This window comes from Doryrhamphus excisus, chromosome 16 (assembly GCF_030265055.1).
Source record: "Doryrhamphus excisus isolate RoL2022-K1 chromosome 16, RoL_Dexc_1.0, whole genome shotgun sequence".
NCBI classification, from domain to species: domain Eukaryota; kingdom Metazoa; phylum Chordata; class Actinopteri; order Syngnathiformes; family Syngnathidae; genus Doryrhamphus; species Doryrhamphus excisus.
Window position 1 is genome coordinate 16,557,501 of NC_080481.1, and position 106,522 is coordinate 16,664,022.

General features: G+C 36.1%; 6 protein-coding genes across 7 annotated transcripts; 2 read left to right on the forward strand and 4 right to left on the reverse strand.

The window, feature by feature from the left end:
• The first annotated feature begins 4,813 nt into the window (after nucleotides 1-4,813).
• LOC131104565 (leucine-rich repeat-containing protein 3-like) lies at nucleotides 4,814-5,623 on the forward strand. Its single transcript, XM_058051879.1, has one exon. The coding sequence runs from the start codon at nucleotides 4,814-4,816 to the stop codon at nucleotides 5,585-5,587; it is 774 nt and encodes a 257-aa protein (XP_057907862.1). The 3' UTR covers nucleotides 5,588-5,623.
• A 7,210-nt stretch (nucleotides 5,624-12,833) lies between these two features.
• Nucleotides 12,834-33,930, reverse strand: atp7b (ATPase copper transporting beta). The gene is made up of 20 exons (XM_058051854.1): nucleotides 33,662-33,930; nucleotides 31,422-32,151; nucleotides 28,322-28,525; nucleotides 28,084-28,247; nucleotides 26,763-26,924; nucleotides 26,626-26,699; nucleotides 26,363-26,546; nucleotides 26,060-26,293; nucleotides 24,099-24,190; nucleotides 23,892-24,019; nucleotides 21,055-21,209; nucleotides 18,866-19,000; nucleotides 18,599-18,793; nucleotides 17,292-17,474; nucleotides 16,900-17,218; nucleotides 16,697-16,839; nucleotides 15,038-15,241; nucleotides 14,858-14,975; nucleotides 14,657-14,759; nucleotides 12,834-13,240 (listed from the first exon to the last, which is right to left on the reverse strand). Exons 1-20 carry the CDS (start codon nucleotides 33,809-33,811, stop codon nucleotides 13,168-13,170), a joined length of 3,750 nt encoding a protein of 1,249 aa, XP_057907837.1. The 5' UTR covers nucleotides 33,812-33,930; the 3' UTR covers nucleotides 12,834-13,167.
• Nucleotides 33,931-34,042: 112 nt separating this feature from the next.
• Nucleotides 34,043-40,274, reverse strand: eed (embryonic ectoderm development). Its single transcript, XM_058051855.1, has 12 exons — nucleotides 40,115-40,274; nucleotides 39,496-39,648; nucleotides 39,316-39,408; nucleotides 39,175-39,240; nucleotides 37,358-37,483; nucleotides 37,203-37,284; nucleotides 37,036-37,127; nucleotides 36,828-36,961; nucleotides 34,843-34,948; nucleotides 34,601-34,759; nucleotides 34,454-34,527; nucleotides 34,043-34,390 (listed from the first exon to the last, which is right to left on the reverse strand). The coding sequence occupies exons 1-12, from the start codon at nucleotides 40,232-40,234 to the stop codon at nucleotides 34,264-34,266; spliced, it is 1,332 nt and encodes a 443-aa protein (XP_057907838.1). The 5' UTR covers nucleotides 40,235-40,274; the 3' UTR covers nucleotides 34,043-34,263.
• Nucleotides 40,275-41,260: 986 nt separating this feature from the next.
• Nucleotides 41,261-57,668, reverse strand: pwp2h (PWP2 small subunit processome component). The gene is made up of 21 exons (XM_058051305.1): nucleotides 57,522-57,668; nucleotides 57,254-57,366; nucleotides 57,081-57,175; nucleotides 56,911-57,010; nucleotides 56,697-56,840; nucleotides 54,941-55,076; nucleotides 54,634-54,866; nucleotides 53,022-53,165; nucleotides 52,881-52,951; nucleotides 49,148-49,284; nucleotides 48,917-49,065; nucleotides 48,684-48,831; nucleotides 46,469-46,619; nucleotides 46,204-46,384; nucleotides 45,982-46,129; nucleotides 45,783-45,891; nucleotides 43,951-44,016; nucleotides 43,655-43,873; nucleotides 41,734-41,884; nucleotides 41,593-41,667; nucleotides 41,261-41,515 (listed from the first exon to the last, which is right to left on the reverse strand). Exons 1-21 carry the CDS (start codon nucleotides 57,537-57,539, stop codon nucleotides 41,329-41,331), a joined length of 2,775 nt encoding a protein of 924 aa, XP_057907288.1. The 5' UTR covers nucleotides 57,540-57,668; the 3' UTR covers nucleotides 41,261-41,328.
• A 1,458-nt stretch (nucleotides 57,669-59,126) lies between these two features.
• On the reverse strand, nucleotides 59,127-64,008 carry pjvk (pejvakin). Of its 2 annotated transcripts, XM_058051905.1 has the most exons (6): nucleotides 63,798-64,008; nucleotides 63,525-63,720; nucleotides 62,090-62,231; nucleotides 61,036-61,153; nucleotides 59,493-59,636; nucleotides 59,127-59,428 (listed from the first exon to the last, which is right to left on the reverse strand). In XM_058051905.1, the coding sequence occupies exons 1-6, from the start codon at nucleotides 64,006-64,008 to the stop codon at nucleotides 59,127-59,129; spliced, it is 1,113 nt and encodes a 370-aa protein (XP_057907888.1). The 2 variants fall into 2 exon arrangements, with proteins under 2 accessions (XP_057907888.1, XP_057907889.1); XM_058051906.1 differs by lacking the exon at nucleotides 59,493-59,636.
• Nucleotides 64,009-71,268: 7,260 nt separating this feature from the next.
• On the forward strand, nucleotides 71,269-100,867 carry LOC131104431 (collagen alpha-1(II) chain-like). Its single transcript, XM_058051598.1, has 55 exons — nucleotides 71,269-71,349; nucleotides 73,229-73,441; nucleotides 74,123-74,341; nucleotides 75,882-75,898; nucleotides 76,013-76,045; nucleotides 76,156-76,188; nucleotides 76,272-76,325; nucleotides 77,867-77,959; nucleotides 78,032-78,109; nucleotides 78,191-78,235; nucleotides 82,352-82,405; nucleotides 82,497-82,550; nucleotides 82,617-82,670; nucleotides 85,745-85,798; nucleotides 85,878-85,931; nucleotides 86,014-86,058; nucleotides 86,127-86,180; nucleotides 86,250-86,294; nucleotides 87,544-87,597; nucleotides 87,667-87,765; nucleotides 87,835-87,879; nucleotides 87,950-88,048; nucleotides 88,116-88,169; nucleotides 88,243-88,350; nucleotides 88,437-88,490; nucleotides 88,562-88,660; nucleotides 88,726-88,779; nucleotides 88,859-88,957; nucleotides 89,025-89,078; nucleotides 89,162-89,215; nucleotides 91,050-91,103; nucleotides 91,182-91,235; nucleotides 91,328-91,372; nucleotides 91,440-91,538; nucleotides 91,623-91,730; nucleotides 91,807-91,860; nucleotides 91,946-91,999; nucleotides 93,193-93,246; nucleotides 93,320-93,373; nucleotides 93,444-93,551; nucleotides 93,625-93,678; nucleotides 93,766-93,819; nucleotides 93,894-94,055; nucleotides 94,128-94,235; nucleotides 94,312-94,419; nucleotides 94,499-94,552; nucleotides 94,623-94,730; nucleotides 94,818-94,871; nucleotides 96,277-96,384; nucleotides 96,485-96,538; nucleotides 97,738-97,845; nucleotides 97,913-98,249; nucleotides 98,327-98,517; nucleotides 100,043-100,282; nucleotides 100,367-100,867. Exons 2-55 carry the CDS (start codon nucleotides 73,270-73,272, stop codon nucleotides 100,511-100,513), a joined length of 4,602 nt encoding a protein of 1,533 aa, XP_057907581.1. The 5' UTR covers nucleotides 71,269-71,349; nucleotides 73,229-73,269; the 3' UTR covers nucleotides 100,514-100,867.
• Nucleotides 100,868-106,522: the final 5,655 nt, after the last annotated feature.

Sequence of the window (106,522 nt, forward strand, 5' to 3'; positions counted from 1 at the left end):
TGTATGTTTTTTTCTACCTAATTATGCATTTTTGGCCTTGTGCGACCTATACTCCGGAGCGACTTATGTATGTTTTTTTCTACCTAATTATGCATTTTTGGCCTTGCGCAACTTATGTATGTTTTTTTCTACCTAATTATACATTTTTGGACTTGTGCGACTTATACTCTGGAGCGACTTATGTATGTTTTTTTCTACCTAATTATGCATTTTTGGTCTTGTGCGACTTATACTCCGGAGCGACTTATGTATGTTTTTTTCTACCTAATTATACATTTTTGGCCTTGTGCGACTTATACTCCGGAGTGACTTATGTATTTTTTTTCTACTAATTATGCATTTTTGGCTTTGCGTGACTTATACTCCGGAGTGACTTATGTATGTTTATTTCTACCTAATTATGCATTTTTGGCGACTTATGTATGTTTTTTTCTACCTAATTATGCATTTTCGGCCTTGCGCGACTTATACTCCAGAGCGACTTATGTATGTTTTTTTTCTATCTAATTATGCATTTTTGGCGACTTATACTCCGAAGCGACTTATGTATGTTTTTTTCTACCTAATTGTGCATTTTTGGCCTTGTGCGACTCATACTCTGGAGTGACTTATGTATGTTTTTTCTACCTAATTATGCATTTTTGGCCTTGTGCGACTTATAGTCCAGAAAATATGATAATAACGGCCATATCCTTTACTGTATATGCTAAATCATAAGGTCTTACAGTGTCGGTCTATGAGAGGATGTCAGAGAAGGAGAGATAGTAGGACAAGAGTACACACACACACACACACACTCACACACACACACACTCTGCCTCCGAGCCGCATCGAGAGCAGCCAGCAAACTCAGACTGAACACTTGGATCTTGGCAGCTGCTCCTGCTTTGTGTCGTTCCGCTTCGGGAGGAAACGAGCACTGGATGTACGACGCTCATTCCACTCACTGATCCTTGGACGTCTTAACACGCTTCCTATGAGGGGACCCAGACCGGACTCGAACGAGAAGGTATGACTCCTGATGTGGGAAATGTTCTTGAACGATTCGCTAGAGTTTTGTTTCCCTTCTGTCATAATAACTTTTATGTATTTGTCATACAATTGTTATTATATTTACTCCTACGTGATCACTAGAGACTGCTTTCCACGTGACAATAAGTAATTGATACGTGATTGACAGACAGCTCACTCGTCGCTAATTAACCTAGCATGTTTTTGGAATGTGGGAAGAAACCGGAGTACCCGAAAAAAAACCCACGCATGCACAGGGAGAACAAACAAACTCCACACAGAGATGTCCGAGGGTGGAATTGAACCCTGGTGTCCTAGCTGTGAGGCCCGCGCATAACCACTCCACCACCATGCAACCATATTTTTATCATTACAGTATAAAAAACCTGTTTACGACCTTGTATTAGAGCCCTCTAGCCATAAAATAACACCCCTATAGTCACTGTTACTCTCCTACCAGCTAATATAGTAGACATTAGCCAGCCTAAGAGAACCACAGAGGTCAGACTTTGTTTGTATCAAGTCAAGCTAACAAAACAGAAAGGAGATAAATTCCACTTTCTGAATGCATGTCTGACTGCACGGTGGGGGAGTGGTTAGCACGCAGGGCTCACAGCTCAGAAACCAGGGTTCAATTCCACCATCTCTGTATTTTGAGTTTGTGACTCCAAATTGTCCATAGGTATGAATGTGAGTGTGAATGGTTGTTTGTCTATATGTGCCCTGTGATTGGCTGGCCACCAGTTCACCCCCCCGCGACCCTGGTGAGGAAAAGCGGTAGAAAATGAATAATTAATTGGAAGGAAAAATGTTGACGTTCTATCAATTCCCTTCAAACGGAACCACAGAGGTCAGACTTTGTTTTGTAACAAGTCAAGCTTAAAAAAGAGAAAGGAGATAAATTCCACTTTCTGAATTAATGTCTGGCTGCACGGTTAGCAAGTGGTTAGCATGCAGGCCTCACAGCTCGGAAACCAGTGTTCAATTCCACCATCTCTGTATGGAGTTTGCGACTCCAAATTGTCTTAGGAACTTTAAATTGTCCACTTACTGACTTATGGTGGCTGAACGGTGGACGAGTGGTTAGCGTGCAGGCCACACAGCTATAAGACCCAAGTTCGATTCCTCTCTTGGTCATCTCTGTGTGAAGTTTGCATGTTCTTTGTGGGTTTTTTCCGGGTACTCCGGTTTTTCTCCCACATTCCAAAAACATGCTAGGTTAATTAGCGACTCCAAATTGTCCATAGGTATGAATGTGAGTGTGAATGGTTGTTTGTCTATATGTGCCCTGTGATTGGCTGGCCACCAGTCCACCCCCCGCGACCCTGGTGAGGAAAAACGGTAGAAAATGAATAATTAATTGGAGGGAAAAATGTTGACGTTCTGTCAATTCCCTTCCAATGGAACCACAGAGGTCAGACTTTGTTTGTATCAAGTCAAGCTAACAAAACAGAAAGGAGATAAATTCTGAATTGATGTCTGGCTGCACGGTGGTCGAGTGGTTAGCATGCAAGGCTCACAGCTCAAAAACCAGGGTTCAATTCCACCATCTCTGTGTGGAGTTTGCGACATGCTAGACTCCAAATTGTCCACTTACTGACTTATGGTGGCTGAACGGTGGTCGAGTGGTTAGCGTGCAGGCCACACAGCTATGTGACCCAAGTTCGATTCCTCTCTTGGTCATCTCTGTATGGAGTTTGCATGTTCTCCTGGGGTTTCTGCGGGTACTCCGGTTTCCTCCCACATTCCACATTCCACATTCCGCTAATTAACCTAGCATGTTTTTGGAATGTGGGAGGAAAACCGGAGTACCCGGAGAAAACCCACGCATGCACGGGGAGAACATGCAAACTCCACACAGAGATGGCCGAGGGTGGAATTGAACCCTGGTCTCCTAGCTGTGAGGTCTGCGCGCTAACCACTCCAATTCAATTCCACCCTCGGTCATCTCTGTGCTAGACTCCAAATTGTCCACTTATTGACTTATGGTGCCTGTACGGTGGATGAGTGGTTAGCGCGTAGGCCACACAGCTAGGAGACCCGAGTTTGATTCCACCTTCAGCCATCTCTGTGTAGAGTTTGCATGTTCTTCCCGTGCATGCGTGGGTTTTTCCGGTTTTCTTCCCACATTCCAAAAAAATGCTAGACTCCAAATTGTCCACTTACTGACTTATGGTGGCTGCACGGTGGTCGAGTGGTTAGCACGCAGGTCACACAGCAAGGAGACCCGAGTTGGATTCCACCATCGGCCATCTCTGTGTGGAGTTTTGCATGTTCTCCCCGTCACCCCCACATTCACAACAAGTGGAACGGTGACTATAGGGGTGTTATTTAATATCTAGAGGGCTCTAATAATGTCTAAAAAAGCAGGTCATAGGCGGGTTTCCTATGCTGTAATTAAGAAAATATTAAATTTATATATACATATGAAATTCTACTTTGGGCCACACAGTCAGGAGATCTGGGGACCTGGGTTCGATTCTCTGTTACATGTTCTCCCCGTACATTCGTGGGTTTTCTGCGGGTACTCCGGTTTCCTCCCACATTCCAAAAACATGCTAGACTCCAAAATTGTCCACTTACTGACTTATGGTGACTGCACGGTGGTTGAGTGGTTAGCATCCAGGCCACACAGCTAGAAGACCCAAGTTCGATTCCACTCTCAGTCATCTCTGTATAGAGTTTTCATGTTCTCCCCGTGCATGTGTGGGTTTTTTTCCGGGTACTCCGGTTTCCTCCCACATTCCAAAAACATGCTAGGTTAATTAGCGACTCCAAATTGTCCATAGGTATGAATGTGAGTGTGAATGGTTGTTTGTCTATATGTGCCCTGTGATTGGCTGGCCACCAGTCCAGGGTGTACCCCGCCTCTCGCCCCAAGACAGCTGGGATAGGCTCCAGCACCCCCACAACACTCATGAGGTTAAGCCGTAGAAAATGAATGAATGGTTTAAAAAGGGCTGCACGGTGGAGAAGTGGGTTGCACATAGGTCTCGCAGCTAGGAGACCCGAGTTCAATTCCCGCTTTGGCCATCTCTGTGTGAAGTTTGCATGTTCTCCCCGTGCATGCGTGGGTTTTTTTTCCGGGTACTCCGGTTTCCTCCCACATTCCAAAAACATGCTAGGTTAATTAGCGACTCCAAATTGTCCATAGGTATGAATGTGAGTGTGAATGGTTGTTTGTCTATATGTGCCCTGTGATTGGCTGGCCACCAGTCCAGGGTGTACCCCGCCTCTCGCCCGAAGACAACTGGGATAGGCTCGTAGAAAATTAATGAACGGTTTAAAAACGGACTGCACGGTGGTCAAGTGGGTTGCACACAGGTCTCGCAGCTAGGAGACCAGAGTTCGATTCCAGCTTCGGCCATCTCTGTGTGGAGTTTTATTGTATATAATTTATAAAAATTCAGCGGTAGCTCAAAAGTGGACAAGGTGGTCCAGAAACCGATTTTATCTTCTGTAGTTGGTGTTGACATCTAAACGGCGTCTTTGTGTTCCTTTGTGTTCCTGATGATGGATGATGTTCCATTTGACCTTCAGACTCCGTGTATTCATGTCATTGTTAATCATATCAATTCTATACATACTAACCAGTCTGGTGGTCTTCGGTGAAGGACACCCGACCCCCCTTGGACTTGGTGACATCATTTTGATCTTCGTTTCTCTTCCAGTCAGCGTTCCATGACAAGGATGGACCAGGACAACTCCACTCTGACGTGTCCCCACTTGGGGATGGAATCTTTTGGGGACACAGGGTTCAGGTTTAGGGGTCATTGATGAAGAAGATAAAAGTCCCGGACTAATGGGAGCTTCTCCGAGGTCAAGCATTAGATCTTCGTACTGTACTTTGTTGTTCTTCTTAGGAACTTTATGGTTGATATCAACACACGCGTGCCCGAAAAGCTGCCATTGCGCCGACCGGAATGGCGCGGTGGTGCAGTGTACCTCGCGTAACCTGGAGGAGATTCCGTCAAATTTACCCAAAGACACAGCGGTCCTCCTGCTTTCATTTAACCGCATCCGACACGTCCCAAAAGATGCCTTCAATGACCTCCACCGTCTCAGGGAACTCGATTTATCCCACAACGTCATCGAAAACTTGGAAGCGGGAGCATTCCAAGGAATTTCTGATCGTTTAAGGACTTTGGATCTTTCAAATAATCATCTCAGCAGTTTACCCAAGGAAACGTTCTCCAAGCTCCACGCCCGAGTTCGCTTGTCCAACAACCCCTGGCACTGCGAGTGCTCCTTACAGGAGGTCCTAAGGGAACTGAGACTCGACCCCGAGACGGTCAACGACGTGATCTGCTTCACGTCCGTTCAGGAGGAGTACATCGGGCAGCCGGTGATCCAGGTCCTGGATTCGGGTATCAACTTTTGTAACTTTCACCAGAAGACAACGGACGTAGCGATGTTTGTAGCCATGTTCTGCTGGTTCTCCATGGTGACCGCTTACATCATCTACTACATCCGGCACAACCAGGAGGACGCCAGGAGGCACATGGAGTACCTCAAGTCCCTGCCCAGCAGCTCCCGTATCAGCAAGGACTACGATACGGCCAGCAGTGTCTTCTAGAAGATGCGGAATTGAACATACATGAGAGGGCATTCATGCATAAAGATGAAGAGCAAGCGGGGGAACGCATTTGTGGCTTCCAAGTCCTGCTCTGAGATATCATTTTGCACAATGTGTCATAAGTTGCGGTAAAAAAGCCAAAACAATAATTAATTGGAAGGAAAAATGTTGACGTTCTGTCAATTCTCTTCGAAGAGAACCACAGAGGTCAGACTTTGTTTGTATCAAGTCAAGCTAACAAAACAGAAAGGAGATAAATTCCGCTTTCTGAATTGATGTCTGGCTGCACGGTGGGAGAGTGGTTAGCATGCAGGGCTCACAGCTCGGAAACCAGGGTTCAATTCCACCATCTCTGTATGGAGTTTGCGACTCCAAATTGTCTTAGGAACTTTAAATTGTCCACTTACTGACTTATGGTGGCTGCACGGTGGAAGAGTGGTTAGCGTGCAGGCCACACAGCTATGTGACCCAAGTTCGATTCCTCTCTTGGTGATCTCTGTATGGAGTTTGCATGTTCTCCTGGGGTTTCTGCGGGTACTCCGGTTTCCTCCCACATTCCAAAAACATGCTAGGTTAATTAGCGACTCCAAATTGTCCATAGGTATGAATGTGAGTGTGAATGGTTGTTTGTCTATATGTGCCCTGTGATTGGCTGGCCACCAGTCCACCCCCCGCCACCCTGGTGAGGAAAAGCGGTAGAAAATGAATAATTAATTGGAGGGAAAAATGTTGACGTTCTGTCAATTCCCTTCCAACGGAACCACAGAGGTCAGACTTGTTTGTATCAAGTCAAGCTAACAAAAGAGAAAACAGATAAATTCCACTTCTGAATTGATGTCTGGCTGCACGGTGGACAAGTGGTTAGCACGAAGGGCTCACAGCTCGGAAACCAGGGTTCAATTCCACCATCTCTGTGTGGAGTTTACGACATGCTAGACTCCAAATTGTCCACTTACTGACTTATGGTGGCTGCACGGTGGTTGAGTGGTTAGGCCACACAGCCAGGAGTCCCGAGTTCGATTCCACTCTCAGAGTTTGCATGTTCTCCCGGGTTTTCTCCGGGTACTCCGGTTTCCTCCCACATTCCAAAAAAATGCAAGACTCCAAATTGTCCACTTACTGACTTATGGTGGCTGTACGGTGGTCGAGTGGTTAGCGTGTAGGCCACACAGCTATGACACCCAAGTTCGATTCCTTACTGTGAAGTTTGCATGTTCTTTGTGGGTTTTCTCCGGGTACTCCGGTTTCCTCCCACATTCCAAAAACATACAAGACTCCAAATTGTCCACTTATTGACTTATGGTGGCTGCATGGTGGACGAGTGGTTAGGCCACACAGCCAGGAGTCCCGAGTTCGATTCCACTCTCAGAGTTTGCATGTTCTCCCGGGTTTTCTCCGGGTACTCCGGTTTCCTCCCACATTCCAAAAAAATGCAAGACTCCAAATTGTCCACTTACTGACTTATGGTGGCTGTACGGTGGTCGAGTGGTTAGCGTGTAGGCCACACAGCTATGACACCCAAGTTCGATTCCTTACTGTGAAGTTTGCATGTTCTTTGTGGGTTTTCTCCGGGTACTCCGGTTTCCTCCCACATTCCAAAAACATACAAGACTCCAAATTGTCCACTTATTGACTTATGGTGGCTGCATGGTGGACGAGTGGTTAGCGTGTAAGCCACACAGCTATAAGACCCAAGTTTGATTCCACTCTTGGTCATCTCTGTATGTTCTTTGTGGGTTTTCTCCGGGTACTCCGATTTCCTCCCACATTCCAAATGCTACATGCTACGTTAATTAGCGACTCCAAATTGTCCATAGGTATGAATGTGAGTGTGAATGGTTGTTTGTCTATATGTGCCCTGTGATTGGCTGGCCACCAGTCCATGTATTTCCTGGTGAATCCAGTTGTATTGTTAGTCCGAAGTCTAAATATTACAAGAATTCCGAGCACATCTTCACATACATGACGAACGTTAATGTACACAAATCCGGATGTCAAATACTACTACTAAGTACTACTAAGTACTACTAAGTACTACTAAGTACAGCAGAGTGAGAGTGGGGTCATTGTGTTTGTACAAAGTGAGAACACTCAATCCAGCGTGAATGAATACGTTAAGACTCATTTTTCCGCAGTGGCCTCTGAAGTAGTCTTTACTGTACTTTACTGTACTTTTCTGTACTTTACTGTACTGTACTGTCCGGTGTCCTCAACGTACAATCAGCGTCTGCGGGGGAGGTCATTCATCAAAATGCTGACGCAGCGTTTCCGTTGGCAACACGCAGCTAACGTACAGTAGATAGACAGTATTAGCGTGCAGGGGGACGTTCAAAACAACCGCATCCTGTCCGAGTTTTAATCCTCGGGCTGCTGGAAAATGCGATTAATCTCGTCTTCCTGCCACTCTTGGCAGATAAAAATATGAAAAAAAAATATGGCAGCTTTTCTTGGCTTCAGCTAGCGAGTCCTTTGTGTAAATATAATATTTAGGGCAGTTGGATATTTTGTATATGAATATGTTGTCTTAGTATCAGTCCCATTTTGATGTATTTTTAAAATCTTAATAATGTGATTTTATTCATATCATATTTAGACTTTGACGCCAACTTCCAAAAATGTAACTTTATTACATTATTTAGTTTTTTTTATATAATGCAGATTTTTTTTCTTAATATTTTGACTTTATTGTTGTAAAATAAAAATTGTTTTCCCCCAAAATATTAAAATTTTCCTCTCATAATTATGACTTTCTTCATGCAATATTTTTATTTTTATTAATTAATATTTTTATTATATATATATTATATAATTTTATTTATTACATTATTACTTGTTTCCATTGTGACATTTTTTCTCTTAATATTTTGACTTTATTTTCTATTTTGTATTTTTTTTCTTCGCACAGTTATGACTTTATAAATTTATTATTTTGTATTTACTGTATTTTTTTATTCATATTTGAATATTTAATATGTGCCCTGTAATTGGTGAATGAATTAATGAATATTTTGACTTTATTGTTGTAAAAATAAAACATTTTTTATTCATATTTGAACAATATTGGCTTCATATTGGTATGATGTTATTCTTGTAAAATTGTGATTTTTTTTTCCCTCTTAATATTTTGACTTTATTGTTGTAAAATAAAATAAAAAATTCCCCCCCAAATATTTAAATTTTCTTCTCATAATTATGAATTTCTTCCTGTAATATTTTTATTTTATTGCTGTGACATTATTACTTGTTTCACAACCTATTTTTCCATTGTGACTTTTTTATTTTGACTTTATTTTCTATTTTGTATTTTTTTTCTTCGCACAATTATGACTTTATAAATTTATTATTTTGTATTTACTGTATTTTTTTATTCATATTTGAACAATATTGGCCTCATATTGGTATGACGTTATTCTTGTAAATTTGTGAATTTCTTACTCTTAATATTTTGACTTTATTGTTGTCAAATTAAAAAAAATTCCCCGCCAAATATTTTAATTTTCTTCTCATAATTATGACTTTCTTCCTGCAATATTTTCATTTTATTGCTGTGACATTATTACTTTTTTCACAATCTATTTTTCCATTGTTACTTTTTTCCTCTTAATATTTTGACTTTATTTTCTATTTTTTTTCTTCGCACAATTATGACTTTATAAATTCATTATTTTGTATTTACTGTATTTTTTATTCATATTTGAACAATATTGGCCTCATATTGTATGATGTTATTCTTGTAAAATTGTTAATTTCTTCCTCTTAATATTTTGACTTTATTGTTGTAAAATAAAAGGGTTTTTTCCCCAAATATTTCAATTTTCTTCTCAGAATTATTACTTTCTTCCTGCAATATTTTTATTTTATTGCTGTGACATTATTGCTTTCTCCATTGTGACCTTTTTCCTCTTAATATTTTGACTTTATTTTCTATTTTTTATTTTTTTTCTTCGCCCAGTTATGATTTTATAAATTTATTATTTTGTATTTACTGTATTTTTTATTCATATTTGAACAATATTGGCCTCATATTGTATGATGTTATTCTTGTAAAATTGTGATTTTCTTACTCTTAATATGTGCCCTGTAATTGGTGAATGAATGAATGAATATTTTGACTTTATTGTTGTAAAATAACAACTACATTATTACTTGTTTCATAACCTATTTTTCCATTGTGACTTTTTTCTTAATATTTTAATTATTTTGACTTTATTTTTCTTCTTTGTATTTTTTTTCTTCACACAGTTATTTTATAAATTTATTATTCTGTATTTACTGTATTTTTTATTCATATTTGAACACTATTGGCCTCATATTGGTATGACATTATTCTTGTAAAATTGTGAATTTCTTACTCTTAATATTTTGACTTTATTGTCGTAAAATAACAGGGTTTTTTTCCCCCCCAAATATTTCAATTTTCTTCTCATAATTCTGACTTTCTTCCTGCAATATTTTTATTTTATTGTTTTTCAGAGAGGAACAAGGTGTGGTTTAAGAGTAAAGGACAACGTGGCCTTCATGTCCTTGTTGTCAACACAAATGTAATCCGTCCAATTAGATGGAAGCCTGACTCATGTATGACATACTAGATGTTTCTCCATTGGTATTCTTCAGCTAACAAGACCTTGTGGGCTCCTCAAAGGCAAAAACACAGAAAGCACGAGCTTGACAAATGTGTCTGACTGCAAAAAATAATAATAATAATAATAAATACATACAATGACGGCAACATGTAGATGAGACGTTCAGGTTCTTTTCTCTTTCCGGGACAGTGCTGCTGCAGGGAATTAGCCTTTAACTCGGCTTCATTATATAAGTATACTTCATATACATAAGTATACTCTGATGTATACTATTCTTAAAACACCACTTTTTTCTTTCAATATTTTGACTTTATTCATTGTTATTGACTTTAAATTACTGCAGATTTTTTAATTTTTGCTGCTGTTTTTTGTTAAATTATATTTTTATTTTTTGCTTAAAATAATATATTTTTGGAATCTTTTTGTTTTTTGTAAATATGTATTTTTCATGAATGTTTCAACTCTACGCTACTAAAATCCGATTACTTTTTTCTCATAGTACTACATTAGTGTCATAAAATGACAACTTTCTTCTTCTTAGAATACCACTTTTTTCTTTTAATATTTTGAAAAAAAAAATTTTTTATGTCTAAAATATTAATTTCATTCATACTATGTAATACTATGTTAGTCTCATCAAACTGCTCATTTTTTGTTCTTAGAATCCCACTTTTTTCTTTCAATATTTTGACTTTATTCTCATAAAATTACTACAGATTTTTACATTTTTGCTGCTGTTTTTTTGTAGTTTTTTGTTTAATTATATTTTTATTTTTTCGGTTAAAATAATATATTTTGGGGATTTTTTTGTTTTTAAATAATATGTATTTTTCATGAATGTAGACTTTATCTCGGCTTCATTATATAAGTATACTTCATATACATAAGTATACTCTGATGTATACTATTCTTAAAACACCACTTTTTTCTTTCAATATTTTGACTTTATTCACATAAAATTACTGCAGATTTTTACATTTTTGCTGCTGTTTTTTGTTAAATTATATTTTTATTTTTTGCTTAAAATAATATATTTTTGGAATCTTTTTGTTTTTTGTAAATAATATGTATTTTTCATTAATGTTTCGCTACTAAAATCCGATTACTTTTTTCTCATAGTACTACATTAGTCTCATAAAATGACAACTTTCTTCTTCTTTTAATATTTTGAATTTTTTTTTATGTCTAAAATATTAATTTCACTCATTACAACATTTCAACGCTATGCTACTGAAATCACATTTTTCTCATAATACTATGTTAGTCTCATAAAACTGCTAATTTTGTTCTTAGAATACTACTTTTTTCTTTCAATATTTTGACTTTATTCTCGTAAAATTACTACAAATTTTTACATTTTTGCTGCTGTTTTTTGTAGTTTTTTGTTGAATTATATTTTTATTTTTTGGTTAAAATAATATATTTTTGGAATTTTTTTGTTTTTAAATAATATGTATTTTTTCATTAATGTAGCCTTTAACTCGGCTTCATTATATAAGTATACTTCATATACATAAGTATACTCTGATGTATACTATTCTTAAAACACCACTTTTTTCTTTCAATATTTTGACTTTATTCACATAAAATTACTGCAGATTTTTACATTTTTGCTGCTGTTTTTTGTTAAATTATATTTTTATTTTTTGCTTAAAATAATATATTTTTGGAATCTTTTTGTTTTTTGTAAATAATATGTATTTTTCATTAATGTTTCGCTACTAAAATCCGATTACTTTTTTCTCATAGTACTACATTAGTCTCATAAAATGACAACTTTCTTCTTCTTTTAATATTTTGAATTTTTTTTTATGTCTAAAATATTAATTTCACTCATTACAACATTTCAACGCTATGCTACTGAAATCACATTTTTCTCATAATACTATGTTAGTCTCATAAAACTGCTAATTTTGTTCTTAGAATACTACTTTTTTCTTTCAATATTTTGACTTTATTCTCGTAAAATTACTACAAATTTTTACATTTTTGCTGCTGTTTTTTGTAGTTTTTTGTTGAATTATATTTTTATTTTTTGGTTAAAATAATATATTTTTGGAATTTTTTTGTTTTTAAATAATATGTATTTTTTCATTAATGTAGCCTTTAACTCGGCTTCATTATATAAGTATACTTCATATACATAAGTATACTCTGATGTATACTATTCTTAAAACACCACTTTTTTCTTTCAATATTTTGACTTTATTCACATAAAATTACTGCAGATTTTTACATTTTTGCTGCTGTTTTTTGTTAAATTATATTTTTATTTTTTGCTTAAAATAATATATTTTTGGAATCTTTTTGTTTTTTGTAAATAATATGTATTTTTCATTAATGTTTCGCTACTAAAATCCGATTACTTTTTTCTCATAGTACTACATTAGTCTCATAAAATGACAACTTTCTTCTTTTTAGAATACCACTTTTTTCTTTTAATATTTTTATTTTTTTTAATGTCTAAAATATTAATTTCACTCATTACAACATTTCAACTCTATGCTACTAAAATCACATTTTTCCTCATAAAACTGCTAATTTTGACCTTAGAATACCACTTTTTTCTTTCAATATTTTGACTTTATTCTCATAAAATTACTACAGATTTTTTTGTAGTTTTTTGTTAAATTATATTTTTATTTTTTGGTTAAAATAATATATTTTTGGAATTTTTTTTGTTTTTTAATAATATGTATTTTTCATTCATGTAGCCTTTAACTCGGCTTCATTATATAAGTATACCTCATATACATAAGTATACTCTGATGTATACTATTGTGTTCTGTACAACATGGTTTTACATGAAAAGTGTTTATTTACATGAATATACAGATATTATATGCTTCCTACACGCTGAGGTTCTCCATTGTGTAAAAAGATCCAGCAGAGTCCTGCTCAGGAATCCAGACTGGAGATGCAGTTGTTGTGTTGTTCCCAGTCCAGTCCAGTCCAGTCCAAGGAGCTGGACTGTGCTGGTGACCATCCAGACCTGATCTATGAGGACCTGATGCTCCGTATCATGCCTCTCGCTCTTACCTCATACAACTCCACGGAGGTTTTCTTGTACCTACAGGGATGTGGACAGAAATATGGACAGAAATATTTCAGTATTGAACAAAATAAAAATAAAAATAAAAATAAAAATAAAAATAAAAATAAAAATAAAAATAAAAATAAAAATAAAAATAAAAATAAAAATAAAAATAAAAATAAAAATAAAAATAAAAATAAAAATAAAAATAAAAATAAAAATAAAAATAAAAATAAAACTTCAATTATTATAGGAAAGCAGGAAGTGAACAAATATTTCAGTATTGAACAAAGCAAAACTTTATTGCTCTCTGGTTCTACCATATCTTACTTATTGTGTGGAAATATGGGCTAATAACTATAAAAGCAATCTTCACTGGCTAAATGTACTGCAAAAAAGGCCAGTAAGGATAATTCATAATGCCGCCTACAGAGAACATACTAACTCCTTATTTGTAAAATGACAAATACTTCAACTTGCTGATATAGTTCATCTTCAAACAGCTAAGATAATGCATAAGGCTAAAAATAAGCAATTAGCTAAAAATGTCATCCAATACTTCTCTACAAGAGAGGAGAAATATGATCTCAGGGAAGAAGTACATTTGAATACTTATATGCTAGGACTACGTTAGCGTTAGCATAGCATTTCAGTAAAATAAATAATAAATAAATACTAATTAATAATAATAATAATAATAACAAAAATTAAAAATTAAAAATTAAAAATTAAAAATTAAAAATTAAAAATTAAAAATTAAAAATTAAAAATTAAAAATTAAAAATTAAAAATTAAAAATTAAAAATTAAAAATTAAAAAACTAATAAAATAAAGTAAAAAAATGCTTAAATTATATTGGGAAAGCAGGAAGTGAACAAATGTAACAGTTACTGATTGAAACACCTTCCTGATCCCCACCTGTGGCAGACATACCTGTTGGACCTGGAGCTGAACCCTCAGTTATGTACCCAGTTCATAAAAGTTCATAAAAGTTCATAAAAGTTCATAAAAGTTCATAAAATAAAATAAAGAAAAAAAACTTCAATTATATTAGGATAAAATAAAATAAAATAAAGAAAAAAACTTCAGTTATATTAAAATCAAATCAAAATAAAATAAAATAAAATAAAATAAAATAAAATAAAATAAAATAAAATAAAATAAAATAAAATAAAATAAAATAAAATAAAATAAAATAAAATAAAATAAAATAAAATAAAATAAAATAAAATAAAATAAAATAAAATAAAATTTCAATTATATTAGGAAAGCAGGAAGTGAACAAATGTAACAGTTAGTGATTGTAAAAGTACCAGATGGAGGGGTAGGATTTAATAAGCTTTGCTTCTTCCTACTCCTTTTGGACATGTGGAACTGGGAACTGATTATGGGATGCACTCAATTGTAATCTGATGCATGTTCAAATGAAATTAAACCAGCGTTTTGACTCACAATCTGAGCAGCAAAGACGACAGAACCACAGAAACGGACGAGGCGGCCATTGCGGCGGAGCCCATCCAGGGTTGCAGCACCAGGCCAGCAGGCATGAACACGCCTACGAAGTGAAGAACAGAAGGTTCAGGGGGGCTTCCAGGACTCCAGGACCATTTGGGGTTTGAACTTCATGTCCCAGCATATTCTGTAAGCGCTCACCTGCAGCGATGGGAATTCCGACAAGGTTGTAGATGAGAGCGAAGACAAAGTTGATGCGTATCCTCCGTACCGTCCTCTTGGACAGCTCAACGCTGGCGACGACGTCCAGAAGGTCGTTCTACAGAACAAAAGGTCAAGTCGTGCACGTAATGGCAATCGTTAATACGAGGCGCCGCCCACTCTGATGAGAACGATATCCGCCGCTTCAATGGCCACGTCGGTGCCTGTGCCGATGGCGATGCCGACGTCGGCACGGGCGAGAGCAGGCGAGTCGTTGACGCCGTCCCCCACCATGGCCACACGCAGGCCTTGTTCCTGGAGCTCCTGGACCTTGGCCACCTTGTGGGAGGGCAGAACCTCTGAAAACACCTTCCTGATCCCAACCTGTGGCAGACACACACCTGGACCTGTTGGACCTGGAGCTGAACCCTCAGTTCATAAAAGTTCATAAAAGTTCATAAAAGTTCATAAAAGTTCATAAAATAAAATAAAATAAAATAAAATAAAATAAAATAAAATAAAATAAAATAAAATAAAATAAAATAAAATAAAATAAAATAAAATAAAATAAAATAAAATAAAATAAAATAAAATAAAATAAAATAAAATAAAAACTTCAATTATATTAGGAAAGCAGGAAGTGAACAAATCTAACAGTTATTGATTGCTACTGATTGATAAAATAAAATAAAATAAAACACAATAAAATAAAAGTTCATAAAATAAAATAAAAGTTCATAAAATAAAATAAACTTCAATTATATTAGGAAAGCAGGAAGTGAACAAATGTAAGAGTTATTGATTGCTACTGATTGATAAAATAAAAGTTCATAAAATAAAAGTTCATAAAATAAAAGTTCATAAAATAAAATAAAATAAAATAAAATAAAATAAAATGAAAAAGAACAAAAAACTTCAATTATATTAGGAAAGCAGGAAGTGAACAAATCTAACAGTTACTGATTGCTACTGATTGATAAAATAAAATAAAATAAAACACAATAAAATAAAATAAAACACAATAAAATAAAATAAAATAAACTTCAATTATATTAGGAAAGCAGGAAGTGAACAAATGTAACAGTTATTGATTGCTACTGATTGATAAAATAAAATAAAAGTTAATAAAATAAAAGTTCATAAAATAAAATAAAATAAAATGAAAAAAAGAAAAAAAACTTCAATTATATGAGGAAAGCAGGAAGTGAACAAATCTAACAGTTACCGATTGCTACTGATTGATAAAATAAAATAAAAGTTCATAAAATAAAATAAAAGTTCATAAAATAAAATAAAATAAACCTCAATTATATTAGGAAAGCAGGAAGTGAACAAATGTAACAGTTACTGATTGCTACTGATTGATAAAATAAAATAAAATAAAACAAAAGTTCATAAAATAAAATAAAATGAAAAAAGAAAAAAAAACTTCAATTATATTCGGAAAGCAGGAAGTGAACAAATGTAACAGTTACTGATTGCTACTGATTGATAAGATAAAATAAAAGTTCATAAAAGTTCATGAAATAAAATAAAATAAAATTAGGAAAGCAGGAAGTGAACAAATGTAACAGTTACTGATTGCTACTGATAAAATAAAATAAAATAAAATAAAATAAAATAAAATAAAATAAAATAAAATAAAATAAAATAAAATAAAATAAAATAAAATAAAATAAAATAAAATAAAATAAAATAAAATAAAATAAAATAAAATAAAATAAAATAAAATAAAAGTCCTTTTGGACATGTGGAACTGGGAACTGATTATGGGATGCACTCATTTGTAATCTGTTGGACCCGGAGTTGAACCCTCAGTCATGTACCCAGTTCATTCACCTGTGCGGCAATGGCTTTCGCCGTGCGTTTGTTGTCTCCCGTTATCATGACCACGTCAATGCCCATGCTGCCGAGCGTGTGCACCGCCAAGGCTGACTCCGCCTTCACCGTGTCCGCAATGGCGATCATGGCGCACAGTACGCCTGCGGAGAGCCCCGTGTTACCGAGCGGTTCTAATATCCGCGTATGATCTTCTTTCTCACCGTCTATCGCCACCAGAATCGATGTCTGCCCCTTCGCCTCGTGGCTCGACATGGCGGCATCCACGTCTGCTCCGACGTGGTGACCGTTCCTTCTCATCCACTCTCGGTTCCCGATCAGGACCGAGTAACATAAAACCTCACCTGGATGCACGGCAGCGTCACCTAGACTACTCTCATCTGTGGTTGCCCCCGGCAACAAGAAACGCTCTTCACTCTGTTGCGGAAGAAGATGCTCCACGTTAGAAACCCGGCAGCTGATCCCGCAGCCGGGGACCGCTTGGAAGTCCTGGCAGAAACCCAGCACATCCGCGTTCAGTTCCTGCGTGCGAAAAACATCGGAATTTCTTAAGGAAGCGCAAAATGTGCGTCAGCGCTCGAACGTACGCAATCACCTCTTTGCAGTGTTTGGTGACGGCGATGCCGAGCGGGTGTTCGCTGCTAGCCTCGGCCGTTCCCACCACGGCGAGGATCTTTCGAAGAGACATACGAGCCATCTCCCACAGCACCAGAACACGCGTGACGCGCGGCGCACCGTTGGTAATGGTACCGGTTTTATCGAACATCACCACGTTGATCTGACGGGACAGCAAAGTCAGTTACTGATTGTTACTGATTGATAAAATAAAAGCTCATAAAATAAAATAAAAGTTCATAAAATAAAAGTTCATAAAATAAAATAAAATGAAAAAAAGAAAAAAAACTTCAATTATATTAGGAAAACAGGAAGTGAACAAATGTAACAGTTACTGATTGCTACTGATTGATAAAATAAAATAAAATAAAAGTTCATAAAATAAAAGTTCATAAAATAAAATAAAATAAAATAAAATAAAATAAAATAAAATAAAATAAAATAAAATAAAATAAAATAAAATAAAATAAAATAAAATAAAACTTCAATTACATTAGAAAAGCAGGAAATGAACAAATGTAACAGTTACTGATTGTAAAAGTACCAGATGGAGGGGTAGGATTTAATAAGCTTTGCTTCTTAAAATAAAATAAAATAAAATAAAATAAAATAAAATAAAATAAAATAAAATAAAATAAAAATAAAATAAAATAAAATAAAATAAAATAAAATAAAATAAAATAAAATAAAATAAAATAAAATAAAATAAAATAAAATAAAATAAAATAAAATAAAATCCTTTTGGACATGTGGAACTGGGAACTGATTATGGGATGCACTCAATTGTAATCTGTTGGACCCGGAGTTGAACCCTCAGTTATGTACCCAGTTCATAATAGTTCATAAAAGTTCATAAAATCAAATCAAATCAAATCAAAAAAAGAAAAAAAAATTCAATTATATTAGGAAAGCAGGAAGTGAACAAATGTAACAGTTATTGATTGCTACTGACTGATAAAATAAAATAAAATAAAATAAAATAAAATAAAATAAAATAAAATAAAATAAAATAAAATAAAATAAAATAAAATAAAATAAAATAAAATAAAATAAAATAAAATAAAATAAAATAAAATAAAATAAAATAAAATAAAATAAAATAAAATAAAATAAAATAAAATAAAATAAAATCCTTTTGGACATGTGGAAATGGGAACTGATTATGGGATGCACTCAATTGTAATCTGTTGGACCCAGAGTTGAACCCTCAGTCATGTACCCAGTTCATTCACCTGTGCGGCAATGGCTTTCGCCGTGACCATGACCGCTTGGTCTGAAGTGCTTTACCTTATGCGCCATCTCCAGCGGCTCGCCTCCTTTGATGAGAATCCCGCTCTGAGCGCCGACGCCGGTGCCCACCATGACCGCAGTCGGGGTCGCCAGACCCAGAGAACAGGGGCATGCGATGGAAAGGACGGTGATTGACGCCTGGAAGGCGAAGCGCACGATGACTTCCGCTCTGGAAATGTTGGCGTTGTAACCCTTTTGAGGAAGATAGCATCTCCGTGTGAGTTCGTGTGTGCGTGACAACGGCGCTCGGCGTAGCGTACTTACCGAGAAGTTCTCCCTCACGATGTCAAAGTTGACAAATCCGACTGCCAGCCACGCCACCAGCGTTACCACGGAAACCAAGACGATGAATGGGACAAAGTATCCGCTTAGTCGGTCGGCAAATTGCTGGATGGGAGCCTGCAGCGACCAAAAAAAAAAATGATAGCATAGTCATTCATGCTAGGCCTGTTGTACCACTTCCTGTCTTTCGGCGCGATTGGAAAAGGTGCGCCGTGTCCGAGTCGTATAACGACTAGAAATAATGTGTAATGTGTTCGGGTACGGACGCAAATAACCGACCTTTGTTTACATCAGTAACAACATGGACGCCCCTTGGTTGGAGCTATTGAACAAGTGTTTTTTGTTTGCAAGCCCAAATACTGCTAACCACTCAACCGCCGTGCAGCCTTTTTCCACTTTTCAAGTGAGCCCTGAAAAAAAGTTTGGGATGGCTCCGAACGCTCCGTTTCAGAGACTTTTTGCTAAACCCTCTCACTGTGACATCACAGTTAGCCTTGTGAGAAGTCCTTATATGGGTGTGTCCGGAGGCGGGAAAACAGAGCTTTTTTTAGAAACATTGTCATGTTAGTAGAATAAAAAATAAAAAATAAAAATTAAAAAAAAGAATTATAAAGTTTTATAAAGAATATAAAACTTTATTAGAATAAAAATTCTAATAAGAATAAAAAATATTCTTTTATTTTCTATTTATTCTTTAATAAGTTGTTTTTATAAAGTTTTATAAAGAATAAAAATATTATGGGAATAAAGTCATAATTTAATAACTTTAAAAACTTTATTAGAATAAAAATTCTAATAAGAATAAATTATTAATAAATTAATAATATTATATTTATAAACATTTATAAAAATTTATAAACATTTATAAACATTTATAAAAATTTATAAACATTTATAAACATTTATAAACATTTATAAACATTTATAAAAAAATTATTAAAATATATTAAAATTTATTAAAATTTATTCTTTTATAAAGGTTTTTCATAAAGTTTTATAAAGAATAAAGAATAAAAATATTACGGGAATAAAGTCATAATTTAGGAAAATGTCAACATGAAAGTTTGGAAAATTAAAATAATGAATAATTAATTTTAAAAGGCAACAGCAGACGTGGGAAAAATGCAGAATAAAGTAAAAAAAAGTTGCATTTAGTGAGAAAAAAAGTTGCAATTTTTACAAGAATAATCTTGTTATATTATGCGTAAAAATTGTCATATTACTAGCATAAAGTTCTCGCCCCAAGACGATAAGCGGTTCAAAATAAACAAATAAACGAACTAGCATGAAGTTGAAATATTAAAGACGAAAAAACATTTTTAAGTAGTAATATTCTGAGAAACAAAACAAAGAATTAAGTTGTAATTTTTGGAAAATCAGGTTATGTTTTCAGTTGTTATGTTTGAAGAATAAAGTCAAACTATTATGAGAATAAATAATATACATAATTTTACAAGAATAAAAAATGGTGGCCTTTGAAATTGAAAAAAAAATTAAAAATTTTCTAAAAATTTTCATATTTCAAGAAACAAATAAAATAAAGAATATATAAAGTTACAACATTGTGGTAATAAATTCCTAATTTCAAGAATCTAATTTTAAAAGAGGAACATTTTTTATGACAATAAGGTCAAAATATTAAGAAAAAAATTATCAGATACAGACACATATTTTTTTCATGATAATAAACTCGTAAAATTATGGGAAAAAATAAAATATCATCATTTTAGTCTACTTATTTTATTTTAGTCTAATTACTAGAATGACTTAGCTAGCATAGCATGACTTAGCTCCCCATATGTTCTGGTCCCCATATGTTCTGGTCCCCATATGTACTGGTCCCTACATGTTCTGGTCCCCATATGTTCTGGTCCCCATATGTTCTGGTCCTCACATGTACTGGTCCCCATATGTTCTGGTCCCCACATTTGCTGGTCCCCACATTTGTTGGTCGCAACACATTTGTTGGTCCCCACATGTACTGGTCTCACATGTTCTGGTCCCCATATGTACTGGTCCCCATATGTACTGGTCCCCACATGTACTGGTCTCACATGTTCTGGTCCCCATATGTACTGGTCCCCATATGTACTGGTCCCCATATGTTCTGGTCCCCATATGTACTGGTCCCCATATGTTCTGGTCCCCTAGCATGTATCACACTCGCTCACCTTGGATGTTTGGGCTTCTTCCACCAGTCGGACTATTTGTGACAAAGTCGTGTCAGCACCGACGTGGGTGGCCTCCACGAGAAGGGCGCCGTGAGCGTTGATGGAGCCGGCAATCACCAGGCTGCCCACCTTCTTACTGACCGGCATTGGCTCACCTGACCACAGTTTGCAGGAAATACAACCTCTTAGACCAAAAATATGAATATTTAAGCCAATTATACATAATGAATACATAATGAAGTAACATACGAATACCAGGCATTCAGAAGACGCATGCACACTATCGCAGGCTAGCGCTGCTGTCATAAGCTAAAATTCAACCGTCAACCCCTAACGTCACTTCCTGCCCACCCACTACTCAGCACCCCTCGTACCAGAACACATTCACAACAAGGTCATAAGAAGGTCATTAGAAGGTCATAAGCAGGTTTTCTATGCAGTAATTAAGAAAATATTCCATTTATATATATATATATAGTATATATAAGAAATTCTACTTCTACTCGAGGGATCTGGGTTCGATTCTCGTGTTTGAATATTTAAATATTTATTTACCGGAAAATCTTGAAAATTAAATAATAATTATTATTAATAATTATTAATAATAGTATTTAATAAAATTCATCAATAATAATATTTAATAATTATTTAAATATTTATTTACCTGAAACTGCTGATCCAAACAATTTAGAACATTTAGAAAGGAAAATCTTCAAAATGACCAGGGGTGCCCAAATTTTTTATACCACTTTAGTTAAGTTTCAGGGAAATATCAGCTCCCAACTAAAAACAAAGGATGCAGGTTTTTTTGCTTTTGTGACAGTTCAAATATCTAAACAACTGCACCAATGAGCTTACCAAACAAACGTTGTGTTCCAATAATGTTAAAGGTATTCAAATCAATAAAACAAAAAGGGTGCCCAAATTTATGCACATGCCTACTTTTGTTAAAATAATTATTACGCACTTCCTGTCAATCCTATAAACTTAATTTCCCTTCTCGTCTATCACGTGTTGGTCTGCTATATTTATAATGTAATAATAATTATTATGAATTAATAATAATAATATTTAATAATTTATAATTAATAATAATGTTTAATAATTATTTAAATATTTATTTACCTGAAAACTGCTGACCCAAACAATTTAGAACATTTAGAAAAGAAAATCTTCAAAATTACCAGGGGTGCCCAAATTTTTTTATACCACTTTAGTTAAGTTTCAGGGAAATATCAGCTCCCGACTAAAAAAAAAAAGGACAGTTTTTTTTTGCTTTTGTGACAGTTCAAATATCTAAACAACTGCACCAATGAGCTTACCAAACAAATGTTGTGTTCCAATAATGTTAAAGGTATTCAAATCAATAAAACAAAAAGGGTGCCCAAATTTATGCACATGTCTACTTTTGTTAAAATGATTATTACGCACTTTCTGTCAATCCTATGAACTTCATTTCCCTTCTCATCTATCACATATTGGTCTGCTATATTATTTATTTAATAATGATTAATTGTTATTATTAATTAATAATAATATTTAATAATTAATAATAATAATTAATAATTATTTACGTTTTTTGTTTATCTGAAATGGCTGATCCAAACAATTTTGAACATTTAGAAAGGAAAATCTTGAAAATTACCAGGGGTGCCCAAAATTTTTTTTATTTTTTGGTCTTCTAGATTTATTATTTAATAATTATTAATTATTATAATTAATTATTAATAATAATATTTAATAATTTATAATGAATAATAATGTTTAATAATTATTTAAATATTTATTTACCTGAATTGGCTAATCCAAACAATTTAGAACATTTAGAAAGGAAAATCTTCAAAACTACCAGGGGTGCCCAATTTTTTTATTAAGTTTCAGGGAAATATCAGATCCCGACTAAAAAAAATGACACCGCTTTTTTTTGCTTTTGTGACAGTTCAAATATCTAAACAACTGCACCATTAATTCTATAACAATAATTATTAATTATTATTATTAATTATTAACAATAATATTTAATACTTTATAATTAATAATCATATTTAATAATTATTTAAATATTTATTTACCTGAAATGGCTGATCCAAACAATTTAGAACATTTAGAAAGGACCAGGGGTGCCCAAACTTTTTTATACCACTTTAGTTAAGTTTCTGGGAAATATCAGCTCCCAACTAAAAAAAAAGGCCGCCGTTTTTTTTTTTTGCTTTTGTGACAGTTCAAATATCTAAACAACTGCACCATTAATTATAAAACAATAATTATTAATTATTATTATTAATTATTAACAATAATATTTAATACTTCATAATTAATAATCATATTTAATAATTATTTAAATATTTATTTACCTGAAATGGCTGATCCAAACAATTTAGAACATTTAGAAAGGACCAGGGGTGCCCAAACTTTTTTATACCACTTTAGTTAAGTTTCAGGGAAATATCGGCTCCCAACTAAAAAAAAAGGCCGCAGTTTTTTTTTTGCTTTTGTGACAGTTCAAATATCTAACTGCACCAACACAAAAAAGGATTGTTTTACACCAAAATAACAATTTATTTGATGATTATTATTTTTTATTATTATTATTATTATTATTTATTTTTCACAGTTGGAACTAAACTGCTGTTGCGTACATGTAAAAGATCCATGAGATATCGATCCTATTTGATACCATTTTAATGCTTTCTTTGTAGCACTTTGAGATTTCCGTAATGTAAAGTGCAATATAAATAAAATTTATTATTATTATTATTATTATTATTATTATTATTATTATTATTATTATTATTAGCAATTCAAATCCAAGATTGGGAATCAAACCGAAACAATACCTGTGATTAAAGACTCGTCCGCCATGGAGCTTCCCTCAATCACTTTCCCGTCTACGGGGAACTTCCCCCCCGGGGGCACCTTCACGACGTCGCCCCGCTGCACCAGCTCCACCACCACTTGCTCCTCGCTGGGGGCGGAGGCCGAGTGCAATCACAATTTGACACGGATTATCCACTTTGGTGATGTCGATGATGATGACGTCTCACCTGACGATGGAGTGGCCGGGGCCCAAGGTCACCACGGTCGCATCCGTGGCTTGCAGAGACATCAGCTTGGCCAACGCCGCCGAGGTTTTACTCTGGTTATGAAGAAAAAAAAACATCAATGAACAGCATTCATTTTTTTTTCCTCCAAAAATTGACTTTTTTTCCTTATATGAACACATCTCTGTACGTTGTTCAACGGTCCTTGAATGCACCGTACTTGCTGTGTGACTCCCGTTCCATCTGTTCATGGATCATCTCACATTATCATTCATTAATGGCGACTACTTCAACATTTTCTACTTGAAATGACTTTAATGCGTGTGTGAGGCTCTGGAGAGGAATCGAATCCGGGGCCGTCACACTGCATGGTTACCCTCAGAGGGCCGCCTTTGACTGTGAAACCACATAAATCATCATGTATTATTTTACCAACCAACTTAAAGTTAAGTCAGAGATACTTTTAGAGTTCATTTTAAATGGCGTTGCATGCAGTATATTTAGCAACAATAAAATATTTTAATTTAATTTAATTTAATTTAATTTAATTTAATTTAATTTAATTTAATTTAATTTAATTTAATTTAATTTAATTTAATTTAATTTAATTTAATTTAATTTAATTTAATTTAATTTAATTTAATTTAATTTAATTTAATTTAATTTAATTTAATTTTAATATAAAATAGATTTACTAAAATTGAAGATGAGGAGTGGACTGTACTGGTCCCCATATGTTCTGGTCCCCACATGTTCTGGTCCCCATATGTACTGGTCCCCACATGTACTGGTCCCCACATGTACTGGTCCCCACATGTACTGGTCCCCACATGTTCTGGTCCCCACATGTTCTGGTCCCCACATGTTCTGGTCCCCACATGTTCTGGTCCCCACATGTTCTGGTCCCCACATGTACTGGTCCTCACATGTACGGGTCCTCACATGTACTGGTCCTCACATGTACTGGTCCCCATCTGTACTGGTCCCCATCTGTACTGGTCCCCATCTGTACTGGTCCTCACATGTACGGGTCCTCACATGTACGGGTCCTCACATGTACTGGTCCCCATCTGTACTGGTCCCCATCTGTACTGGTCCCCATCTGTACTGGTCCTCACCTGTACTGGTCCTCACATGTACGGGTCCTCACATGTACGGGTCCTCACATGTACTGGTCCCCATCTGTACTGGTCCCCATCTGTACTGGTCCCCATCTGTACTGGTCCTCACATGTACGGGTCCTCACATGTACGGGTCCTCACATGTACGGGTCCCCATCTGTACTGGTCCCCATCTGTACTGGTCCCCATCTGTACTGGTCCTCACATGTACTGGTCCTCACATGTTCTGGTCCCCATATGTACTGGTCCCCAGATGTTCTGGTCCCCATATGTACTGGTCCCCATATGTTCTGGTCCTCACATGTACTGGTCCCCATATGTTCTGGTCCTCACATGTTCTGATCCCCACATTTGCTCGTCCCCATATGTTCTAGTCCCCACATGTACTGGTCTCCACATGTACTGGTCCCCATATGCTCTGGTCCCCATATGCTCTGGTCCCCATATGCTCTGGTCCCCATATGTGCTGGTCCCCATATGTTCTGGTCCCCACATGTACTGGCCCCCATATGTACTGGTCCCCATATGTACTGGTCCCCATATGTACTGGTCCCCATGTGTTCTGGTCCCCACATGTTCTGGTCCCCAGCCGGGTCCCCATCCCAGCCGCCTTTTGTCCCTGCAGTGATTCTATCACCTGCGTAATGTGATGTAAACAAAGCGTAATGGAGACTATAGGGGTGTTATCTGATGTCTACAGGACTCTAATAATGTAAAAACCATATTTAGAAAGGAATAACCAGGTTTTTCTGCGCTGTACCTATGAAAATATTCGGTTTATTAATATGGAATCATACTTTGCGGAAATTCACTTGTCACGTTCGGGTCTGGAAGCAATTTTACCTTGGCCACATGTTCCAGCCATCGCCCCAGCGCGATGAACACAAAGAGCATGGGCGGGGTGTCGAAGAAGGTGACGGGGCTCTGCCTGGCTTGTTCGGCCATGGCCACCATCAGGACCACGCAGGAGTAGACGTACGCGATGGAGGTGGCCAGCACGATGAGCACATCCATGTTGGCGGCGCCGTGCTTCAAGGAGCGATACGCTTGCACGTAGAAGTACCTGCCTCCGAAAACCTTGAGGAACCTTGAGTCAGCGTGGGGGAAAGACTTAGAAGAACGTAGAAGGTTCATCAGGACCCGTACCTGCACGGGCGTACAGAGAAGGAAGAAGGCCAGGTTCAGGATGGAGAGGCCGGGCAGCAGGTTTTGCTCCTCTGGCATGGAGCCTCCATGTTGCCGGTGCTGACTGTCCATCACCATCATGTAGATCATCAGGCCCATGACGGGCAGACCGAAAACCAGGCTGAGCAGAAAGGAGTTTTTCCATCTGGACCCATTAGAGACAAGGTGTTACTTTTGGACCTTTGGTCATGTCTGCTGGTCCAAGAAGGCGAGCAGATACTTGCTGTTGAATCTCTTCTGCGTGGTCAAGGTTGCTTTTGAAGCCCGCCTTCTTCAGACCCGCCTCAAAACCAAGGTCCTACAGGAAGACACCGACTTCTTGGTCATGATTCTGGTCCCACGCACAAAACCACACTTTCACCTGAATCATCTTCATGATATCACGAGGTCCGATCACGTCTGGATCAAACTGGATGTGAGCCGTCTTGGTTGCCAAGGCTACGGAGGCGCCGGTGATGCCTTTAGTGGCCGCCATCTTTGACTCGATGCTGTGGGTGCACGAGGCGCACGTCATCCCGCTTATCTGGCCGGGTCAAAAGGTCAAGTTTTATTTCACCATAACACAACAACATGTCTAATTTATATCTTATTTACTCTTATTATAGCTATTATATTGTTTAATAGGAATGTAGAGGTCACTATAGGGGTGTTATTTCATGTCCAGAAGGCTCTAATAATGTTAAAAACCATATTTCCAAGGCTGTAAAACTGATTTTCTAGGCTTGGATTTGACGGATTTTTAGCCTAAATGAAGCATTTCTATGAAGTACAATACTAATATAAGGTGTTCAGAAGATGCATTCAAAGACGTGATGATAAATAGTAATGTTACATTGAGCAGCCAAAGCAGGATGTACTGTGGTAATGTGACTCTCCCAATGCTAACATGTCTAAATTTGTCTAATTTACTCTTATTATGTCTACTATATTGGGTGATATGAGTGTAAATGTGAATATAGGGGTGTTATTTCATGTCCAGAAGGCTCTAATAATGTTAAAAACCATATTTCCAAGGCTGTAAAACTGATTTTCTAGGCTTGGATTTGACGGATTTTTAGCCTAAATGAAGCATTTCAATGAAGTACAATACTAATATAAGGTGTTCAGAAGATGAAGACGTGATGATAAGTAGTATCCTTAGCCTAAGCATTTTCACGCATAAAATGTCAAAATTAAGTGAAAAAAATTAACATAAGGCATTTAGAAGATGCATTTAAAGATGTTTAATGTCATGTAAGATGTGTAAATGTAAATATAGGGGTGTTATTTCATGTCCAGAAGGCTCTAATAATGTTAAAAACCATATTTCCAAGGCTGTAAAACTGATTAGCCACCTCTCGATGAATAATATGAGAGTAAATATGCCTCTCATCGTCTCTAATAACGTTATAAACCATGTTCACAATATTGTAAACAGGTTTTCTACGATCAAATTGTTTCTATTTTTAGCCACTACAGGAAGTACTTTGTGATAATGTGACACTCCCGCAGTCAACATGTCTAATTTATGTCTTATTTACTGTTATTATAGCTATTATATTGGTAAATAGGACTGTAGAGGTGACTATAGGGGTGTTATTTTATGTCTAGAGGGCTCCAATAATATTTTCTATGCCCTAACTATGAAAACATTTGCTGGAAATTCCGAAAAGAAATGCGGCACTTGGAGTTGGCTGACTCACGGTGAGATCCAGTTTCCCGTGTGTGACTGCGTTGTCCTCAATGAGAGTGGCGCCAAAACCCAAGTCCACTATGAGCCGAGTGACAGCAGCAGCCTGGATAAAGTCTGGGTCGTATTTCACCTCAGCTTTCCCGGCCATCAGCGACACCAAAACCGACACGACGCCTAGCGAGGGCAGAGTAGCATAATCGGTAGCGGTGGAAGTACGAGAAAGGAGGCTGGACCGCGGTCCGACTCACCTTTGTGTTTTAGCAGGGTCTTCTCGATGTTGGCCACACACGAGGCGCAGGTCATCCCCGTCACGCTGATAAAGCACTTTTGCACTTTAGCGCTCGCTAGCTGGCTTGTTGGGGAGGAAATAAATTCGGTGCCGTTGTCGTGTTGCGTTTTATGGTCCGACGGGTCCGACGGGTCAGCCAGAAGGTCCTGGTCCTGAATTGGGGCTGCGGACCCAGCAGGTTCAGACACGCAGGGATACAGCACATGAATCAAAGTTGCAAATTTTCTTGTTATAATTTGACTTTATGCTTTTAATATTTGAACTTTACAGCTAGTTTTTGTCCATTATTTAAATTTTTCTAAATTGTTCAATTTCTTTTCGTAATATTCGGACTTTATTCTCATAATATAACTTTTTTCCCCAGCCTAATTTTTCAACAATTAATTCATTTGTTTTGGTTTTCATTCTATTATGACTTAAAAAAAAAAGTCATCATATTAAAAAATATTAAAAGTAATATTTCACATCGAAAATTATTTTTCCTCATAATATTATGAGTTTATTTTCGTGAAATTGCAATGTCTTGTTACAATATGGCTTTATTCTCTTAATATTTTAACTTTGAATTTAATAATTTTACAGCTTTCTTACAAAATAATCTTCATAAAATTACTTTTCATAATATTTTGACTACATACCTTTTTCCTTAACTTAATTTTCCAAAAATTACAAGTTTATTTAGTTTTAGTCTAAATTAATGCTCCTAAAATGACATTATTTTTCCTTATTTTATTATAGATTTTTCATAATATTTTATTCATAAAGTTTATTCTAGTTTTATATTCAAGTTTTTATTCAAGTTTTATTCAAGTTTAGATATTTTTAAAAATATATTTAGAGCTTTTTTTAATTTTTGCGTTTTTTTTTATTTTTCTTCAACTTACAAAATAATCTTCATGAATTTTCTTTTTGTAATATTATGATTTTAATTCCTATAATATAATTTCTCTCCAACCTAATTTTCGAAAAGTCTATTTTCTCATAACTGGATGACTTTTTTTTTAAAAATTATCTTTTTCCTGTAATATTAGAATTCAATTTTCTCCTAATATATTATATTATTTTCATAAAATTACAGCTGTATATGCATTTCTGTTGTTTTTTTTATTTTTTTATATTTCAATGTTCTTTTTAAATAATTGTTGCACACTTTCCTTTACTTTTGTCATTTAATTCCGATAATATTTTTACTTTGTCATCATCATATTTTAAAATGTTTCCACAAACTAAAATACTGACAATTACAGCCAAATGTTTTTTATATTAAGACTAAAAAAATGGTATTTAATATTACTGCGACAACAATAATCATATTTTTCCAATAATTTCCTCATAATACTATAATTATTCTTGTAAAGTTGACTTTTTTTCTTAATATTTTGATTTTACTCCTGTAAAATGATTTATTTTCCATATTTGCTGGGGTTTTTTGGTTTTCTTCTTAGTTTGGATGTTTTGAATGTGCCACAGGCCAACAGCCGTGGGCCTCAAATGGCCCCAGGGCCGCACTTTGGACACCTGTGTTGACTTGGCCATTCATGACCTGCACCTAATCCCTTGTGTTGGCAAGCGACTGCTGATGTTAGGTCTAAAAAGAAAGACCCCTAAAGAGCCCTCCATGTCCCACCAGAGAGCATGCTTGGCTGGTTTCCATGGTAACCATGGAAGCTCCACCTATTCTGGGCCTTTGGAGACTGCATTTGAAAAGCCTCTTAATTTTCCTCCTTGGTGACATCCTGGGATGGTCTCGGAAATCCCCGAAGTGGAATGCTTCAATTTTAAAAAGCTTATTATTATTACTATTATTATTACTATTATTATTATCATTATTATTATTATTATTATTATTATTATTATTATTATTATTACTATTATTATTATCATTATTATTATTATTATTATTATTATTATTATTATTATTATCTTTTCCAAATATTTCAACATTATTCTGAAATAATCTTTGTACATTTTCTTCTCGTAATATACTGGTCCCCACGTGTTCTGGTCCCCACATGTACCGGTGCCCACATGTTCTGGCCCCCTTATGTACTGGTCCCCACGTGTAATGGTCCCCACGTGTTCTGGTCCCCACGTGTTCCAGTGCCCACATGTTCTGGTCCCCATATGTACTTGTGCCCATATGTACTGGTGCCCATATGTACTGGTGCCCACATGTACTGGTCCCCACATGTACTGGTCCTCACATGTACTGGTCCCCACGTGTTCTGGTCCCCACATGTACTGGTCCCCATTTGTTCTGGTCCCCACGTGTTCTGGTCCCCACATGTACTGGTCCCCATAAGTTCTGGTCCCCACATATACTGGTCCCCACATGTTCTGGTCCCCACATATACTGGTCCCCATAAGTTCTGGTCCCCATAAGTTCTGGTCCCCATAAGTTCTGGTCCCCATAAGTTCTGGTGCCCACATATACTGGTCCCCATAAGTTCTGGTCCCCACATGTACTGGTCCCCACATATACTGGTCCCCATAAGTTCTGGTCCCCACATGTACTGGTCCCCATAAGTTCTGGTCCCCATAGGTTCTGGTCCCCATAAGTTCTGGTCCCCACATGTTCTGGTCCCCACATGTTCTGGTCCCCACATGTTCTGGTCCCCACATGTTCTGGTCCCCACATATTCTGGTCCCCATAAGTTCTGGTCCCCATATGTTCTGGTCCCCACATATACTGGTCCCCATAAGTTCTGGTCCCCACATATACTAGTCCCCATAAGTTCTGGTCCCCACATATACTGGTCCCCATAAGTTCTGGTCCCCACATATACTAGTCCCCATAAGTTCTGGTCCCCACATATACTGGTCCCTATAAGTTCTGGTCCCCACATGTACTAGTCCCCATAAGTTCTGGTCCCCACATATACTAGTCCCCACATGTTCTGGTCCCCACATATACTGGTCCCTATAAGTTCTGGTCCCCACATGTACTGGTCCCCATATGTTCTGGTCCCCACATACACTGGTCCCCATAAGTTCTGGTCCCCACATGTACTGGTCCCCAGGAGGCGTTTAAGAGGCAGCCATTCCTCTTGTGTCCCTACCTTGTAGTGAGGCGTCAAAGCCCATGTCTTCAATAGCAAGCCTGAGATGCTCCGGCCCTGTGAGAGTCGGGTCAAAGGTTATTGTTCCCTTTTGATCCTTCAATGACACGCCTATGGAGCGGACCCCCGTCATCTGGGAGATCCTCCCCTCGATGGACCGCACACACGAGTTGCAGGTCATCCCTGCGATCCAAACGCTCACGGTTTGCCTCAAGTCCGCATCATCGGCGAGCAAAGTGGCTCCGAATCCCAAGTCCTCGATCTGGTCCCTCAGCTCCTGTCGCGTAACATGAAGCGGTTGAAACACGACCAGCGCCGCGGCTTCCTCCACGGACACCTGGACGTGTGAAACCCCCCGCAGGGCGCCAACATGCTCCTGGATGGTCTGCACGCAGGACTGGCAGTGCATGCCGTCCACGCCGATCCGCGCCGTCGACTCCACGTCGAAGCCCATCCTGCGCAGCTCCAGGGCGATCTCTGGGGCCGAGATCAGCGAGCTCACGTAGTCCACCTCGGTTTGCCGGCTCGGGGAAGCCGAGCGCACGGCTAGCACGCCGCTCAGCCTGGATATACGGCTCTCAACTACACCGTGGACGGGGTGCTCCAAGTCCAGGCCCAGGAGTTTGAAGGTCTCTGTGGAGGTTTTGATGGGAGCGCAGAGGTCGCTTTGGCTGCCGTACTCGTAGGCCAAGTTGTCCCGCCCTTTCTTCTCACTTTCAACGCCAATCAGCTGGAATTATGACAAATTTTTTCACAATCCGTTATGAATTTTAGTGGTCATATTCAGCAAATAAAATACTCTCAATCCATCTTTGCTACTTCGGGGTAAATTGGACTTTTCTGTTCTGACAGTGTCATCCATTTCTTAATCCAAAAAGCACATGACCTGCGAATCACATGATTCCTAATGTGACTCCGCTTAAAGTCAGCCTCCGGCACCTCAAAGAAGTCCGACAGCAAATTAATACAGAATGTGACACATCCATTTAGCTTTCCTTTGGCCGTGTCCCATGTCCACCCCTCCCCGGGCCCCCCCATACTTGTGATCCCTTTGGCTCTGCAGTGCCATCAAATGGCAAACACTGCTGTCGTCCGCCAGGTTCACAAGGACACTTCAACTGTCCAAAGTGCAGCTGGAATGCAAGTAAACAAACACGCATGAACACTCACATCCTTTCTGTTCGCTTGAAATGCGCATTCTGCAGCACCCATGAAGGGTGTTTTCAAGAGTTTTTACTAAATTTAAAAAAAAAAACGAATCGGTCATCAACCGTGCAACTGCAACCAACTATTTTCCCTTTTTTATAGCCAAGCTGCATAACAGACTCAACAAAATGAACGATTCGTTCACTCAACCAACGAGTGTCGCTGACTCACGGGTAACTCATGTTGGCTCGACAAAGACCCGAGTTTCTATGACTTGATGGTCAAGAAAACCTTCAGTTTCACCGGCTTACGGTTTGACAAAACTCGAGTTTCACGGACTCAGACGTTAATGAAGACTGGTTTTCTACCGACTCACATGTGTCACTGACTCTAAAGATGAGTTCAGTGTCCGATTCACTTGGGCGAGTGACTCAGAAACTCTAATTGGTTAAAAGAATCGAGTTTCCTATCGCTCGCGTGCTAGCAATGAGAGCACACAATACGACAAAACTCGAGCTTCACGGACTCGCAGGTTGATGAAGATTGGATTTCTACTGACTCACACGTGTCACTGACTCTAAAAGATGAGTTCAGTGTCCGATTCACTTGGGCGAGTGACTCAGAAACTCTAATTGGTTAAAAGAATCGAGTTTCCTATCGATCGCGTGCTAGCAATCAGAGCACACAATACGAAAAAACTCGAGTTTCACGGACTCAGACGTTAATGAAGACTGGTTTTCTACCGACTCACATGTGTCACTGACTCTAAAGATGAGTTCAGTGTCCGATTCACTTGGACGAGTGACTCAGAAACTTAATTGGTTAAAAGAATCGAGTTTCCTATCGCTCGCGTGCTAGCAATCAGAGCACACAATACACGTAAGTGTATTTAGCAATCATAGCAACTTAAGCTAACACTGTAAACAATAGATGCCGTCAGCTTCTTGGCCGTTTCAGGGTGACACAATACAACTATAGTGTCAACTCCTTTGAATCTAGCGTCGTTTTTTTTTTAAAAAAGAAACCAGCTAAAAGTGTTTACAGCACAAAATGACAAAGCATAAAATCTCCTTTGTGTGCGCGAGGTGACCTACCTGTTGCGCAGGCGCGCACTCCGGCCCGTGCACGCCACAGGTGCCCGGGTCCTCGCATCCGCACTCCACCATACAAATCTGCTCCGCGGACACGCGCGGCGACTTGGACGCATACTTAGCCGGACTTTTAGGCGACTTTGAGGAGAACATATCCGAGTTATCCGGCCCCCGAGTGTGCCGCGTCTTCACCCGTCAATGAGAGGGCAAAAGTCCGCGGTGTGCGAGCGCTGAGTCGCGCTACCGGGCCGTTGATAAGCGATGTGAACGCGCTCACTCCCGATGACGTCACACGGCTCCCGTGAGTCACGTGTTCTCTTTGTAGCCAAAGAAAACACATGACGTTGTGTATAAAAATAAGTTTATTGAAGTCCAATCCCAACAAGCCTATTGAGGAAAAGGTCCTAACTACATAAAGATGCACATTTGATGTCTCCTAATTAGTCACCATAGTGCTTTTGAACTAAAACAAACACTATTTAATAATCTGACCAGTTTTTACATTTACAAAAAGTACTCCAAGTGGAGGTATGACCAAAGCGGGGGCCTTTAAAATATTCCAAAAGAAGAAGGTAGCATATGAAATTAATTCCCTGCTCTGGTGTTCAACGCTGGCGGTCCCAGCGCCAGATGGAGGCGTCGTCGCACACGGCGATCAAAATACTACTGTCACGGCTAAAGCTAGTTTGCCGTATGGCGGAGGTGCATTTGGGCAGTGTGAGCGTGGTGGACCTGGGGAGGGAAAACACGTATTTAGAAGTTGATTTGATTTTGATCATCTCGCATTAAACTCACTTGGCTTTGTGCGGGTCCTCCACTTCAAGGTCCCAAACGTAAAGCTTCCCCACCTGGTTTCCCAGAGCGAGCATCTGTCAATCAGCAGGGCACCAGTGAGTTAAATGGCGACAGACTTTTGGAATGTAGCGCGTTCCCGAACTTCACCTTCTGCCAAAAGTCCATGGAGAAGCGCATGTACCAGATGTCACACTGACTGTAGTCAAAACGTCCCAGAATCGTCACGTTGGATTCGTTGGCTTTGATGTGGTCGATGTCGTCCTCCATTTTGCCAGGTTTCCAGCACACAATGGCGTTTTCGCACGACTAGCAGCAAAAGAGTGAGAGTGGGCAAGGTGAGCGTGATGGGAGCGAGAGACGGCGAGAGTGGTGATCGTTATGATCCCTGCCTTGGAGAGAATGAGGTCGCCGAGCCACCGCACGCAGTCCACGTAATTCCGGTGGATGTCCCGTGTGGAGAAGTCAGGAAAGTGGATTTTCTGTGACACAAACGGCCTGAAAATAGAACAAAATGATTTTTTTTCTCAATAACAATAATAATAATAATAATAATACAGGGGCGGCACGGTGGTCGAGTGGTTAGCGCGCAGACCAGGGTTCAATTCCACCCTCGCTGGAGCCTATCCCAGCTGTCTTCGGGCGAGAGGCGGGGTACACCCTGGACTGGTGGCCAGCCAATCACAGGGCACATATAGACAAACAACCATTCACACTCACATTCATATCTATGGACAATTTGGAGTCGCTAATTAACCTAGCATGTTTTTGGAATGTGGGAGGAAACCGGAGTACCCGGAGAAAACCCACGCATGCACGGGGAGAACATGCAAACTCCACACAGAGATGGCCGAGGGTGGAATTGTATGGAGGACCAAAACTGCGAAAATAATAAATAAATAAATTAAAGTGAAAATAAAATCAAAAATTTAAAAAAAAAATCAAAAAATTAAATACACAAAAATAAATATAAATGGAAATAAAAACAAAAATAAAAAAATATATACATAAATAAATAAAAGCAAAAATAAATACAAAAATAAAAAACAAGATTCAAAAATGAAAAATAAATACAAAAATAAATGTAGACATAAATACAAAAATAAATATATAAATAGAATTACATATCAATAAATAAATAAAAGCACTCTGCTCTCATATGTATTTATTTCATGCTGCAGACAATGTCAGCTTGAAATGCAGAAGGAAAAACTATTCAAATGAGGGGGCGGTCCTAAGTGTGTCTTGGGTTGAACTCTTCGCCTATTGGTTGATCGACATGTGAGTGCGAAAAAGCTCCGTCGGGGAGGAGAGAGATCAGGCTCCAATAAGGCTTCCACCCGGAAAAGCAGGTAATCCGGGGAAGCATTATCGGAAATATCTGCTAGCAAACGGAGATCCCTGGAGATTGCAGCCATATTTACCGCCATTGAGAGTGGTGTGGTGACTTCCTCTTGCTGTGGCCGTTTGCAGGCATACCTAGTCGATTTTCGCACTCACATGTCGATCAACCAATAGGCGAACAGTTCAACCCAAGACACACTTAGGACCGCCCCCTCATTTGAATAGTTTTTCCTTCTGCATTTCAAGCTGACATTGTCTGCAGCATGAAATAAATACATATGAGAGCAGAGTGCTTTTATTTATTTATTGATATGTAATTCTATTTATATATTTATTTTTGTATTTATTTCTACATTTATTTTTGTATTTATTTTTAATTTTTGAATCTTGTTTTTTATTTTTGTATTTATTTTTGCTTTTATTTATTTATTTATTTATGTATGTATTTTTTTATTTTTGTTTTTATTTCCATTTATATTTATTTTTGTGTATTTAATTTTTTGAATTTTGTTTTCATTTTTGTTTTTATTTTCACTTTTATTTATTTATTTATTTATTATTTTGGCAGTTTTGGTCCTCCATAGAATTGAACTCGCGTCTCCTCACTGCGAGGCCTGCACGCTAACCACTCACCCACCGTGCAGCCCATATGGCGAATATTCCATTTATAAATTCAGTAATTAATTATAAATAAAATAAGGAATCCTACTTTGTGGAATTTATCATATTTACTATACTTATATTTATACTTATATGGTCAGGTCTGAAACCAATTAACAGCCATAATCAAAGGCTTACTATACAATAAAGTTATGATACGCAAGATATGTATTCACAGTAGTATATGTGTTTAAAAATATTTACATGCATTTTAAATGACCTGCATTCACATTTTACATTGAAATCTGCATTCTAATGTAAATTATTAATAAGATGACATAGTAAAACTTATTTTTTTGCATTGCTACTCCACTATGAAAGATAATGTTATGCAAAGCTATGTTTCTCTTCTGGTGGTCCTGGTGTTCCTTACCTGTTGGTCTTTGAGGGGTTGTACTCATAAGATCCTCGGATGGCCTTCTGCAATCTCTCGGAGTTAATCCGCCAGAGTTTTAGGGAGTGGTCCATCCCGCATGACATTATTTTCTCACCCAGGAGGTCAAAATCCTGCAGTGGAGTTAAAAAAAAAAGATTAGCGTCGATTCTTGAGGTTTTATGAAGCATGACGCCATCAAACTTACAGCACTCAGGACTTCATCTCTGTGACCTTCCACTCCTCCGAATATGGCCACTAGCGTGTCCGTCTGTATGTTCCACAGACGAAGGGCGTGGTCTGCGCAAACAAGCACAATTCAGTGGCGTCGGCGTCCGACGTCGGCGAAACATTTTTCCAGTACAAAACCCGCACCTTTGCTGACCGACAGAAGAAGATTCGGGTCCCTCGGGTGGAATTTGAGTTCGTTGATGGCGTTCCCGTGACCTACGTAATGCTGCGAGAAAAGGGAAAAACACGTCACCGACGCGGGAAAAAGACATCCGCTGCGACGCGGCGCCGACGCCAACCTTGATGCACTGCATGGTGATGTGGTTGATGATGCGGATGATTCCCCGCGATCCGGCGACAGCCAACAGGGGGTGGCTGGTGTTGGTGTCGTAGGTCCAGGCGCACGTGTAGAAGTTTTCGTCTGCCTTTGCGCCGCTTCGGTCAAGCAAAATGTGTCAGTTGCTTTCAAGCGCTTCACTAAAAAAAACGACTGAATATTACACTCGGAAAAAACTCAGTTAATTAACGAATTTAGCTTTGTCGAGAGATCTTGACTTCTCTACCAAAACAACTCTATTTGACGAGCTCTTTACATTTCACTATTACCTATTTCTACAGCTTTTAACATTATTAGAGCCCTCTGCACATGAAATAGCACCCCTATAGTCACATTTACACTCTGGTTACCCAATATAAATGAAGTAAGAGTTGTGTTTGTTTACAACTGTAGACTCTTACTACACTGGTGTTACTGTGCCCGTTGTAACCTGCAACAGAAGCCTGTTGTTCCGGCAATCAAGTCCGGTCTCTCACAGAACATTACTGATACCTAGTGATCAGTGTAGAGTACTGCATATTATTGAGTCTTTGAATGCCTTATATACAGTATTTGTATTTTAATTCATGCATTCATTTTCTGCCGCTTTTCCTCACGAGGGTCGCGGGGGTGCTGGAGCCTATCCCAGCTGTCTTCTACACCCTGGACTGGTCGCCAGCCAGCCAATCACAGGGCACATATAGACAAACAACCATTCACACTCACATTCATACCTATGGACAATTTGGAGTTGTCAATTAACCTAGCATGTTTTTGGAGGAAACCGGAGTACCCGGAGAACATGCAAGGATGGAGGGTGGAATTGAACCCTTGTCTCCTAGCTGTAAGGTCGCTGCGCGTAACGACTCGACCGCCGTATTTCATTCATTCATTCATTTTCTACCGCTTTTCCTCACAAGGGTAGCGGGGGTGCTGGAGCCTATCCCAGCTGTCTTTGAGCAAGAGGCGGGCCAGCCAATCACAGGGCACATATAGACAAACAACCATTCACACTCACATTCATACGTACGGACAATTTGTAGTTGTCAATTAACCTAGCATGTTTTTTGGAGGAAACTGATTAATGTTCATGTTAAAGGTTAAATAACTGTTAATAGTTATCCTCCCTATCCGTGTGGAAGTGGTAAGTTTTTGGCTATTTAAGTTGAAAGGAAATAACTGGAAGGCTACCGTTTAGGTCGCTAGCGCTCTAGTTTGCGAGTTAGCATGTGTCTCAAGACCCTGCAGTTGCGCAATATGTTGTAAATAAAAAGAGTATAAATGTGACTATAGTCGTGTTTTGTCATGTCTACAGGGCTCTAATAATGCTTTGTTCATTTTAATATGAAAAAAATCATTTGTCTACCCAAAAACTATATGTGGTTTCTTAAGTTTTTATTATTTGCCGTTTTATTATTATTATTATATTTATTTATTACTGATTGATTTTCTTTAGTCTTGATTTGTTTATTTATTTTTCGTCTTATTTTGTGTAGAAAAACAAAAATTAAGATATTTGAGAACAGTGGAATGTTTTATCAGAGCTTTTCTTGTAGAAAATCGAAACCAAAGCAAATTTTATTAATTTTTCTGTTTTTAATAAATAATAAAAAAATTTTGGAAAACCTGATGCAGCCCAGTCTCACCCAGACACTAGCTCCAGTGGCCCCCCAAGTAAATTGAGTTTGAGACCCCTGGCGTATTGCATGTAAAGCCGACCAATCACAGCTTTGCGGTCTGTATTAGGACTTGAAAGGGGAGGAGCTAGCATATTAATACAGTATATCAAAGCAAGGATACATCTGCGTCTACATAAGACTGCAGTAGTCTGATTTCGCCTTGAGAATGACATTCATAGAGAGTGACCTGCATGGGAGATAACAAATATTTAGTATTTAGTATCCTCAAATTTCCCCACATAGGACGAATAACTTCAATCACCCTGTTGCTCCCGACCGTGGCAAACACCAGTGGGTCTCCCTCCTTACTGTGCCAGTTGAACTGGACCCCAAAAAGAGGCTGGCCGTGGTCTTCCTGCAATAAAATGTGCATTATTGTTATCCTTATGATTTAATAGGGCAGCAAAATCCTGAGTTTACATGTGATGACGTGTGCTCGCACCCTCAGGCTGTTGACGCATTTAAAAGAGTATCGGCACTTTTTGGACTTGCATTTGCCCTTGCCCCAGCTCTTTCTACCCGGGGCATTGGAGGTGTTAGTGGGCGTGTCCGGGCGCTCTGCATTGGTGCCGCTTTCAACGCTGGCAGCGTCGTCCTAATGGAAGACACAAGAAAACACTTCTTGTCAAGTGTACATTAGAATCATCCATGAATGACATTGCACTTCCTGTCAAACAGTCAAAAGTTTGCAACTTTGCCATTGGACAACATGGGAAAATTTCTCCAAGTTATTGACTAGTAAGGTAAAACAGCTAAGTCACAACAATAAATCAGGTTCAATAAATCGGCGCTGATTTTTGACAAATTTAAGTTAACTTGTATTCATGTGAATGACAATAAACTCAGAAGCGTATTTACCAAGCTAAGCGTCTTATAAAATTGTTGCTAGTTTTCATTCTTTCATTTCGTGAGCGTGAAAAAGAAAGTTAGCATGATTCAGTGGACAAAGCTTCAGCTTTTAGCTTCCCAAGCTAGCTTTAGCACGAAACTGCTAACCCGCTGAGTGTAACTCAACCAAACCTTACGTCGGTAAGCAAACAAAACAGCAATTAACTACTTACATTCTCGTCCCCGGACAAATCCGGGTTACTGTTCTCGTCGCTGCTTAGCTTCTGTTTCTTAACCGGTATTTCTTTTCCCGCTTGAGACGGGGACTCGGACATGTTCTTATTTTCCCTCATGGTGCCACAACTCCGCCTTTTCCGCTCAGAAGCCGCAGGGGCTGATGGGTATTGTAGTTCAATTGGGAGTGAGACGCCGGGAGCCCGCGTACTGGCGAGGTGCAGTCTCTTCTCTTTAGAGTCTTCATAAAGGTGACTCATGGAGGAGCTAATGGGATGATTTATCATTCATTTATTCATTTTCTACCGCTTTTTCCTCACGAGGGTCGCGGGGGGTGCTGGGTATTGTAGTTCAATTGAGAGTGAGGCGCCGGTGTCCCATGTACTGGCGAGGTGCAGTCTCTCCTCTTTCCAGCAGGGGTCTCAAACTCAATTTACTTGGGGGCCACTGGAGCTAGGGTCTGGGTGAGACTGGGTCGCATCAGGTTTTCAAAAAAAAACAAACAAAAAACGCATTATAATTTTTATTTTTCTGCACAAAATAAGATGAAAAATAAATAAACAAATCAAGAATAAAGAAAATCAATCAATAATAAATATAATAATAATAAAACGGCAAACAATTAAAACTTATTATTAGAGCCCTGTAGACATGACAAAACACGACTATAGTCACATTTATACTCTTTTTATTTACAACATATTGCGCAACTGCACGGTCTTGAGACACATGCTAACTCGCAAACTAGAGAGCTAGCGACCTAAACGGTAGCCTTCAAGTTATTTCCTTTCAACTTAAGTAGCCAAAAACTTACCACTTCCACACGGATAGGGAGGATAACTATTAACAGTTATTTAACCTGTAACATGAACATTAATCAAACGTAATAATTTTTTCTGGGTACATGATACCATACAGCATCCATATCAAAGGCGGGGGCCTCAAACTAGTGTCCTGCGGGCCACATTTGGCCCGCGGGGCCGCGTGTTTGAGACCACTGCTTTACAGTCTTCATAAGAGTGACTCATGGAGGAGCTATTGGGATGATTTATCATAAAAAATTGTAAAAATCGTAAAAAAAATCGTTAAAAAATCATAAAAATTACAATAATACAGATCAAAGAATTACAAAAGAAAAATATTTATATGACATGTTTATTTAAAAAATAAGAAATACAATTGCAACACTGATTAAAAAAAAAAAAAAAAACAACTAAAGTATCATCTCAGCATCGTCCAAGGAGGCGTGGCTCATGACCTCAGACTGTCCGTCATCATCATCATCATCATTTTCATCATCATCATCACTGTTCTGTTCCTTCTCCTCGGCTGGCCTCTTCATCCCCCTCTGCTTGGACAACGCCACGGCGTAGCGAATGTTATACATGTTGAAGTCGCATCTGAGGAATGAAGAATTAGACAAAATTATGTTAGCATTAGCTTAAAAAAAATATATATATATATATATTATGCTTACAGTTTGGAGAGGTTGTCCCAGTGTCTCTGGATGCTCTTCTGCAGGGCCTGCAACGTGGGCAATATGGCTCCTGACCTGTGCGACAAACAACTCTGTGAGACCCTTTGAGATGAACAAGACCGGCAGCCAGGAAAAGCAGACCTGTTCTTGAGTTTCTGCCCGTGCAGCATGAGCAGGTTCTGAGCCCAGATGAGGTAGAACTGCAGGTGACCCGATTTCTCCAAGCACGATGCCACGAAGCCCAGCAGCTTCTCCACGTAAATGTCGGGGAGCGTGCCGCAGACAACGGGAACTGGAGGATGAAATATTTGAGATGATGTCACATACAGGAGTGTTTCCCAAAAATACATATTTGACATTATATGGTGACTTTATTCCCATAATATTAATAATTTTCTAAAATGACTATTATATTACCAGCATCTAAATAAAAAAAATTGCCATATTATTACAGCTTTAAATATTTTTTTCTTTAATATTTCAACTATATGTTACTAAAACAGCATTATTTTAGTTTATTCTATTTTTTAAATTATAACGGCACTATTTTCTATGAATATTTTGTTATATATATATTATATTATATTATAATATATTAGTAATGTAATTATGACTTTATTGCCATCATATTTTGACTTCATTGTCATATTATTGTAACATTTTTCCGCAAGCTAATTTTCTACTCGGCTGCACGGTGGTCGTGTGGTTAACGCGCAGACCTCACAGCTAGAAGACGCAGGTTCAATTCCACCCTCACCATTTCCTCCTCCACATTCCAAAAACATGCTAGGTTAATTAGCGACTCCAAATTGTCCATAGGTATGAATGTGAGTGTGAATGGTTGTTTGTCTATATGTGCCCTGTGATTGGCTGGCCACCAGTCCAGGGTGGACCCCGCCTCTCGCCCCAAGACAGCTGGGATAGGCTCCAGCACCCCCGCGACCCTCGTGAGGAAAAGCGGTAGAAAATGAATGAATGAATAATTTTCTACTGGGCTGCACGGCGGTTGTGTGGTTAGCGTGCAGACCTCACAGCTAGGAGAAAAGAGTTCAATTCCACCCTCGGCCATCTCTGTGTGGAGTTTGCATGTTCTCCCCGTGCATGCGTGGGTTTTCTCCGGGTACTCCGGTTTCCTCCCACATTCCAAAAACATGCTAGGTTAATTAGCGACTCCAAATTGAATGAATGACTCCAAAAATGAATGAATAATTTTCTATTATTATTATAATAATTCATTCATTTTCTACCGCTTTTCCTCACGAGGGTCGCAGAGGTGCTGGAGCCTATCCCAGCTGTCTTCGGTCGAGAGGCGGGGTCCACCCCGGACTGGTGGCCAGCCAATCACAGGGCACATATAGACAAACAACCATTCACACTCACATTCATACCTATGGACAATTTGGAGTCGCTAATTAACCTAGCATGTTTTTTTTGGAATGTGGGAGGAAACCGGAGTACCCAGAGAAAACCGACACAGAGATGCCCGAGGGTGGAATCAAACTCAGGTCTCCTAGCTGTGAGGCCTGCACGCGAACCACTCGATCGCCATGCAGCCTCTCATCATCATTTTTTAATTCATTCATTTTCTACCGCTTTTCCTCACGAGGGTTGCGGGGATGCTGGAGCCTATCCCAGCTGTCTTGGGGCGAGAGGCAGGGTACACCCTGGACTGGTGGCCAGCCAATCACAGGGCACATATAGACAAACAACCATTCACACTCACATTCATACCTATGGACAATTTGGAGTCGCTAATTAACCTAGCATGTTTTTTTTTTTGGAATGTGGGAGGAAACCGGAGTACCCGGAGAAAACCCACACAGAGATGCCCGAGGGTGGAATTGAACCCTGGTCTCCTAGCTGTGAGGCCTGCGTGCTAACCACTCGACCGCCGTGCAGCCCTATTATAATAATAATCATTATTATTTTTCAAATTTTTTGATATAATCTGGCTGCAAATGGGCCCCAAGCCGCACTTTGGACACCCCTGATCCAGCAGAAGGGTATTTTATTGTTGTGACTGCCATTAGAGCAGAGTAGTCGGGTAAAAGGGTTCACTCACTCTGCTCGTGCGGCACACTCTCCAGCACTTCCTGCTTGAGAGCGTTTTCGTTGAGGCGGAACGCGAGAACGATCGCCGAAGCCCACTGCTGCAGCCGCAGCTGCCCGCGTGTACCGGCCGGTGTCACGTCCAAGTCCAGGTCGTAAGGGTCGAACACCAACGAGCCGTCGAGGGAGTAGATGAGCAGACCCTCGGTGGTTGTGGCTGCCCAGCTGCGCCCTGAGAAGGGATGTACTTTATCAAACGTGTGTGCGTGTATTGTCGGACGCCACACATCGATTCTTTCGGTCACGCACCCGTCGGAGAGAACCGCAGCGAGCTGACTCTGATCTCTGGCTTAAAGTGTCTGGAACTCATATCCCCTTTGGAAAGAAAACAGACAGAATTAACAGTTAAAACTGAAACTAATCATTCTCTCACATTCCAAAAATGATGCATGTTAGGTTAAATCAGTGGTCTCAAACACGCGGCCCGCGGGCCAAATGTGGCCCGCAGGACACTACTTTGAGGCCCCCGCCTTGATATGGATGCTGTATGGTATCATGTACCCAGAAAAAATTATTACGTTTGATTAATGTTCATGTTAAAGGTTAAATAACTGTTAATAGTTATCCTCCCTATCCGTGTGGAAGTGGTAAGTTTTTGGCTATTTAAGTTGAAAGGAAATAACTTGAAGGCTACCGTTTAGGTCGCTAGCTCATTGGTTTATGTCTTGTGCTGAACCAGAGTCACACCTGCTTCCTCCTACTGGCTCGACACGGAACACTCAAACATGCGGCACCGCGGGCCAAATGTGGCCCGCAGGACACTACTTTGAGGCCCCCGCCTTGTTATGGATGCTGTATGGTATCATGTACCAGGAAAAATTATTACGTTTGATTAATGTTCATGTTAAAGGTTAAATAACTGTTAATAGTTATCCTCCCTATCCGTGTGGAAGTGGTAAGTTTTTGGCTATTTAAGTTGAAAGGAAATAACTTGAAGGCTACCGTTTAGGTCGCTAGCTCTCTAACTACTTTTCATTTTTTACCTCTTTAGAATATTAATATTGAAAATATGAAAATGGCAGTTTATAAGGTGACATGATATCAGTTTAGGGTCAAACCTCTTAGTCCTGTGCTCGATTCTCATTGGTTTAGGTCTTGTGCTGAACCAGAGTCACACCTGCTTCCTCCTACTGGCTCGACACGAAACACTCAAACACGCGGCCCGCGGGCCAAATGTGGCCCGCAGGACACTACTTTGAGGCCCCCGCCTTGATATGAAAGTTACATAGTTATAGTTATATAACTCCCGACATCACTTCCTGTTCGCCCCCAATCAGCTCACATCTGCACTTGTATGTGTTATTTTGGCTTATTATGTCTACTATATTGGGTGCTATGTCGGTAAAGTTATATATAATATTATTGTTATATTTGCATATTTTACATAATAATAATATAATAATTATTATTTTTATTTTATTGTAATTATTATAATATTTTATTATTTTTAAAATATTTAAATATAAATATAAAATAATAAATAATAATAGCAGATTGCATGACAATTTTACAGATACAATAATACCAGGTGGACTGTTACGTGTAAAATATATAGTCTGCCACCCCCCCCCCCGTAAATTTTGTCATATCAATGCGGCCTGCGAGTCAAAAAGTTTGCCCACCCCTGGTCTTGTGGATGCCTTATAATGCTATTTTACTTATAATGTGTGTACTTATAATGCTATTTTACTTCAAAGCTAACACAAGAGGTTGCAGTCCTGTGGGCACACTAACATTATTAGAGACCTCTAGATATGTAATAACACCCCTATAGTCACCTTATACCATTATATCACCCAATATAGTAGACATAATAAGCCAAAATAACACATACAAGTGCACATGTGAGCTGATTGGGGGCGAACAGGAAGTGATGTCGGGAGTTGAGTTTTATGTAAAGTCGTGTCTGGTGCTTGTGTGTCACACACACACACACAACATAACACAATACTTCATATCATTACGTCTTTGAATGCGTCTTGTGAATGCCTTATAATGCTATTTTACTTCATTTAGCCATTTTTAAGATTAATTTTGCGGAAATCGGAATTTTTTTTGACTCCGTATTCAACCACGCTTACCTTTCCTGACTCCGGGAAGGCTAATGTTGACGCCGTCTCCGTCCCCAGCGCCCTCGTCCACAAGCGCAAGGCTGCCGAACTCCGTCATCTTACGTCGGTCCAAGAACTCCTAAAAAAGGTAAAAAACGTGACCGCATCCGTCAAATCCAGTGTTGCTATAGCAACAAGCCGACGCAAATCCCGAATCCCGAATCCCGACCTCCATGCCATCGAAGGACAAGTTGCACGAGATCTCAAACTTCTTCATGAGCATCTGCTCCCGGACGTTGTAGATGCAGACGAACTTGGATTGGCCGCCACACAAAATGGTTTCCCCGTCGGCGGAGTAGCACAGTGATGTGAAACACCTGGATGAGAGCATCGGGTGAGGTGGTAGGGGGGGTGGAATTGGCGGCGGAGGGGGGGGACTCCTGCCACTTACTTGCCCTTGGATAGCTGCTTGGCTGTGACTTTATCCGTTTCCTTGCGGCCCGTATCCAAGTCGTGACGTCCGGCCACTGAACCCACCTGCACCGCCGCGTTGGGGTTCCAGAACGAGATCTCGCCGTTTAAGGAGGCAACAGCCACCTCCTGACCATCAGGGCGGTACGCCACTGACAAAGCTGGAGTCGAAATCCATAAAGCGATATTGAATGACGGCAATCTGAGCCCCTTGTCTCGTTTTTATGCCAATTTCCGACGTTTACCGTCAGTGGTGAGTTGAAGCGTCTCCTTCACTTTCCAGCTGTCCATCATGTCCCACAGCCGGATGGTGCGATCCCATGAGGCGCTGGCGAGGATGGACTGAACTGGACTGAAACACAAGCAGCTGACCGGACCCTCGTGACCACCTAAGACCTGGCCAATCACAGGGAGGAGGAGGAGGAGGATGCCATTATCGCCATCATCCGCATCTCAATACCAAAAGCAGGGACGTGTTTTAATTGGTCTGCGACACATTCGAAAAACTAAATTTTGCAAGAAAAAGAAAAAAATTTCAAGTCAAAATATTTGTCATGAAATGACAAAAGAGAAATAACATTGAAATATGATGAACAATCAAAACAATTAATGAATTTTTAATTTTTCCAAAAATTCCGTAACAATAAAGTCAGAATAAAAAGAAATAAAATATGAAAATAATAAAACAAAAATATATAAAAATATAAAAATATATATGAATAAAACAAAAATAAATTTATGAGAATGACGTCAAGTATTTAGGTAAAAAAAATAGTATTTTCCAGGAATAAACAGGAATATTATGAGGAAAAATAATGTCATTTTAGCAGTATAGAGTTGAAATATTAGAGAAGCAATATGTTACTTTTTTAAAAGTTGCCAATATTATAAAAATATATAAATATTTTATAATATATAATAATATTAAAAATATTAAATATATATAAATGAAAATATTATATAAAAATATTCAATTATATTATATATTATAAAAATAAAATACATTTAGAATTTTGGGGAAATTAGGTTGTGCAATAAGTTGTGTCAAAATATTCTGACAAGAAAAAAGGCATAATTTTCCAAGAATAAACTTGTAATATTATGAGGAAAAATAATGTCATTTTAGTAGTATAGAGTTGAAATATTAGAGAAACGATAAGTAACATTTTAAAAGTTGCCAATATTATAAAAATATGAAATATTTTATAATATAATATTAAAAATATTAAATATAAATAAAAATATGTAAAAAAATATATAAAAATATTAAATTATATTATATTATTATATATTATTAAAAATAAAATACATTTAGAATTTTGGGAAAATTAGGTTGTGCAATAAGTTGTGTCAAAATATTCTGACAAGAAAAAAGGTATAATTTTCCAAGAATAAACTTGTAATATTATGAGGAAAAATAACGTCATTTTAGTAGTATAGAGCTGAAATATTAGAGAAACAATAAGTTACTTTTTCAAAGTTGCCAATATTATAAAATATTAAATATTTTATAATATATAATATAATTATATTAAAATATTAACTATATACAAATGAAAATATTAAAATATTATATAGAAATATTAAATTATATTATATTATTATATATCATAAAAAATAAAATACATTTAGAATTTTGGGAAAATTTGGTTGAGCAATAAGTTGTGTCAAAATATTCTGACAAGAAAAAAGGTATAATTTTCCAAGCATAAACTTGAAATATTATGAGGAAAAATAATGTCATTTTTGTCGTATAGAGTTGAAATATTAGAGAAACAATAAGTTACTTTTTAAAAGTTGCCATTTGCCAATTATGAAAATATAAAATATTTTATAATATATATTAAAAATATTAAAAATATTAAAATTATTTAAAATATTAAAATTATTTAAAATATTAAAAATATTAAAATAAAAATAAATAAAAATAAATAAAAAATATTATTATAAACTTGTAATATTATGAGGAAAATAATGTCATAGTAGCAAGAGTTGAAATATTAGAGAAAACAATACTTTTGGGTCTTGTTCATGAATAAGGGAAGGTTGGTGCGTCACGGCGACACGCATATCGGCGAAGTGTCTGCAGGAACGCCGTCACTGTACCGGACCGTCGTGGTGAAAAGACAGCTGTCAATTTACCACTTGATCTTTATTCCCACCCTCACCTACGGTCATGAGCTTTGGGGCGTGACCGAAAGAACGAGATCGCTGATAGGCTGAAATGAGTTTCCTCCGAAAAGGTAGCTGGTCTCACTCGAAAAGATGGAGTGAGGAGCTTGGTCATCCGGAGTAGAACCTGATGCCCCGGGCCAGTTATGTCAGAGGAAAGTTGGAATATTTGGAAAATAAAAAATCAAAAAGCAACAACAAAAACGGGAGAAAAAAGGCAAAACTGAAGCATAAATATAAAATATATATAAAAGGTTTGGACAACCTAGTCTTCAAGAATGAGCTCACCTCCAGAAGTCTTCCGGTATTCATGGACCACAAGAAGATCTCAAAGGAATCCTGCGCCCCTGCGCTCACCAGCTCTCCGCTGACATCAACAGCGAGGGACGAGAACTGCGCAGGCTTTGGCGAAGTGAATGTGCGGAAGTTTCGGTACCTTGAGCGGCCGAGTAAAAACACAAGTAAGTACGCGTGAAGTCCTTGTAGCTGCTTCCTCATCCAGCGTCTCGTGCATCCTTTACCTGTGCAGGTCAAACGCTCTCACGGTGCCATCAAGAGACGCGCTGACGACAACGAAGCCACTGGAGGCGAAAGCGACGTTGGTGATGCCGCTGGTGTGCTCCGTGAACGTCACGAAGCAAAGGCAGCTGTTGGTGTTCCACACTTTCACCTGAAGAAATTCACAACGCGCAACGAGAAAGCGCATCACCGCGCAAATTCCAAATATCTCGTTTTCTTCAGCTCGTGCTCACTTTGCCGTCGTCGCCTCCCGTGGCGATGTACTGCCCGTCTGGCGAGTAAGCCAGCGACGCCATGTTGTTGAAGTGTCCCTGCTGCTTGAAGACGTACGACTCGCTCTGCCACTCCCACACCAGAAGTTGACCCATCCCTGGAACGTCAGTTCAACAACACTTCAGGCAAATGACATTTAAACCCGTTTATGACCTTCTAAATCAGGGGTCTCAAACATGCGGCCCGCGGGCCAAATGTGGTCCGCAGGATACTACTTTGAGGCCCCCGCCTTGATATGAAAGTTTAATGTTTGATATGGATGCTGTATGGTATCATGTACCCAGAAAAAATTATTACATTTGATTAATGTTCATGTTAAAGGTTAAATAACTGTTAATAGTTATCCTCCCTATCCGTGTGGAAGTGGTAAGTTTTTGGCTATTTAAGTTGAAATAACTTGAAGGCTACCGTTTAGGTCGCTAGCTCTCTAGTTTGCGAGTTAGCATGTGTCACAAGACCTTGCAGTTGCACAATATGTTGTAAAACAGGGGTCTCAAACATGCGGCCCGCGGGCCAAATGTGGTCCGCAGGATACTACTTTGAGGCCCCCGCCTTGATATGAAAGTTTAATGTTTGATATGGATGCTGTATGGTATCATGTACCCAGAAAAAATTATTACATTTGATTAATGTTCATGTTAAAGGTTAAATAACTGTTAATAGTTATCCTCCCTATCCGTGTGGAAGTGGTAAGTTTTTGGCTATTTAAGTTGAAATAACTTGAAGGCTACCGTTTAGGTCGCTAGCTCTCTAGTTTGCGAGTTAGCATGTGTCACAAGACCTTGCAGTTGCACAATATGTTGTAAATCAGGGGTCTCAAACATGCGGCCCGCGGGCCAAATGTGGCCCGCAGGACACTAGTTTGAGGCCCCCGCCTTGATATGAAAGTTTAATGTTTGATATGGATGCTGTATGGTATCATGTAAACAGAAAAAAATATTACATTTGATTAATGTTCATGTTAAAGGTTAAATAACTGTTAATAGTTATCCTCCCTATACGTGTGGAAGTGGTAAGTTTTTGGCTATTTAAGTTGAAAGGAAATAACTTGAAGGCTACCGTTTAGGCCGCTAGCTCTCTAACTACTTTTCATTTTTTACCTCTTTAGAATATTAATATTGAAAATATGAAAATGGCAGTTTATAAGGTGACATGATATCAGTTTAGGGTCAAACCTCTTAGTCCTGTGCTCGATTCTCATTGGTTTAGGTCTTGTGCTAAACCAGAGTCACACCTGCTTCCTCCTACTGGCTCGACACGAAACACTCAAACATGCGGCCCGCGGGCCAAATGTGGCCCGCAGGACACTACTTTGAGGCCCCCGCCTTGATATGGACGCTGTATGGTATTATGTACCCAGAAAAAATTATTACATTTGATTAATGTTCATGTTTAAGGTTAAATAACTGTTAATAGTTATCCTCCCTGTCCGTGTGGAAGTGGTAAGTTTTTGGCTATTTAAGTTGAAAGGAAATAACTTGAAGGCTACCGTTTAGGTCGCTAGCTCTCTAGTTTGCGAGTTAGCATGTGTCTCAAGACCCTGCAGTTGCGCAATATGTTGTAAATAAAAAGAGTATAAATGTGACTATAGTCGTGTTTTGTCATGTCTACAGGGCTCTAATAATGCTTTGTTCATTTTAATATGAAAAGAATTATTTGTCTACCCACCAACTATATGTGGTTTCTTAAGTTTTTATTATTTGCCCTTTTATTATTATTATTATTATTATTATATTTATTACTGATTGATTTTCTTTATTCTTGATTTGTTTTTTTATTTTTCATCTTATTTTGTGTAGAAAAATAAAAAGTAAGATATTTGAGAACAGTGGAATGTTTTATCAGAGCTTTTATTGTAGAAAATTGGAACCAAAACAAAGTTTTTTCATTTTTCTGTTTTTAACAAATTCTGTTTTTTATTTATTTATTTATTTATTTATTTATTTTGAAAACCTGATGCGGCCCAGCCTCGCCCAGACCCTAGTTCCAGTGGCCCCCAGTTAAATTGAGTTTGAGACCCCTGTTCTAAATACATTATTGGAGCCCTCTAGACATGAAATAACACCCCTATAGTCACATTTAAATTTGTATTACCCAATATAGTTGATATAAGCAGAGAAAATAAGACATATTAGAGAGAAATAATATAAAACTCACATAGCTTCTGGAAAACATACTTCCTGTGGCGGCTACTATGTCATCAATGTATTGTAATGGTGGCTTTAAATAACTGTACACTTGTATTACCTAATATAGTAGACATAATAAGAGTAAATAAAGCATTTATACTGTGTCACACTAAATGTGTTCCCTTGCGAACGGATGTGGGCTAAGGTCCCAATATATATTATTGTAATGTTGATGTTATTGTGTGTCTCACAGCTAGGAGACCGGGGTTCAATTCCACCCTCGGCCATCTCTGTGTGGAGTTTGCATGTTCTTCCCGTAATTTTGTCCGGGTACTCCGGTTTCCTCCCATATTCCAAAAACATGCTAGGTTAATTAGCGACTCCAAATTGTCCATAGGTATGAATGTGAGTGTGAATGGTTGTTTGTCTATATGTGCCCTGTGATTGGCTGGCCACCAGTCCAGGGTGTACCCCGTCTCTTGCCCGAAGAGAGCTGGGATAGGCTCCAGCACCCCCCTCGCGAGCCTCGTGAGGAAAAGCGGTAGAAAATTAATTAATTATTATAATAATAGTAGAAAATTATTCATTTATTCATTCATTTTTGGAGTAATTCATTCAATTTGGAGTCGCTAATTAACCTAGCATGTTTTTTTCCCCGTGCATGCGTGGGTTTTCTCCAGGTACTCCGGTTTCCTCCCACATTCCAAAAACATGCTAGGTTAATTAGCGACTCCAAATTGTCCATAGGTATGAATGTGAGTGTGAATGGTTGTTTGTCTATATGTGCCCTGTGATTGGCTGGCCACCAGTCCAGGGTGTACCCCGTCTCTTGCCCGAAGAGAGCTGGGATAGGCTCCAGCAAACCCCCCGCGACCCTCGCGAGGAAAGAAAATGTTAGAAAATGAATGAATGAATAATTTTCTACTTGGCTGCACGGCGGTCGTGTGGTTAGCGTGCAGACCTCACAGCTAGGAGACAAGAGTTCAATTCCACCTTCGGCCATCTCTGTGTGGAGTTTGCATGTTATTCCCGTGCATGCGTGGGTTTTCTCCGGGTACTCCGGTTTCCTCATCCCACATTCCAAAAACATGCTAGGTTAATTAGCGACTCCAAATTGAATGAATGACTCCAAAAATAAATGAATGAAAATAATAATTATTATAATAATTCATTAATTCATTCATTTTCAGCTGTCTTCGGTCAGCTGGGATAGGCTCCAGCACCCCCCCCCCCGTGACCCTCGTGAGGAAAAGTGGTAGAAAATGAATGAATGAAATTGGGTCTGTGAGATAAACCTTTGTCTCGCCAAACAGCGACACCCAATGGCCAATGTGGAATACAGCACTACATTCCCAATTAGAATGCTTCTTTTGCTTTGTTTTATTTGGTTTATTTAACCATTTTATGCTTGAAATGTTTAATTTAGTCTAAGAATAAATACAGTTTGGTTAAATGTGCATTTTTTTAATTATGCAACTACAAAACAGCAGTAATTTATGAAATATTTTGTACCGCAGGAACCCATAAAAAAATAAAAAATAAAAAAAAAAGACAAATTTCCCACCTGAGCAGCCAAAGGCGATCCAGTCACCGGAGCAGTTTAAAGCCACAGAAGCAATGCTGCGGTCTGAAATGCTAAAAGGAGAACAACAAAAGATGATGTCCACTTGCAGGTTTTGACTGAGCGTCCCGTCTCATCTCCTACCTGAGGGAGTGGATGAGGTTGAACTCTGGAAGTTCATGCAGGTGGAAGACTCCGGAGGCATACCCCGTGACCAGGAGGTGAGTGGGCTTGTGGTAAGCAGCCGCCGTCAGGTTGTTAAAGTCGCCCTCCTTGTTGATGTAATGCCTAAGAGGTGACAGTGAGGTGACGTTTACTGTCAATAGGAAATATTTTTTTTTGTATGTTCCTCACACGTTAATGTTCAGATCATAAAAATTAAATATTAATCAAGGACAACAAAACTGAACACAAAATTAAACTTTCTATTATTAAGCAAGGCAAAAAATCCAAGCCCCACGGCTTAAAACATAACTTAATTGAGATCAATCAGTGTGGAAAAGGTCTTTGGTACTCCAGCAAACCACAGTGAGAGCCATTAGCCACAAATATTCAAAACATGGAACAGAGGTGAACCTTCCCAGGAGTGGCCGGCTAACCAAAATGACCCATCCGAGAGGTCACAAAAGACCCCGCAGCAACATCCAAGGAACTGCAGGCCTTAAGACCAGTGTTCAAGACTCCACCATAAGAAAAATAAAATAAAATACTTCAATTATGTTGGGATAAAATAAAATAAAATCAGATAAAATGAATAAAAGGGTGGCACGGTGGTCGAGTGGTTAGCACGCAGACCTCACAGCTAGGAGACCTGGGTTCAATTCCACCCTCGGCCATCTCTGTGTGGAGTTTGCATGTCCTCCCCGTGCATGTGTGGGTTTTCTCCGGGTAATCCGGTTTAAAACAAAAGTAAAGTAAAAGTAAAAGTAAAATCAAATCAAATAAAAGTAAAAGTAAAAGTAAAAGTAAAAGTAAAATCAAATAAAAGTAAAAGTAAAGTAAAAGTAAAGTAAAAGTAAAGTAAAAGTAAAGTAAAAGTAAAGTAAAAGTAAAGTAAAAGTAAAGTAAAAGTAAAGTAAAAGTAAAGTAAAAGTAAAGTAAAAGTAAAGTAAAAGTAAAGTAAAAGTAAAGTAAAAGTAAAGTAAAAGTAAAGTAAAAGTAAAGTAAAAGTAAAGTAAAAGTAAAGTAAAAGTAAAGTAAAAGTAAAGTAAAAGTAAAGTAAAAGTAAAGTAAAAGTAAAGTAAAAGTAAAGTAAAAGTAAAGTAAAAGTAAAGTAAAAGTAAAGTAAAAGTAAAAGTAAAGTAAAATAAAGTAAAAGTAAAATAAAAGTAAAGCTGAAGTAAAGCAAAAGTAAAAGTAAAGTAAAGCAAAAGTAAAAGTAAAGTAAAAGCAAGCAAAAGTAAAAGCAAAAGTAAAAGCAAAAGTAAAAGCAAAAGTAAAAGCAAAGTAAAAGCAAAGTAAAAGCAAAGTAAAAGTAAAGTAAAAGTCAAATAAAAGTAAAGTCAAATAAAAGTAAAGTAAAGTCAAATAAAATCAAATAAAAGTATAGTATAGTAAAGTAAAGTCAAATAAAATAAAATAAAATAAAATAAAATAAAATAAAATAAAATAAAATAAAATATTAGGAAGTGAACAAATGTAACATTTAGTGATTGTAAAAGTACCAGATGGAGGGGTAGGATTTAATAAGTCAAAAGCCAAATACTTTTTCACATGAATGTAAATAAGAGGATAACAAATCTGAACGTTTGATTACCTGGCGATGTGCTTGAATCGAACATTCTTTGTTTTCTCCTTTGTGGTCATTTCATTTTCAACTTTCCCTCTGATGACCTGCTCTTCTTGGACTTCCTCCCCGTCTTCATCCTGGTGGTCCTCACCCGGTGTCGGCATCTTGGCTTTGTCGGGTTTTTTCGCCAAAACCAGGCCGTCCGGCTTAGTGTCACTCTCCCAGATACACAGCGTTGCATCCTGGCTGACTGTGTACAGCTGTGGGCGTGGACACAATCACCACGGATGCTCTGGTCCGTGCGTTTTTTTTTTTTTTTTAACGGACAACTTACATTCAGGCTGTCTTTCTCAAAAAAACATCCAACGATGACGTCCTTGTGTCCGCCCAGTGAGTAGTAGATGAGGTTTGTCCAGCGTTCTGCACCAAACACCCATGTGGACATGTCTTTGCTACCCACCGCAAAACACCTAAGGACAAAAAAAAAAAAACAAAGGTTTTTCTGCTCATCGTTCTACGATTATTAAACCACATTCTTCACAATCTTCACTGGCTAAATGTACTGCAAAAAAGGCCAGTAAGGATAATTCATAATGCCGCCTACAGAGAACATACTAACTCCTTATTTCTAAAATCAAATAAAAATAAAAATAAAAATAAAAATAAAAATAAAAATAAAAATAAAAATAAAAATAAAAATAAAAATAAAAATAAAAATAAAAATAAAAATAAAAATAAAAATAAAAATAAAAATAAAAATAAATTCAATTATTATAGGAAAGCAGGAAGTGAACAAATATTTCAATACTGAACAAAGCAAAATTTGTTCTCAATCAGAAATTACTCCACACTCTTTATTGCTCTCTGGTTCTACCATATCTTACTTATTGTTTGGAAATATGGGCTAATAACTATAAAAGCAATCGTCAATCGCTAAATGTACTGCAAAAAAGGCCAGTAAGGATAATTCATAATGCCGCCTACAGAGAACATACTAACTCCTTATTTCTAAAATCACAAATACTTCAACTTGCTGATATAGTTCATCTTCAAACAGCTAAAATAATGCATAAGGCTAAAAAATAACCAATTAGCTAAAAATGTCATCCAATACTTCTAGATGTTTGAAAACTAAAAATAAACTAAAATAAAAATATAAAAATAAAATAAGGCTAATAACGCATAAGGCTAAAAATAAGCAATTAGCTAAAAATGTCATCCAATACTTCTCTACAAGAGAGGAGAAATATGATCTCAGGGAAGAAGTACATTTGAAACACTTCTATGCTAGGACTACTTTAGCGTTAGCATAGCATTTCAGTATGTGGAATCAAACTATGGAATGGATTGAGTAAGGAAATCAAACAATGCACAACGATGAGCCAATTCAAGAAACAATACAAGCAGTTGATGTTTGCTAAATAAAATAAACTAAAATAAACTAAACATAAAATAAAAATAAAAATAAAAATAAAAATAAAAATAAAAATAAAAATAAAAATAAAAATAAAAATAAAAATAAAAATAAAAATAAAAATAAAAATAAAAATAAAAATAAAAATAAAAATAAAAATAAAAATAAAAATAAAAATAAAAATGTGCTAACCACTCGACCTGCCGTGCAGCCCTATTATAATAGTAATAATGATTATTTTTCAAATTATTTGATATAATTTGGCTGCAAATGGGCCCCAAGCCGCACTTTGGACACCCCTGATCCAGCCGCACTTCGTACTATACTTCATTTTAGATATTCCTGTGTGAAAATGCTTCATTTAGTCCAGAATACGTCAAATTTGAGCATAGAAAACGTATTTACTATCTTGTGACTATGGTTTATAACAAAAGGTATATTATTTAAAAAAAAAAAACCAACTTAAACTGTATTATGGAAAGCAGGAAGTGAACAAATGTAACAGTTACTGATTGTAAAAGTACCAGATGGAGGGGTAGGATTTAATAAGCTTTGCTTCTTCCTACTCCTTTTGGACATGTGGAACTGGGAACTGATTATGGGATGCATTCAATTGGAATCTGATGCATGTTCAAATGAAATTAAACCATTACCATTACGTGCAATTCGGACTTACTTGGAGTCGTCGCTCCAGTCGATGCAGGTGGTTTCATCGTAGGGACCGTAGTAACTTTTATCCAACACGAATGCGTTAAATTCCCGTTGCTTGCCGGGAGCGTGATACATCAATGCAACATTTTCCTTGGTGACGACAAACTTCCTGTCGGAAAAAGAATAAAAACATAAACCACTGTAGTTCCAGTGATTGATACGCACCCTGACGTCTTTACCTGCCGTCAGGTGAGAAGCTGATGCTATTGACGGGTTTGTGAAAGTGGAAATGATGAAGGACGGCACGTGTGATAAGACTGACCAACAACGCCGCACCATCTGAATGTCAACAAACAGAAAATTAGTGTGGGAAAAGAAAATGGAGAATTTGAGTGACTGGCGGTCTCACCTTCATCCACCAGGATTGCCAGGCTTCCATCTGGAGAGACACCCACGCTGGTAATGTTCTTTGCAGTGGAAACAGGCAAAGTCTCTGATGTGTTGCTAAACCACAAATATTAATGGCATATAACCAGCATATTAAGCTAATAAAATAAATATTCGCTGGTTTTTATGACTTACTTTTTCAGGTCAAAGATGGAGATTCTGTTTCCCACCGGACTGATAACAGCGTTGCCATCTTTTGAGAAATTTAAATTCCCCCGACGATACACAGCTCCGAGCAGATTTGAAAACTTAAAGCGAAAAAAAATTAATTTTCAGTCATTTTCTCATAAATAACAAAAAAAACTATATCACTTCAGCCGGACGTCTTCATTCATCGGCTAACTTCTTCTACTAAAAGCTATTAGCTAAGCAAAGCGATCGATTTTTTCGGACGAACACTCACCTTAAAAGCAAACTTCATTGTGTAGAATCGTCACATATGTATTTATGTATTTACTACTATGTATTATAACTACTTTAATTCTTCACAAATCGCGAATCTAATAAAGCTGTATTGCTTGTGCTTCTCACGTGTCTGGGAAGTGTTGACACATGACACTTCCGCTTCCGGGTGGCGTCATCAGAATTAAACACGCGCCCCCTGGTGACAAGGAGGACCATGCGATAACCACAATAGTCATTAATACAGGAAAATTAACAGAAGACGATAAAGCATATTTACATTTTGTTAATTTCTTGTGTGGGGGAAAAAAGGAAAGAGTTGAAAAACTAAATATTAACAGGAGAATATTTTGAAAAGGAAGACATGGGCATTTTAAATATAAGAATAAAAATACAATTTATTTATATATTTTTGCATTATAAAATAAAAACACATAGGTTAATAAAAATATTTAACTAAAAATAAAAACAAGAATAAGCAGCTAAAAAAATATACAAAAAATAAACTGGAATAAATACAAAATATATGAATATTGGACTTAAAATGTAAACTGAATCATGCTATTTATTTTAAGTAAATATGCAATTTAAGTAATTTTTGGATATTAATATGTAAAGCGTGATGGTGAGAATTATCACTATTAAAATAAAAAAATAAAAATAAAAATAAAAATAAAAATAAAAATAAAAATAAAAATAAAAATAAAAATAAAAATAAAAATAAAAATAAAAATAAAAATAAAAATAAAAATAAAAATAAAAATAAAAATAAAAATAAAAATAAAAATAAAAATAAAAATAAAAATAAAAATATATAGGTTAATAAAAATATTTAACTAAAAATAAAAACAAGAATAAAAATACAATTTATTTATATATTTTTGCATAATTAAAATTAAAATTAAAATTAAAATTAAAATTAAAATTAAAATTAAAATTAAAATTAAAATTAAAATTAAAATTAAAATTAAAATTAAAATTAAAATTAAAATTAAAATTAAAATTAAAATTAAAATTAAAATTAAAATTAAAACATAGGTTAATCAAAATATTTAACTAAAAATAAAAACAAGAATAAGCAGTTAAAAAATTATAACTACAAAATATATAAATATTGGACTTAAAATGTAAACTGAATCATGCTATTTATTTTAAGTAAATATGCAATTTAAGTAATTTTAGTATATTAATATGTAATGCGTGTTCACATGTTCAAGAATATCCTTTATCCTTCATGCTAGTCGCCATGTTTCATTTGAAACATCGAAGAATAAAAATACAATTTATTTATATATTTTTGCATGATAAAATAAAAACATATAGGTTAAAAAAAACATACAAATAGGTTAATAAAAATATTTACCTAAAAATAAAAACAAGAATAAGCAGGTAAAAATATAAAAAATAAACTGGAATAACTACAAAATAAATAAATATTGGACTTAAAATGTACACTGAATCATGCTATTTATTTTAAGTAAATATGCACTTTAAGTAATTTTAGTATATTAATATGTAATAAATATGTTAATAAATGGATTTCAACTTTTATTTACAGAACAACAAACACATCCAGGCTGAAATCAAATCGAAGCATCCAACTTTTTCACTTGAATGTTTTGTGCCACAGGTCAAAGCAAGGCACCACGTGCAGTCGCACGTACTTTTGACCGCCAAACGAGCATTCCACGCAGCCGTATACGGTTTCTCGTTTCTGGTTGCCCATGCCGCACAGCGCGCACGGCCCTTTGGGGATGTTGTGTTTGAGGAGGTTGACCCGCGTGTGGGAGCTTTCCCTCAGGTAGGCGGTGGAGACGTCTGTCATGCTGGCGGCTTTCTCGTAGTAGTCGGTCGCCACGTCATCCATGTAGGTGTCCGAGTGCGTGAGTTCCTCGAATGTTCTGTCGTCTGCTCAAAGAGCATGGGAGATAGTGAAGGTAAATTCAAACCGAAACCGATTCAGTGCTGCTACCTGCTCTGAAGGGGTTCCCGTAGATGATGCCTGACAGGAAGCGGCGTAGTCGGCCCATTGAGAAGTGGCCCACGAAACCGTCCAGCTGCTCCCTCATCTGCTCCCGTTCAAATCCACCTCGAGACCCCGGTGCCACGCAGATGTCTGACACAGCAGAATAACACTTTAATGTCACGCTGAATTTATCTCCTCAATGCAGGGGTGTCCAAAGGGCTATTATTACGGTAATTAAAAATATATTTTAAAATATATTAATATTCATTTATATTTATAAAAATATATTTAATATGTATTTATATTAATAAAAATATATTTAATATTTATATATTTGCCTATCTCAAAAATATATTTTATGTATTTAATATTTATTTATATTTATAAAAATATATTTAATATTTATATTTTTGCCTAAATCAAAAATATATTTAATATATTTAATATTTATTTATATTAATAAAAATATATGTAATATTTATATTTTCGCCTAAATCAAAAATATATTTAATATTTATTTATATTTATAAAAATATATTTAATATTTATATTTTTGCCTAAATTAAAAATATATTTAATATATTTAATATTTATTTATATTCATAAAAATATATTTAACATTTATATTTTTGCCTAAATCAAAATATATTTAATATATTTAATATTTGTTCATATTTATAAAAATCTATTTAATATTTATATTGTTTCCCTAAATCAAATATAGATTTAATATTTATTTATATTTATAAAAATATATTTAATATTTATATTTTTGCCTAAATCAAAAATATATTTAATATTTATATTTTTGCCTAAATCAAAAATATATTTAATATTTATTTATATTTATAAAAATATTTTTAATATTTATATTTTGCCTAAATCAAAATATATTTAATATATTTAATATTTATCTATATTTATAAAAATATATTTGATATTTATATTTCTGCCTAAATCAAAATATATTTAATATTTATTTATATTTATAAAAAATATTTAATATTTATATTTTTGCCTATTCAAAAATATATTTAATATTTATTTATATTTATCAAATATATTTAATGTTTATATTTTTGCCTAAATCAAAAATAGATTTAAAATATTTAATATTTATTTATATTGATCAAAATATATTTAATATATTTAATATTTATGTATATTTATAAAAAAATATATTTAATATTTATATTTTTTAAAAATATATTTAATATATTTAATTTACTATTAATTCACTATTAATTATTTTTGAGGGAATGTGAGGGTCATGGAGATCCTGAACAGTTGATCTTATTGCAAATGTTAATCGAAAAATTAGCGGCGAACGGCAAGCTCAAGCTAGCACAAGGGTTTGGAGGAAAAAACTTATTATTACTTATTAAATTATTACTTTTTTTTTGTCATTTTGCTGGTGGTCCCTAAACCCCCACTGGGATCTAAAGAGTTTGTACGTCGCCCCCTTAACACGCACCCCAACTTAGCAGAAAGATTGACTTTTTCTTCCATAGACAATTAGAGTTTTTAACGATGGATGTGAAGTTCATACCCAGCCGCCCGTCCAGTCGAACAAACAGCTCACAGATGCTGAAGGCGATGGTGGTGTGGGCGGGGATAACGATGGCCTTGTCTCTGCCTTTTGGGTTTCTGCCGTCGTCGATCTGAAACTGCAAGGGTCTTCATTTGGTTTTTAGTTCAGCAGGTTTGTTGCCATTTTGACCAAAAGGAAAGCAAGATCTGAATTCTGTTTATTTGAATTCGAATACATTAATCTTCAGGAATGACGACTCAAAAACCTTAAGAGCAGGGGTCTCAAACACGCGGCCCGTGGGCCAAATGTGGCCCGCAGGACACTACTTTGAGGCCCCCGCCTTGATATGAAAGTTTAATGTTTGATATGGATGCTGTATGGTATCATGTACCCAGAAAAAATTATTACGTTTGATTAATGTTCATGTTAAAGGTTAAATAACTGTTAATAGTTATCCTCCCTATCCGTGTGGAAGTGGTAAGTTTTTGGCTATTTAAGTTGAAAGGAAATAACTCGAAGGCTACCGTTTAGGTCGCTAGCTCTCTAGTTTGCGAGTTAGCATGTGTCTCAAGACCCTGCAGTTGCGCAATATGTTGTAAATAAAAAGAGTATAAATGTGACTATAGTCGTGTTTTGTCATGTCTACAGGGCTCTAATAATGCTTTGTTCATTTTAATATGAAAAAAATCATTTGTCTACCCACCAACTATATGTGGTTTCTTACGTTTTTATTATTTGCCCTTTTATTATTATTATTATTATTATATTTATTTATTTATTACTGATTGATTTTCTTTATTCTTGATTTGTTTATTTATTTTTCATCTTATTTTGTGTAGAAAAATAAAAATTAAGATATTTGAGAACAGTGGAATGTTTTATCAGAGCTTTTATTGTAGAAAATTGGAACCAAGTTTTTTAATTTTTTAAAATTTTTTAAAATTTTTTATTTTTTTGGAAAACCTGCCCAGATCCTAGCTCCAGTGGCCCCCGGGTAAATTGAGTTTGAGACCCCTTTACTTTAAAAAATTCCACGCTTCTGTGGTCACTAGATAATTAGAATCCTCTTTACCCTCATGGTCGCCCCCCTCATGCCAGCATGGACCGTCAGGGAACACTGGCGTGTGGTGCGGATGCTCTCCATGACGACACACAGGACACTCCGCCCGCTTTCCCTGGACTGGCGGACCAGGCAGTGGTCCAGGTCCACTTTCCTGAAACACAGTTCAGTCCGTGCTTTTCACAAAGCTGGTTTTGTGAAAAGCACAAGTATAGAGTAGTTATTGAAGAACTATTGGAGACGTAATGAGGAACTATTGAGTAGAGTAGTTACTGAGGAACTCAGGCACATCAATTTAGAGTAGTTACTGAGGAACTAATGACTAAGGCTCATAAATGTAGAGCAGTTATTGAAGAACTAATGAAGAACTATTGAGTAGAGTAGTTACTGACGAACTAAGGCACATCAATTTAGAGTAGTTACCAAGGAACTAACGACGAGGCTCATAAATATTGAGTAGCTTTTGAAGAACTAATGGAGACCTAATGAGGAACTATTGAGTAGAGTAGTTACTGAGGAACTAAGGCACATCAATTTAGAGTAGTTACTGAGGAACTAATGACTACGAATCACAAATATAGATTAGTTATTGAAGAACTAATGAAGACCTAATGAGGAACTATTGAGTAGAGTAGTTACTGAGGAACTAAGGCACATCAGTTTAGAGTAGTTACCGAGGAACTAACGACGAGGCTCATAAATATTGAGTAGCTTTTGAAGAACTAATGGAGACCTAATGAGGAACCATTGAGTTGAGTAGTTACTGAGGAACTAAGGCACATCGATTTAGAGTAGTTACTGAGGAACTAATGACTAAGGTTCATAAATATAGAGTTGTTATTGAATAACTAATGAAGACCTAATGAGGAACTATTGGGTAGAGTAGTTACTGAGGAACGAAGGCACATTAATTTAGAGAAGTTACCGAGGAACTAACGACAAGGCTCATAAATATAGAGTGGTTATTGAAGAACTAATGAAGACCTAATGAGGAACCATTGAGTAGAGTACTTACTGAGGAACTAAGGCACATCAATTTAGAGTAGTTACTGAGGAACTAAGGCACATCAATTTAGAGTAGTTACTGAGGAACTAAGGCACATCAATTTAGAGTAGTTACCGATGAACTAATGACTAAGGCTCATAAATATCGAGTAGCTTTTGAAGAACTAATGGAGACCTAATGAGGAACTATTGGGTAGAGTAGTTACTGAGGAACTAAGGCACATCCATTTAGAGTAGTTACTGAGGAACCAATGAGTAGTGGTAAGGGTGAAGTAGGTTTGTTCCTCCTTAACTACTGTAGTTTTGTGTACTTTATTGTAAAGTGTTAATTAAAGATAATGAAATAGATTAAATAATACATCTATAGATTAATTATTAATCTATAGATAATGATTAAATGTACGTATGTAAACATATATAACATAATAATATTCAATGCTACCTGGCGCTGAGCTCCCGCAGCAGCGTGGGAACTTCCAGTTCGTGTTTGGTGACGATGCCGAAAGAAGCCTTGACGGCGACCGAGTCCGAGCCGCTGACGTTGAAGCCCACGTCGTTGACGAGGTGGTTTCCAAGGCGACCGTTGAGGGCCACGTCCGATTTGTCCTCATAGTTGAGCAGCTGATAAGACGACACGCCTGCAGAGAAGAAAAACAAAGACTACTTCATAACGAGATTGCTGTCACACGTTGAAGGTTCTTCACGCTCGCTGTACCGGCGGTGATCTCCTTCTCCCCGACCAGGATGTCCTTGAGGGAGAAGGCCGTGGAAGCATACTTGTTCTTCTTCCAGAAACGCCTCTTCCTCTTTCTGGTGACCAAGCTGAGAGGCTGGTATCGGTCGGCCTCGCTCAGGCTGGGGACCGGGATCAGCCTCCCGGTGTCCCCTACCTGTTTCACAAAGTTCTTGGTGGCCGCCGCAAACATCTCAAACCTGCGGATCGCCGGCTCAGAGTGGCTCGGTGAACGTTTGTACGGATTAAATAATGCAGAGCGTTTGTAAGGTAATACGTGCGTGTTCACCTGATAGGTCACGGGCAGACTGCAGCTTCCTGTCACATGACACAATTACAGAACGCACACGTGTGCTTTTGACCCTGTGGTTGAATCCATCCATCCATCCATCCATCCGTGTTTCTACAGGAGATATTTTTGTCTTTGTGTGTGTTTCATGCATGTGGGCCGACTTGCCCAGAACTTGTGGTTCTGTTCCTGACTCGAAATAGACGGAAAACTTTTTTTTCCAAATCTGTGCGTCTCTTGTAGAAGAATGCTTCCTTCTCATCATCTCGATCTTCACAGTGGAGATCTGATGATCTGGTCTTCTTGGTTTTACCCTAAGCTTTGCCCTTTTCATGCCTAAATACCAGGATGTAGGTACATGAGGTTATTAGAAGAAAACCACATCAGACAATGAAATCAATCCAGTCGTGCTTTTGGTACCTACGAATACACTAATGAGGAACTAACAACAAAGGAATTTAGAGTAGTTACTGAGGAATGAATGGCTAAGGCAAATACATTTTGGGTAGTTATTGAGTATTAATGAGTAGAGTAGTTACTGAGGAACTAATGAACTCAATGAGGAACAAATGACTGAAGCACATACATTTGGAGTAGTTACTGAGGAACTAAGGCACATGCATTTAGAGTACTTACTGAGGAACTAATGAACTCAATGAGGAACTAATGACTGAGGCACATACATTTAGGGTAGTTATCAAGGACTAATGAGTAGAGTAGTTACTGAGGAACTAAGGCACATACATTGAGAGTAGTTACTGAGGAACTAATGAACTAATGACTCAGGCACTTAAATCTCAAATAGTTAATACAAACTAATGAGTAGAGTAGTTACTGAGGAACTAATTAGTTAATACAAACTAATGAGTAGAGCAGTTACTGAGGAACTAATGAACTCAATGAGGAACTAATGACTGAGGCACATACATTTAGAGTAGTTATCGAGGACTAATGAGTAGAATAGTTACTGAGGAACTAAGGCACATACATTGAGAGTCGTTACTGAGGAACTAATGAACTAATGACTCAGGCACTTAAATCTCGAATAGTTAGTAGGAACTAATGAGTAGAGTAGTTACTGGGGAACTAATTAACTCAACGAGAAACTAATGACTGAGGCACATACATTTGGAGTAGTTACTGAGGAACTATGGCACATACATTTAGAGTACTTACTGAGGAACAAATGACTAAGGGACATACATTTAGGGTAGTTAATGAGGACCCATGAGTAGAGTAGTTACTGAGGAACTAAGGCAAATACATTTAGAGTAGTTACTGAGGAACTAATGAACTAATGACTAAGGCACTTAAATCTTGAATAGTTAGTTGGAACTAATGAGTAGAGTAGTTACTGAGGAACTAATGAACTCAATGAGGAACTCATGACTGAGGCACATACTTATGGAGTAGTTACTGAGGAACTAAGGCACATACATTTAGGGTAGTTATCGAGGACTAATGAGTAGAGTAGTTACTGAGGAACTAATGAACTAATGACTCAGGCACTTAAATCTCAAATAGTTAATACAAACTAATGAGTAGAGTAGTTACTGAGGAACTAATGAACTCAATGAGGAACTAATGACTGAGTCACATACTTTTGGAGTAGTTACTGAGGAACGAATGACGAAGGCACATACATTTAGGGTAGTTATTGAGGAACTCGTGAGTAGAGTAGTTACTGAAGAACTAAGGCACATACATTTAGGGTGGTTATTGAGGAACTAATGAGTAGAGTAGTTACAGAGGAACTAAGGCACGTACATTTAGAGTACTTACTTAGGGACAAATAACTGAGGCGCATACATTTTGAGTAGTTACTGAGGAACTAAGGCACATGCATTTAGAGTAGTTACTGAGGAACTAAGGCACATACTTTTAGAGTAGTTACTGAGGAACGAATGGCTAAGGCACATACATTTAGGGTAGTTATTAAGGAATTAATGAGTAGAGTAGTTACTGAGGAACTAAGGCACATACATTTAGAGTAGTTACCGAGGAACTAATGAACTCAATGAGGAACGAATGACTGAGGCACATACATTTTGAGTAGTTACTGAGGAACTAAGGCACATGCATTTAGAGTAGTTACTGAGGAACTAAGGCACATACTTTTAGAGTAGTTACTGAGGAACAAATGGCTAAGGCACATACATTTAGGTTAGTTATTAAGGAACTAATGAGTAGAGTAGTTACTGAGGAACTAAGGCACATACATTTAGAGTAGCTACTGAGGAACGAATGAACTCAATGAGGAACTAATGACGAAGGCACATACATTTTGAGTAGTTATTGAGGAACCAATGAAGATCTAATGAGGACCCATTAAGTAGAGTAGTTACTGAGGAACTAAGGCACATAAATGAAGAGTAGTTACTGAGGAGCTAATGAAGAACTAATGAGGAACCAATGAGTAGTGGTTAGGGTTAGAAACAGCCCAAGTACTTCTCTAGTTTAAGTGACATGGGCCAGCACTACTGACTCTGAAGGCCCTGGGCGGATTACATTGACGTGGCAACACATAAAAGCTGATAATCTGATTGGACGAGACAATAAAGACTATTTATGGAAGAAATGCTAGCATTGAAGTTGTAAAATGTAGGTCAGTGCTTTGATCGTGTTTAGGCCAGCAGGGAAGGCTTTGCTGGCCCTGACGTTTTTGATGGTAAGAATTATGATGCCGCCTTTAATTACACGTGTCGTTCAAAGACTGGCGGGGAGGTTGGGTGAAACAGTGATGAAGGAGGAGGAGGAGAAGGAGGAGGGAGCAGACGCAGGGAGGAGTTGGGCTCATCGGGGAGGCTGGTGCATTCAGGGATATTTGTACCTTTCGTGCTGGATGCTGTAGCTGGGTATCGACCTGGTGTGTGTGTTGTGTGCGTGTGTGCGAGGTCTCTGCATTGCCCGGAGCGCCGTCATGGGCCTTTGCGTGTGCGCGAGGATTAGCGCGCTCTTGGCCGCCGTCGCCCTCGCTCAGGTGATCACCGTCACCTGCCAGGAAGACGCCAAGAACGGTGAGTATCCCTTCGGGAGCCGTATTGTCCTTTTTCTTGTTTCAACGTGAAACATGGCGTTTTTTCATGAACTCAATGAGGAACTAATGACTGAGGCACATACATTTGGAGTAGTTACTGAGGAACTAAGGCACATACATTTAGAGTAGTTACTGAGGAACTAATGAACTCAATGAGGAACGAATGACTAAGGCACATACATTTTGAGTAGTTATTGTGGAACTAATGAAGACCTAATGAGGAACCATTGAGTAGAGTAGTTACTGAGGAACTAAGGCACATACATTTAGAGTCGTTACTGAGGAACTAAGGCACATACATTTAGAGTAGTTACTGAGGAACTAATGAACTCAATGAGGAACGAATGGCTAAGGCACATACATTTTGAGTAGTTATTGTGGAACTAATGAAGACCTAATGAGGAACCATTGAGTAGAGTAGTTACTGAGGAACTAAGGCACATACATTCAGAGTAGTTACTGTGGAACTAATGAAGACCTAATGAGGAACTAATGAGTAGAATAGTTACTAAGGAACTAAGGCACATACATTTAGAGTAGTTACTGAGGAACTAATGAGTAGAATAGTTACTAAGGAACTAAGGCACATACATTTAGAGTAGTTACTGAGGAACTAATGAACTCAATGAGGAACGAATGGCTAAGGCACATACATTTTGAGTAGTTATTGTGGAACTAATGAAGACCTAATGAGGAACCATTGAGTAGAGTAGCTACTGAGGAACTAAGGCACATACATTTAGAGTAGTTACTGTGGAACTAATGAAGACCTAATGAGGAACCATTGAGTAGAGTAGTTACTAAGGAACTAAGGCACATACGTACATTTAGAGTAGTTACTGAGGAACTAATGAGTAGAATAGTTACTAAGGAACTAAGGCACATACATTTAGAGTAGTTACTGAGGAACTAATGAACTCAATGAGGAACGAATGACTAAGGCACATACATTTTGAGTAGTTATTGTGGAACTAATGAAGACCTAATGAGGAACCATTGAGTGGAGTAGTTACTGAAGAACTGAGGCACATACATTTAGAGTAGTTACTGAGGAATGAATGGCTAAGGCACATACATTTAGAGTAGTTACTGAGGAACTAATGAACTCAATGAGGAACGAATGACTAAGGCACATACATTTTGAGTAGTTATTGGGGAACTATTGAAGACCTAATGAGGAACCATTGAGTGGAGTAGTTACTGAGGAACTAAGGCACATACATTTAGAGTAGTTACTGAGGAACTAATGAACTCAATGAGGAACGAATGACTAAGGAACATACATTTTGAGTAGTTATTGGGGAACTAATGAAGACCTAATGAGGAACCATTGAGTAGAGTAGTTACTGAGGAACTAAGGCACATACATTTAGGGTAGTTATTAAGGAACTAATGAGTAGAATAGTTACTGAGGAACTAAGGCACATACATTTAGAGTAGTTACTGAGGCTTATTAATGAAGGTACATGTAAAAAAAATGTGATTCAAGTTTCAAATATACAAACATATGTCAAAAAAAAGCTTACTGGCTGGTCTATTTCAGTGCCAGATCGGCACCCAATGAGGGGGTTTCGTGCTGCACGCCTGTAATGATGTGGCCGCGTGGACGGGACGGACAAAAGCAGGCCACTCATTTTGGTCAGGCTCGGGCCGACGAGGCGCGGGACACACCCAAAGTGAAAGGATGCTAAGAAAAGTTAGCATCCTCATCCGAAATGAGACCACTTCAATGACTCGGTCGTATGAATACATTGAATTTAATATCAATATCCTGGATATTTTAATAATGCAAAGTCATCAAGAAGCGCTTCTTGTTTGATTCAGTAGGCCGCCGCGGGCGTGGCGTAGCCCAAATAAAGGCAAACCACAAGTTCTAGCCAAAGCCTAAAACCTATATTACATCTACTGTGGTTTTCCCTGAAATAACTACTCCGAGTGAGAGGCAGCGTCTTCCTCGGGGAGAGGCTGCACCACATAATTACGCCCTGCGAGGAAAAAGGCTCACAGCAAGCCTTTCGCAGGTGGCCATATTCCGAACAAAAGCAACACAGACCGGCTTGGGATTTTTCATCATTCAACATTAAGAACCCTGCACCAAAACCACATTAAAAGAATTCAATGAAATTCAAATTCCCGACTGTACATAAACTCATCACGTGGAAATCCCCCCCTCTGTGTTGATTGCCACTTTGTGTGTAAATGTTATGTGTTAATTTAATCAGCCCATTATTTGGCACCACGCTGTATGATTTCAGAGGCGTTTTAAATACCGGGTGACACTTTGGAAATTTACCCCACGTTGCATTCAGGTCCTCGCACGTAAAAACGCAAGGCAAGAATTCATGTTATGGATTGTTATGATTGTTGAAAGTCCTGAGACAAACACGCTTCCCTGACCAAAATAGATGACAATACGCTGAAGATAGCCGGGTAAAAATGTTTGTGGTCACATGACATTTAGTGTAGAGGGGGGGGGGGGGGGGCAGACTTTTCCCAGCGAGGGCCACAGAGTGAAAAATGAAAATATGCCACTTTGATTTTGTAACGATGCTAAACTATGAATCTCGGTCTTTGCTCTTTTTTTAGTTTCTAAATAATTAAAAAATATATATATTTTTTTAATATTATGACTTTATTCCCATAATAGTCAAGAATTATTTCCAAACTAATTTTCCAAAATATAATAATGTTCCAACTTTTTAAAATGAATTATTTTAATTATTGTTATTTTTTTTAATTATTTGTACAAATTACTGTTTATGCTGTACATTGTTCATATTTGATGTAATCTATTTATTATTTATTATTTATTATTTATTATTTATTATTTATTATTTATTATTTATTATTTATTATTTATTATTTATTATTTATTATTTATTATTTATTATTTATTATTTATTATTTATTATTTATTATTTATTATTTATTATTTATTATTTATTATTATGACAATAAAGAAAGTCTATGTCTATGTCTATGTTAATATTTCAACTCTACAATGCTAAAATGAAAAGATTTTTCCTTAAATTATTAAAAATGTAATCTCGTCGTAAAATTGCTCCTGAAAAATGTTCTCTCTTGATATTATATTTTGACTTTATTCTCGTAAAATTATAGATGTTTTTCACATTTCTGCTAATCTATTTTCCAACTCTTTCAACTTTATTGTTGAAAATTTTCTTCTCATAATTATGACTTTTTTACGTTATTCTTGCAATATTACAATTTTTCCGCAACCGTCATCCATTTTGTATACCGCTTATCCTAATTTTCCAAAAATAAAAAAAACACGTAATTCATTGTTTTGATTGTTTTTCATAATATTACGACTGTAACAAAAATATTTTTTCTCTAATATTTCAACTTTATCCACATAAAATAATTAGGGCTTCAGTAAAAATGTTTGTCGCGATTAATTTTGTCCATAGTTAACTCAGAATTACAACTTGATTTGTTGTTTTTTTTGTTTTTCATAATATTATGACTTCTTTTTCTTTATTTTATCTACTAAAATGACATTTTTTGTATTGAAAATAATACATTAATCTAAAAAAAAAAATTAATTAGAATAGAATCCTCACTTGGGTCGCGGGTATGCTGGAGCCTATCCTAGCTGTCTTCGGGCCAGCCAATCACATATAGATGAACAAATATTTCTTTTAGTTTTATTGTTACATTCTGTGTTTACAATGCAGTACAGACCAACAAAAGATAGCCGTGGGCCACAAATGGGCCCTAGGTCGCAGTCTGGACACCCTTGCTTTAGCATGTCAGTAATATATTTGTATTATGAACAGTGATGGGCTACTTACATTAAAAAAATTACTTTTTGCATAACTTCAGGCTGACTTTACGGCTTGCAATTCTCTGCCGAAACGCTAGATGGCAGTGTATATCTCATTCCTTAATGAATTGCTTTATATAGTTGTAGTAGAGTAATTCCTCGTTTATCGTGGTTCGAATCCTTATTAAAAAATTTAATATTTTTGTAGTTATAGCACAAAAAGCCTTCTAGATCATTTTAGACCATTATTAGAGCCGTATTAGAGAAAGTAAGCCATGATATAGATTCACACATTAGCATTGGGAGAATTCCTTGTTGTTTCGTTGTTTACTTCCGGGTTCTGGACAGTACTTCCTGTGGTGGATACTGTCACGTGTTATTTACGGAGGGAATCCACTGGCTGGAATTGATCTCCATTTTGGTAAGCGTCCCTTCTCACTTCCGCCTTCCTTAAATTTACAACGATATAGTCTCAAAGTTTCCGATTGCGATTTTCTTTTTCTCATAAATTGATTTCATTCTTTAAATCGATTATTTAAATCGATTCCTTATATTTTGTTACGTCACTCGTTTGTGTTTTGACGGCTTCCGTAGCCTGGTAAGAAGTGAGATGCTAACAGTGCTAACTTCCAAAGAGTCGCTAAGAAGTAAAATCAATACACGCCTGTCAGTGATTTTACCCATCATGTTGAATGGATGAATGGTTAGCACGCAGGCTTCACAGCTAGAAAACCCGAGTTCAATTCCATCTCTGTGTGGAGTTTGCATGTTCTCCTCGTGCATGCGTGGGTTTTCTCCTTGTATTCCGGTTTCCTCCCACATTCCAAAAACATGCTAGGTTAATTAGCCACTCCAAATTGTTGTGATGATATGTGGTATTCCATAATGGTTACTAGCTGTCAGTAATGTTGATTTTATTGCGGCTAAACCCCCAAAATCACTTCCTGCCCGCCCACTACTCAGCTCCACTAACACCAGAACACATTCACAACAAGTGGAACGGTGACTATAGGGGTGTTATTTCATATCTAGAGGGCTCTAATAATGTCTAAAAAAGCCGATTTAGAAGGTCATAAGCGGGTTTTCTATGCTGTAATAAAGAAAATATTCCATTATATATATATATATATATATATATATATATATATATATATATATATATATATATATATATATATATATATATATATATATATATATATATATATATATATATATATATATATATATATATATATATATATATATATATATATATATATATATATATATATATATGAAATTCTACTTCTACTCAAGGGACCTGGGTTCGATTCTCTGTTGCATGTTCTCCCGTGGGTGCATGGGTTTTCTCCGGGTACTCCGGTTTCCTCCCACATTCCAAAAACATGCTAGGTTAATTAGCGACTCCAAATTGTCCATAGGTATGAATGTGAGTGTGAATGGTTGTTTGTCTATATGTGCCCTGTGATTGGCTGGCCACCAGTCCGGGGTGTACCCCGCCTCTTGCCCCAAGACAGCTGGGATAGGCTCCAGCAACCCCTGCGTGAGGAAAAAAGCGGTAGAAAATGAATGAATAAAATAAAATAAAATAAAATAAAATAAAATAAAATCTCTCACCCGAAGACAGCTGGGATAGGCTCCAGCAACCCCTGCGTGAGGAAAAAAGCGGTAGAAAATGAATGAATGAATTAATAAAATAAAATAAAATAAAATAAAATAAAATAAAATAAAATAAAATAAAATAAAATGAAATAAAATCTGTCACCCGAAGACAGCTGGGATAGGCTCCAGCAACCCCTGCATGAGGGAAAAAAGCGGTAGAAAATGAATGAATGAATGAATAAATAAAATAAAAATATAAAAATAAATATAAAAATAAATAAAATAAAATAAAATAAAATAAAATAAAGGGCTCCAGCAACCCCCGTGACCCTCGTGAGGATAAGCGGTAGAAAATGAATGAATGAGTTTCATCCCCAAAGCTAATTCTTTTAGCCCGTCAATGGGTTTTCCCATTATATTATGTTAGCATTGATCGCTAACTTGGTTCCATCATATGTATCCATTATGATTTCAACATACCTGGTGTGTATTCTAATGAATTCTAATGTGTATTCTAATGTGTGTAAGATTTTCATCCGAACTGTATCATCACATCTTTGAATGCTTCTTCTGAATGCCTTAAATTTGTATCATCACATTTAGCCATTTTTATGCTAACAATAGACCGGATTGTAGGAATTTGAAGCACAGTTCCAAGAGTCCGATCTTTTCACGTTGCACGTTTGTCCACACAGACACGTGTGTCGACAACGGACAAGAGTACGGCAACAAAGAAATGTGGAGCCCTGAACCTTGCCGGATCTGCGTGTGTGAGTCGGGCCGCGCCATGTGCGAAACCGTGCTTTGCGATGACCTGGGCGACTGCGCTCAAACCGTGACCCCGGAAGGCGAGTGCTGCCCGGTGTGCATCACCTCAGCGGTGTCTTCCACCGTAGACCCGTCCGCAGGTACGTGTGGGGGAGGGGTTTGTGTTTCATTCCGTGATTGACGCTATGTGTGGTTGCGTGACCTCGCCGCAGCTCCCGTGGAGGGCGCGAGTTGCGACGCGGAGGGCGTGGCAACTATTTATTATTTATTATTTATTATTTATTATTTATTATTTATTATTTATTATTTATTATTTATTATTTATTATTTATTATTTATTATTTATTATTCATTTATTCATTTATTCATTTATTCATTTATTCATTTATTCATTTATTCATTTATTCATTTATTCATTTATTCATTTATTCATTTATTATTCGTTTATTCGTTTATTCGTTTATTCATTTATTCGTTATTTATTATTTAGTTATTATTTAGTTATTATTTATGTATTATTTATTTATGTATTATTTATTTATGTATTATTTATTTATTATTTATTATTTATTATTTATTATTTATTATTCGTTTATTCGTTTATTCGTTTATTCGTTTATTCGTTTATTTATTATTTATTATTTATTATTTATTATTTATTATTTATTATTTATTATTTATTATTTATTATTTATTATTTATTATTTATTATTTATTATTTATTATTTATTATTTATTATTTATTATTTATTTATTCATTCAACTCTACGATGCTAAAATGAAAAGATTTTTCTTTCTTTGGTTGCTTGACCTCGCCGCAGCTCCCGTGGAAGGCGCGAGTTGCGACGTGGAGGGCGAACTCCACCCCCACAACGACATGTGGAAGCCCGTGCCGTGTCGAGTGTGCGTGTGCGACAACGGCGTCAGCATCTGCAGCGACGTGCAGTGCGAGGTTGTCCCCAACTGCCATAAGATGGTCACGCCGGACGGCGAGTGTTGCCCGGTGTGCGACAATCTGGCCAGCGCCACCAGGCACATCGGTGAGTCTGACTGTAGTACTGCACTTTGACCACAGGGGGAGCTGTTGCAACGTTTGAGTGTCAATAACAACAAAGCAGGGGTGTCCAAAGGGGGCATTTATTATTATTATTATTATTATTATTATTATTATTATTATTATTATTCCCATAATATTTTGACTTTATTCTTGTAACATTATCATTTTTTGCAACCTAATATTTTAAATTAATTCATTGTTTTGTTAGTTTTTCATAATATTCTGACTTTCTGACTATGTTTTTTTTCATTAATATTTCCACTTCATGCTACTAAAATTACATAATTTTTTCTTATTAGTCTTGTAAAATTGTAAAATTTTCTCTTAATATTTTGGTATTATTTTACAAAAATTGTTGCAGATTTTAAATTTTTTACTGTGTTTTTTTCTTAGTTTTCTTTAATATTAAATTATATTTTTAGAATATGCCACATATTTTATTCTTGAATATTTCAACTACGGATGTTTGATTTTGCTGAAAGTCGATATTTTCCAACTCTCAATTTCCGATTGCGATATATTCTCATAACGTTAGAACTAGTTTTCCAAAAATTACTACTTTTTTTGTTTGATTTTCATAATATTTGATTTTTATATGGAATTACACACACTGATTTTTCCATTATCTTAATTTTCGTGTAAATTATATTTTTAGAATTTGCCATATATTTTTTCTTTAATATTTCGACTTTATGCTATTAAAATGATATTATTTGTATTTATAATATTTTGATGTTATTCTCATAATTTTTTTTCTTGTTAGATTAATATTACTATAAATTCATATTTTAATTTTATTCTTGTCAAATTACTACTGATTTTTTAATTTTTAAAGCATGGGTGTCCGAAGTACAACATGGCGGCTATTTGCAGATTTTTATTGACCGGTGGTATACTCTAAAAATATTATTATATTAATATTATAACAAGGGAACTGAAGAAACACAACAACAACAGAAATTTTACATAAAAAAAATCCAAAATATTAAGTGAAAAAAGTTGTATTCTAATTATTGATACGTGCATCGATCGGCGGCTGATCAGTATTGACCAATTTCCATGAAAAAAGGTTGCAATTTTATGAGAATAAACTATTAATTTAATATATAAATAATAATAAATAAAATATAATAATTACATTTTTAAAAGCAGTAATTTAACGAGACTAAAGTAAAAATATGACCATTTTTTTTCTTTTGAGAATAATAGTCTCATAGAGTTGAAATAAATATTTCAAAAATATATTCTTCTTAAAAAGTCAGAATATCACGAGAAGTGGTCATTTTTTGGAAAAGTAGATTATAATAAAATATGATAGGGAAAAGAAGAAGAAAAAAAAAGTTATAATATTTGGAAAACATTTTAAAAATACAGCAAAAATCCTTGCTATATGTGCAACTTCTTAGCATAAAAATTTGGACACCCCTGCTATAAAGTAACAAATGTGTTGTCTAAATAGTTAAATAATATTATTATAATAACATTTCATTTTGTTTTATGTTTTTTATCGCTTTCTCATCAAGAAATCATGGGCTACAGGGTAAGTCATCGTACTTTTAGTAATTAATACCCAACATATGATATCTTTAGTCCCATTGGGAAAGGTTCTAATTAGTGATCTTATTGTTAATATTATAATATTTGTACTTTAAAGGGCCAGAAAGGTGAACCCGGCGATATCCCCCATGTAAGTTATGATTAATTATGATTCATTTATGTAGACACAAAACATCACATGATTACATTCACTCCAGTGTAAGAGGTCGGTATGTTCATGGTGTGTTTTTGCCCCTCCAGTTGGTGGGAATCCCCGGACCTCAGGGGCCGTCTGTGAGTTTTTAATCATATAAAAGCACCGACTTTATCAAAATATGCATACACCATAAATGAATTTATCCGCTCTTGAATTCCAGGGTCCTCCAGGAGCTCAGGGAAGGCCCGGACAAAGAGGCTTCAAAGGCAGGAGGGTACGTTAGAACCTGTGACACTCAGAGAAAATGTCGTTTTTATTCATAAATAATGAATTCATAAATTAATAAAACATATTGCTGGTCAATAATTACGCTACAAATGACTGATAATCCATATTATCAATAGCATTTTTGGACACCATTTAGTTATTATTGTAATTTGAGGTGTAATTCGCATGTGAGCCACTAGATCAGGGGTGGGCAAACTACGGCCCGGGGGCCACATCCGGCCCGCCAAGTGTTTGAATACGGCCCGCCCAATTTAATTTTATTTAATTATATTTAATTTAATATATTTAATATATATAATATAATAATATATATAATATATTTAATTTATTTTATTTAATTTAAACTCAACATACAACCTGGCATCATGGCCTGAGCCAACCTTTTGATGGTTGTATCAATTTCGTTGTTTGACATGGTCTGTTGTTTACAAAGTGCTCCTGAAAAAAGAGACACAAGCACATAATAATAATAAAAATTAAAATAATAATTATTATATTATTATTATTATAACTATTATGATTATTATATTTATTATATTAATGCTAATTATTATATTAATTATATATAATAATATTGTTATATTTGCATATTTACATAATAATAATATAATAATTATTATTTTAATTTTATTTTAATTATTATAATATTTTATTATTTTTAAAATATTTAAATATAAATATAAAATAATAAATAATAATAGCAGATTGCATGACAATTTTACAGATACAATAATACCAGGTGGACTGTTACGTGTAAAATATATAGTCTGCCCCCCCCGGGAAATTTTGTTATATCAATGCGGCCCACGAGTCAAAACGTTTGCCCACCCCTGCACTAGATGGTACTCAGGTACGAAAGCTTGGACATTAATTTCTGAGCCATTTTTATCAATAATCATATGGCATAAAATGCGTATCATGAAAAATTTCAGTGGTATATAATTGTCCGACAAATTATTATCGATAATCAATCTTATTAAAATTTTTTGAGACCGTTATATATTCATTTATACGTCATAATAATGCAAATTCAAGAGTATTTAACATAATAATTAGAATACTAAGAGGTTTTAAATACAATAAGTTAGATAAAAAAATGTTGGATTTTCATCCGTTTCGATTGGTTGCATTAGTTTTAAAACGCAGCGAGCGACACCGTCTGTGAGCGTGCACCATTTTGCTTTATTTTGCTTTTAATTAATCATAATTATCTACCTGTTTCGTACCTGCATTCGTTCTATGAATCGATTCATCATTGATTTATCATGTACAAATACACAATAACTACAAATTCTATACCAGAGGTGTCCTAAGTTTTATTTTAAAAAAAATTGTTTTATAAAAATCTAATTAAAAATTTAAAAAACTTTTTAAAAATCTGCATAAATTTTACAAAAAAAATCAAAATATTATGAGGAGAAATAACATCATTTTAAAATAAAAACATTGAAATATTAAATTTAAAAAAAGTCATAATATGATGAGAAAAATTTGCTTTATAATATAATGTCGATTTTCAATCAACAGGGTTTCCAAGGACCACAAGGTTTTGATGGAGAGCCTGGCATACCCGGAAATCCAGGCGAGCCGGGCCCCCCAGGTTACCCTTCCCTCCCTGGGGTGAGTGGACTTCTCCATACAGCGGTTCACCTCAATTTGTCCTAAGAGTCCATTTCCTTGTTCCCCTAAAAGGGCAACTTTGTGTCCCAAATGGCGTCGGGTTTCAACGAGAAGGCGGCGGGTCAGACCGCCATGCTGACGGGAAACAGGGTGAGCGTGATTGACCGTGAACGCACCACCGTTTTGAAGCCTTTGATAAAAGCAGCCGTGAGATAATTGCCGCTGTTGCAGGGTGAAGCAGGACCACGAGGACCACCTGGAGCCAGCGGAGTGACGGTAAGTTTGGTCATTACTATTTTATTTTGATATAATAACTTCTCTGAATGTTATGAGAATAAAGTCAAAATATTATTGTAATAAAGTTTGAATTATTTTATTATTTTATTAATAATTATTAATTATTTTTAAGCGAGAAAAAAAGTGATTAACCCCCTAAAGCTAATACCTGGTTTGGCCACCCTTAGCAGCAACAACTGCAATCAAGCATTTGTGATAACTTGCAATGAGTCTCTTCCAGCGCAGAGTAGGAATTTTGTGTAAATGTAAATATTAATCAATAACAACACAACTGAACACAAAATGAAGTTTTTAAATGAAACTTTTTTTATTTTTAAGCGAGAAAAAAAGTGATTAACCCGCTAAAGCTAATACTTGGTTAAGCCACACTTAGCAGCAACAACTGCTATCAAGCGTTTGTGATAACTTGCAGTGAGTCTCTTCCAGCGCTGAAGAGGAATCGATTAACCCGCTAAAGCTAATACCTGGTTAGGCCACACTTTGCAGCAACAACTGCAATCAAGCGTTTGTGATAACTTGCAATGAGTCTCTTCCAGCGCTGTGGAGGAAACTTTTAACCCCCTAAAGCTAATACCTGGTTGGGCCACCCTTAGCAGTAACAACTGCAATCAAGCGTTTCTGATAACTTGCAATGAGTCTCTTCCAGCGCTGTGGAGGAATTTTGTGTAAATGTAATTTTGTGTAAATGTAAATATTAATAACAACACAACTGAACACAAAATTCAGTTTTTAAATAAAACTTTTTTTTAAGCGAGAAAAAAAGTGATTAACCCGCTAAAGCTAATACCTGGTTGGGCCACACTTAGCAGCAACAACTGCAATCAAGCGTTTGTGATAACTTGCAATGAGTCTCTTCCAGCGCTGAGTAGGAATTTTGTGTAAATGTAAATATTAATCAATAACAACACAAGAGAGCACAAAATGCAGTTTTTAAATGAAACTTTTTATTTTTTAGCAGCAACAACTGCAATCAAGCTTTTGTGATAACTTGCAATGAGTCTCTTCCAGCGCTGTGGAGGAATTTTGTGTAAATGTAAATATTAATAACAACACAACTGAACACAAAATGCAGTTTTTAAATGAAACTTTTTATTTTTAGCAGCAACAACTGCAATCAAGCATTTGTGATAACGTGCAATGAGTCTCTTCCAGCGCTGTGGAGGAATTTTGTGTAAATGTAATTTGGTGTAAATGTAAATATTAATCAATAACAACACAAGTTTTTAAATGAAACTTTTTATTTTTAAGCCAGAAAAAAGTGATTAACCCGCTAAAGCTAATACCTGGTTAGGTCACACTTAGCAGCAACAACTGCAATCAAGCATTTGTGATAACTTGCAATGAGTCTCTTCCAGCGCTGAGTAGGAATTTTGTGTAAATGTAAATATTAATCAATAACAACACAAGAGAGCACAAAATGCAGTTTTTAAATGAAACTTTTTATTTTTTAGCAGCAACAACTGCAATCAAGCTTTTGTGATAACTTGCAATGAGTCTCTTCCAGCGCTGTGGAGGAATTTTGTGTAAATGTAAATATTAATAACAACACAACTGAACACAAAATGCAGTTTTTAAATGAAACTTTTTATTTTTAGCAGCAACAACTGCAATCAAGCATTTGTGATAACGTGCAATGAGTCTCTTCCAGCGCTGTGGAGGAATTTTGTGTAAATGTAATTTGGTGTAAATGTAAATATTAATCAATAACAACACAAGTTTTTAAATGAAACTTTTTATTTTTAAGCCAGAAAAAAGTGATTAACCCGCTAAAGCTAATACCTGGTTAGGTCACACTTAGCAGCAACAACTGCAATCAAGCATTTGTGATAACTTGCAATGAGTCTCTTCCAGCGCTGAGTAGGAATTTTGTGTAAATGTAAATATTAATCAATAACAACACAACTGAACACAAAATTCAGTTTTTCAATAAAACTTTTTATTTTTAAGCGAGAAAAAAAGTCATTAACCCGCTAAAGCTAATACCTGGTTAGGCCACACTTAGCAGCAACAACTGCAATCAAGCGTTTCTGATAACTTGCAATGAGTCTCTTCCAGCGCTGTGGAGGAATTTTGTGTAAATGTAATTTTGTGTAAATGTAAATATTAATCAATAACAACACAACTGAACACAAAATTCAGTTTTTAAATAAAACTTTTTATTTTTAAGCGAGAAAAAAAGTCATTAACCCGCTAAAGCTAATACCTGGTTAGGCCACACTTAGCAGCAACAACTGCAATCAAGCATTTGTGATAACTTGCAGTGAGTCTCTTCCAGCGCTGAAGAGGAATCGATTAACCCGCTAAAGCTAATACCTGGTTAGGTCACACTTAGCAGCAACAACTGCAATCAAGCGTTCGTGATAACTTGCAGTGAGTCTCTTCCAGCGCTGAAGAGGAATCGATTAACCCGCTAAAGCTAATACCTGGTTAGGTCACACTTAGCAGCAACAACTGCAATCAAGCATTTGTGATAACTTGCAATGAGTCTCTTCCAGCGCTGTGGAGGAATCGATTAACCCGCTAAAGCTAATACCTGGTTAGGTCACACTTAGCAGCAACAACTGCAATCAAGCGTTTGTGATAACTTGCAATGAGTCTCTTCCAGCGCTGAAGAGGAATCGATTAACCCGCTAAAGCTAATACCTGGTTAGGTCACACTTAGCAGCAACAACTGCAATCAAGCATTTGTGATAACTTGCAATGAGTCTCTTCCAGCGCTGAAGAGGAATCGATTAACCCGCTAAAGCTAATACCTGGTTAGGCCACACTTAGCAGCAACAACTGCAATCAAGCATTTGTGATAACTTGCAATGAGTCTCTTCCAGCGCTGTGGAGGAATCGATTAACCCGCTAAAGCTAATACCTGGTTAGGTCACACTTAGCAGCAACAACTGCAATCAAGCATTTGTGATAACTTGCAATGAGTCTCTTCCAGCGCTGAAGAGGAATCGATTAACCCGCTAAAGCTAATACCTGGTTAGGTCACACTTAGCAGCAACAACTGCAATCAAGCATTTGTGATAACTTGCAATGAGTCTCTTCCAGCGCTGTGGAGGAATCGATTAACCCGCTAAAGCTAATACCTGGTTAGGTCACACTTAGCAGCAACAACTGCAATCAAGCGTTTGTGATAACTTGCAATGAGTCTCTTCCAGCGCTGAAGAGGAATCGATTAACCCGCTAAAGCTAATACCTGGTTAGGCCACACTTAGCAACAACAACTGCAATCAAGCGTTTCTGATAACTTGCAGTGAGTCTCTTCCAGCGCTGAAGAGGAATCGATTAACCCGCTAAAGCTAATACCTGGTTAGGTCACATTTAGCAGCAACAACTGCAATCAAGCATTTGTGATAACTTGCAATGAGTCTCTTCCAGCGCTGAAGAGGAATCGATTAACCCGCTAAAGCTAATACCTGGTTAGGCCACACTTAGCAGCAACAACTGCAATCAAGCATTTGTGATAACTTGCAATGAGTCTTTTCCAGCGCTGAGGAGGAATTTTGGCCCATTTTTTAAGGTCATGCCACAGCATCTCAATAGGATTCAGGTCAGGACTTGGACTTGGACTAGGCCACTCCAAAGTCTTCATTTGGTTTTTCTTCAGCCATTCAGAGGTGGACTTGCTGGTGTGTTTTGGATCTTTGTCCTGCTGAAGAACCCAAGTTGGTTTCAGCTTGAGGTCACCAACAGATGACCGGAAATTCTCCTTCAGGAGAATCCATGGTTCCATTTATCACAGCAGGTCTTCCTGGTCCTGATGCAGCAAAATCCCAGTCCCGGTGTCTTTCTTAAGTGAGGTCTGCAGTTCTTTGGCTGTTATTGTGGGGTCTTTTGCGACCTCTCGGATGAGTCGTTGATGTGCTCTTGGGGTCGTTTTGGTTGACCGGCCACGTCATTTGCAGATCATGGTTCTCACTGTGGTTAGCTAGAGTCCTAAAGCTGTAGAAATACGGGATATGTAGGCTTGGATTTGGTTTTCTCCCTTAGATACCTTTACAATCATCACCAGAAAAAAAATACTGATATCAATATCAAAATTTTTATGCTAATAAAATATTGACTAACCAATATTATTGACATCCGGTTCTTGCTCAGGGTCCAAGCGGAGGACAAGGACTCCCAGGAGAGCATGGCGAGCCGGGACAAATGGTAGAAATCACTTCACACAACACTCTCATGTGATTGGATGACCTACAGTATGCTAAGAATTGCGATGTTTCCTTGGGTTTTTTCCCTATAGGGTGAACCAGGCGTGAGAGGACCTGAAGGATTGACGGGAAAACCTGGACCAGATGTCAGTAAAACTCATTTGAAGCGGTTTATGTTGCATCCGGTCATTTGGATATTTTTGTTTCCTTAGGGGGAAACTGGACCCCAGGGTGCTGCAGGAGAAACTGGATTTCCGGGATCAGTGGTAAACAAATAATCCACATATAAATATAAGCATATGTAAACGGTCCCTGACATGATTTATTAATTTTTTTGTAAAATAATACCAAAATATTAAGAGAAAAAGTTGGAATTTTACAAGACTGGAAAAGAAAACAAACTTCGGATACTGTGAACATCCAGCAGCAACACGACATTATAAATATACTTTGCTAATTTACTATTTGCTTTCAAAAATCAAACAATGTAGAACATATCTGCAACAATTTTTGTACAATAAAATCAAAATATTAAGAGAAAAAGTTGGAATCTAAGGAGAAAAAGTTGGAATTTTACAAGACTGGAAAAGAAAACAAACTTCGGATACTGTGAACATCCAGCAGCAACACGACATTATAATTATACTTTGCTAATTTATCATTTGCTTTCAAAAATCAAACAATGTAGAACATATCTGCAACAATTTTTGTAAAAAAAAAAAAAACCAAAAAATTAAGAGAAAAAGTCGGAATTTTACAAGACTGGAAAAGAAAACAAACTTCGGATACTGTGAACATCCGGCAGCAACACGACATTATAATTATACTTTGCTAATTTATCATTTGCTTTCAAAAATCAAACAATGTAGAACATATCTGCAACAATTTTTGTAAAATAATACCAAAATATTAAGAGAAAAAGTTGGAATTTTACAAGACTAGAAAAGAAAACTTACAGTATCAATCGGATACTGTGAACATCCGGCAGCAACACGACATTATAAATATACTTTGCTAATTTACCATTTGCTTTCAAAAATCAAACAATATAGAACATATCTGCAACACTTTTTGTAAAATAATACCAAAATATTAAGAGAAAAAGTTGGAATTTTACAAGACTGGAAAAGAAAACAAACTTCGGATACTGTGAACATCCGGCAGCAACACGACATTATAAATATTCTTTGCTAATTTACCATTTGCTTTCAAAAATCAAACAATATAGAACATATCTGCAACACTTTTTGTAAAATAATACCAAAATATTAAGAGAAAAAGTTGGAATTTTACAAGACTGGAAAAGAAAACAAACTTCGGATACTGTGAACATCCGGCAGCAACACGACATTATAAATATACTTTGCTAATTTACCATTTGCTTTCAAAAATCAAACAATGTAAAACATATCTGCAACAATTTTTGTAAAAAAACAACAACAAAATATTAAGAGAAAAAGTTGTAATCTAAGAAGAAAAAGTTGGAATTTTACAAGACTGGAAAAGAAAACAAACTTAAAGTATCAATCGGATACTGTGAACATCCAGCAGCAACACGACATTATAAATATTCTTTGCTAATTTACCATTTGCTTTCAAAAATAAAACAATGTAGAACATATCTGCAAAACTTTTGTAAAATAATACCAAAATATTAAGAGAAAAAGTTTGAATTTTACAAGACTGGAAAAGAAAACAAACTTCGGATACTGTAAACATCCAGCAGCAACACGACATTATAAATATACTTTGCTAATTTACTATTTGCTTTCAAAAATCAAACAATGTAGAACATATCTGCAACAATTTTTGTACAATAAAATCAAAATATTAAGAGAAAAAGTTGGAATCTAAGGAGAAAAAGTTGGAATTTTACAAGACTGGAAAAGAAAACAAACTTCGGATACTGTGAACATCCAGCAGCAACACGACATTATAATTATACTTTGCTAATTTATCATTTGCTTTCAAAAATCAAACAATGTAGAACATATCTGCAACAATTTTTGTAAAAAAAAAAAAACCAAAAAATTAAGAGAAAAAGTCGGAATTTTACAAGACTGGAAAAGAAAACAAACTTCGGATACTGTGAACATCCGGCAGCAACACGACATTATAATTATACTTTGCTAATTTACCATTTGCTTTCAAAAATCAAACAATGTAGAACATATCTACAACAATTTTAGTAAAATAATACCAAAATATTAAGAGAAAAAGTTGGAATTTTACAAGACTGGAAAAAAAACAAACTTACAGTATCAATCGGATACTGTGAACATCCAGCAGCAACACGACATTATAAATATACTTTGCTAATTTACCATTTGCTTTCAAAAATCAAACAATGTAGAACATATCTGCAACAATTTTTGTAAAATAATACCAAAATATTAAGAGAAAAAGTTGGAATTTTACAAAACTGGAAAAGAAAACAAACTTTGGATACTGTGAACATCCAGCAACAACACAACATTATAAATATACTTTGCTAATTTACCATTTGCTTTCAAAAATCAAACAATGTAGAACATATCTGCAACATTTTTTGTAAAAAAAAATACCAAAATATTAAGAGAAAAAGTTGTAATCTAAGGAGAAAAAGTTGGAATTTTACAAGATTGGAAAAGAAAACAAACTTACAGTATCAATCAAATACTGTGAACATCCGGCAGCAACACGACATTATAAATATACTTTGCTAATTTACCATTTGCTTTCAAAAATCAAACAATATAGAACATATCTGCAACACTTTTTGTAAAATAATACCAAAATATTAAGAGAAAAAGTTGGAATTTTACAAGACTGGAAAAGAAAACAAACTTCGGATTCTGTGAACATCCGGCAGCAACACGACATTATAATTATACTTTGCTAATTTACCATTTGCTTTCAAAAATCAAACAATGTAGAACATATCTGCAACAATTTTTGTAAAATAAAACCAAAATATTAAGAGAAAAAGTTGGAATTTTACAAGACTGGAAAAGAAAACAAACTTCAGATACTGTGAGCATCCGGCAGCAACACGACATTATAAATATACTTTGCAATTTTTGTAAAATAATACCAAAATATTAAGAGAAAAAGTTGTAATCTAAGGAGAAAAAGTTGGAATTTTACAAGACTGGAAAAGAAAACAAACTTACAGTATCAATGAACATCCAGCAGCAACACGACATTATAAATATACTTTGCTAATTTACCATTTGCTTTCAAAAATCAAACAATGTAGAACATAATTGCAAAAAAATAAAACATATTTCAGAAAAGTGTCAGGGACCCTTTCAATGTGATCAACCTCGTTCACCCGCTCCATTCTGTCCCTCCTTATTAGGGCGCTCGCGGGTTGCCAGGTACACCAGGTCTCCCTGGCCATAAAGGTCACAAGGTAAAAAAAAAAAAAACATTTTAGGCTTTTATTTTGTAACTTTTTGAATAATGAGTACAACTTGTGAATCCTTTATTAGGGTGTTATGGGCGCTATTGGATCCAGGGGTGAGTCCGGTTCTGTCGGTGTCAAGGTAAGATTTTTGACGGTTTTTGTGACGGAATCTAACAACAATGTTTTTCACCCATTTCCTTGTCATTGTATTTATTGTGCAGGGTGGGTCTGGAACGCCTGGTACCATGGGTGCCCCCGGTCCAGTGGTACGTATATCTTGTATGCAAATCACCAGAACCTTGATTGAATTTGGACTACTATTCCTCTTTTTTAGGGACCGCCAGGATTACTCGGAGAAAGGGGAAGAGCAGGGCAATCTGGACCTCCGGTAAAACCAAAGCATCCATGATGTTTGTTTGTTTACAAGAATCTGACTCTTGGTCTGTTTGGGGTGCAGGGAAAACGTGGTGCCGCAGGACATGCTGGCAAACCGGGTCCTCTGGTAAGGATGAACTCAAAGTCCTACTCATTAAACTGTATTATGGAAAGCAGGAAGTGAACAAATGTAACAGTTAGTGATTGTAAAAGTACCAGATGGAGGGGTAGGATTTAATAAGCTTTGCTTCTTCCTACTCCTTTTGGACATGTGGAACTGGGAACTGATTATGGGATGCATTCAATTGTGGTCTGATGCATGTTCAAATGAAATTAAAACCATTACCATTACCATTACCATTACCATTACCATTACCATTACCATTACCATTCAATTACCATTACCATTACCATTACCATTACCATTACCATTACCATAAACTTTCTCCATGGACACAAAAGTCCTGATTTTCTCTTTCGGTACGTGACAAAAAAAATAAAAAAAATTGTTTTAATTTAATATTTTTTTTAATTAAAAAATTTAAACATTTAAAAAATTTAAACATTAAAAAAAATTAAAGTAAAATAATAAAAAAATTAATTAATAAAATAAAGTAAAAAAAATACTTAAATTATATTGGGAAAGCAGGAAGTGAACAAATGTAACAGTTAGTGATTGTAAAAGTACCAGATGGAGGGGTAGGATTCAATAAGCTTTGCTTCTTCCTACTCCTTTTGGACATGTGGAACTGGGAACTGATTATGGGATGCATTCAATTGTAATCTGATGCATGTTCAAATGAAATTAAACCATTACCATTACCATTACCATTACCATAAACTTTCTCCATGGACACAAAAGTCCTGATTTTCTCTTTCGGTATGTGACAAAATTTTTTTTATATTTTTTTGTTTTAATTTAATAATTTTTTTAAATTAAATTTTTTTTTAAATGTAAACATTTAAAAAATTTAAAGTAAAATAATAAAAAAATAAATTAATAAAATAAAGTAAAAAAAATACTTAAATTATATTGGGAAAGCAGGAAGTGAACAAATGTAACAGTTACTGATTGTAAAAGTACCAGATGGAGGGGTAGGATTTAATAAGCTTTGCTTCTTCCTACTCCTTTTGGACATGTGGAACTGGGAACTGATTATGGGATGCACTCAATCGTAATCTGATGCATGTTCAAATTAAATAAAACCATTACCATTACCATTACCATTACCATTACCATTACCATTACCATTACCATTACCATTACCATTACCATTACCCTTGTTTCAGTTCTGCAAAACACATAGACAGAATAAGCTTGGATGGACCAATACTCTCAATTACGATCCGAAAATAACCCTCTCCTATCACCGCAGGGTCCTATTGGAATCGCTGGCGTTCCGGGATTCCCAGGTGTCCCAGGACAGAAGGTACCATATCAGTTTTTCAGGGAAATAGGGGATATGAAAAGTTTCAAACATTATTTTGAACATTTCCAGGGTGAAGTAGGACCAATTGGCGTGAGAGGAAGTCCCGGGCAGCAGGGACCTAGAGGAGATGCCGGCCATGTTGGACCACCAGGACCCACTGGACATCAGGTGAGCAGTTGTATTCTTCGATTTAAGGCAAAGAAAACTCAAAAAAGTCCTGTTGTGTCTTCTTAATAGGGCGCCGTGGGACCGGATGGGGCCCCAGGACCAAGGGGCACAACCGTACGTCAGTTATCTCTGTCTGGTAAATATTGTTATGCGACCAAATATTTTATCCGGGACTTATTTCCAGGGTCTAGCAGGCATCCAAGGTCCATCAGGGATTATTGGCCCAGTTGGACCCCCAGGCCCTCAAGGAACCACAGGAGCACATGGACCCAAAGGCCAAGATGTAAGACAAAAACTATCCTGTCTTTTCCATGCACTCGTATATGTAACTCGGATCATCTGTTCTCCAGGGTGACGGGGGCGTAGCGGGTGTCAAAGGGGAAGCTGGACTTAAAGGCGAAAGAGTACGAAAAAAACCCAAAAACTGGTGCCTACTTCACTGATGATTAACTTTACGTGACTGCTTCTTCCGGTCAGGGGGACCATGGTATTCCAGGTGGAATTGGCCCCATGGGGGATGAAGGGAAACGTGGACCTCGAGGTGATGCCGGGTCTGTGGGTGACCCAGGACTTCCAGGCGAGACCGTGAGTCGACTCATTATGTCGTAAATATAATCTGCTGTTAGCATAACTTAGCATAACATAAACGGTATTTCATGGATCGGATCTAGGGCACCCCTGGTAATCGCGGGTTCCCCGGCACGGATGGTTTCCCTGGTGCAAAGGTGAGATCCGCAAGATCAGATCTTGCCATATGGTCACATGATCACATTGTTTTGTTGCTTGGTCGTCACAGGGAGCGCAGGGTGAGCGAGGCCCGCCGGGTACTGCTGGAACAAAAGGCCTGACAGGAGACCCGGGACGCCCCGGAGAGCCCGGTTTGACTGGCGCTCGGGTAAGGCTGTCGTACTGAGATGTTTTTAAACTTCATTCCCATAATCCCGCGATGCTGTCTCACAGGGTCTGTCTGGAATTCTCGGTTCGGGCGGAGAGGAAGGCAAACCAGGACCACAGGTTGGCTAGCGTTATCTTCATGCTAACTGCAGTCGGCGTTTCTATTTCTTTCCGTGAGCGTTTCATTTTGTTTTCTCAGGGTGCAGCAGGTGACGACGGAAAATCGGGCCCGGCCGGTTCCACAGGAGGTCGAGGTTTAGCTGGACCCATGGGCTTGCCAGGACCAAAGGGTCTCGCTGTAAGTATGACGGGACTGCTTGATTTCAGTAACCGATAAACACGACTGACTCCTCTGTGGTTTTCAGGGAGACGGTGGGAAGAACGGCGAGGCTGGTAGTCCCGGACCACCGGGTCAAAGGGTAGGTTTTTCATAAAGGGGGTCTTTGACTTTGGAGTTTTTCACTGAAGTCCTGAATTCTGAAGTGTTGTAATGATTCCACAGGGAGGGAACGGAAAAGATGGCGAGGAGGGCGCTGCCGGTCCGACTGGCCCAGCGGTAAGGAGCTCATTCCCTAACGGATGCTAGCACTTCCTGGCGCCTTAAGAGTCGCGCTAGACATCCAGGCTTTCGGATCCAATACCGAGTACTCTCAGATCGAACATGGCGGGAGCACACCAGTCAGGTTTTGCAGTGACCCGGATAAGAATGAGGTTTAGCGGGGTGCCTTAAAGCGGGGGGCCTTAAAGTGGGCACCCCGGGTGCCATCCCTGGGCATGCGCAGGCGTCGCCAGTCAAAGTACATATGAAAAAAAAGCGTATGATACAGCAGAACTCGGATTTCGGACTGGCTGACTCATGTCAACACCACCTTCTTGTTTTGCCATGAGTTATTTCTTGACTCCAGTAGCCTCACCTGCTTTTCTTTTAATCACGGCTGCAAGAATAAGCCAAAATGGAACCAAAAAAAGTAGCATTTTATTTAATAAAGAAGATGAGAAACAATATTGAATTTAAGAAATAAGTCATGGCAAAACAGGAAGGTGGTGTCTTAAAAGTCATCTTAAATGTTCATTTATTCCCTTCATTCATCATTTATATGCCTTTAGAATTGTTTGCATGTGAAACTAGAAAATATGTGTTCACATTTTTGACAGTGGTTAGCGCACAGGCCACACAGCTAGGAAACCCGAGTTCAATTCCACCCTCGGCCATCTCTGTGTGGAGTTTGCATGTTCTCCCCCTGCATGCGTGGGTTTTCTCCGGGTACTCCGGTTTCCTCCCACATTCCAAAAACATGCTAGGTTAATTAGCGACTCCAAATTGTCCATAGGTATGAATGTGAGTGTGAATGGTTGTTTGTCTATATGTGCCCTGTGATTGGCTGGCCACCAGTCCAGGGTGTACTCCGCCTCTTGGCCGAAAACAGCTGGGATAGGCTCCAGCACCCCCGCTACCCTCGTGAGGAAAAAGCGGTAGAAAATGAATGAATGAATAAAATAAAAAAATAAAATAAAATAAAATATTGTATTTAAATAAAGAAAATTGTCAAATTTTTTTGTGATAATCTAGCCTTGATGGATGCAGTTTAAAAGTGCTTTTTAAGCCCAACTGGGAACGCGTTTGTGGTTTTAATGCCAAGGAGTTGTGTATTTCCACACCTCCAAGAAGCACTACATCTAAAAATGAAAATTAAATTAAATTAAATTAAATTAAATTAAATTAAATTAAATTAAATTAAATTAAATTAAATTAAATTAAATTAAATTAAATTAAATTAAATTAAATTAAATTAAATTAAATTAAATTAAATTAAATTAAATTAAATTAAATATTGTCTATTGTATTTAAATAAAACATTTTGTCACAATTTTTTGTGATAATCTAGCCTTGATGGATGCAGTTTAAAAGTGCTTTTTAAGCCCAACTGGGAACGCATTTTTATAAATGCGTTCCCAGATTAAAATTAAAATTAAAATTAAAATTAAAATTAAAATTAAAATTAAAATTAAAATTAAAATTAAAATTAAAATTAAAATTAAAATTAAAATTAAAATTAAAATTAAAATTAAAATTAAAATTAAAATTAAAATTAAAATTAAAATTAAAATTAAAATTAAAATATTGTCCATTGTAGTTAAATAAAAAAAATTGTCACAATTTTTTGTGATAATCTAGCCTTGATGGATGCAGTTTAAAAGTGCTTTTTAAGCCCAGGGTGTACCCCACCTCTCTCATCCGAAGACAGCTGGGATAGGCTCCAGCACCCCCGCGACCCTCATGAGGATAAGCAAATGAATGTTCAGAACTAAAAATTGCTTCACATTACTTTTTCATTTTTCACTGAAATAAAAAAGATTTGCTACGCTACATTAAATATTGTTCCCTCCAGGGTCCTGCCGGGAAGAGAGGCGAACAGGGACCACAGGGTCCGATTGGATTCCAGGTGATACGCCACTTCATAACATGTAGTCTTAACTTACATGTGAACATGCGTGTTTATTTACATGTGGATGCGTTTCAGGGTTTGCCTGGAGTGCCAGGCCCACCTGGAGAATCTGGTAAACCAGGAAGTGAGGTATATGAATACATCAAATATGTTTTTAATTGTTCTACTACAAATAAAACTACTGTGATCAGGGAATGAAGTATTTTTAATGCTGCTTTCAGGGACTCGCCGGAGAGGAAGGTGCTGCCGGAGCTTCAGGATTGAGAGTAAGATCTTGTTTGGTTTCCGCGGTGTCACGTTCGAGTTCATCACGGGATGATTGTTTCTCACCAGGGAGAAAGAGGCGCTCCAGGGGAAAGAGGTGAAACTGGACCCAAAGGACTGCTGGGACCTAAAGGTAGTCCAGGTAGCCCAGGCCCAGATGGACTGAAGGTACTGGACTAGCAAAGACTGTTTCCGTGTTAAGAGTGTTGCCTGCTGAGTCTTGCTGATCTGAAACACATGTGTGTACTTTAGGGAAAATCGGGTGTGAAGGGAGCTTCTGGAGAAACAGGAAGTCCAGGACTTCAGGGGATGCCGGGTGAAAGAGGCATCTCCGGGGCCTCAGGTCCAAAGGGGGATGTTGTGAGTGTCTCTTGTGCCGTTATTCTCGGTTAACGAACACCAGTGTTTTTAATGAAAAGGGGGTCCTGTACTTCAGGGCGCTGTTGGGGACGCAGGACAGGAAGGCAAAGCTGGAGTTGATGGCACTCGGGTGAGTTGAGGGTGCTATAAATATCTCGGATGGCTATGTGTTATATATAAATATTATAAATATGACAAATACTTGTCCTTTAAAGGGTGCAGCTGGTCCTGTAGGACCCCCAGGTTCCATTGGACCCAATGGTGCCAAGGTGAGACTTACTGATGTTTGTTTAACATTGAAAATACAGTGAATTTATTCATTACATTTTATTTTTAATAGATGGGATTTATTATGATGATTATTATTATTACATGTGAACTAATTAATTATTATAAAATTATATTTTATAATATTATAACATTATAAAAATATCTTATATATATATTATATTATTTTTAATTATTATCATCATTATTATTATTATTATATTTGAATAATATTAATATTATATATGTATATTTTTAATTATTAGTATTTAATCATATAGTATAGAATTTTGTTGTAATTATATTGTTATTAACATGTATCATTATCATTAGTATTACATTTGAATAATTAATTATAATTATTAAATTATTATTAATTTATTAAGAAATTTATATAATTAAATAATTTATTAAAAATATTTAAAAAATAATATAATATTTAATATATAATATATATATATAATATTTTTAATGATTAGTATTTAATCATATAGTATATAATTTTTGTGTTGTAATTATATTGTTATTAACATGTATCATTATCATTACATTTGAATAATTAATTATAATTATTAAATTATTATTAATTTATTAAGAAATTTATATAATTAAATAATTTATTTAAAAATATTTTTAAAATAATATAATATTTAATATATAATATATATAATATTTTAATGATTAGTATTTAATCATATAGTATATAATTATTGTGTTGTAATTATATTGCTATTAACATGTATCATTATCATTATTATTACATTTGAATAATTAATTATAATTATTAAATTATTAATAATTCATTAAGTAATTTATATAATTAAATAATTTTTTAAAAAAATATTCATAAAAATATTATAATATTTAATATATAATATATATAATATTTTTAGTGATTAGTATGTAATCATATAGTATATAATTATTGTGTTGTAATTATATTGTTATTAACATGTATTATTATTGTTGTTATTAAATTGTATTATTGTTATTAGTGTTACTTTTTTAATTTAATTTAATTTAATTTAATTTAATTTAATTTAATTTAATTTAATTTAATTTAATTTAATTTAATTTAATTTAATTTAATTTAATTTAATTTAATTTAATTTAATTTAATTTAATTTTGTTTTATTTTGTTTTATTTTGTTTTATTTTATTTTATTTTATTTTTAAAAATACTGATGTGTTTCAGGGTGAACCAGGCTCCCCGGGACCCAGCGGGCGCCGAGGAACAAGAGGCGTACCTGTGAGTGCCACACTTTAGTTATCCCAAATGATCCCAATGTGGCTTCTAACTTTGGAGTGTGCGGCGTTCCCAGGGTTCGGGAGGCCCACCTGGTTCGACTGGTGCTGCCGGTTTCCCTGGATCTCCTGTGAGTCACCAGTCCAAAACCTTCCACCACATAATTGCTCCACATGCTTACTTTTGGACACCTTCTGCAGGGTGCTGAGGGTCAACCTGGGGCCAAAGGTGAAACAGGGGAGCCAGGTCTTAAGGGAGAGGCAGGACCACCCGGACCACCAGGACTAGCTGGAATACCCGGTGTACAGGTGTGCATTAGTAATGGAATCACATCCAACTTTATTAGATGAATTCATGAATTCATGGAGGTCTGTGTTTCAGGGTCCAGTAGGTCTGACGGGACTGAAAGGGGGCAGAGGAACTCAGGGTGCAGTGGTGAGGGAGCTTTAGCAACATCAGACCGGTACGGTCTTGAACCTACTGCACACATTTTGTTTCATTGGAAGTCTTCTCTTCCGTCAGGGTTCTCCTGGTTTCCCTGGCTTACCTGGAGGTGTGGGACCACCTGGTTCCCTTGTGAGTACAACCGACGGTACTGTGGAATTTAGGAGTAAGTGGATCTAAACGTTGCGATTGTGGGTATTTACCAGGGAGCTGTTGGTGCAGACGGTGCCATCGGTCCTCCAGGAAAGCAGGGCACCGCTGGTATTCGTGGTGAAAACGGGGGCCCTGGACTTCAAGGTGAGATCGGAGCTCCTGGCCCTGCGGGTACCCCTGGAGAGAAGGGGGACTCTGGTGAAGATGGTTCTCCGGTGAGTAGACCAGTTTTACATTCCCGATCTACACACCCACAATTCTTGATTGCTAATGTTCCTACTTACCAGGGTCTTACTGGACCTCCGGGACCTGCCGGCGCCGCAGGGCAGCGAGGTCTTGTGGGTCAGCCTGGAATCAGAGGAGAAGGCGGAATGCCAGGCCTGTCTGGTCCGGCGGTATGTCGAAAGTGCAATCAACTGCCACAGGAAGTGAATCGAATCGTAAACACGTCCCGTCCTCTTTGGTATTTAGGGTTTACCTGGAAAAGCTGGCGCTCCTGGAGTTCAAGGCGGCAAAGGTCCACCCGGTGGAGTTGGTCCAGTGGGGGCTACCGGCGCAAGAGGAGATGCGGGTCCAGAGGTTGTCAAGTTAAAAACATTCTTTTGTAGTACATTTGTAGTATTTGTACTTCATGGTGTTTGTTGTGGCTCCCATTCAGGGCATTGGTGGTGAAGAGGGGCCCCCGGGGACCGACGGACTCCTAGGAGCAAGGGTAGGTGTAGTCGCATGATCGGACCTGATACTTAAAGATGCCCGTTCAACACCGTTGTGGGATTTTACAGGGTGATCGAGGTAATGCTGGTCCTGAGGGCTTGGCAGGGGGCCCGGGTTCCCCAGGAAACGAGGGTCCGGTCGGTGTTACGGGTAGTCCAGGACAAAGAGGGGCGGATGTGAGTTCTATAGCAACAATTGCTTCAATATAAATGCTAACAGCAGCATCATGGCGGGTTTTAATCAATATTTTGGTTCGGGTTTAGGGTGGCAAAGGCTCTCCGGGACCTCATGGACCACCTGGAGTCCGAGGCAAAGTGGTAAGAATCCGCCCCCACCGCCCAGTCTATTTGGTAATGGTAATGGTAATGGTTTTATTTCATTTGAACATGCATCAGATTACAATTGAGTGCATCCCATAATCAGTTCACAGTTCCACATGTCCAAAAGGAGTAGGAAGAAGCAAAGCTTATTAAATCGTACCCCTCCATCTGGTACTTTTACAATCACTAACTGTTACATTTGTTCACTCCCTGCTTTCCTAATATTTTATTTTATTTTATTTTATTTTATTTTATTTTATTTTATTTTATTTTATTTTATTTTATTTTATTTTATTTTATTTTATTTTTATTTAGCAAACATCAACTGCTTGTATTGTTTCTTGAATTGGCTCATTGGCTTACTCAGTCCGTTCCATAGTTTGATTCCACATACTGAAATGCTATGTTAACGCTAACGTAGTCCTAGCATATAAGTGTTTCAAATGTAGTTCTTCCCTGAGATCATATTTCTCAAACAATGTACAGCGTAAACAGTAATTTGTACAAATAATTTAAATAATTTAGAATAAATAACTATTACTATATAACTACTACTAATAATTTTTGGTTGTTATTTATTCAAAATTATTTAAATTTTTAATTTGTTAAAATTTATTAATTTGTACAAATAATTTAACAAGAATTTGTAATTTGTACAAATAATTTAACAAAAATTACAAATATTATTTGTAATTTATACAAATAATTTAACAAAAATTTGTAATTTGTACAAATAATTTAACAAAAATTTGTAATTTGTACAAATAATTTAACAAAAATTACAAATATTATTTCGTACAAATAATTTAAATAATTTAGAATAAATAACCAACATTTTAAATTATTGTTATTTATTCTAAATTTAGAATAAATAACAACCAAAATTTTAAATTATTGTTATTTATTCTAAATTATTTACATTATTTGTACAAATTACTGTTTACGCTGTACATTGTTCATATTTGATGTAATCTATTTATTCTCCACATTATTATTTATTATTTATTATTTATTATTTATTATTTATTATTTATTATTTATTATTTATTATTTATTATTTATTATTTATTATTTATTATTTATTATTTATTATTTATTATTTATTATTTATTATTTATTATTTATTATTTATTATTTATTATTTTTAGCCTTATGCATTATTTATGCTGTTTGAAGATGAACTATATCAGCAAGTTGAAGTATTTGTGATTTTAGAAATAAGGAGTTAGTATGTTCTCTGTAGGCAGCATTATGAATTATCCTTACTGGCCTTTTTTGCAGTACATTTAGCCAGTGAAGATTGCTTTTTTATTTTATTTTATTTTATTATAGTTATTTGTATAATCATTATTTGTCTCTATCATGAAGCAAAACATGTCATGTCTTTGAAAATGACCTTCAGGGCCCACAAGGACCACAGGGAGAGAAAGGATCAGCAGGAGAACAAGGAGAGAGGGGCCAGAAAGGTCACAGAGGTTTCACGGGTCTCCACGGTTTGCCAGGAAACGCTGTAAGATCCCGTTCGGACTCTTATCTCAAATGCACCTCAGTTTGTTAACCAAGGGGAAAGACTTTGAACCAGGACCACTGAACACCTCCTTTCTCTCCAGGGCGCCACTGGTGATGTGGGCACTCGAGGTATTGTTGGACCATCTGGACCAAGGGTAAGATCAGTGTTGGGCACGTTACTTTTAAAAAGTAATTATAGTAAATAGTTACTTCTCCAAAAAGTAACTGAGTTAATGAGTTACTCCGGATTTGTGATTGTAAGACATTTGTATGATTCATTTTTTCATCTTATAAAATAAAATAAGATAAAATAAAATAAAATAAAATAAATAACCCTGCATGTTCTCCCCGTGCATGCGTGAGTTTTCTCCGGGTACTCCGGTTTTCTCCCACATTCCAAAAACATGCTAGGTTAAATTAAATTAAATTAAGATATAAAATAAAATAAAATATTGTCTATTTTATTTAAATAAAAGATTTTGTCACAATTTTTTGTGATAATCTAGCCTTGATGGATGCAGTTTAAAAGTGCTTTTTATTCGTTTTAATGCCAATGAGTTGTGTATTTCCACACCTCCAAGAAGCACTACATCTAAAATAAAAAATTTAAATTAAAAAAATAAAAATAAAAATATTGTCCATTGTAGTTAAATAAAAATTTTTGCCACAATTTTTTGTGATAATCTAGCCTTGATGGATGCAGTTTAAAAGTGCTTTTTATTCGTTTTAATGCCAACGAGTTGTGTATTTCCACACCTCCAAGAAGCACGACATCTAAAATAAAAAATTAAAATTAAAATTAAAATTAAAATTAAAATTAAAATTAAAATTAAAATTAAAATTAAAATTAAAATTAAAATTAAAATTAAAATTAAAATTAAAATTAAAATTAAAATTAAAATTAAAATTGTGACAATTTTTGGTGATAATCTAGCCTTGATGGATGCAGTTTAAAAGTGCTTTTTAAGCCCAACTGGGAACGCATGTTTGTTGTTTTAATACCAATGAGTTGTGTATTTCCACACCTCCAAGAAGCACTACATCTAAAAATTAAAATTAAAATTAAAATTAAAATTAAAATTAAAATTAAAATTAAAATTAAAATTAAAATTAAAATTAAAATTAAAATTAAAATTAAAATTAAAATTAAAATTTCTATTGTATTTAATTTGTTTAGTTTAGTCCTTTGAATGCCTTACTTCCTGTTTCCATACCCTTATTTTGTAGTAACTTCCTTCGTTTTCTGCTCAGATGATCTTGTGGTACAATTCCAATTCTTAATGTCCTGTTTCCAAGGAATCCAATTAGGACTGTTAGGACTTTGGTAAAACTGCATGATCTTATCATTCCACAGGGACCTCCAGGGGTGGTTGGTCCACCTGGAAAGGAGGGAAGCATGGGCCAGCCAGGAGCAATGGGAGCGCCGGGAAGCAGGGGAGCCAGCGGTGACGTCGGAGTTCAGGTGAGCCTCGAGCACAAAGCTGAGACCGAAACCTCCATTTCATGGTATTTCCCTTTTTTTTTAACAGGGTCCCCAAGGAGAACCAGGACCTCCAGGACCCCCGGGTCCACCTGGACCCCCCAGTGCAGCTGTGAAGGAATTCTTTGCAGCTCCTGTGGATTACGATGACAATGGCGTGCCGGAAGCTGTGGAATTCTATAAGGATGACGTAGCAGCCAACGCGCCGCCGCTCCCGGAATTTAACAAAGATGAAGTCCTTCTTAATGACAGTCCCGCTAACGTCGATGTCTCACTGAAGACCCTCAGCAGGCACGTGCAGAACCTACGTAGTCCAGATGGGACCAAGGAGAATCCTGCAAAGACGTGTCAGGACATCAAGCAATGCTATCCTCAAAAAACAAGCGGTGGGAATCTTTTTGTTGTCTTTGGTCTTCGGTCTTTGGTCTCTCACATTAACAAAGGTTCTGTTCCTCGACCCCAGGCCAGTACTGGATCGATCCAAACCAAGGAAGCACAAAAGATGCCATCCAGGTCTTCTGCAACATGGATAACGGTGAAACTTGCATCTCGGCCAATCCAGCCAATATTTCCCGCAAGGCCTGGTGGACAAAGTCCACTCCCAGCGCCAACAAACCCGTCTGGTTCGGAGCCCACATGAACGGCGGAATCCGAGTAAGCCTTTTTTTTTATTGCTGGTGGACGTCTAATCCACCAATGTTGGTATCTTTAGTCCAGGGATGCTCAAACAGTGGGGTGCATCCTCCCGGGGAGGGAAAGGGGTCAAGAGGGGTGTTAAAGGGGGGTTTCAGTGGTGTAGATACTGGTGCCACAAACTCTTACTTGATTTGGAATGACTTTGGAATGACTTTGGAATGACTTTGGAATGACTTAGCAATGACTTTAGTATGACTTTGACTTGACTTTGGAATGACTTTGGTATGACTGGAATGACTTTGGGATGACTTTGGAATTATTTTGACTTGGCTTTGGAATGACTTTGGTATGACTGGAATGACTTTGGAATGACTTTGATATGACTTTGGGATGACTTTGGAATGACTTTGGTATGACTGGAATGACTTTGGAATGACTTTGATATGATTTTGGGATGACTTTGGAATGACTTTGGTATGACTGGAATTACTTTGGAATGACTTTGATATGACTTTGGAATGACTTTGGAATTATTTTGTAATGACTTTGGCATGACTTTGGAATGACTTTGGCATGACTTTGGAATGACTTTGGAATGACTTTGGAATGACTTTGGGATGACTGGAATGACTTTGGAATGACTTTGATATGACTTTGGGATGACTTTGTAATGACTTTGGAATTACTTTGTAATGACTTTGGAATGACTTTGATATGACTTTGGGATGACTTTGGAATTACTTTGGTATGACTTTGGAATTACTTTGGAATTACTTTGGCATGACTTTGACTTGACTATGGAATTACTTTGGAATTACTTTGTAATGACTTTGACATGACCTTGGAATGACTTTGGAACGACTTTGTAATGACTTTGGCATGACTTTGGAATGACTTTGGTATGACTTTGGAACGACTTTTGAATGACTTTGATATGACTTTGGAATGGCTTTGGAATTACTTTGGAGTGGCTTTGACTGACTTTAGAATTACTTTGGAATTACTTTGATTTGGCTTTGGAATGACTTTGGAATGACTTTGGAATGACTTTGATATGACTTTGATATGACTTTGGAATGGCTTTGGAATGACTTTGGAATGGCTTTGACTGACTTTAGAATGACTTTGATTTGGCTTTGGAATGACTTTGGAAAGACTTTGACATGACTTTGGCATGACTTCGACATGACTTTGGTATGACTTTGGAATTACTTTGACATGACCTTGGGATGACTTTGACTTGACTTTGGAATTACTTTGGCATGACTTTGTAATGACTTTGACATGACTTTGGAATAACTTTGACATGACCTTGGAATTACTTTGTAATGACTTTGGCATGACTTTGTAATGACTTTGGAATGATTTTGGAATGACTTTGACATGACCTTGGATTGACTTTGGAATGACTTTGACTTGACTTTAGAATGACTTTGGAACAACTTTGTAATGACTTTGTAATGACTTAGGAATTGCTTTGGAATGACTTTGGCATGACTTTGATATGACCTTGGAATGACTTAGTCACGTCCCACCCTTTCAGTTCCTGTACGGCAACAGCGAGGAGCAGCCCAACACGGTGGCGGTGCAGATGAAGCTGCTGCAGCTCCTCTCCAAGGAGTCCCGCCAGACCCTCACCTACCACTGCAAGAACAGCGTGGCCTACAAGGACGCCAAAGGCGCCCTGAAGAAGGCGCTGATCCTGAGAGGCGCCAACGGTCAGGAGCTGAGGGCGCAAGGCAGCAACCGCCTGCGATACGCCGTGTCCGAGGACGGCTGCGCGGTAAGTCCCGAATCACCTGAAGATGAAACGTCATCCACGGAATACCATCTTATTATCCGTATCTCCTTGTCCCGCCCAATACAGAAATCGAACGGCGGCTGGGCTAAAACCGTGTTGGAATACAGAACTCAGACTCCGGTAAGGCTGCCCGTAACGGACGTGGCGCCCATGGACATCGGAAAAGCCAATCAGGAGTTCGGTCTCGACATCGGACCCGTGTGCTTCTCGTAAAAATTAGAGTCAAAAGTAAGAGAATCTAAGAAAATGACTCCACTTCCTGCGAGCGCACGAGTGGACGAAGGTTACACGAGAGACGCGTGACGGGTAAAAAATGGCGCCATTATTTATTCATCTTGTCCGTGAAACCTTCACGGCGTCTTTGGAGTGAGGATGTTCTCAACAAACGGCTAATACTCGGAAAATGGAACCAGCGAAATTGAGAAAAAAAAGCCTCACCATCGGATTTTTATCCCATCAAATTCCCAAAACGATTTTGTTGTAGAACCCGATGCTAAATGCTAAATGCTAAACCTCAACTGTAAATGCTACACAAATGTAAATGTAAATGTATTTCATTGTTGTTGACTTGGGATTTGGAAGAATAAATGTCTTTTTTTCCGGGGTGGCTGAGCTTATTAAATAATATCTGACTGTGCTGTCAATCAAATTGGAATGAAATTATTATTATTAAAGGTTTGGCATCAACTAATAACTAAATAAAATAATTACAGCCAGTTAATTAAATCATGACTTACATGTGACGTTCATTTATTTAAATGACAATATTTATTTCCTGATTATGTAATTATTCCATTTCATTTTTCATTCAATGATCAAATTATTCATTAAATTGTCAAATTATTTAATTTATTTAATTTTAATATTTATTATTTATATTTAATATTATTTAATTATTATTATTATTATTTAAAATATATTATATTATTATTATTATATTATTTTTAAATTATTTATTTATTTATTTCACAAATGGATGGCGCATTTAACAATGACACATTTACATAATTATTTTTAAAATATTTTATTAAATATTTTATTAAAAATATATTTCATTAAATATTTTTTAAACATTTTTGAAATAGTTTATTAAATATTTTATTAAAAATATATTTCATTAAATATTTTTTAAACATTTTTAAAATATTTTATTAAATATTTTATTAAAAATATATTTCATTAAATATTTTTTAAACATTTTAAAAATATTTTATTAAAAATATATTTCATTAAATATTTTTTAAACATTTTAAAAATATTTTATTAAATATTTTATTAAAAATATATTTCATTAAATATTTTGTAATATTTTTTTTTGTAATTTCAGTCATTATTCAGTATTTTTTTTATTTCAATGACAGAGATTATTATTTATTATATTTATTTCAGCAATGGATGGCGTATTCAATACCACATTCATGTAGTTATTAGCGACTTTTATTTCATTAACGTTGCATTTAAGTAGTTATTTTATTATATTTACGATTTATTTTATCATTTAATGGTACATTTAGTAACACATTTATGTATTAGTTTTTTATTTAATTAATGTCAGGTAGGTCATTATTTAATGGTGTGTTTATTTTATTTATATATGTATATTTATTTCATTTATTTAAATTAATTTGTTTTTAATTATTACTTTTATTACTATTATTCCTATTTTTTAGTTAAATCATAACACATTGAATTTTTAGTATTTGAATTTTTAATTCATTTCACGACTTATTTAATTTAAAGAATTATTGGCACATTTAATAATACATTCATGTATTATTTATTAAAATTAATTTGTTTTTAATTATTACTTTATTATTCCTATTTTTTAGTTAAATCATAACACATTGAATTTTTAGTATTTATTTGAATTTTTTTATTCATTTCATGACTTATTTAATTTAAGGAATTATTTATAACAATAATTATAACAATTTATAACATTCCACGAATTAATGTCATATATCATATTATATATTATTCAAATAATGTTTTTTATTTATTTATTTATTATATATGATAAATAAATAATTATTTATTTATTATATATTTATTATATATTTATTATTTATTATTTGTTTCACGATTAATTGAACATTTGATAACACGTACGTATTTAATTTAGTCTCGTTTGATCCCTATGGCATTAAACCATATTGTCCACTAGAGGGCGACAAAATGACTCAAATTACGCTTGGAGAGACAAGGGCTGTTTTTGTGCTGTTGTCATAACGTTAACCACGTGTCTTAAAAATTAGATCTATTTTTTTTAATTAATATACTTAAATGAAATAATAACTTGTCATTAAAGAAATGTAATTAATTAATTTAATTATATATATATTTTAAAGTTTTTGTTTATTTTTATTATTTTTTTAAATTGTATTTTTTTATTATTTTAATTTAATTATAATTAAAACTATTGGTTATAATAGCATTTTTTTCGCAACATTTCTATTCTTCTAATCTCCATCCAACAAGCTGACATGGCAGGCGTTTCCCCAAATCTCAGAGTGTGTAAATGTGGTGTGTGTGCGTATGTGTGTGTGTGTGTGTTTGTGTGTGTGTGTGTGTGTGTGTGTGAGCCAGCACAAAGCGCTCAAGAGGTGGAAGGCATCCTTACAGGAAGAAGCGGAGCCAAAGTTCATCCTGCACATGTTTCTGGCTTGACCTCGCCGCTGGGCGCACACTGAAAGACGCCCCACTCTCGCCACTTCCTGCAGCCGGCCCGGGCCTCCACCTCTATTCGATGGGGGGCTATTTTCATTTTGTGAGGATTTATGAGGTTTATGTGTTGTTTCTCACATAAATGGAGACACAGGGCCGACAACTAGGCTGTTATGCAATATAAAAAAACAACAGCAAAAATAAAGCAGAGCAAAAAGGAGAGAAAAAGGTCAAATATTGACAATAATAACACTAATAATTCTATTTTCACACAAGCTGATTTTATTGGCCTGTGCTCTAAAAATAAAAAAGCAAAAAAAAAAAAAACAACAACAACAGCAAAAATAGAAAAAAGAAACAAAAAAACAAAGAAACAGTTGAAATGTTAATATTAATAACTCTAATAATAAGTTGTTTTTATTGGCTGGTGCTCAATATGTACTAAATGTACAAAAATTAAAAAAAATAAAGCAAAAATGCATAAAAAGTTGAAATAATGACACTAATAATACTATTTTAGAACAATAATAATAATAATAACTCTGACATGCATTATGAGTCAACTATAAACTATAGTTTATAAATGATACATTATTATATAAATATATAAAATATAAATTATGAGTAAATTATTACATATTTGTCAAGAGGGTGTCCAAAATGTGAGAAAAAAAATTGCAAAAACAAAAAAAGTAAAAAGGTAAAGAGCTTAAAGAAAAAGAAGAAAAGCTTAAAATGTTGATACTAATAACAATATCTAATAATAATATCTAATAATAATATCTTGTCAATAATGGGCTTGTTTTTCATTGGCTCGACGACACGCAGACAAAAAACTACAGCAAAAATGAAGAAAAAAGAACAAAAAGGCGAGAAAGAATTGAAATGTTGGTACCGATAACACTAATAATAAGATTTTCTTCCCAGTGGTATTTTTTATTGACCTAAGTACTAAGTACTACGTACTACAATCAAATGAGAAAAGTACTAGGAAAGAACAACAGCAAAAATGAAAAAAAAGAGCAAAGAGTGAAAAAATGATGACAAAAACCAACAGCAAAAACAGCAAAAAGGAGGAAAAGACGAGAAAAGTTGAAATATTGACACTAATAAAGTATTTAGGGATGTCCCATATTGGCTTTTTTGACAAAAAATATTGTTATTAGTATCAACATTTCAACTTTTTTAAAGTAATTAAATAAAAATGTGATATCGGTTGATATCAGTATCAGATTTTTTTTCCTGATCATGAAAATCGATATTTAAAAAAATGTTGTTAAAAATAAATAAATAAATAAAATACTCTCAATTTTTGATACCGATATGTGTGTATACATATATTTAAAAACATTTTTTATTTTTTTTATTTTTTTTTAACAACATTTTTTAAAATATCGTTTTTCATGATCAGGAAAAAAAATGAAATGTTGATACTAATAACAGTAATACTCGTGTATGACACGTACGAAAAATTCAAACAAGGAAAAAATGATGACAAAAACAGCAAAAAGGAGGAAAAGACGAGAAAAAGTTGAAATATTGATACTAATAAAGTATTTAGGGATGTCCCATATTGGCTTTTTTGACAAAAAATATTGTTATTAGTATCAACATTTCAACTTTTTTTAAGTAATTAAATAAAAATGTGATATCGGTTGATATCAGTATCAGATTTTTTTCCTGATCATGAAAATCGCTATTTTAAAAAATGTTGTTTAAAAAAAAATGAAATAAATAAAATACTCTCAATTTTTGATACCGATATGTGTGTATACATATATTTTAAATTTTTTTTTATTTTTTTTTATTTTATTTTTTAACAACATTTTTTAAAATATCGTTTTTCATGATCAGGAAAAAAAAATCTGATACTGATATCAACCGAAAGTTGAAATGTTGATACTAATAACAGTAATACTCGTGTATGACACGTACGAAAAATTCAAACAAAGAAAAAATGACGACAAAAACAGCAAAAAGGAGGAAAAGACGAGAAAAAGTTGAAATATTGACACTAATAAAGTATTTAGGGATGTCCCATATTGGCTTTTTTGACAAAAAATATTGTTATTAGTATCAACTTTTTTAAAGTAATTAAATAAAAATGTGATATCGGTTGATATCAGTATCAGATTTTTTTCCTGATCATGAAAACCAATATTTTAAAAAATGTTGTTAAAAAAATAAATAAATAAATAAAATGCCCTCCATTTCCGATACCGATACCGATATGGATATATATATATATATATATATATATATTTTTTTTATATATATTTTTTAATTTTTTTAACAACATTTTTTAAAATATCGTTTTTCATGATCAGGAAAAAAAAAATCTGATACTGATATCAACCGAAAGTTGAAATGTTGATACTAATAACAGTAATACTCGTGTATGACACGTACGAAAAATTCAAACAAAGAAAAAATGACGACAAAAACAGCAAAAAGGAGGAAAAGACGAGAAAAAGTTGAAATATTGACACTAATAAAGTATTTAGGGATGTCCCATATTGGCTTTTTTGACAAAAAATATTGTTATTAGTATCAACATTTCAACTTTTTTAAAGTAATTAAATAAAAATGTGATATCAGTGGATATCAGTATCAGATTTTTTTTCCTGATCATGAAAACCGATATTTAAAAAAATGTTGTTTAAAAAATAAATTAATTAATTAATTAAAAAAATACTCTCAATTTCCGATACCGATACATGTATGTGTATATATATATATACCTATATATATATAAATTTTTTTTTTTTTTTTTAAACATTTTTTCAAATATCGTTTTTCATGATCAGGAAAAAAAATCTGATACTGATATCAACCGAAAGTTGAAATGTTGATACTAATAACAGTAATACTCGTGTATGACACGTACGAAAAATTCAAACAAGGAAAAAATGATGACAAAAACAGCAAAAAGGAGGAAAAGACGAGAAAAAGTTGAAATATTGACACTAATAAAGTATTTAGGGATGTCCCATATTGGCTTTTTTGACAAAAAATATTGTTATTAGTGTCAACTTTTTTAAAGTAATTAAATAAAAATGTGATATCGGTTGATATCAGTATCAGATTTTTTTCCTGATCATGAAAACCGATATTTTAAAAAATGTTGTTAAAAAAATAAATAAATAAATAAAATGCCCTCCATTTCCGATACCGATATGGATATATATATATATATATATATATATATATATATATATATATATATTTTTATATATATATATTTTTTAAATTTTTTAACAACATTTTTTCAAATATCGTTTTTCATGATCAGGAAAAAAAAAATCTGATACTGATATCAACCGAAAGTTGAAATGTTGATACTAATAACAGTAATACTCGTGTATGACACGTACGAAAAATTCAAACAAGGAAAAAATGATGACAAAAACAGCAAAAAGGAGGAAAAGACGAGAAAAAGTTGAAATATTGATACTAATAAAGTATTTAGGGATGTCTGATATTGGCTTTTTTGACAAAAAATATTGTTATGAGTATCAACATTTCAACTTTTTTAAGGTAATTAAATAAAAATGTGAT

What these genes read in the sequence shown, in the direction of transcription:
- eed (XM_058051855.1), bottom strand. Translation starts at nt 40,234, where the DNA reads ATGAGGGAAAATAAGAACATGTCCGAGTCCCCGTCTCAAGCGGGAAAA. An exon ending in TCACCATGCAGTGCATCAAG is followed by an intron (nt 37,285 to 37,357) that starts GTTGGCGTCGGC and finishes CTTTTCTCGCAG; the next exon opens with CATTACGTAGGTCACGGGAA. An exon ending in CCATGGACTTTTGGCAGAAG is followed by an intron (nt 34,528 to 34,600) that starts GTGAAGTTCGGG and finishes GCTGATTGACAG; the next exon opens with ATGCTCGCTCTGGGAAACCA.
- atp7b (XM_058051854.1), bottom strand. Translation starts at nt 33,811, where the DNA reads ATGTTCTCCTCAAAGTCGCCTAAAAGTCCGGCTAAGTATGCGTCCAAG. An exon ending in CACGCAGAAGAGATTCAACA is followed by an intron (nt 26,547 to 26,625) that starts GCAAGTATCTGC and finishes TAATGGGTCCAG; the next exon opens with ATGGAAAAACTCCTTTCTGC. An exon ending in CGCTGGAGATGGCGCATAAG is followed by an intron (nt 17,475 to 18,598) that starts GTAAAGCACTTC and finishes CTGTCCCGTCAG; the next exon opens with ATCAACGTGGTGATGTTCGA.
- pwp2h (XM_058051305.1), bottom strand. An exon ending in AGCTTCTCACCTGACGGCAG is followed by an intron (nt 56,841 to 56,910) that starts GTAAAGACGTCA and finishes TTTTTCCGACAG; the next exon opens with GAAGTTTGTCGTCACCAAGG. An exon ending in GGGCAGAAACTCAAGAACAG is followed by an intron (nt 41,668 to 41,733) that starts GTCTGCTTTTCC and finishes TTTGTCGCACAG; the next exon opens with GTCAGGAGCCATATTGCCCA.
- pjvk (XM_058051905.1), bottom strand. Translation starts at nt 64,008, where the DNA reads ATGTTTGCGGCGGCCACCAAGAACTTTGTGAAACAGGTAGGGGACACC. An exon ending in GGAGAAGGAGATCACCGCCG is followed by an intron (nt 63,721 to 63,797) that starts GTACAGCGAGCG and finishes TCTTCTCTGCAG; the next exon opens with GCGTGTCGTCTTATCAGCTG. An exon ending in CTGCGGGAGCTCAGCGCCAG is followed by an intron (nt 62,232 to 63,524) that starts GTAGCATTGAAT and finishes ACTGTGTTTCAG; the next exon opens with GAAAGTGGACCTGGACCACT.
- LOC131104565 (XM_058051879.1), top strand. Translation starts at nt 4,814, where the DNA reads ATGGGAGCTTCTCCGAGGTCAAGCATTAGATCTTCGTACTGTACTTTG.
- LOC131104431 (XM_058051598.1), top strand. Translation starts at nt 73,270, where the DNA reads ATGTGGAGCCCTGAACCTTGCCGGATCTGCGTGTGTGAGTCGGGCCGC. An exon ending in GAGGCTTCAAAGGCAGGAGG is followed by an intron (nt 76,326 to 77,866) that starts GTACGTTAGAAC and finishes TTCAATCAACAG; the next exon opens with GGTTTCCAAGGACCACAAGG. An exon ending in CTGGCAAACCGGGTCCTCTG is followed by an intron (nt 86,295 to 87,543) that starts GTAAGGATGAAC and finishes CTATCACCGCAG; the next exon opens with GGTCCTATTGGAATCGCTGG.